The sequence below is a fragment of the Caloenas nicobarica genome, chromosome Z (assembly GCF_036013445.1).
Source record: "Caloenas nicobarica isolate bCalNic1 chromosome Z, bCalNic1.hap1, whole genome shotgun sequence".
NCBI lineage: Eukaryota > Metazoa > Chordata > Aves > Columbiformes > Columbidae > Caloenas > Caloenas nicobarica.
Genome location: NC_088284.1, coordinates 36006900 through 36151078, shown reverse-complemented (window position 1 = coordinate 36151078; position 144179 = coordinate 36006900). Strand labels below are relative to the sequence as shown.

Genomic DNA, 144179 nt, shown 5'->3' with positions numbered 1-144179 from the left:
TCAGCTGGGCCAATTAAGACCAGCAGAGCAGATGATTTTGAAGTATGCAGCTGTCATCGGGCCAGTGTTTACCACCCAGCTGTTGTCACACATCGTTGGACACGCTGGTGAGCAGAAACATCCTGAAGTGGCTGAAAATCACAGAGGTGCCAGAAGATGCCCAAGATCCTACTGAGGGGCCAGCCACCTCTGTGCATGCAGAGGACGGTCAGTGGTAGCAGTAAGGTGGACAAGGGAGCTCCCAGCTGTGTCCCAGTGGCGCTACCCAGGGCATGGAGGGCTGCCCAGGGCTTGTTTTGGCTGGTGGCAACATCCCCAGCTCCTGCCTGCGGCACAGCTGAGCACTGTGTCCCCAGGGCTGTGCTCATGTCAGCAAGGCAAGCCAGGCCCTTTCACCCATGCTGCAAGGCTCGGAGTGCAGCAGCGGTGTTTCGCTGCCATGATGCAGCTCGGGCTGATGCAAAGGCCCTTTGCCTTGCAGATGTGCAGAGTTCCTCTGCGAGCACCAAGATCATGGCACCGTGGCCTGGTGTCCTGGCCTTCTGTGATCCGCTGCAGCGGGAGGTTGCCTACGAGCTGTGGCTCGAGAGACAGCGGGTCGCCTCGCGCCACAAGTGTGCCGCCTTCCTGGAGCGGTACGCACAAAAATGCAAGAGCTGCAGCCAGGGGGACTTTGTCCCCTTGCGCCGCTTCGGTGTCACCAGCACCCAGGATGGAGGGAGATGTCAGGGCCCTGCTGACCAGGGTGACTCAGGCACCTGGGCGGCCTTGGTGCTGGCAGAACAGCTGCAGAGGAGCAGAACCCACATCACTGAGGGTATGCTGTGCACCATGCTCTGCAGCCCAGGCCCTCCAGGAGGCTGGGGTTGTGTGCTGGGGATCTGGTGGCAGTAGATCTGCAAGGGGTAGGCCCAGGAGGGCAGGATGACCACTGCAGCCTTTCCTTGGTGTGTCGGGACCTTTGCAAGGATCCTTGCAAGGCCCCCGAGAATGGGAGAGCAGCGCTTACCCTGGGGTACGCAAGGAGGTGTTTAACCTCTTGTTTTCTTTCCAGACACTGCAGATGCTGTGCAGCAGCATCAGACCTCCATGGAGGACCATTCTGAGTGAGCAGACAAGGTTCTGATTCTTTTGGAAGCCAGTTAGCTCAGGGTGTCCTGAAGGAACAAAGGAAGCGCTGGCATTTGGCTCCTGGTCGTGACTCCAGCTTATGGAGAGGCTTTCTGTGGGGTGGGAGCTGTGAGGAGATGGCCGTGGAGACACGAGAGTGCTTGAGGAAGCCCGTGGCTCAGAGCGATCATCACACTCCACTGGAGCAGCCCTTGCTTTCCAGTTGCTACAGAGTAGTGCTGCAAAACCTGCACAGGAAAAGCCACCAAAGGGACTCGAGTGGTCTGCCTTTGGCAGGTGACAGAAAGCCCAGCTTGCCTTTTACTGCCAACCTGCAAAGCACCTGTATGAGTCACGCCTGCCCATGGCCTCATGCTCTGTGTTGAAGAAAGGGCTTTTGATGCCATCTCTGTGGGGAGAGAGACCAGTATAGCTGATGCCTGTGTATTCTTTGCTCTCCTCTTCTCCTGAGAACGCTCCTCTGACTAGTGTGGCAGGGCAGTTTCTGGCAACGAGCGATCAGACCACCGGGCTGCCCAGCAAGAACGACGGGAAGCACGGCGGCACATGCTCATGTGAATGCGAAGCCATCGTGGAATTGGTGCTTGTGCCTTTGTGTCACCACTACCTGGCAATGGGTGATGCTGCCAGAGCCTTCTACTACCTTCTGGAGCGTGCGGCTGCCTACCTGCATGTCTCCAACAACTACATGGTGAGTTGCCCTCCTTGCCAGCACCCGCTGTGCACGGAGGCCACTCAGTCACCTGGCTCTGGGCAGGACAACGTGGCTGTTGCAAGAGGGCATGCCTTCACGGGGCCTTGGAAAGGAAATGCTGGGGTCAAACCATGACTTGTTCCTCCAGTTTGACTCTTCTGCAGCAAGAGACACAGGGCACTGTGCCCTTTACATGAGGGGCATTAACAGGGAGGTGGTATGAAGGGTCACTGCTGCCTGAGCTCTGAGCCAGTGTGACTGTGTTTGAGTGGGCATCACCAAGGGCTGACAGGTGCTGGAAGCAATGCGGGAGGGAGGACAAGGCTGGTCGTGGGCTCCGCACCTGCGCTCACCTGCTCCCTGTGTTCTTGTGCAAAGGCCCTCATGAAGCTGAATGAAGCAGAGGTCCTGAGGAACTCAGTAAAGGACGCAAAAGTGATAGCCAGCTTTGAGGAAGCCACCTTCTTCAGCCTCAAAGGGAAGGTAAAGAGACGGGAAGGCGTGGAGGGATCTCCTGGGGAATGGAGCTGGATGCCTTCCACAGTTGCTGGGGAGATCCTGGGCATCTCCAGCCACTGGCAGATTCCTGCAGTCTTGTGGACCACTAGTCCATCTCGGGATGTTTTCCTTTTCCTGTGCAGGTCAGTTGTCATATGGGACTCATAAAGCTGGCAAAAAAAATGATCAGGAAGGCTTTGAGCCTGCTCAAAAGGCAGTTCCCTTGGACCTCCATCGGAGCCTTTGTCAAATCTCAGATGGAGAAATTGCAGTGGCCCACTTACGCTGCCAGGAGAGCATCCTCCCTTCCGCAGGAGGCCCGGTAAGAAGCAGAACTGAGAATCCCGGGGAGGAAGAGCCATTTCCTACCAGGTCCCAGGCATCCAGGCCCAGACCTGCCCAGACTGGAGGCCTTGTGGGATTTAGTGCAATAGAGCTGGAGCCTCTGGGCCCAGCAGTTTCTCTTGTGTGGCAGGAGGAAGAGGCTAGCCTGGCTGCTGCGGCAGAGCTGCTGCCTTTCCTTACTGGAGCACCTCTGCAGCCTGGAGGACACTTCCAGCGGGCGGACGTTCTCCCGCCTGGCAGCACGCATGAAGGCCAACACGGAGAGCACAGCAGACTTGTATCGGGCAGAAGACTCCCACCGCTGATAGGCCTAGACCAGAAGGCTGTAAATGAAGTTCTCTCTTCAAACATCTCTGTTATTATGCACTTTGTTGTCAGGCCTTTCTTTCTGAGGCACAGAAAAATGTGGGAGTATTCTGACATTGAGCGTCTGAGAAAGTACAAGAGTCGGCAGCATGAGAAGAAGTGTTGGTGGAAAAATACAAGAAGCAAGGACTGTGTACTACTTGATACCCCAAGGACAGAGGGATTCATACTAATTGATACATCAAGGACAGGGGGGTAACTTGTGATAGACCAAAACATGCTTCTATGGCAGCAACTTCCGTGGGAACACAAAATATATCGCTTATGTAATGACTAACTTAGCAAAACAGTAAATGCTTGAGCAAGCATCATAGCAAGTATAAATGCAAGCCTGAGTTTGTAGTAAACATCTCTCTTTGCACCTTAAAGAGAGCTGTGCCTCATTTGCTACAATTTTTGTGTTGCATTGCACACAATAATGAAGTAAGTGGTACACTTTGGGTGCAAGTGTCAGATGAAAACATGACTTAATTTTGATAGTGTCCATTATTATCTTCTGGAGTTTGAATATCACTTGGACTACCAGGCTGCCTGAGGGCATAACCTGGATTTCGTATGACTTATGCAATGGCAACAATTATTGAAAGAAACTTTTAAAGCCTGATGCTGCCGTGCAGTGGGGAGTTACGGTCTAACACGTCAGTGTGCAGAAAGCTGTTACACTGCACTAGGTTACTCTAGGAGAGGTTCTGTGCTTGCTATGTCAGTGAAGTTCCTCATATGATATGGATCCAGTTTCCTAAGTAGCGTGGGGTTTTGCAGCTTATATTCTAGATCTTGAAAGGAAAGCAAGCTTATTGCGTATTATCTCAGATTTATATAGTCTAATGCAACTCTGGACTCATTGCTGTTGACTTCAGAGGCTTTTGTGTGGGTTCACCTTCAGGTGCCATCGAAGTGTCTCCTAATAATTATTTTTGATGTGCAAACTTTTCATGCCTTTGCTCTCTGCCTAATTCGGCTCTTCACAGGAAGAAGCCATACTCATCCTTGTGGAGAAATCAACCGGTAAGGGGGTCATCTATTGACAATGATTATTTAAAACTAAGTCTTAGCAATCCACACTAAGGCTTTGCTTAGTTCTTTAAAGAATAATTCATCAGTGTTGTTGTCCTGGCTGGATGGCCTATAGTAGCCTCCCACAACAACATCCGCTTTATTTTTCTGACCCTTAGTCCTTACCCAGAGGGTTTCAACTTTGCCATTGTCATCTGCCAGCTCCCTGCATTCCAGCCCCTCTGCTACATACAGTGCCACCCCCTGGCCTCTCCTGCCCTTCTGGATAGCCTGTCCGTTGTTGTTCACCAGTCACAGGATTCATCCCGCCAGGTTTCACTAATGCAAATGATACCGTATCTGTGGGACTGGGCCAAGGTTCTAGTTCATCTTGCTTTTTCCTCATACTGCGCACATTAGTGTAGAAGCACTTCAAGTGTGTTTGGTTGTAACCTTCACCTAGTGGTGCAGTCTGAGGAATCTCACTGTCCTGCAGCTCCTCGAGCTTCGGTGTGCCATCCCACTGCTCGTCACTGACTGACCTGGTCCTGCCCCCTTCCTCCTTCCAATCTAGTCTAAATCTCTGTCAGCCCGGCTAGGCCTTGGGCAAAAACCCTTTTCCCTTTCTGAGACGGGTGCATCCCATCAGATGTCAGCAGACCTGGTGAAGAACAGACCATCCCATGGTCGAAAAACGCAAAGCTTTGCCAATGACACTAGTCTCGGAGCCATGCGTTCATCCGTTGGGCCTGCCTGTTGCATTCTGTATTTTTGCCTGCAGGGGGACAGGCTGAGGACATATCACCCGGCAGCCCCAAGCGGTTTCCATTCTCCCCCATCTCCTGGGCCTCCCCTTTCAGCCCGCTGGCGAGAGGGCAGGGGGTCCTTTGTCTCCAGTGCCATGGCTGGCTTCCGCACCTGTCTCAGGGATGGTAGAGTGTGAGCGCTCCAGTCAATCTCCTTCTCTGACTCTCTGATGCTCCTCAACCTGGACACCTCTTCCCAAAGCTCTGTCACCAGGGAGCAGCTCCTTCACTTGGGCACATCACCCACAGTTGAGCTCTCTGCTGCCATCGATTCCTGAGCAGAAACTTGGGCACACTCTGCCCCCCAGGACCTGGACAGCTGCACGTTCCCTCGTGAGCTCAGTTTGGGTGGCTGCATCAGTACTTGCAGCCAGAGAGACTGTGAGAGACACTGAAGGCGCAGCCCTTCACCGGGTGGATTCCACCCCTCCTCTGTTCCTAGCTCCTGGCTAGCTGGTTGTAGCCTCTGCTTGAAGGGGTTGAGTCCCCCCTGCTCAGCCTGCCTGCTCAAACTGCTTCACCCTGTTTGCTGGTAACTGCTGTGCCAACTGCCTCACCCTGTTTGCTGGGCCTCGTCGCCACGCTGATGGTCACCTGCAATCCCCAGGGGCCATTTAAATCTCCTGCATTTGCTCCTGACAACGCTCCATTCACCTCAGTGCCCCTCAGGAGATCTGGCACATCCCGGCCGGTCTCTCTGCCCATCCATGGGTTTCCCTGGCTCTGGGATCCCTCCCTTGGCTCCTCGATCTGTGCTCTGCAGCAGAACTTACCGCGGCTGCCGCTGCACTTGTCACTGACTGATGCAAACTCGGTGTGTGCTGGGTGAAATGCAGCATTCGTTATTCTGAGAAATAATCACTGCAGTCCCATCCTGTCTGCCAAGAAATGAGCACAGTACATAGTCCTGTTTTATCCGTGCCTTAAAAATTCAGTGCCCTTGCTGCCCCCAGATTTGACTTTCCTCCACCACTGAGAAAATCACACCCACTCTGCTTTACTCTTGTCCTGCAGCTGTCCCTTTACAACTGTAGAACTGTCAGAGTGGTTCCAAAGAATGTTTATCGATATGGTGATAGGAGCTTCATAAAATATAACTATAACTATAAATATACACATATATACATACACTTATCGGCTGGAGACATCACCTTCTCCCCCCATGCAGGAAGCCAAGCATGGGCAGCTCCACAGCCAAGCAGTATGTTTTCCTCCCGAGACCACCAGCGTGGTAAGACCTGTCCAAGCTGACAACTATTTTCAACAGGTAGTTCAGCTGCAAAACTCAACCTGCAAATGAAAGCTAGGGGGCCATTCCTGAGGAACTGACTGATCCTTGGTTTCAGACCATCTCTATGTGTTCAAGATGAAGATGCATTTATCCCACTGTGCAAGCAGCACGAACCATAGTTCATTTTCTTGAAATTGCAAAGACAGATTGCAAGGGCTACTCTCCTCCATTTCCATTTCTCTGAAGAGGAGAACAGAGCTCCCCCTCTTTTCTACTGTGGCTGCTTCCCTGTCATCCAGTTTCACCATGTACAGGCAATGTGGAAGCTGAACTGGAGCCCAGCTGCACAGTGCCTCTGTAGTGGAAATTCAAAGGCAAACAGAGGGAAGACATAGCATAAATGTGAAAGACCCATGTAAAAAGTCACATGCTATAAACCGATGTCACAGAAGCAGCTTAAGTTTCCCTTTTTTATGGCATGGAGCCCAACAGAAATGAAGTAATAAAGCTGTTTCTTCATGTTGCTACAGTTAGCCTCTGAGCAAAAAAGAGATAGAAAAATCATTATGAAGTCTCTCTCTGCCAAATGCTGATAAAATAATATAAGATTTGCCATAGTGGAACTAGAGACAGAATTTGCACGCCACACTGTTTCTGATGCAAGCCAGGATGCCGTTGGCCTTTTTGGCCACCTGGGCACACTGCTGGCTCATGTTCAGCTGCTGTTGACCAACATCTCCAGATCCTTTTCCACCAGGCAGTTTCCAGCCACTCTTCCCCGAGCCTGTAGCGCTGCCTGGGGTTGTTGTGACCCAAGTGCAGGACCCGGCACTTGGCCTTGTTGAACCTCATACAATTGGCCTCAGCCCACCGACCCAGCAAGTCCAGATCCCTCTGTAGAGCCCTCCTACCCTCCAGCAGATCAATGCTTACACCCAGTCCTTCATCTCTGACACTAAAGGCAGTCTCCTTTGGCTACACACATGTAAACACATAATATTCCATTCAGGTTTTAAGAGTTTGGGTCCTTCCCTTTCTTCGTTTCTTCCTCGCTTTTCCTTCTTCTCTTCTACCTCTCTCCTTTGCCGCTCTTTCCCCTCCTTCTGTTCCTGTTGAGATCCTTTCTGACACCCAGAGGTATTGTGTTTGCCAAACATGAGAGCAAAACGCAGGAAAAATTCATTCACCAAAAGGGTTATTAAGCACAGGCAGAGGCTGCCCAAGGAAGGGGTTGAGTCACCATTCCAGAAGGTGTTTAAAAGATGGGTAGGTGCAGCACTTTGGGACACGGTTTAGGGGTGGACTTGGCAGTGTTAGGTTTACAGTTGGACTTGGTGTTCTTAGTGATCTTTTCCAAACTCACTGACTCTATGAGTCTATGATTCTAAGCTCTCTATAAATTGAATTTCAAAATTTATGAAGACTGAGGTGGGAAAGGGAAATGTGTAGTTGCAAAGGAACAGCATCGTCTTGCATAAATTGACACCTGGCAGAGACAAGCAGTAGAACTGAGTATTACAGCGCTCTGTAAATCATGTGTCTACTCGAAATGCAAATCTCCTCAGGAGAAGCGCATCCTGCTGCTCACTCGATCACCTCACACTAATTGCACTACACCAGCCCCAGGAGGCAGAGAAGACGCAGTGTGTGGTGAGCCTGGCTGCTGTGACCGACAGCTCCTGCCAGCTGCAGGCCAAGGGCTGTGGGAGTGCGGCCAGGAGAAGAGCAGAGGGACCTGCTCTTGCTGGGCTGGCCCAGCCAGCAGCCCACATGGCACAGTGGGATGACTGCAGCTCCGTGGCACGATAGGTTTCCTCCACATTTTATTTGTTTTGCCTGAAATTTTGCTAGTGTGCATACCTGTCCGTTACCTCTCCATTCTCGTCATTGTTTTGAAATGGGATGAGAGCAACAGAAGCCTGAAATGAAGTGACTGAGTTAAGGACTATGTCATTAAAAAAGTTGCTGTACCTGAAGATACAGCTAATACTGGAAAAAGAAACGTAAAGTACTTCAAATATGATTTCTTTGGCTTTTCAAACAGTCCACACAAATACAGAATTTGTAAAGTTCATACACATTTTTATTAATTTAGACCATTCTGTAGCTGGAAGGATCAGGAAAGGACTTGCATTTTATCAGAGACGAAGGCGTAAATGGTTGAAGCTCACGAGCACATTACTCTTCTAACTCTGAAGTCTTCATGCGGTTAGGACAACTTTTCAACAGAACAGTGTAAGGCAGAAGGAGAAGACAAGCTCAGCTTCAAATCTGGCCCTGTGGGGACCATTTGTAAATTTGCAATTGGACTTTCTTCAGATGACCTAGATGCTGGAATGTTGTGTATGTCTTTGTTATTTCAGATATGTTCTCAGGATAGAGGCCCGTCCTTGTAAACATGCAGATGAAACAACGGTTGCCAAAAAAGCCTGCAGAGAGAACATGTTCCTGGGTTTAGTGTTCCCCTACAGCCAGAGAGCAACAAGGCAACCCATTCTGCTTGGTGAGAATGCAGAACAATTGTGCAGCCCTACAAGTAGAACCAGGGTGCTGTTGTGCCTATCACCACCAATCCGGTGAGGCTGTAGAGAAGAAAAACTCTGCATTTAAAATAAAATTGGCAAAAAAAAAGTGCAGGGACTGCCTGAAATGTCTGCATGTGTTGCCTCTCCCATTGATGTAGGCGAGAAGGATTGTGAATGGCAAATATGGGCTGTCACCCCACAAGATGTGAATGGGCAGACCCAGGTGGCTGACTTTAACAGTCTTGACTCTCACGCAGTCAAACTTGGAAATAACAGATAATGATCTTGCAAAAGGAAAAGAAGAGCATGGCCTAATGAGTGGAAATGATTATAAAGGTAGAGGTAGGAACAGCTGATGAGACAGCACAACTCCTCCCTGCAAACCCCCGGCATCGCACAGGGAAAGGCAGCTCCCAGCTGGGGGAGGTGACATGCGGCCATGGGCAGTCTACGCTGGCTGGTCCCACCACACTCCCCCTCACAGGAGACCTGTGCACGGTGTCAGGAGCGGGGACAAGACGCAGTCATAGATATGTGTTTCAAGAAACCAAGCTACGGCAGCAGGGAAATGTAGAAGCAAACCCAATAAACAATATGGGTTTTTTTTCCTGCTGTTGTGCACCGGCAGGGTTGCAGAACGGCTGGGACATCACCAAGTTGTGGAGGGTGACGTCAGTGAGCCATGGACTGTGACCTCCCAACCCTCGCTGCTTATCTCTGGGCGCCCGGCTCATGCCTGGACTTCTGCCGAGCAGCCTGTGATGTGTGGACATCGGAGTGAGGCTTCTCCTGATGCTGGGTGCTGCTTTGGGGCTGCTGTTGGCAGCTCTTGCTCCCATCCCAGAGCCATCCCCTGTGTTTCCCCTGCCCTGCCTGCTTCAGGCAGCCAGGCACCACGGCACACACTTGCAGCAGCGGAGGTGAGCTGTGCGGGAAATGTCCCCCGGGCTGGCTGTGAGGTGGATGATGGGGTTTGCGGAGCTGGGAGGGTGTCCTTGTCGAGTTGCCTGGGCATTCCTTGTTCCCTTCCCCTCCCCTTCCCTCTATGGGACGACCAAGGACCATGGCCTCTCTCCTTTTGCAGCGCTCAACACCTTTGGCAGCACCGATGCTGGCCAGGGGAAACAGCTCCTCCTCCTCAGCTCTCCCCAACCCGCTGCAGAGCACAACCACGGCCACTGAGACAGCGTGGAGCTGCCCCATCTGCTGGGATGCTCAGAAGGCTGTCGCCTTCGTGCAGTTCTGACAGCACCAGTTCTGTTTGGGCTGCATCCTGCGGTGGGCTAAAAGGACATCAACTTACCCACTCTGCAGAGGCCAGATGGAAGAGATCAACTTTTCTAAGGAGCTGCTCCCTGGTGACAGAGCTTTGGGAAGAGGTGTCCAGGTTGAGGAGCATCAGGGAGTCAGAGAAGGAGATTGACTGGAGCGCTCACACTCTACCATCCCTGAGACAGGTGCGGAAGCCAGCCATGGCACTGGAGACAAAGGACCCCCTGTCCTCTCGCCAGCGGGCTGAAAGGGGAGGCCCAGGAGATAGGGGAGAATGGAAACCGCTTGGGGCTGCCGGGTGATATGTCCTCAGCCTGTCCCCCTGCAGGCAAAAATACAGAATGCAACAGGCAGGCCCAACGGATGAACGCATGGCTCCGAGACTAGTGTCATTGGCAAAGCTTTGCGTTTTTCGACCATGGGATGGTCTGTTCTTCACCAGGTCTGCTGACATCTGATGGGATGCACCCCTCTCAGAAAGGGAAAAGGGTTTTTGCTCAGGGCCTAGCCGGGCTGACAGAGATTTAGACTAGATTGGAAGGAGGAAGGGGGCAGGACCAGGTCAGTCAGCGACGAGCAGTGGGATGGCACACCGAAGCTCGAGGAGCTGCAGGACAGTGAGATTCCTCAGACTGCACCACTAGGTGAAGGTTACAACCAAACACACTTGAAGTGCTTCTACACTAATGTGCGCAGTATGAGGAAAAAGCAAGATGAACTAGAACCTTGGCCCGGTCCCACAGATACGGTATCATTAGCATTAGTGAAACCTGGCGGGATGAATCCTGTGACTGGTGAACAACAACGGACAGGCTATCCAGAAGGGCAGGAGAGGCCAGGGGGTGGCACTGTATGTAGCAGAGGGGCTGGAATGCAGGGAGCTGGCAGATGACAATGGCAAAGTTGAAACCCTCTGGGTAAGGATTAAGGGTCAGAAAAATAAAGCGGATGTTGTTGTGGGAGTCTGCTATAAGCCAGCCAGCCAGGACAACAACACTGATGAATTATTCTTTAAAGAACTAAGCAAAGCCTTAGTGTGGATTGCTAAGACTTAGTTTTAAATAATCATTGTCAATAGATGACCCCCTTACCGGTTGATTTCTCCACAAGGATGAGTATGGCTTCTTCCTGTGAAGAGCCGAATTAGGCAGAGAGCAAAGGCATGAAAAGTTTGCACATCAAAAATAATTATTAGGAGACACTTCGATGGCACCTGAAGGTGAACCCACACAAAAGCCTCTGAAGTCAACAGCAATGAGTCCGGAGTTGCATTAGACTATATAAATCTGAGATAATACGCAATAAGCTTGCTTTCCTTTCGAGATCTAGAATATAAGCTGCAAAACCCCACGCTACTTAGGAAACTGGATCCATATCATATGAGGAACTTCACTAACATAGCAAGCACAGAACCTCTCCTAGAGTAACCTAGTGCAGTATAACAGCTTTCTGCACACTGACGTGTTAGACCGTAACTCCCCACTGCATGGCAGTATCAGGCTTTAAAAGTTTCTTTCAATAATTGTTGCCATTGCATAAATCATACGAAATCCAGGTTATGCCCTCAGGCAGCCTGGCAGTCCAAGAAACTGTTTAAAATTGTTTACAGTGGCCCAGAGTATGTTTCTACTTCCTCCTTGATAAAAGCCTTCATCATCCTAAAAGTCAGTTGATCCACTGAGTCGTCTTTTCACTTTGTCTATTTTTTAATTTTTTTCAGTAAGATGATCAGCCTTAAGTGGAGAAGTACTTCAGAGCACAACTTATCCTAAGCTACTTTCAAATAGTGGGTGCAAGGCACCTAAAAACAACCCAGACAACTACTTGACCATAACAGTAACACATCATTGAAAGAGTAGAACTCATACTTCTAGACGAAAGCTTTTTTTAATGCAAGTACTGTAAATATTCTTGAAAAATTTTGAACGTACAGCAATCAATATAGAAGAAACACAAACAGCAATACATTTTGGGAGGTGCCTACATGAAGCAATGATGCCTACTTAAATCTGTTTTTTAAAGCTTAACTGGTATGTGCTAAAATTCAGCAAGAAGCTACACAATATAAAGTATCTCCAGTCACACATTTAGTTACTACGTAACATTCAAAGTTTATATCTCATCATTAGAGAACACCAGTCGGATGTTATCTTTCTAGCTCATTCCATCTTAACCGTCTATCTACAGAACTAACGTGAAAAGATGCTGTAGTCCCATACCTAGATTTCCACCCCAGCAGGAACAGCTTTATGAATATTACTGCCTGCACTGATAACATGCTGAGCAAAGCGCCAGTAACCACACCGTCTCGCCGAAACGTGAGTTTTTCCAGCGACCTGGAAGCACAGCTAATTATGAACAGCAGTGAACCTGCACACTTCATGATGTACAGCAACAGAAGTGATGATTCAGTGTCAGGTGGTAGATTAACTGTAATGTGTTGGAATACAAGCTGACTATTAAAATCATTATTCAAAGCTTTTTTGAAGAATAATGGTCCCCACACCCACATGCAAATAAAACAAATCAGACCACATTCATATATTAATTTTTATTTTCCCATACAATATTCACAGGGTCTGCTTTTCATCTTACTCAAACTATTTTTTTTTTTTTTCCCGCAAACTAAAACAAGAACTGACATTTCAGGACATGAAAAGTAGTTCCGTAAACAAAAAACATCCAGGGAAGAGCTGAAACCCAGGGCTATTATCTATTAAAAACACAGTTATATCCCCATTAACGCAGGGTGTTTACTTGTATCACACCAAAAGTCATAATGCATTTCTTCACCCACTGCGTGTTAGCATGTGTTTTATTATACCCTATTCAGTCACTTAAAAACTATATACAGCTATGTTTAAACGTGTATTTGTGCCATGTTTTTAATAACACAAAAATAAAGGCATTTTTAAGCTATTGCTGCATATTATGCAGCAGGATACCAGAGGACTGGATCAGACACCTAACTTCAATGCAAAAGTCAAGCCCACTAAACCTCTGCAGTGGGAGTAACACTGAGCTGAACAGTCCCACTTCACACAGTCAAACATTATGAAAGAATAAAGAGACATGTATGTGATGGCCAACCATTACCTGTTTTATCCTATTGTTTACCAATTTTGACGGCACACAGAACAACTCAGTAGAAAAAAAACCCCAATATGTTTCAATCTTTAAAAGAAAAGCTTTTGTTGTGATTAAAGCTCCACAAGTGATATTCAAACTCCAGAAGATAATAGCGGACACTATCAAAATTAAGTCATGTTTTCATCTGACACTTGCACCCAAAGTGTACCACTTACTTCATTATTGTGTGCAATGTAACACGAAAATTACTGATATCAATTGCTGAAACACAAGAATAAAGCATGTAGGTACAATGAAAAATATTGTGTGCAGTTGCAGACTGTATCACAAGAAGAAAGCACTGGGCTATTTTGTTTTCTGATCTTTGTGATTTTAACTGTTTCTGGGAAGCCTGCATCCCAAAATGTGACTGCAGTATTTAAAATTCACTACAGAATAGAAAAACATTACACATAGTCCTGAATTTTACAAACATTAAGCTTTTTAATATCCCCGTGACCTCTGAAATAATTTTGGAGCCGTTTGAGGTTTTTCTTCAGTTTCCACAAGAGCAGTCATTCAGTTCACAACAAAGAGTAGGTGTACTTTTATTTTTTTCAGCCATCACAAGATTTTGAAATCAAGTCACCTTAGATCTATTCTTCAGACTGCTCAAGTGCCACCTGTACATGTAATTTCAAATTTTTGCTAGAAATAATAGAGACAATTAATAAGGCTTTAGCATTCTTTCTCTGCTTGCTGAGAGCTTGTTTAGGAAGCATCTTCTGAATTAGCCAGTAATATATGACAAATTTTTTCACCTTAGTTTAGGTTGTGTGCACTTAAGAATTGATCAGTCTACTTATTCCTCCAGAGCCATTTAAAAGAATTTAGCCTTACTATGACCAGCTCAGTTCAAGCTACTTTTATGTACGTATATTTACTACCTTCCACATCCAAATAAAACAAGACTTTACAGTACATAAGCTACTAAAGACATGAGCAGTGGAAAAAATGTAATTATAATTCTACCAAAAAGATAACCTGAAATATTTAAAACATTTCCTGACCACTAGCAAAAAAGAGTGGCAATCAGATGCACAAGGCCATCATGTATCAGTGCACCACACACAGGAAAGTAAAATTTACAGCACTCGTGCAATGCAGTATCAATATCAAATTGGCCTCTTAATAGGAAAACAATTTAGTAAAAAGCTTTGTATGTGCCTAACACATAACAGAACCTCGTCCAGTGCTGGTGCTGTGCTGCTTAACAAACCAAGGTACTTCTGGTCTTAAATCCAAAAAGCAGCAGCAGCATGTACTAGTACAGAAACTGTACAGTTTCAGTGACAAAGTTACAAGATTCCCTATTTTATTGCATGTTTTTTAAATAAACTTGGATTTTTGAGTACAGAAAGTGGATTTCCTGAGTAGTCTCAGCTTACAATTTGTTCAGTAAAACAAACATTGTAAAAGAGGAAATGTATTTATTTTAAAATAGAAGAATGTTCAACCAAACATACTCAAGTACAAAATTTAGCAACTTTTGAAGACAGACACTTTCCAGGCTAATGGAGAACTTGCACCATGATGTAGTGTCATGCTTGCAACAATTTTACAAATAAGCAAGGGGTACCATTGGATTATTTTTTCTAACAGCAAATCAAAACAGTGCACTACAGTTCATCACATTTGCTTTTTTATAATCCAACACATTCAGCCTGAAAACTAAAATCAAATTTTCATATATATTCTCTCTCATATCAGACACTAGACTGTTGTGTTAAATTGTTATACTGCAGATGGCTAATCTGGTAAAAATGAAACTTGGTTTGGATTAAGATCAGTAGAAACAAAGAGAGCTGGTCACTGCCAGATATTTAATAGAGGAATCAGAAAATATTTGAGTTCCAAAGTATTTTTAAAATATTTCAGATCGTGTGTTCCTTTCATCAATTTTTGGGTCTGTTTTGTGATTTTTAAGGGATGAGGGGTGAACACGTTTGAATGTTGCATATATTCAGATCCTTCAGACCTACAATTAATTGGAGAACAGTAATTTTATAGATGAGTAGCACACAATGACCCAAACCATTACCGCTATCAGTTACGATCCAACACGGGTTGTTGTGGTTCTTTTATCCGAGAAGAAGCTTTTTAGGAGAAATACCTGCCCAATACTAACGACAAGAAGGATGATTGCTTCCCCAATCGACCAGTAGGCCACCCTTGTGTTCAAATCCTCTGCTCTGCTGCGGCCCTGCGCTTCCCTCAGGCGGAAGTGAGTCTGATAATCGATGACGGACTTCAAAGCTTCATGAATTGAAACACATGCAGACTCCATCTAGAGAAGCAAACAAACACACACCACTGAATTAAGAACCCTTCCAGTGCTTTTTCAGCTAAGGTTTGCAGTTTGATATTTAAAATTCAGATTTATGTAACTTTGAAAGCTAAGGATTAACTCAGCCCATTGCCAGACTGAAATACCGTAAATGCACTAAAATTCAACTTACACTGATCCAACTCTATACACAGAAATGCAACAGACCATTAAATACAGAAGTGTGTAAAACTGAAGATCTAATGAAAAGCAATGGGCTATGAGAATGACTAAATACATCCTAAAGTTATCTATATTTAGGTTCAAAATGAATATTAGAAGCACTTTTGAAATGTCAGTCATCTCACAGTTATTAATTCCACACAATACCAGGAAAACAAACAGTTGTTTATAACATTTAGGCGCACACAGTATATATTAGATGTTCCTGTGTTTCACAAGTAGGATATTCTTCATTGCATAATTCTCACTCGAGTTGTACAACATCCTAGAAGTCTACATTACTGAGCTCAACATGTTATTTTGGCAAGACACCCTTCTCTTAGCCACATACACAAGAAGCATTTAAACAAAGGACGATTCTGTTCCTTTCAGTGCTCCTGAATGCTCCATAACAATCATATAACAAACACTTAAATTGCCCAACTTCATTGTCATTTTTCATTTAAAAAACTGTAATTTTTCCAAGCCCTAGATCATTTTTCACATAAACATCCTCCACTTTCAGTTTATCTTCCACAAGCAAAAGTCCGTACCCCTCTACTGTGTTTTGATAACCAAGAGATTAATCAATAGATTTGCAAAATACTTGCTTTGTAGTTTGTTTTTCTGTTTTATGGCTTAAAATTAGTATTTCCTGAAAATCAAATGGCACAACTTATTATAAAAGGAAATGTTTAACACTCTGATAGGGCCACTCACAGTTACTTACACCTGTGAGTAACCACCTTTTCAAGTTGATGACTTTCAAAATAGGTGTCTGAACAAGTTCAAGATATTCTCAACAAAATTCTGGAAGAGGTTTTCCAAACAAAGTTCTGCCACTGGTCTCACTGATAAATTATAGAACTTTCCTAGTCTGCACAAGAGATTTAAACACAAAGTCACTCTGGTTTTAGGGATTGACCTTTTATTGTCTCTGTTAAAGGCTGCCTAAATTTGGTTGTGCTACAAGCCCCAACAAAAACTGCAACAAGAACCTCCTTACCAAAGACAAGTTGTACTCTGAAAATCAACTTGCCTTTGGCCGAACACCCTATTTGTATTGTGTATGCTACAACCCAGTGATAAACTATTTTTAATATATCTTGACCCAGGAATGACACGTTCTGCATTCTCAAAATCCCTGATGATGCCAAGATAGCAAAAGAAGAAACAAACATAACAGAACACACAGACTGAAGAGAATGAAGATTAAAGTAAGGAAAAGAGATGGAAAGACACAGGATCAAGAATCGGAATACAAAATAAAAAAGAGTGGCAGGAAGAAAACGGTAAGAGCTGCAGTTGAATTAACAGCAAATCATCTACTTATTACAGATCTCAGCTACTGCAGACTCACTTGAGGTAAATCCAAGTTAAATTGGCATTTGGGAAGTGGTATTTATACCATTGAACCCAGAGTAGCAAAAGAGCGACCATGTCCAGCATTCTTTAATGGTTGTTTAAAGCAACACTTGGTGACAGTTATAACACAAAACCAGAGTGAGAATTCATGAAGCAAGTGTTCCAGGGGAAGCTTTGATGTATTTAGATTGGCTAGAGGTGGTATAAAACTGTAAAATCCTGAGAATATAATAATAATAATGCTCTGACACTTCATAGTGTCTTACAAAGGACAAGTATCTAGAAGCCAGCTAAATATGTCTGATTTTGTTCACTTATTTGTTTAGAATTTTCTTCTCCACTTTAAATCTGGCACTTATGTAAGAAGTCAATTTATGTCCTCCCCCCTAAAAAGACTCTACCATTTAAAATATCAAAACAATTCTCAAAGTTTCTCCAAAGTTCAGAAATTTTTAAAACCCTAATCCACCAATATTTACAGTTTGTGAAATCCACACTTCAAGAGGCACAGAACCATGGCATTAAAAAGAAGTTCCCTTAACAAAACCATGCATTCTACAAATCCTAGCTTCAGAAAGCAAGCTTATATGTAGTAATTCAGATTATTTTAAAAGCTCAAATTCATTGATTTTCAAATGTGATATAGATATCTAATGCAGCTGAAATGAAAAAAAAAACCCAACCAAAACAAAACATTGCGTCTATCTAACAGCTGCTGTCAATCAAAATAGCATTTTACCTGGGTAAGTGCAGTTACTCTGTTCTCACTAGGAAACAGTGGAGGATCTTCTCCAACCTGGAAATCAAAGTACACCGTTTTGTGTGTGAAAGTAGAGAATTCGTTGCTGAAGCAGAATTTGTACGTTCCATTTCTGGAAGCAGTAAATGTGAAGCTGTCATATTGTTTCTTCATCTCTTTGTACAATACAGTGCCATCAGGATCTTCCAACCGACAGTCAACATCATAATGACCTCCAGTGATCACCTGAAAACAAAAAACCAAGAAATAGTCTTTTTAACAAAACAAACATCTATACATACTCTTGAAAAGTATGACTTGTCAGGTGGCACTGCAAAACTTTTCATTTTAACAAATATTTTAGAACATAATCCATTAATTTGAAAATCTTTCAAAGCAAGAGTGCAAAATTACTTTCTTACAGAAGACATTCAAAATACTTCTAGGTTTAGGATAAGTAATGTCCACTCTATTTTCAAACCGCTACAAGAGCAGTTTCAGTTACCTTGCTATAAATAATTGTACAACAGCAAAGGCTACAATGGCACAGCAGAGACATTACTGTAACAAATCAATCACCTGCTGCACCCACAAGTCCTCCATGGAATTGACTCAGCTGGCTGAGATTGCTGACATGCAATAAAACTGCACCTTTCCGGTCAAAAGTGTGTAACTGCTCTACCAGCTCCAGCTGCTTTAGGCTGAAGGAATGGTGTTGGACCAGCAGAACAGGTACTTCAGCCTGGCTCATCTTCAAGTGTACTTGTGAACAGAGCCATGTTTCAGCTGGGTCTGCCACCTCCCTGCTGCCCTTAGCCACAGCATTTCACCCCAAAACCAGCACATCTGCACAATGTGACGCAAAACTTCACACAATTGTCTCAAGTGTTTTTTCAGGCTCTGATTATTGCTGGTGTACAGCACACTGTTGTGTAGACTAGCCATCTCACCTCTATAGAAAGATTAATCAGTAGCTTAAGTATTCAGGACTTGGTTTTCTGATGACCCTTAGGCTAGTAGTATTCTTTACACTTAACCCTTGCTCCAAACTTTCTGCTTTTAAGATACAGCATGCTGAAGGAGGAAGAGACTTATAACTAAAGGCACGTCCCTTTCACATGTGTGCAGAAATCACTGAAATTTTTTAGTATCTGAGTATCTGTGCTTCAGTTCACATAGTATTATTTAAACTCACACCAGTTTATTCAGGTATCAAGTTATTTAAATGATAATGTTAATGGTACAATGGAAATAACAAGAGACCTGAGCAGTCACTACTTTGCAAAGAGGAAGTTTTAAAAATACTTAGTTGGCAAGCAGTATCTTCATTTTTTCCAAAAACATGGGAGCATAAAAAGAGAGGAAAAAGAAAATAGTGGATGTCTGAATGTCCCTCCCTGGATTCCATCTACTTGGGATTTTGCGTATGGAAAGTTTGGAAGGAAAAACAAAAATAAGATTTTCTATAACAAAACGATGGCTCATTTTGGAAGTATGATCTGAAATTTGACAAGGGTGTGCTTTTTACCAATTACAGGGAAGTCACTGACATTCAGTTATATCACACACTCTGAAAGGGCCAGTTTACATATATATGGTAAAGGTTTTCCAGAACTTTAAAATTCCCTAGGATTCTTTCCTGCAGAGCTTGCTTGAGCCTTCCTCTCAGCTGATAAGACATACTGACAAAGGACACACACGCAGCACTTCAGTCTACCAGCAGCTACTCAAATCCAGAGTTTCCTTTTAACAATGCTACACCTGTTCTGATCACCAACAAAAGTGATAGCAGCAGGTTGATCTGTCCAGCAACCTCCAGTGACATCCACTTCAAAACAGGGGGGAAAGTACTGAACAGAAAAGGCTTTATGAAATTAAGAAGCAAGGACAGGAAACACTTGTGTAGGAAAACAGATACATCTAAGAAAGAACTAGAGTATGAAAGACAAAGTAACAAGGACGGATATTTGGCAGCAACAGGCAGCAAAATACAAAAGGCAGGACAGCAGCTCGGAAACAAAAAAAAAAGGGGGGGGAAAACAAAAGCTGAAAAATAAAAGTACATAATTCCTTTGAAGGCCCCCAAAGGTTGCTGTGATTCCCATCATCAAGGAGGATTTCTCTCTCGTGCTGCTGCTGTACCATCACTGACTTCACCTGCTGAAGTGACAGACTGAAAGGTTCAAATTTGGCTGATACACTCAAAGGCACCAAAACTGTCACGTCAAAGCTGCACAGCATGCTCTATCGTGACAGCTGCATGTTCAAACGGTTAGAAACTGGGAAAAGTAAGAACAACTGTGCAGCCTCTCTTAATAAGTGCATGTTAATCACGGTCTTCAATAAGATGTCAGTTGCCTACATGTTTTATTTTTTTGTAAGACTCCTGTCTTGCTATGTGCCTGGGACACTTTGCTAGTACTGCGTATCTCTTCCACCACCTTCTTACTGTTTGCTGTGTGACCCCCATTTGAACCACACCGACATAAGAAGCGTTAGCTCCCGAAGCTGCATCCTGCTCATCACGCAAACGCTTCACAAACCGCAAGACAATCACTTCCGCGGCACTTTGTCGGGCAGGGGCACGCTGGGTGTCCGCATTGTTCGGACGCTTGCAGAGCCAGATTCACGCCCGAGCTGAGCTCAGGCCTCCCGGCCGCTCCCGCACAGCGCACGGCAGCGGGGCTGTGAAGGCCGCCGCGCTGGGAACGCCGCGTTGGCTCCAGCCCGGAGCCCGCAGCAAACGGCCGAGCCCGGGCGGCTGCCCCGGCAGCACCGCCCGCGGGCCGCGCCCCCCGGCGGCGGGCCAGGCTCCGGGCCGCGGCCCCGCGAAGCCGCCCCCGGCCCGGGCGGTACCTGGAACTCCAGGGTGCACTTGGTGCCCTGGACGATCTCCTCGTAGAAGCACTGCTTGGCGTTGTCCGGCAGCTCGAACGTGATCTCGGAGGCCCGCGCGGCGCAGGCCGCCAGCGCCACCAGGAGAAACGGCGGGGGCAGCCGCCCCCACGGCCCCGCGGCCCGGGAGCCCCGCAGCGTCATGTCCCGGCGCGGGGGGGAGCGAGGGGCAGGCGGAGCGGAGGGGGAGCGGAGGGGGAGCGGGCGGCCCGGCGGGAGGGGGAAGAGAAGGGAGAGGCGGCGGCGCCGGCGTGGCGAAGAGGCCGAGCGCGGAACACAGCGGCTACCCGGAAGCACCCGCGCTGGGCGGCACCGCGCTCCGGGAGCACTTCCGGGTGAGCGCACCCCCGCGCCCCGGCGGGCGGTTTTGCAGACGTGATGTGCGACGTAGGCAGGGGCGGGGCAGGGGGGCGTGGTCTGCGGGGAGGGGCGGGGCCGGGGGCGGGGTCACAGAGTCGTAGAATCATTTTGGTGGGAAGAGGCGCCCAGGTCCGCGAGTCCGACAGTGACCCAAATGTGGCACTAAACCGTGTCCCTAAGAACCTCGCCTACACGCGTTTTAAACACCCCCAGGGATGGTGACTCCACCACTTCCCTGGGCAGCCTGTTCCAGTGCCTGACAACCCTTTCTGTGAATAATTTTTTCCTAATATCCGATCTGAACCTCCCCTGGTGCAACTCGAGGCCGTTTCCCCTTGTCCTGTCACTCGCTACTTGGGAGAAGAGACCAACCCCCTCCATGGTACAACCTCCTTTCAGGTAGTTGTTGGTAGTTGTAAGGTCTCCCCTCAGCATCCTTTTCTCCAGGCTGAACAGCCCCAGTTCCCTCAGCTGCTCCTCATCAGACTTGTGCTCCAGATCCTCCACCAGCTTTCTTGCCCTTCTCTGCACTCTCTCCAGCACCTCAATGTCTCTCTTATGATGAGGGGCCCAAAACTGAACACGGGATTCAAGGTGCAGCCTCACCAGTGCTGAGCACCGGGGGATGATCACGGCCCTGGTCCTGCTGGCCACACTATTCCTGCTACAAGCCAGGACGCTGTTGGCCTTTTTGGCCACCTGGGCACACTGCTGGCTCATGATCAACCGCTGTTGACCAACATCCCCAGGTCCTTTTCCACCAGGCAGCTCTCCGGCTGCCCCGCTGCCACCCGTGGCTCACAGCGCGGGCAGAGCCTGCGGGACACAACAGGTTCCCTGTTCTGTCGCGACGTTTGGCTCTGTCTCCACTGGCCGCGACACCTGGCGGTTAAGTGGTCTTCAGGGTCCCGCGAGGCACGATGTGGAGCTGAAGTAGTGGCTCTTGGCAGCAAACACAAGGGAAAAGCGGCCTCGGTACTCCCCGTCTGCAATAAGTGGAATACAGAGGAACAGCCCTGGACAGTTCTGGTTCACAGGTCATTAAACATTAATTGCTCCAGAGAGGTAAAATACCGATTGAAGTGCTCACGCTGGCTGCAGGAATGTAGGCTTTAAGTTGTACTTCAGTAAATACTCAGTTATTTTTACAACGTAAAAGAAAATCAAAAGAAGAAATCAAAGAAATTCTCAATCCTCATATTCATTTTCCTTTCTGTCATAAATCAGTCTGAGTAGGAGAAAGAAAACCCAGCTCCAGTCTCCCAGGCAGGAACTTGTACTGGGGTAGGTCTGGCCTCCCATTTTTCTCCTCCAGAGAAGAGGCTACCCTGCATGAGGCACCTACTGCCAAAAGAGGCACCGCACTCGGATGCTACTTCGTAATCCTCCGGCATCAACATGGTGACTCCTCAGTTAGTTTGTGGAGCCTGCAGGTTTCACTCTCCGTGCTGTATGAGAAGCCTGGGCATCTGTTTGAGGACTGTGGGTTTCACAAGAGAGAGGTAACCAAAATTCCTATGTTGAAGGCTCTGATAGAATTGCAGGTGTGGATTAAAGTGAGATGGCAAATGCTTCACCAAGTATTTACACCATCTCAGAGGCAGTCATTATCCACTTACAATTAATCTTCAGATCTCTGCTGTTTTAAATTAAACACACTGGGTTTATTTCAGATTGCATTTAAGTGTTGGCTGATAGTTCAGTTAGCTTAAAAGCAGATTATGTGTCTGTGCCGCAGGAGGCAGCTTCAGCCATGTTACTAAATTGGTGTCTACAGGCCTGTAGGACCCGTATGCTTGTGCAAAGTGTTCCCAACCACCTTCTCCTTCATGTGGCAAGAAACACATTTCAGGAAGACCCACTCTTATTTTTCACACAACCAAAGTGATCCTGTACAGCCTATGGTTTCCTAGTTCACTCTCTCCAGCTATTTCCTTAAAGCCTCACTAAATAGGCAAAATCAAACTTACCTAGAAATAACAGTTGGAAACCTATTACCAAACAAACAACAGAGCAGAAGGGGAAAGATGCTTGGTAAAACCAAGAGAATTCTGCAGAACAGGCAGAATAAGAAAAGTCCAGAACGTATCCTGATCTCCAAAATGAGTCATCAAGAGCAGATGGAAGTCACTTCCTTGTCTTTTGGATCAGGGACAGAAAGTATAAAACATCACCTGCGTAAGGAAGAAGAGTGTCAAACTGCCTGCAAGGAGTTCTCAAGCTTGCTCACCCTGGCCCTGGTGAGTGAGGACCACTAAGAAGCAGAAGCCACCAGCACTGACTGTGCAGCATCAGCTCCGCTCTCTTGTGTCCTCACAGCTCGTCTGGCATAAATTTCTTAAGGACTGATTGTTTTGTGTATGTAGCAAAAGTGATTGATAGTAATTTAGAACTATTAGCAACATGTGCTGCTTATGAGCCTTCGTACTTCTTCGGAAGCTTGGAAATGGCTTGATTTGTCCATTTCCTAAACGTCCCTTTCATGCTGATACCCAATTCCTAAAATGATATATGGAACTCTGTATTAATCTGTAAGAGTAAGGATCTGAGCTCTCCTCTTTTAGAAGAACATTATATATGCCTTTGTACTTGTGGATTTCATGGTAATTTTCCTTGAGTTAGCCAGTTAATAGTTGTTAATCCCTACAAGGAATAAAAAAATCAATAAGGTTGCTGCTGCTGCTGTTACTGTTACCAGGTTCTTCCAGGTTTCCATTGTTCTGTCTCCATGTGTAACCATTCTGTTTGTTAAATAATAAAATTTCACATGCTGTCTTTATTAGTTTACTGTGTAAATAATATTTGAATATTAAGCCCAAAATAAGATTTAATAATTTTAGAGGGAGGGTTTTTTTCCTTCTGGACAATCTTTTTCTTAGGATGAAATTCAGTTTCAGATGCTCTTCAGGATAGTTCTTACTTGAAAAAAATCTTTATCATTTTTTCTCCATCATGACAATATTTGCAAGCAGAATTCTGAATTACAATCTTCCCCAGGCATACATGCAGAGCTAGATAGTTTTATTAATGCACTTTTTTAGCATACGCATATGGTTAGAACATAGGTCTCAGTCAAAGACTAGGAAAAACAAGGATTCATTTTGCTGTCATGTGAGTTTGACTTCAAGTTTGTGAATGTATGATGTCACTTTCTGTCTGTGGGAAGTTAAAATTGTCGAATGGCAAGAGTTGCCTGTGCAGGCATTAATTGAAACATGATCTCCTGATGCATACTAATGAACCGTAGTGGTACGAGCAGTTCATTTCTTCAGAAACACATGTGGAAGCAGCTGCAAAAAGACTGAAGAAACCTGCAAAGCAAAGTCAGGTGTCTGAATTTCTTCTTCTCTGCTTAGTAACTGAGACATATTTCAAATATTTTCTCCTGAGGTAGTTAGAAAGTTTTTGCCTGCAGTAGAGGCTGTACATATGGATGTAATTTCAGGCAGATAAAACAAGATCTTGTAAAAGAGAAAGCATTTCCTGTTATTTGAGTAGTAAAACAGAAAAAGGTGTTCTTCACCTTTACAATCCTTCAATATGCAATCCTCCCACTGGAGGTTTTGAAAAGTGTTTTCGTAACATTCCCTAGTCTGTGTGGCCATCATACCTTTCTAGAAATCTAGTTGCATCTAACAGTTAAATAATCCACTCACTTAAGTACATTCCACAGTATGCTTTACATTGCTGCTCAAACTCAACATGGTAAAGCTTCACCATTTTAAGTACCTCAGCTTTAAAAATCCTTGCTTTGGGCTGCTTTGACAGATTTTACATAAAGAGTAAACAAATATTATCACTATAAATAATGATATCCAGATATTATTTCCTGCTTAGTTGCCATTACAGTGCTCAATTTTTGGTAGATTAAAATGACTAAAATAAGATGGTCAGGTTATAATACAAATTAATTTTCATTTTCACTCACCTTCATACTTGCAAAACCAGCCCTGAGAAACCTTGGCAGCTGCAAAACACTTGAAGGGCAGTCAAGTATGCTAACTACCAACAGTTTAAGGCTTCAGTTTCAGTGTGATTTGTGCCAAGTCATGCTGCGAAGGAAAAAATCACCAGACCTTAAAACTGCTTGAATTTATCCTTTCTTTTAAGGTTCAGTGAGTTTTCTAACCTCTGTTCTCTCATTTTCAAAACTTCAGTGGACAAGAAATGAGCTTGTTTGTGTCTAAAAAGTCAGTGCACTACTGTCTATGCTCATGGTAGCTGATTACATAAAAGCCAAAACACATCCAGATGGGAAACCCCAAGAAAAAAATCATTTAAATAAACATTTTGGATGAAAAATTAATTTAGCTGCACCCCAAATTAAGCATTTATGCTGTTTCCACATGTACAGCTTCACAGAGGAAAAGGCTGAGAACTCCTGCAGTACAAGGAGTTGACCGTCATGGAATGAGAAGAAGGGAGATTTTTGGGAAAGCTGTGACCTGTGTTACCTTCTGAAATACTCCACATGCACTCTTGCAGAGTCTCCAGTCTTATTGACAAGCAGAATTTGCAAACCTGTATTTAGGAAAACATAGTACTTTAACTTTTTTCTTTTTAATGTCTTTGTACGTAAGAAGTTCAAATGGATAAGATTTTTGATTTTTTGAAAACATGTCTCATGCTGCTTTATAAAAGTGACATTCCTGCCTTAGCTGTAAAATGACAGGGAGGATCCCCAGACCACTGGGTCCTCTGGGACATCTCTTCACTGCGCATAGTCTGAGGGTGGGTGTCCTGTTGCTCCATATCCATACGGAAATCAGGTTGCATTAAATCACAAGTATGATTTTTAACCTCAGTTGATTGCTATTTCACATAAAAAAAAAAAAAAATCACAAAACTTGGCACATGATCAGTTGCAAATAATTCAGAACAAATCTGCACAATTACTTTAGAACTATTACTTTTAGTACAGAAATAAGACCAAAGAGAGTCTAACCATCTGATTGTATACTTAACAGTGACTATAACAAATTTTGTGCTACAAATTCTCTCAAATGTCTTTTCTAGTGCAATTTATCTTGACTTGTCATTTTTTATAATTCACTGGTTCATCCCAAGATCTTTCTTTCCACTTTTACTAGATATATAAATTTCCTGGATAAAGACAAATCACTGTTAGATTGTCATCTGTCTCCACATCAAGAAAGTAGATTCCTTGCCAACACTAAGCCAGAATTTGTTTCAAAATGTCGGTTCCGTGCCTTTTTTTTCCCCCTCCTTCTTATTTTTCTGGGGAGTGGGTGGGGCTGGAGGAAGGGAATCAGTAAAATATACGTGATTGCGGGTATTGCAAGAAGGTTTTTACCTGTGCAGACACGGACTTTCTGCTCTTTCGTCGAACACGAGAGGGAGCTCTTGGTCACAACTTTCCTTCGCGCTTGTCAATTTTTGTTGAAAGAATATTCCGCGCATAGGCTTTTCTTGCTTTTGAATTGACTCTTCCAATTCAGTGGTGAATGGAAATTGGAAAGCTAAAAAAAATAAAATAGTGCCAATCTCGGCCATACGTAAGGTAGGCATAGCTCTAAGAAATGGGTTACAACACCCAAGGTTTATGCATTGGTCAGGCTTCCAGTTCAGCAGTGGGAGCCACATGTCACTTTAGGTACCAGAAGTCCCTATATATAACACACATCTCCCGGTACGTAACACACAGAGATCTCCAACAGTGAGGGTCACCAGCACCCACAACCTGAGGAGGCAGCTGGAAAAGCTCCTCCGTGGGAAATGAAGAATTTTTGCCCCGCGGGAAATGTCAGTGTGTTCTCACATCGTGGCAAACATGGCCTGCCCTCAGTAACAGGCAGGAATTAATCTCTTATTGATACTCCCAGTCCTTCCAGGTATGGATGCCTGCACCAGTCCTGTTATGCAGCCTGTAGCGCTGGGGTGAGGCAGCAGGGACCATCCCCATTAACTCAATTTCTTCAGGACCTGGAGGGCTCAGGATGTGTGAAAGGCTGGTTCCCATCTGCTCTCTGGCTGAGCCTGGGCTTCAGTGGACTGTGTGAAGCGAAGAGATCTGGAGAAGGGCTGAAAAGCCTCGGAAAGACACAAGCAATTAAAGTTTGACTGCACTGAAGTATATAGGAACCCCAAAGGATGGCCTGGTCAGACTTTAAGCGAAGAATCTAAAGAATCCAGGCATCTTCCCCACAGCACTCCTTCCAGTGGCCCACCTTTTGTTTTGTTTTGTTTTCTCCTAGCCATGGCTGAAATCTGATAATGCTGTTACACTTACCTAATGAAAGAAAGACTTCTTCTTTCACATGTGTACTTCTATCCACTCAGATTTAAGGTACTTACAATATGCTATTAAACACTTAATTAAAATAGTCCACTCTTTACAACTATATGTAGTAAATCAAAGGAAATTTATCATTCTCCCTACAGAAACCGTTCCCATTAACGCATTTTAAGAAATATTATGGCTTCATAAATAATGGACAGGTTTTAAAAGATAAAGAACACCTTTATGTGAAAAAATTATATATATTTTTCTTTTCTGTTATATACCTAAATGGTTCTTCCCCATTCATAGTAATCCCAGCTATTCACGCTCAGGCTGTAGTTAGGCACTGAAAAATGAGTATGTTGGAGTGTTACCTTCTGTCATGCTGTAATTATTGCTTATAAGCAGCAGTCAGTTGAAGAAATAAAGCCTTTAGCATGACTAGTTCTCTAATAAACATACTACTCAATATTTCCCGAGGGAAGCAATACTGAATTTCATAAAAGTAAGTGAATAAGGATACCCATCTGGTACAATATCTGGCTACCCAAGTCTAGTCTGTTGATTCAAAATTCATCTGTCTTAATCTTAGGTAAAAGAACACAAGATATTGAATATTTAGAAGATACCAGATAAGCATTAGTATCTTAAGTATCATCAGTATTCTAAGCCAACGGGAGTTTCCACGTTCCATCTTAGACATAGCCAACACAGCAACAGCATTGCTAATATTGTGGAAAGCAAAATAATCAAGTATGCTGTGACTCAGTTTTTTGTTCTGGGGCTTTTCTCATTTGTTCTGTATGCTTTGTTTCTTTTAAGATATTTGACACATTGGTACATCCAAAGTTTTCCTCCCTTCACCCCCCCCCAAAAAAAAACCACCCAGACACATCTGGAAAAGCAATATATTATCATTGTGTTTAGAAACGGGAGTCCAAGCCTAGATGTGGCAAATTCCAACAGCTGAAATGTAGGCAAAGATCATTCATGAAATAAATCCAGGAAAAAAAGCCGTGTAGCAATGTCAAGTGTACATAATAAAGAAGAAAGACTCAAATGTGTTGCTTGATGTGGAATAAGAATGGGGAAACAAGGTTAAGGGGAAAAGCAAACATCTTGGGTGGGATTGAAAATAAGAATGACAAAGCTGCTACCCAGGAGCTCATAGCTGTTGTAAAATTGCCTTGCCATACTGCAGAACAGAATACAGACATGTGAATGTGCATTTTGGGACTTACAGTTAGACTAAGAAACGAGGGAACTCTTTATAGTCCTCATTCTTCTATTTTTAGCTGCACAATAAGTGAAGGGTCTGTAAAGTATGTATTGCAAAGTTGCGCTTATACAATTTTTATATTATTCACGAAAGCATTCAACAAAAATAGCTGGCAGGTGAAGACTGGATAGATATGCTCAGGACCTGGTGTGACAGGTGATGAAAACTAACTGATAAACAGGAGGGCTTGTCTACCATCATCATTAAGTAAATGAGAGAGGGATGCTCTTTGAACAGTTATACAAAATGCTGCACAAACGTCATGCTGATACCAGTGTGACCCAAAATATTTTTTTCTAAAAAGTGCCTTGGTTTGTAGACTCGTGCAAAGACATTACAGACACCAGCTTCTGGAGGTGGTAACAAGAGAAGTGGAAAAGGAGCAGGAAAACTTGAAAAATTATTTGGGCTCTTACACCTCCACAAAAAGATGAGTAATGTGTTGCCTGGTTTTAAGCACAGAGGTACCTTGGATTTCATGTGATAAAAATGTGGTTTTGACAGAGAATAAGTTATTGAATCATGTATTGCTTTTTCAGAAAGAAAAAAAAATCTTTCTAAAGAAAAAAGTGAAAGATTAATTAATTAATAGGCAAGAGGTACAAGAATACAGTATATCTCCCTGATTTGTTCTGCAACTAGTCCACAATATAAATACAGATACAGAAAACTAAGAGTGATCTTATCTGCATCTAAATCCAAAGCCTAATTTGATGGAAATGTCAGAGAACACGCTAGGACAAGACTGATAATGACAATCCTTTGCCCAGAACATCGTCTTTCAGAAAATGGTTCTCTTTACTACAAATTGGCTCAGAGTAGGTGCCTCTGAAAAAGAGCCTTACCACAGACACACAGAGCTTTCTCAGTACAGATTGCTCAAGACTTTGGGCTGGGAGCCTGGAGTCAAACTGAACAAAAGCCTGTCCGCTTAAGAAGAATTTATTTCCAGCAACCTCAGTTCCACAATGGCAAAGCTCTGCCAGCCGCATGAGGCACAGCAGGAGGAAGAAGGGAATCCAAGAGGAAACTTGGCTTTGTGCTTGCTGCAGCCTCACAGCTGTCAGCCACGTGGAAGACAAACACCTGCGAGGAAATACAGAAACCACCGGCGTTAGAGGTGACATTGTGTCTGCTGCACTCCTTGCCAAGCCCTGCTGCTCTGCTAGGCAAACACAGGAATGCAAGTCCTGTCACAAAAACTAGTGCATTGGGATGAATGGGGATACCCAACAGGCAACTGGGGGGAAAGTTAAGGAAGGGAGAGAGAGAGGAAGGGAGGGAAGGAGCCGTGTTTTCATGGACTGATCATTGTTGTTGCAGTTCTTTACTGAATCTTGAGCACAGGGAAACAGTAACATGGATGGGCAATAAAACCTGCTCACTTTCTTCCTCTTAAGGCTTGTATTCCAGACTCACATCCTGTAATTTCTCTGGTAATCATCCCCTCTGGCCCTTGAAAAGATATTTTCAAAGTTTTTGCTTAGATAATTCACCTAAACTTGAATTGTTTATTTTTTGTCTTTATAAGGAATACCATGGGACCCATCACAATGATATAAAACAGGTAGCTGTCAAAAGGTTAATAGACAACCAGGGTTTATAACAGTACTGCCTATGAAACCAGAGACATCCCCATGCTTGTGTTTTGAATTACTTATTGAAAGCTTTGATGGTGGCTAGAGATTATATGCTTGTGCCAATCTGCAAAATTAATGTATACCCATGGCTGCATTCAAGAGATCCTTCCATTCTGTGACACACTTTGTGTTGCAGGATCTCATAGGTTCTTTCAGCGCAAGTAGTTAATCTGTTTTATTAGAGAAAGAGGCAAACAGGGAACCTGACAAACCTGGTATGGCATTATACAGGTGTTTTAAAGCAGATGGTGGAGAATTTTAAAGTGGCTGTGGAAGGGATGCAAGACCAAGAACCTAAAGTTTTGCCTAAACAGTAGGTTTGCTTATGGGCAGAAGAAGAAGATGAGTGAGAATCTGTATCATAAGTCAGTCTGCTAAGACAGGTATTTATTCTACATTCTTAAGTTCTTGTAGATCGTGGTGCCTGGAACTGCAATTGTTCATTTTTAAACTAATTTTTAGAACTTATGATGCTGTAACGCATTTTCAGTACAAAAATAAGCTAAGTATGTTGTAAAAGTATGTAATAATTAAAGTTGTATATAGAAACAGAAAAGAAGATACTGGCTTAATGTTACAATGCTTTTAATTTGCTTAACAACTTACCAAAGTACAGACAAGATTTTGACAAGGGCTTTTTCTACATTAGGTGAAACAGAAAGCTGATATGGAGAAACAAGGCAGAGAAAAGAAAGTATTTAGAGAGATTCAGGGGCTTAATTTAGAATACTGATTCTATTTTTGAAAGTCACATGAGCCTGCATTTTAATTCCAAAGGACTTTTATAATTGTACCTATTATTACTTTGTAAAATGTTGATATTAACAAACCCAGTAGAATAAGGCTGCATGGAGGTTGCAATGAGTTCATGCTTTTTTCTGGAATTTAGATGCTCAGAGTATACATTTTGCTCATTTGTCTACGTTAGAATTTATGTCTCTGGATTGACATTGTTACTAACTAGTGAGGATTATCAATTGTAGGGCCATATTGCAAAAATGATAGTAATCATCATTACTGCAGTCTCGAAGTCTGGACACCAATACATGTGGTTCTGGTGACAAAGAGAATAGGTAGCGCCTTTCATTCATGGATACCCTTTTCATTTGTATGTTTTCAATATACTGGAGACTGCAAAAAGTGGAAGAACATGAGAAAATAAAAATACTCTGTTTCCTTCCTGGAATAGTAGGCATGTCGCGTATTTGGATTCTTGGAGCAACTTTGGGCCTGGACAAGTGACAAAAATAAGACTGAGACTATGAGTAATACTTTTCATAACAGTAAACTTACTAGTTGGAGAGGAAACCTTTGTAAAGTTGCTGTATTTTTTTCCCCAATATATAAGTTCTTTTCCTTTTAAAACATATTGCTGCATCTCTGGAGATTATCACTAACTGTTGATAATTCTTAACTTTGTGTGTGTCAAAGGATATATATGCATTTCTTCATTATGTTTTTCTATTCAGAATATTAAGTCATAACTTCAGAAGAATAATCCAACTGTCTTCAACACTTTTCTATCAGTGTTACGTAGAGAGTAGAGAAAGTAAAGAGGATCTTAATTTTTGAAGTGAAATAATAGTCCTGAACTCATCTATCCAAGAAAATAAAGGAATACAATCAGGGAAAACAAACTTATTTCTTTTTCTTTCTCTAGAAATAGCTAATTTTTTCCCCATGAGACCGGTTCTTCCTCGTCCTAAAGGATCACCTGCTTGAGTGGGGAGACACCCAAAGTTTACCGTGGGTCAGTACAGAATAGCTCCAGTGCAGCTGCCTGATTGTCTGTGCACCTGCACCAATGGGTCACCCAGCTGAGGGCATCCTATTCTGTCCTCTGTTACTTCTATAGTAGGACACAAATGCTACAACTAAACACACTTCTTAGAGAGTGAAAAGGTGAACCAGGTGACTGGGTAGAGTGTCATTACAGAAAAGAGCTATAGCACTGAACGTGATACGTTCATCCGGAGGGTAGCAGCACCTCAGAAATGAAAGCATTCTCTATCTTGTTTTCATATCAGTATGTTGTTAAGTTGCACATTTATACAATTAGTCATTTGCCACACTGGTTAAAATAAGAAGCGTTTGCAGTTACATAATGGGACACACATGGTTACAATTGCTAAATCATTTGCACCTGTGCCAAGGGAACGTGAAATGGAGCAGGTTTATGCTTGCTTTTCAAAATGGAAAGATTGGGAAATAGATGTAATCAGAAACCGTGAATTTGGGCAAAGTAGGATCTTACGTTGGCCATATCTAATAAAACAAAGTGACAGCAGTAATTTTATAGGCTACTGTTCCTAGACAAGATCTGTCTCTTAATTTGTGCTGTAACATACTGATATGTTTGCCTCTAATGTTAAGAAAATACTCCCTTCACAAAGAGAGAGAAAGAACCGCTGTCTTTTTGGAGAACAGAAATCATTAGTACAGCTAGGAAACAGGATGATTATTTACTTTGATGGAAAAAACACAGAAAGTCAGTTGTTCCAAGACTCACTTAAGCAAATCAGTTTCCCCTGTGAAGAGGTGCATTTCAAAGGAAGATAGATTTGAATATGTAAGGTTAACATTTACCTTCCTGAAATTCCTCCAGTTTAGCTATGTTATTCAGATACTCTTCCAACATATCAAGTGTAAGGCCTCTGAAGGTTAGCTGCTCAATTATGCTCTTTTGTCCTGCCAATATAATTTTTGCAACTGTTGCTCCACACCTAGAAAAGATGTACAAAGGTTTCTTTCAAAACTTTAAAAACATTCTTCTCCCCATCTGCCTTTTTTTTTTTTTAAGACCCATTTAGGCTGAACCAAAAAAATGTTTGATTTGGAAAAAGCAATAGTGCTGGAAGTGGAGTATGAAAGTTATCTGCTACCGTATAGTTTGGAAAACTCAATAAACAAACAAAGAAGAAACAAACATACCAAAAAAATCAGATATTCAACAAGCTCTGGTTAAAATCCAGGTTGTAAATTAAGTTAGTGGCAGAATTCTCATTTACAACCTTAGGCCAGATTTTCTGCCTTAATACCCAGTAGGTAACTTGAGACATGATACTTTTAGGTATTCACTGCAGTAATAAAGCAGTTGTTACAGCATTGCAGGGGTGGATTAGAGCACAGCACTAAGACTCAGGTTAGTTAAGAGCCTTAAGTCATACTTTGAGTTTGTCTGCTTGTCAAACAAAGTATCCTCTGTACTAGAACTGCACCTCTGCCAGCCACTTAAGGCCCAAGAAAAGGGTTTTGTAGTGCTTTAGATTAGATTGCTTACCTTCTATTTAAGGAAATACATGGGGAACGCATATATAAAATTGAAAAGAGTGTTTCCTTTCTTCTTGTTCCTGCTTCTTGATCCTGTAAGTAAAGAAGAACACTAGGTCCTTGTGTCTTAGAGAACAAGGCTTGAGAGGAGCTACAAAGTTTCTTTGTAAATCAAGCTAATGTCTGCATTATTTCACTTCAGAAATTAAGATCCTCTTTACTTTGTGTATTCTGAGCATGAAGAACAAAGGAGATAGTTGTGACTCCACAATGGAGAACAGCAAAAATTGATTTAGGCACAGAAAAATTATCTTTGTTAGGTTATTTAAATGTTGGGGTTGCTTCTTTGTTTTGCTAACTGTTACTTGTCTTCAATAACAAATGATCATACTGAAAATCTCAGGCCAGGAACTTACCAACATTGTGTATGTACTTCGGAATTCATGGTGATATCCTTTTTTCTTCTGAGTAATTATTGAGCAAGTTCCCAGGTCCAGCGTTTATGTCTTGCACTTTTCAGGGTGCATTAACAAACATCCTTCCATACCCATTTAAAACCTCTCTAACAACTAATTTTCTGGCCCCCTCTGCAGCCGTATGGATGCAATATCATCCAACAGCTATTGCCTTCTAATGCTCCATGTGCACCTGACTCATCTACACAAAACCAACCTTCTAATTTGCTGATGATCTGGACAACAGTAATTTTCTCCAGCTAAAACTGTCCCTTCTGTCTCCAACAAAACACTACGCTCTTGCACACAAAGCATGCATTTATGCTGATTAAGAACCCTTCATAATCAGCAGGGTGTGGACAATCAAGCATATTTGGCTCAAATACAGAAGCACAGATTGGTTTACTCAGTTAAAAGCTTTGATCTGGCAACTACAGATATTAGTCGGAACTAAAGGAATCCATAGCGCTTATGGATCCTGCTTTACTTTTAGCCTCTAAAGCAGAATGCTAAAAGTATGCAAGAATTTCTTCACTAGCACTAACAGAGCATTGAGATTCTGAGAGCGATGGATGTGTTCTTTCTCCTAATAACTTTGCTTCTTCATATGATCCTCTCTTGTTAGTGTGACACAAACAGGCTTCTAATTTACCATTATGCCACATGTTACTAAAATATGAAACTGACAACCATCCCTGGCTGCCTCAACTCAAGACAAAACACTAGCTGCAAGCTGTAGGAGTTTCAGTGAGACATACTCAGAAGAGAAATCCTGCCTTTTTTCCAGAGCATAAAATTTACTTTTACGTTTCGCTCATTTCAGTGGGTGGATGAAGCCAAAAGAGGTAGTTATCAAAAAGGGTGCATATATTTTTAAAATATTCCTTTGGGATGAGCCTGCCATCCTAAGAACTGGAGATAGTTGAAATACTGTGTTCTGTCCAATGAACTGCTACAAAGGAAATATGACTTTTTATGACCATTAATTGGAAACCAATGTGATTATTTAACTATAACCCTCAAAATTACTTTTCAACCTTTTTTAATTAGTCAGCTGTTTGCTGTGATGTGAATGAGGAAACAGTTACTTGGATGACATAAACAAGCAACTTATCATTGCAAAATTAAAGTGTGCAACTGCAAAAGCAAAATAGCTTTTTACACTCTGTTTTTAGCAGTTATCACTTGTTGTCTTACTGTTAAACTCAGTCTTACCGTTTCTGTACTCCTACTTTGTGTTACCTTAAAAGAACCAAAACAAGTATCCTTCCTGCCAGGTTTTTGCCAGAGTGTGTTGTTGTTTTGGTTTTGGTTTGTTCGGGGTTTTTATGTGTGTGTGTTTGTGTGTGTTTTTTAAAAAAACCAACAAACAAAACCCGAAAACATTTGCCACATTCCCAGATGTTACAAGAAATTTAAGCACACGGATTGGTTTACTCAGGTGTTTTGGCTAACAAAGGTCGAGAGGATTGGGTTGTAAGTATGTAAATCATTAATTGTAGTGTGTGTTCCTTTTACTGTGTTGCTGAGAATTGCACAGGTGAAGAGTGATTAAATACTTCCCTACAGGCTGCAGCTGTTTTCCCTCCATGCTGGAGTTAACTCTGCCCTGGTGCAAGAATGTATCTGCTCAGTTGTATTGGTTCTTTCTGCCAGCCACTTGAATATCCACAAAGAAACAATATTACACAGAGTTTTCAGTGTTTGAAGTCCTTGCTTTTCCTGCAGAACAGAGCCTTGGTTTTAAGTGCTATAATATTAAATATTGTAATGGCATCAATGCACATACATGTTTACAACAGAAAGGGACTTTTAGCAGATCTGGGAGCTCGTAGCCTCAGGTGACTGATCCCAGCACATTTAACATGCGAATACTCCCACTGAATTCAGTGGGAACATTTTTGAGCTTAAAGGGAAGTTCATTATTAGTTGCATATCGGTGTTTATCTAAGTACGTGGTAAATAGAAGCCTATGTCCCAAAAATATGCTTGCCAAACGTATTGCTGTTCCAGTGTGGTGCCCTCTGAGGGCAGACATTAGTTGTGGGGTAAACACCAGGGATCCAGAGCAGATCCCAGCTGGTGCAGCCTGACTTTTCAAATTGCGGTGATCAGTCACTGAGTGCATTCATACAGTGTTAACAAGGGTCAGGCTTGGGATGTCACTGACAGGGCAGTATTGCATTAAAACTTTGCACGCTCCATCTCTGAGTGGAAGCTTGGACACATCTGGGGGCTCTGAGAAAGGGCAGGTTGTCCCCCACCGGAGCTCAGGCTGAGGCAGCCTCTCAGTGGGGCTTTGGGGGTGCAGTGCGACTGACTGGCAAATCTGAACCAAAAAGCAGGCTTGAACTGCACAGAACTGATACTGCAGATGTGTCCAGGGCATGCAGCACTTGATGCATATGCTTCCTGTTGCAGAAAAGGGATCTCCATCAACACCCACTACTGAAGAGGAAACCCTCAGTACGCCGTACGCTTTCTTATCAGCAGCAAGATTAGTGCTCAAAGAAAACTTTGAAAAGCAAGCAACAAAAGCTTATAGAAGAAGCAAAAATTGCAAAGTATCCAGCTTTGAAAAAGGATGTGTAAGAGGCAGTAGTGAGAGCCATGCTAATGTTTTGGCATCCAAATGCAGCTAGCAACCTTTGACTTTATGCCAGTTCAGCACCGGGTTTGAAACTCTTGGCAGTTAGCCTCGACTTCACAGCATTTTTAGGTCTGGAGACAGAGAGAGAGAGCAAGCAGAGAGAGCGCATAGACCTGAGCATTCAGAAGATTTTATAAGCCTTGTTTCTGTTTCTCTTTACTACTTCTGAAAAACTATTCATGACTTTTGGGACTATGGAGGATCTAACTCGCAAGCATCAGGTTTGGGAAACAAATCTCATCCCACATTTCTTTAAATGTGGTATTTAAAAGTAATAAACTAAATTTTGTGCTCCCTTTACACAAATAATATTTCTTGTCAAGGAAAGATATTATCATTAGATGTGATTTTTCAGGAAGTGAGCTATCTTTCCAGCTTGAAACACCAAACTTGCTTGTTAAGAGACTGGACTTTTTTAACACCTTCCCTTCTCCCAGAAATACCAGAAGTGCTTAAAGCATCTGGAAGCAAATGGTCACAGTTCCTAAAAAATTAGAAAAAGTAAAAATAGAATAATATTTATTCAATTATTTAATTTGTGTTTGCACAATAAATATGCTATGTCATGATGCTTAACCTGATGCTGCAACCAAAGTAATTTTATATTCAAGAGGTGCTTTTCTAATTCAATGGAACAGTTTTCTGTGTGCTTGTAGGTCTGAGTTTACTTAAGTTAGATGAAAAAATCTGTATCTCTAGTGTATGATACAAAATCAGAAGTCCTCTCACTGATGAAATAACCCTATTTCTAAAAGTTTAACTTAACATAGGCAAAAGTATCTTTGAAATTCTGATAATTACAGATTTTTCTCAGAGGTCTTTTGTCCATCTGTTGTTTAAGGCAGCAGCCCTTCTCTAACTCGGAACTGCATGGAAGGAGAGGGAGGGCAAGTTGTGCTTCCCAGCATCACTGCCGCAGACCTTTGCTGCAGAAAGCCCTGTTTCATATAGAAGCAGCAGAGTTAGCAGAGGCAAAGCCTGCTAACCTTGGGTCACCAGCATCTGAAGGAATTCCATTGACTCTTTCCTTCTTTGCTTATATTACCGTGCAGTCATGTACAATGATTTCAGTGCCTGTACTACCGGTTTTTATTGCAATCGTCTTTCTCCATGGGCAGCACAACCCACAGATTTGATAATTTGGTTATTCTAGAATCACTTTGAGGACCTCAATGCCAAGCGTGACCATGCTGCTTCAAAGCAGTGATCCTGTAGGAAGGCATTGTGGTGACTTTTGCGGGCATTACTGAGGGTAGTATTGTATCTCACAGTCTGCCAATACATGTGCCTGTTTTTTCCCACGCTGGCTTGGAGAAGGAGACAGAGCAGCAGGGACATTCATTTCTCCACGCTGGCAAATCCTATATGCCCTGTTTTGTACTATTCAAACTGTTTTGTTCCCCTGCACATCTTGAATAGGATTAACAAATAGAGTTTTTCCTTTAAGCTCCGTTGAACTTTACCAAGATACTCAGAAACTGCGTCAGAAGTTTTAAATTGTCTTTCTCACTGGTGGTTCTCTTGGCACCACAATAACTTGTCTTAATAGAGGCACTGACACTTTGTCAGTGACAATTCTTGTTCTATATCACCATGAGAGTGTGTGACATATTAACTTTCAAGCAACCTAGAGGTTTTATTTACTGTCACAGATCTCTTTAAATATTGACCTCTCTAAACATTAAACATTATAAACACCCCAGAACTGATGATGCAGAGACTGCAAAATAAATTACTGTTTAAACCATGGAATGTGCAACATGACAATTCAGAGCAGCTGTCAGGGCCAGCTCCAGCTACAGTCTGGAAAGTGCTTCCACCAGCTGCGATATTTGTGCTAAGTGGTTTCAGACTTATTTCAGGGAGCGTTACTGTCAAATACACATACTGATGAATTGTTTTAGTGACTCCAAATCAATCTTTTATTGTCTCTCTTCTGTTCTGTGGACTAATTGCTTCGTGAGAAATCAAGTGTCCGTGTCATTTGGGCACATCAAAAATGAAAGTGTATGACTTAAGAGGTTTAAAATTTCAGTAGTGAGGCTTATATCTTGGTAATTTCCTCTCCAGGTACAAATGTATTGGTCAGATCTTTGCTTGTTGAAATCACTTTGGCATTTGTGCCTGTATTGCTTCACGGAGCTTGCCCAGGTAGTTTCAAGTTCTTTGAGCCAAACGCATTGCCCAAAGATGAGAGCACAAATTCCGAGCTATTACCACCCCTTGTCTGAGTTTTCCTGTCAGATCTGTCTTCTTTTCACTACACTTGAAAAATCACAGACTCACAGAATGATTCGGGTTGGAAGGGACCTCTGGAGAAAATAAGAAACAGCTGCTCTCTGGCAAGCCTCAGAGACGTGTAAACAAACTCGTAGTTCTATGCTATACACCAGATATGGTTTCATTCAGCTGAGAAATAATCCTTTTGCAAGCAAGCTAACCTCTAATCCAGTAGGAGGACTTTTAATAAGGGAAGAATTCACAAGACCATACTTAGACTGTGCACTTATTGCAGGATGTACAACTGATGACCTGTCTCAAGACAGAGTGAAAAACTGTGCTTCTACATTGCATTTTAGGTGAGAGCAAGAGTGCAACTTTGAAGCAAAGCTCCTGGTTTTTCTCACATACCATGCTGCAGAGAGGTCTTGAAGCATATTATCTGGATACTTGTAGATAACAGTAATCCAGAAGATGTGCCTCTGGAGTGCTCCAACCACTAATGAGTTCTCCATTCAGAGGTCAGACCAGAATCCGTCTGAAGCAAAACTTCCTGAAATTAATATATTGTGGAATACCCAGTCCCCGGCACCAACTGTTTTACCATACAGATCCTCTCCTACTCAGTTACCCTACTTGTCAGTATATGCATAGCCCAAATGACTTCCTGGTATTCAGCTACCATCCATTAAATTTTCAACTGGAGTATCACCTTTGGTAGATGTTGAATAATTCATAAATAAACTCGTGAATGAAGAAAAATAGAAAAGGTCAATACAAAAGAAACGGTCTCTGGTTCAAAACAGAAAAGTAATTTCTCTCTAATGCTTATTCTTCTGCTGCTGTAAAGCATGAGAGGGAAACACCAAGAGCCAGGGCGTCCAGCCACAGGTGGGATTAAGGCTCAGATGATTTAGGTCACTACTACTTCATTGACTTCAGTGGATAAAATAACTACACATCTCAGATGAAGATCTAGGCAAAAAGTATTTTGCTGTAAGCACTGACTGCAAATTCAAAACTCAAGGATAGATAACTACAACACTACAATAACGATACTATTCCAGGACAAATAACAAGATCCACCCAGCTATTTTCTGTTCTTCATTCCAAGCCTCCAGCTTTACTATGTTAGTGAGAACCGTCTGGAAGGATCCCTGATGCCAGGGTGGGAGCCACAGGAAACAACAGCTCCTCAGAATGTTAGCCAAAATCCTACACTTGAGACTTCCCGTTTGGTGCTAGATGTTTCTGCACATATATATACCTCTATCTATCCACATGCATATAATTACAGCTCAGACAGTATTTAGAAATTATTTCTGCATCAGAAGTTTACATTTGTTTCCTCCTGTTCGAGCAATCTTGCATTTATCTGCTTATAATGAAGAACATGGGTTACACCTCATAATTTTAAGGAGGTTTATACAGACCTGTTTTCTAGCTAGCAGTATTCCCCTCAGCAGAAGCTGCAGGCTAGTTCTCCACCTAATGATTCACATTTGTATCTTAAATTTCCAGATCCTATTTCTAAGTGAAGACTGATAAGCTGAAGAATAATCTACCTGGAAGAATCTCTTTCTGTTTGGGAAAGACATCCCTCCTTGGCACCTGCAGTTACTTAGATGCCTTCCCCATTCACCGTTTTTCAAAGATACTGGGACTCCATCCATCTCCTGCATTTCCAGTGCTGCTAGGTCTTGACATTTCAGATAATTTCTCTGTTTTCCCAATGACTAAAGAATTGACCTTCCTACCAAGTACACCTGGAGGAAGGCAACATGACTGCTATAGAGGGAATGCTGTTAAGTGTACATAAACTGGAATGTGACTGGGGCTAGTTGAACTTTAAAATCTAAATGGAAGGTTACAGTCAGCTGAACTGTCCTTAGAGGACCTACAGATAAAAGACACAGGTTGATTCAGTTGTAAATATGTGCAGAATGGCATGGACATGGGGTGACTGACAGAAGGGGAACTGTTGATCTAACTTCAGGTAACTGTTGCAAATTATTTTTCTGTGAAAACACAACGATTCTAGAATAAACTTATGCTCTTCCAAAGGGGATTAACTGGCTTGTAAAAGATGTCAGATGACTTAAAAAACAAAACCAAAACCAAACAAAAACCCCACAAACAAACAAACCAAAACAAAACCAAAAACGAACCAACCAAACAAAACCCATCAACATTGGAGTATATGAGCATGAAGCAGTTTATCCCCTAAAAAACCCCTCAACTTTCCCACAAACACAGGGCATAACACAAAGTTGTGGGTTTCATTTTCATTGAGAGAATTTGGATGCACAGCCACCTCTGAGCAGATTGGCAGCAGTGGTGCTGCTCTTCAGTTTGCTGGATATTGGATGACATACTAACAATTCTCCTGCCACCTCTTGTGGAAGCTAAAATCCAAGACAAGTTATAATAAAAGCAGCAGATAAATTGGCAGCTTTAGCCAATGTGCCCTTTAATCCAAACAAGACTGAATATTCAATTTTGCAAGTGTGATTGTGCAACTCAAGATAACTGCTGCACTTCTGTCCCACTTCTCTTTAGTTCATCACCACCTTCAATGTTTTTTGCAATGCATGTAATTGAGACTATCCTATAAGAATGATTATAAACTTACATGTATGAAAAATATTTCCTTTGTGCATGTGGCTCTTCTTTTCCTACTGCCTCCTAAAAAGAAGTGCTTCTCTTTGCCTCCATCTCTGCTTTCTGCAGTTCATGTTCAGAAAGACTTTACTGCAGGAGTAGCAGCCTCAGTGGAGCCACTCAAGGAGGACAAGAAAAACATCTCAGAAACTGGCCAGCAGCTCAGAAATTTGTTTTTCTCTCTTTAGACATCTGAATAGTTCCAATCATTCTTATATTTAAGTTACGGATATGCTTATGTGACTTAATTGAATAGGGACATTACACAAAAAAAGACTTCGTCTAAGCCTGACTTACCCTAGTGCTTTCTGCTGTTGTTACCAAAGAGTCAGGCTGAGCCTGTGACACCAAGTGCAATCAGCATTTTAAAAAAATAAACAACACAAACTCAAATCCTGATTCTTCCAGGTAAGGCAATCACTCAACTTGGGGAATTGTTTGGCAGACCTTACAATACATCAGATCTGACTGAAGATCTGGAAAGTGCTCAGTGTCTTGCTAATGCCTTTACAAGGGAAACTCACTCAAGATGAATACAATGATGACTGCAAATGCTTCATGAATGTGAATAAAAATGCAACCAACCAACTCAGGCAGCTGAGAAATGCTTTTCTGAGGCACGCAGCTGCACAGCTGGGCTGCCTGATGGTCAAATCTCAGAACACAAGCTTTCCTCCGCCTGACAAGGCACATGCAATTTTAAAGAGTTCATACGGCAAACTTTCTGACTGTGAAAGGCTGTTGAAGCATTTCAGTTTTGTTTTTCACACTGTGAAAAGATTTTTTGTTTTGGCTTGTGTGCTTTCAAAGGCACAACAGAAATATTTATAAAGGCACTATTTATGTCAGTATTTAACTGTTGATTGACAGCTCTGCTGCTGCGTGCTGGTGAAAGCTTGCTGAAGCTTTGGCTGGAAGGAACTGACAGTGAAACTGAACACCTCTTCCTCAATCCCGAATCTCTGCAAATCTAAAGGGCCTTTTGCTGAAAGAGTGACGAGTTTCAGAAAGCCAGGCAAGAAAGGAATTTTTTTTTTTTTTTTCCAGTTATTTCCTTGTGCTTATTGCTAGAGAGTCCAGCCCCGACCCCTGAACTCAGGGGAGACATTTCTACCATCCCCATCAGCATGCCATCTGACAAGAGGTTGTTAGTTTCTGTCAGATGTTTTGTTTCCTCCCACATCAGTTCAATGAAAGAATGACAAAGTTTAAAATGTTGGCTGATCTTATGCTTAAAATACCTGTGTTAGAAAAAAAAAAAAGAAGAAATAGACCTTGTTAAGTAGTGAGACCTCGTTTTCTGTACATGTCACTGGAAACTTTGCCTTTTCAAGGCATGAGTTAAAAATTGAAGGAGTAGGCGTGTATTTTTGGTGTCACATCTTTTAGTAAAAAGTGATTTCAATGTTTTTAAGCAGTATTTATATGCAATCATTTACTACAAGAAATTCAGCAAAGTTTCCGTAGAACATCTGTCATGTTTACCTTTTCCTAATATTTTAAGCTTTCATTTTTAGATCTCCCTTTTTAAAACACTCAGCTGAATACTGCAAAACAAACATGCTGGACTTTGTCTTTCAAATACATGGAAACAACTTGGCATTTGCATGGATCAAGATACTTAGAAGAGTTTCCATTTCGGAGGAGTTTTGAGTGCTCATACAGCAAGCAAGACAGAATCAGCCCTAATATTCCACAGTACAGGACTATACCAGGAGTAAGGGGTCTAAATCTACATTAGCATTTGAATTGTCTCTCTGGTATGAGAAAGATTTATGTAATTTAGTATTTCAAAATATTCTGACATCAACAAATGTGAAATAATTGAATAAGCAGAAATATCAAGATGATTATTTTTTAAAAGAGTGAAACACAGTAAAAAGAGCAGAAAAGCAGAAAAATAAAGAGGATAACTAGCTATTCATAAATGTACATTTTCTATCCATCATTTTGGCAAAATTTTGTGTAAGATTTTATTCTCTGGGTGTCCAACACTTTTGCTACACTCCTAAGTGTGTAAACTCTGAAAGAGAGTCACCTTTATCTCAAGAATTTTCACCTATTTGGGTTTTCCTCCATTACTTGACACAGCATAGACTTTCTTGCTCTTCACATTCTTTTAAATTTCAAAACACATTAGAGAGAAGATGGCTGTGGCAGTCAGGCAGAGGAGCCTTACATCAGATTTTAACATCGTCTGTCCTAATAAGGGAGTTATTTTTTCCCATTACTTTACTAAAAAGCTGCTTGTGTCCTCAGCCTCTCAACAGTCAGCATGTCTATGGATCTCTTTGCAACCTTACCATCAAGCTTTCATTTGAAACTGCTATTTTTTATTGTTCTATCAGCCTTTTATGATGACATTAAAGACTACATTTCTCCAGTTATTGATGTCACTCTTGAAAATATCAATGACCATTTGCAGACATCTTATAGACAAGATTTTGAGAGCACAACGGTAGGATAACTTTGAATAGAAGGAATAGATTTGAATAGCAATTTTGTCTTCCACTTTTAAAGTTTTCTTAGGTAAACCAGCAAATCTTATAAAGGACAACTATTTTAAATGCTTTCAGAGGAAAATCAGGAAAATAGTCCTGCCAAAAGAAAATGAGAAATTTGCCTGAAACTATGCAGCCATCACTTTGGTATATAAAAGGAAGCCTCTTCCAGCCACAACTCCTAAAATGAGTGTTGCCTTACAATCCCTTCTTCCTACTTTACACGCATCTAAGTCTTGTACATATGTACCTAAATACTTAGATGTGTGCATAGGTATTCTAATGGCAGAAGCACACCGCCAAATTCAGTACAAGAGCCTTAAAAATTCACAGGAAACTACACAACATGGCTTCAGAAATGCATACCTGTTTTATCAGTATAATGTGAAGGCTGCTACAAGCATTAGAGTATTTTAAGTAGACCTATTCCGTGATGCTTTCACTCCAGCAGTAGCTGTGGTCAGGTGAGCAAGGCTGTCTTAGAACTTCATCTAAACTCTCACAGTCTCTTTTTGCCAGTAAAATTGATTCCCCTCTTCCTTGTGTCTGGCTCAGTTCTGCTTCCAGAGCTACCTAAAAGTTTGATCCAGGTTATCATTCTGGGCAGCTTTTTTCACCTGCATTATGGGATACATGAACACACTATGTGGGGACATAAACCACCAGCTGATCTGAACCATTTTGACACGTTATTATGTGTATTTATTCTCTGACGTGCACAGTGTTAAATATTACCCCAAAGAGCAAAACAGAGTGGAAAAATACTCCAGTGCCTTGTCCAGGAGCAGTGAGCACAATTCCTCAGAACACCACAACCACTGGTAGCTTTGAGCAAATAAGTTTTCTTTCTTTGCCTAAGGTTTTCGTCTCAGAAACTGTGTAGTAATACCTCCTTTCCCCAAAAACTTTTCCTTTTCCTATCGTCAGACACTGTAAGCTCCTGGTGCTGGAAACTTCTTGCTGTGACTGGAACCAGAATGATAAAACTGTCTCACCTTCAACTTTTTTTCCACTCTGATGCAACAACACTAACATAAGTGCTAAAAAAATTTGGCCAGTTCTGTTGAGGCCATTCAAACTAACATTACTTTTGGCTGTTTTCAGCTTTTTCTCATTGTGCAAGATGTTAGTTTTACATGTTATTGCTACATTAGTTAACAGTGCCTGTATAAATATAACTAGTTACCAGCTAAACAGCTAAAACACCGTTTTTCATGCAGTGCCTGGCTAGGGGCAATTTCCAATAAGAACTGATGTAATACTTCTGCTTGTGAAACCAGACAGGCAGGGTCATCTGTGTCACCCCTGGGCTGCACTGCAAAGACATATCTTTGTGTCAACAGGGCGATGTGACTCGTCCTCATCACTGATGCAAAAGTACTGGCAGGTTTGGAGAACCAGAGTTGGCAAAGTCAGAAGTTAGCTTTGTGACTTTCACTTGGAGTCAGATGACGGGAACAGACACCTCACTTTAAACAAGCAAAAGAAAAGAAAAAACAAGTTTAAAAAGGCACATATTTTTGAAATATCCTCTATGTCCAGAGAAAAGCAAAAATTACTGCATATTCTGACTGAAGGCCAAATGCTGAGCCTTGGCTGCATATGCTTGGCTCTCATTCTAATGAGCAGAAACTTCATGAGAGTATATCGAAGGTCAGAACTCAACCTTGATTTGAGCTCAGATCAGTATAACCACGTGATTTCTCCAGCTCCACCTTAGTGTAATAAAGTAGAACTTAAGCCATCATATCACTGATTAATGCATTTCATGTTTAAGTAAAGATACAGAACTTTATTTAAATAAATGTCAGTCCAAGAAAACGGAAGTTGGTGTAAACCAAATGAATGTCTTGCTGTGCAAAATGTAAAAAACCCAGCCATTTATCAGACTGTAGCTTAATTATCCTGAGAGAAACACAGTAAATTCGAAGGAATAAGAGACCTGCTTAGAAACAAGACGTTAAAACTGCAGAAGGAGAAGCAACTGATGGATGGATTTAAGTCACACATGTCACCTCAACCACAGCACATGAGTTTAAAGTACAGCAAACGACCTTTAAGTGCTGATAAGAACTGGCCACTTCTAGTTGGATCCAATAGAAAAGTACACAAACTGTTCTCCAGGCCTTCTGCCACTGAAGAGAGGAGTATTTTCCCTTCTGAGACTCCCACTGCCTTGAATTAGCTTTGTGTCGTCTGTTTTCATCTGTGTCCTCCATGGCATCAGACTACAATGGGGCTTCCTCCAGAACATCATAGTTTTCATTCCACATTCTGTCTTGGCTGTCTCTTAGGAAGATGACTGTACGAAGAGAAGATTCTGAGGTACAGCACAAGTTAAATTCCCAGACTTTCTGCTCTCAGCAATGCAGAGTCTGAAGTACAGGGCAGTTCTAACTCCATCCCAGCAGAAGCCATGCAGTACACCTGCTCTAGCTCTGGCCACACTTCTGTGCATCCTATGAAGGCAGACAGGCAGGAATTGCTATTTAATTCTAGTTCTTGAATAAATAATTCCTATTTCCTTGCTTATGAACAGGCATATATACAATTCATCCATACAGATAAAGATAGAGTTGTTTAAAGTTGCTTGGTTAGCACACAGATACAGTTGGTTGTGTGTAACAACTGTCCTAAACTGGCACATCTCTCATTGTAATTATTTTTATTAAAAACAAACAAACAAATAAAACAACAACAACAATGAACCACAAATAAAACCTTTGACAAAGAATCTTCCTCATCCATTTTAGATGCACTATTCAATTTACATTCTTAGAACAGGAAAAATAAATTCCCAGGACCCTCCCAATTTGCTTTTCTGTGAATATTCAGTTTAGCTGGGTTTATATATTTAGAAAGCAGATTATATTTAGAAAGTAGAAAATTAGTACAGCCAAGGCAAGTATTAGATGTTAAATAAATCTGAAGTGTTTGCACATTGTAGAACAGTTTTTAAGTTTCAGTCTTCCCGAGTGAAAATGGAGATTGTGTATTACGGTGTGAGAGAATATGTGCTCTATTTTAAGCTGGTTTACGATTTTAGATATTTTACTACTGAAGGAGAGGCACTCGGATCTTAAACAAGCCAGTCTTAGAGAAAGAGGCAAAAGTAATAAACTATCTCCCAGCCGCTACTGTGTAACATACCAGCAGGGCCTTTCCTGTTGCTGCTAGGGCTGGCCTTACTTTTAAACTTGAGCTGTTCTGGTAATGTGGAGTGTGGTTCCACATCGTGGCTCCATCGTGGTCACGCTGGTGTGATGGTGTACCATCAACGTGGCACAGCAATGAAGACGTCTACCAGGGCTTCCCCAGAAGCATTTTGTTTGCACAGGCAGCACATCTTGCTCTTGAATTCTCTCTTCTTGCTTCCCTCAGCCATATACAACCTTTGAGAGTTTGCTCTTAAGCATTAAAAGGACTCCCAAGAAAAAGCCGTTGCAGATTACGGTGACTCTTCATTCTGAAGCGACAATTTCTTGGTTATTTCAATATTCTCCTCCTTCAATGCCCCAGTTGTAACCGCAGCATCCTATCCATTTGACTTAAAGTGGGAAGCCTTAGTGCTAGCACATATGAGTCCCTGAGGAAACAGTCACCTCTAATGTGCAGAAGCCTGCTAGCCTTGATAGAACCACGATGGACTAGAAGGGAGAGAGGCAAGACAGAGAATCCTGACAATTTGGTACATTCATTTAGTGGCTTCAAATACTAAAATAAGATATAGTTTGAGGATGTTTGAAAAGGATATGGTAGAATAGTGGAAGAAAAATCAATACATCTTTCCCACTAGGTGTGTTGCTTTCCCTGTCCATTTGAACCATCCATTCTGCACTGTCAGAGCTTCTCCACATAATCAAATTCCCTATCCTGGCTGTAACCTGTGATACATACAAATAATATGAGGCCAGGAGGAGTAAACTAGGATAGAAAGTCAGGAGGAAGAAGGAGAGAAAACAAGATGGAAAGAGGAAAATACGAGAAAATAAAAACAGATTGCAAGCTAATACTACATCCCCACAGACCCAACCTAGCAAAAAGTAAGGTATAAACCACATCAAGACTGGGCTTTAACATTCCTGGCTTATTTTCACCACTTTTACTCTAGTGAGACATTACTGGTCAGCATCCAGTAAAGAAGACACCCTATTAACTTGAGAAAACCTTCATCAATATTGAAAAACACAGCTGCAAACCAACCAATGCTCTTTAGTGAGTAGTAATGCTACTTACCAGAGTAAGGCAAAAAGTGGAAAAAAGTAACTAATCAGAACTGTAGGGGAAAAAATATTTTCCGTCTTGAAAACTAGTGAGGAAAGAGGCTTGAATAGTGGAAAACAGCAAACAAATTCCTGTGAGATGAGCTAACATTGTGCCTTGCAATGAAAAGTGATTGGAAAGTAAAGAAAACAATGGGTTTGGTGCCAGAACATGACAAAAACCATCATGGAGCCTAAGATCCCAGCTAGCCCAGGAACTTCTGGTGCTAAGCACCTCTTGGAAAAACAGTCTGTCTCCCTGTTTGACCTGGGAGAGTTAACAGGAATTCATGATAGCTGCCTCTGCTGAAGGGGACCTAACAGATATAAAGAACATTACTGCGTTTCTGTTGCCTTTTGCTTCTCCACAACAACAAAACCTCACCGTTGCATCCTTAGGATAAAGATCAGCACCACTGAATCCAGTTCTGCTTCAATGAGTAAATTTCGCTTCTGAGTCAGTGGTAAAACTCAAGATTTATTATGAAAGCACTTATCTGAAAAGCTTTTCTGACCTTAGCCATTGTTTTAATTTGCAAATCACATTTTATTGCCCTTTTTTGGCGGGAGGAAAAGGGGGACCGATGTTACCCTTCTATAAAAAAGTACCAACTCCATCAGGAACCTTCCTGTAAACCAAAGCATTGCCATCTCAGACATGAATTTCTTCTGACATGAAACCATATGTGCTCATTGTCTCCAGGCAGGAAAAGGTGGTGTGTGCCTGAAACTTGTCCATCTTTCCTAGCTGTACTAGCTGGTCTAATGACCCCTGTGGAAACAAGTACTGTTTTACTTTGTACAGGCCTCCGGGGCATCACTCTTACTAATTTATGAATTATACAAAATAGTTATTACAAGACCTACCCTATCACAAAGACCCCTCATGATGATCATCTGTAAGTCAGTTACCTTACTTGTGCTTCATCCAGAAATGTGATGCCAAAGGACGAGTGCGTGGAAACTACTGACAAATCTGGAAGAGCCCGAAGTTAGCTGAGAAGGAACCTGGGAAGGAACCTGAGAAGGCAGCTGGCCTCTGAGGTCCTCTGTCAACACCCAAGGAACAAGTAAAATATCTGGGCTTGGGAGAAATGCCAACAGAGCTGCAGCATCCCAAAAGCATTTAGGAGCCCAGTGTATACCCCAGAGCAGTGGTCTAGTGAGTGTGCTGCAGCAGATCTCTATCAATTAGCAAAAAGAACAAATGCAAATATACCCATGAGTCATCTAAGCGATTGGCAATTCTGGCACCTATAATGCATGATCTCCCCACCCTTGTAGACAAGGCCATGTACTTTGGCCCCTAATAGGAACTTCATGTACTAACTAAACAAAAATAAACCTCTTCTCAGCACTCTTACTGTTTGGCATACGCTATTTGCATCACAATAACATGGGTAGCAATAACATTGAGAAATCAGCATTGCCTTTAACTGCAAAGTAATTGCCCTTCCACCAATCAATAATTCCACATATTTTCTAAGGGAATGTTTTCCTCACAGTCCTCAAGGGAATCATACATGTGGAGATCCTCCATGATTTCAGGAAGCAAAGACTGTGAGCTGACTGAAGACTTGTATAAAAAAACCATTTGCGAGCTGGTTTGTGTAAGCAACTCTGATTTTAGAACCTCTTGATTATTGCCAGTAGGACTGCTTCATCCAAGGTCGTCATCTTTCCTTCTTTGCTACATGGTTCCTCATGCATGGCTGTTTAAACTCTTTTTATTTGAACAATGGATCACTTCCATCAACCCAGAGCATGGGGGACCATGTAGGTATATCTGTATGCTAACTTAATGTGCCACCGCTTTTCATTAGCACCATGAGAGAGAACAAGCTGAAGCTGCTTCAGGCCATTGTTGTATTTCTATAACAATGGGGTTAGAGCATCTGTGTAGAGGGTTAAAGCAACCACTAGTAGTTCCAAGTTGACGTATCAGTGAGTAGACATGGTACATTGCCAAAATATTTTCTTTCTTCCCATCCTAAATCTGAAGGAGGTAGCTGACAGATGAAGTGGTTGCTCCTTCACCATTTATGCAATGTGACCTGGCCACCACACTTTCCTTTCCACCTTGCACCAAGGAAAGCCGAAAGTATGTGTAGCTCCTCATGAACTCTGGTGATTTACTGCTCCACATGTAACAAATCTGGCACTAATTTCAGTGTGTCTTGCCATACAAAACTGCAGACTGTAGTGGCTCAGAAGCAGCTTCAGCCTCTGGAAAATAGATGTGCACATAGATAGCTGGAGGTAGCAACTGCTTGGCCTGTCCATTTTAAATCACTGGTGAGTCTCGGTCCTGAGTGTTCCTCACTGAGTTATACAAATGTCTTCACACAATCTCAGGGAGCCTGCAGCCTGTGGCAAAGCCTGAGCTTTGGAATCTGTCTGTCATAGGGTATAGGTGGCTCTCAACAGGGGCTGCAAGCCCAAGCTAGTGGCTCTGCAAACATGCAGTCATTTGCAATCACTTTTTTTTTTCTCAAGTAGTGGTGAGATATCCCTTACAACTATTCAAATAATAGAAAAAGGAACCGTTTCAAATAAACGGTTTATAATTAAGGTAAGCATTTAATATTGCAGTGACTCTGTGACTCACTCATTCACTTGGGATCCTCTTCCTAGCTCCTCCACAGATGCAAATAAGGGAATTCGAATGGTAAGCCAAGATTTGGGCCTTGTTTTTTTAGAACTAACTGGTTTCCAAAACCCCACTCTTATTTTAGTATGAGTCTATGAAAAGAATTTTCCGTTTGTTTCGAATCATCTTCAGCTCTGTGGAAAAGACCTGCACAAATGTTTGGGACTTTTTGATTGCGAAAGAAGCTTTTATTGAATGCTATGATTGTGTCTTCAGAGTCAAACACTAAATATCTAGTGTTCTTTCCTTTGGGAGTGGGCTTTCCCTGTAGAGGAACATTTGATATTATTAGTTCAACTTTTAAGTCTTACAATGGAAGTGCGAGATAACTGAATAATAGATGGTCTATAAGAACATTTACTTTCCTTAAGTTTTAGCTCTCCATGGAAGACGAAATTTTTCTAGGCAGCAACAGAAATACAGACCAGCTAAATGCATTGGAAACTAGCATGGGGTTTGCAACACTTCTGTAGATCTATCAGCCCTGTTTGACAGAAGATCACCAATTTCAACGTGCCTCGATCCCCTTATTATTAAAGAACTTAATATTACTCACCTGCCACAGGTGAGTAGGAATAAATATTTTTAGGAGCTCAGATTATGCTGCAGGTGAGGCTATACAAGTTAGTTAGGTGTAATTTAACTAATTTGGTGTATCGGAGTCTGTTTCTCTAATACCTGTTCCATATTACTGTTCCATGATCCATGAAGGTATGGCGCTAGTGATACCACATTACATGTAAGAAGGCCACAATAATTTATTTTCTGTACCTTAAACATTTCATTTTTGTTGAGAACCTTGAGTACTTTTCCTGCCTCGTTTAAGAAAGCTTACAATTGGAATATTGCACTACTCTGCAAAATGCCCTAAAGACTGTGTTAACAAAAACTCTAAGTTTGAGGAGTCTGCATATGAAGCTGTTTTTTTCAAGTGCTTTGTGCCAACAGAGCAGATGCCAAAATTCAGACCAGGAAACTTAACCTGAGGGTTTTGTTTGCCCAAGACAGCAGAACCCCAAAGTAGGTAGTACAAGTGAAAGAACCTTTTTAATCTGAATTTCTGTTGCAATGAAGAAACGAAGTGCAAAAGCAGAGAGGGACACTATTTGTTTTAACTGATGAAATGGTGTGAGAAGAGGCTTTTCCTCTCACACTTGACTTTTGTCCAGAGTTTCTAATTCTGAATACTCCTTGTCAACGTGAAACACTGGATGTTAAAGCTTTTTCTCAAGCTGTGAGGGGGTACCTTTTCACTCATAACCATGTTCAGAAAAAGCCACAGTTGAAAGTCTCAGGTAATAAATGTAACCAGAATTAAGTACTCAGTCCCAGGAAAGGCCTGGGACCACCAAAATAAGAACCGCTGTCTCAACCAGTGTAAAACGTTGTAAGGTGGTTGATGACAGCATTGTTATTCCCACCCATGCTGAATAAAAATCTAGCCCAAAAAGGTGATACAGCTTCCTCCAACCTCTGAGTTTAAACAGGGTTATTTTTAACTTTTCCGTTGAAGCAAGCTTTTACAAATGCTGTTTTCTTCCCTACAAATATGCTTGGTAAATATTCTCATACTAGCAATCCCAGGCCCATTCAGAGCCCTACTTGCAGCTAAGGAATAGTTGTATGCTGCAGGTCTGAGTGCCTCCCAGAAGGTTTTTCAATATTTCAGTGTAAACTTCAAACCAGGGCTTCTATAACCATATGTAACCAGACCTCAAATGAACTTGTTTTTTTGCAGCAGCAACAGACCCTCAGCATTTACAGAGCAGTTCTCTAATCTCTGGAGCTATTCCTGCTCCTCAGGATTGCCTGTTCATACGCTTAGAACATGCTCTTTCGGGGTCATCGTCTAAGTGAGTGATCGACAGGTCTCTGCATGTAGTGCCAAGCACTCATACAGTTGTTTTGTAATTCTCTTAAGGGCAAAGCTTTGTGCCGGCCTGCAGACAGAAAGAATGGAATAAACATTTTTCAGCATGCTTATTCAGTCAGAGGGCTGGTTGCAAACAGATGATGTGTTGTGGGGACATCTTTTTCAGCTAGAGAGAGAAGAGAAGGTTCATTTTTTTGCCTGCTGTTCTCAGAGCTTCCTAAGATAGTGACTTACAAAGAAAATCAAACACTTCGCATTCATGGTGTGACTTACAATAAAAAACCAAACAAAAATGAAAAAAACCCACAAAGACACCGAGGATCTGAATCTGAATAATGAGTGGGAGTGGAGACAAGATGTAGCTGTCTTTTGGAGCATGAGTTTTGCTTTCTGGTCAGGAAACACGTTTTGCTCGTGGTAACTTTGTGCTTCATGTATATCTCAGGGACACTGGACGGATCAGAGTAGCATGTGCCACACAGTCCTCTTGTGTAGTTTCTGTAATTATTATGAATTAAGGAAGTAGGCTAATGAAGTTTCATCCTGTAAGAAATACATCAATTCACATTTAATCATCATGTTTCAGAATGCTGTCCACCACCATCGGCTGTAGGTTAGCCAGACAGCTAAACTAAACCTGGGAGAGCACAGGCCCCTGAAAGAATGTAAGTCTAAACCCAAGAGCAGGATGGACACGAAAAATAAACCAAAGCATGAGCCAACGAACAACATACACTTTACCTTTGTGGTTCAGAAAAGGATTTTTTTTTCCTACTGGGAAATGAAGTGCATATACAGTCAATTTTGAAATTATGTGTTCCTCTGAACCTACAATGAGACAGGAAGGAGGCACACCTCATATATCAAGAAGTTAGGCTTTACAAGAACATAATGTGCTCATCTGTCTTTACTAAACAACGTTAGTGAGCTAGAGAGTAAAAGCAAAGAGGAAACAGGTCTGGAAAAGGTGTAAGATGTTTCATTATCTGTTAAAAGAAACCCCAAACATTTATTGTGTAGCATGCAGGAATGATCACTCAGGTTAGAAGAGTTTGTCTATCCCTATTTTGAGGGTCATTCATCTCCAAAGAAATACAATGTAGTGTAAAGTACCCACAGGATTCAAAGATTTGAGATCTAATTATTGAATAAAGCTTCATATGAGCAAGAAAGGTCAGAACTAGTCTTGAAAGCCTGCAAAACTGGTCCATGGTGGTTTTGCTTCCTTGACTAGCCAGAGAAGCTGGAACTACTGTCCATTCCTGGAATGTAAGTCTGTGTGACATTTAGGGACAGCAAAGTCTTTCATGAGCTAAACCAGCAGTAGCAGAATATATAGTATAGTTGAAAAGTACTGAGCTTCATGTTGTTCTGCTTGTCTCTGCAGAGTCACTGTAGGCAGGTCACCTCTTTTAACCTTGAGAGGGCTATATTCTTGCAACACAGCTTTCTCTTGGCCATGAGAGGAGTGTGAAAAAAATAATTGGATTAGGTAGTGAATTAGCACACCTTTTGTGTTCGTGGTTTAGGGAAAAAAATTTGTAATGGATGCAGGGTTACATATAAGGTGGATTTTGATTCTGCTGTGTTCCTCTATACATCAACAAGGGAGGAAGATGAATAATGCTTAGACATCAAGAGGCTTAACTAAGTGCCACCCAGGCTGAAATAATAAGTTGAACTAATTTGTGTATGCTAAGATTTTGTACTGAGTTAGACAGAAAGTGACTCTAGGCTCAGTTATCCACAAGGGCATTAAAAAACTGTGTTTACGCAACAAGGGACCCTCTCCCAGCAACTATTTGTGTTAGAAGCTTCAGAGCTTCCACACCTCAGCATGGGAAGAAAAAGAGCTGCTCACCTACTGGCTGTACGTAGGTAGAAACTCCCAGAACACAGGTCCTGAGCCTCTATGAATCTAGTCCTCATCAGCCACAGCCACATAGGCGGGTAACATTTCCATTTCTGGAAGAGTCCTTGTTGTCAGCTTTTCTCTTGCATGTGGTATATGCCTTCCCAGGCACTCTTTGCTACAGAGCCTTTCCATGTAAAACGTGATCGATAAATCTCAACTTTTCTTGCAAAATTTCCACAAATGACTCTCCAAAAAACCAGCAAAACCACTGAACCCTTGCAATTTGCTGAATTCCTATAAATATTGCATTTCAGTCCACTCCACTCCACTCCACTCCCTACATCTTTCTGTTGAAGTTCCTTCACCAAAACCCTATTTAATGCACCAAATCATAGTTAGACTGAGTTCCTCCTGCTGTTGCCAGCCTGAATGATTTAGTAGTGTTAATGGTTCAGAGCACTATCTCTTAACACTGAAGGATCTTAGCCGTAACTCAGGTAAATACTAAACTCTCTTCAATTTGCAGTGACACTGCTCAATAGCACCCTCCCAGATGAAAGCATATGAAATGCCAGACATCTGTTCATTGCCCAGTGAAAGCTAATTGTCAGCCTACAACACGTGGCTACCTCATCAACTGGCCAGTTAGCACAGCTCCGAAGCTCAAGTACTTTCATGTGTTAGAAAGTTTAGTATCTTGGCTGTTCAGCCATAATAATGTGCAAACACTATTTTGTTTTTACTGGTTTCTATGTATTAAGCCAGCATAGGTTACCCGAACTTATCTGTGTAAGTGAAAAGTGACTTTATATCTCATTATATCACCTGACATTTATTGATTAAATATTGCTTTCAGTAGGTACTGGCTTTATGCTTGTGCCATACAGAGTACAAGATGTATGGTTAGTCCTTAGGAAGTAGCAAAGATGGTGGCCATGGTATGTGTTCTAAGGACTCTGAACACAATTAATAATTTCTCTTGAGCTTTCCTGTATTAGTGCCCTTTATGTTGGATAGGCTACTGCTTTATATATCTGATATGGTGGGCATAAGTACCTGGTAAGTACCTTGTTTTGAAGCCCTGAAATTCCTGTATTATTCTATGCAATGTATGATACCATGTTTACGATGGCTAAGCAGCATTTGGGACAACTTGTGTAGTTAGTTGCTGTCTTTTCTGCTTATATTTCCTTAGTGCCACTTGCTAGGCGTGTGTGTGTCTAGCTGGAATAATGCCTAAGTTTCTGTACCAATGGATCTTGGTACAGCTAGCTGCTGTCATCACTGCTGCCCTTGTATTCCAGTTCCCCTGACCTGACTGAACATGTGATCTACAAGCTGTTGGGTTTATCCTTTAATATTAGTCACCTAGCACGCAAAAGCATGATGAATATGCTATATTTGAAGTTAGTTAAGTAAACTGCTCATGTCCTATGAGAGGGGGAGGAAGACAAGAGGCAGTGCATGCAAACTGGAATACAAGACATTTTATCTAAACATAAGGCTTTTTTACTGTGAAGGTGGTCAAACACAGGGCATAAGCAATCCAGGAGGTTCCCAGAATGTGTTGATAACAACTTCCTTCTCCAGGTGATAGAGGAGCCAAGGAAGAGAGGTGCTATGCTGGACTTTGTTCTCACCAACGAGGACGGGCCAGTGGGGAATGTGAAGCTCAAGTGCAGCCTTGGCTGCAGTGACCATGAAATGGTGGAGTTCAAGATCCTTAGGGCAGCAAGAAGGATGCACACCAAGCTCAGTGCCCTGGACGTCCGGAAAGCAGTGATCTGGTTGGTAGAGTACCATGGGATAAAGCCCTGGAGGGAAGGTGGGCCTGAGAAAGCTGGTTAATATTCAAGGATCATCTCCTCCAAGCTCAGGAGCCATCGATGCATCCCAACAGAGAAGAAGGCAGGCAAAAACATCAGGAGGCTTCCATGGGTGAACAAGGAGCTCCTGGACAAACTCAAACGCAAAAAGGAAGCCTACAGAGGGTGGAAGCAATGACAGGTAACCTGTGAGGAATACAGAGAAATCGTCTGAGCAGCCAGGGATCAGGTTAGGAAAGCTAAAGCCCTGATAGAATTAAGTCTGGCCAGGGACATCAAGAGCAGCATGAAAAGCTTCTATAGGTATGCCAGTGATAAAAGGAAGACTAGGGAAAATGTGGGCCCTCTCCACAAGGAAATGGAAGACCTGGTTACTGTGGATAAGGAGAAGGTCAAGGTACTTAATGACTTTTTGGCTTCAGTCTTCACCGGCAAGTGCTCTGGCCACATCAACCAAGATGCAGGAGGCAAAGGCAAGGACTAAGAGAAGGAAGAACTACCCACTATAGGAGAAAATCAGGTTCAAGACCATTTAAGGAACCTGGAGGTGCACAAGCCCATGGGACCTGACAAGATGCATCTGCCGGTCCTGAGGGAACTGGTGGATGAACTTCCTAAGTCACTGTCCATCATATTTGAGAAGTCAGGGCATTCTGGTGAAGTTGCCACTGACTGGCAAAGGGGAAACATAACCCCCATCTTTAAAAAGGTAAAAAAGGAAGACCTGAGGAACTACAGGCCAGTCAGTCTCACCTCTGTGGCCAGCTACATCATGGAGCAGATCCTTCTGGAAACTGCACTAAGGCACAAGGAAAATAAGGAAGTGATTGGTGACAGCCAGCATGGTTTCACTAAAGGCAAATCATGCATTACATATTGGGCGGCCTTCCATGATGATGTTACAGCATTGGAGGATAAGGGAAAAACAACTGTAATTATCTACCTGGACTTGTGCAAAGTATTTGACACTGTCCCACACGACATTCTTGTCTCTAAATTGGAGAGACATGGATATGATAGATAAACCACTTGGTAGATAAGGAATTGGCTGGATGGTCACACTGAAAGTGTTGTGGTCAATGGCTCCACGTCCAAGTAGAGCACAGTAACTAGTGGTGTTCCTCAGGCATTGATATTGTGATCGGTGCTGTTTAACATCTTTGTCAGCGACATGGATTGTGGGATTGAGTGCATGCTCAGCAAGTTTGCCGATGACACCAACCTATGTGATGCGGTCGACACACTGGAGGGAAGGGATGCCATCCAGAGGGACCTTGAAGCTTGAGAGGTGGGCCTGTGCAAACTTCATGAAGTTCAACAAGGCCAAGCACAAAGTCCTGTACATGGGTTGGGGCAATCCCAAGCACAAATACAGGCTGGTAGGAGAAGGGACTGAGAGCAACCCTGAGGAGAAGGACTTGGGAGCATTGGTTGATGAGAAGCTCAACATGAGCCAGCAATGCGTGCTTGCAGCCTAGAAAGCCAACCGTATGCTGGGCTGCATCAAAAGAAGTGTGACCAGCAGGTCAAGAGAGGTGATTTTGCCCCTGTACTCCACTCTGGTGAGATCCCACCTGGAGTTCTGCATCCAGCTCTGGAGTCCTCAACATAAGAAGGACATGGACTTGTTGGAGCGAGTCCATAGGAGGCCACAAAGACAACCAGAGGGCTGGAGCACCTCTCCTATGAAGACAAGCTGAGAGAATTGGGGTTGTTCAGCCTGGAGAACGCTCTGGAGAGACCTTACAGTAGCCTTCCAGTACCTAAAGGGGACCTATAAGAAAGCTTGGAGAAGGACTTTTGGCAAGGACATGTACTGATCCCTGGAAACAGGGTCTCATAAAGTAAGTATTTCCTGGGCTTGCCACTGTGGAGGGAAATATGTGACACATCTAAAAAGGACACTGTTAAAACTTAAACTGCTGCCTGAGTAACCAGTAGACAACCTACAAGACTAGGAGACTTGCTACACATTACCCACTTGTCTTATGTACTATCTGCATTAAATGACTGGGACAAGCTCAGTGCAGACAGATTTGCTGATTTTGATACGTTTAATTAGAGTTAACTTTTTTCAAGATGGTTCTTTCCTTGTAACTAAATCTGGAGCATAAAATTAAGCATCAGTGAACTTGGTGGCAGAACTCCCACCAGCTTAATTGGGATCAGGATTCTTTGCATGTTTGAAATACTTCCAACTTTTTAAAGCCCTTTCTAACAGTGTATTACTTGGAAGAGATTTAGATGTACATAAGGAATGTGGATTTTGGGAAAATGTGATTAATATTTTAAATACTAGGAGAAAAAGGCTGAAAACTTTTACATCTGTGCACAAATCCAGTTTTATTTCAGTTACCTTTTTCAGTAGCCATACAGAATACTTTGGAAACTGGACATTAGCTGAATTAAGTATGATTAGTCTTATTAAAACCCCAAATCTCTGCCCAATCAGTTTTGAAAATCATTGTGCATGAAGCATTTCGTTGCTCCTTATTAAAAACAAGATCTCACAAATGAAATTGTAAAAAAATAAAAAGTAAAAAATGCGCAAAACTATCAAAATGGCCTAGAGCATTAAAACCTAATAGATTTAATTAAAAAAAGAGCTGCTGCTAGTTGTATCTAGCATACTACCTATAGGTACAAGTGACTGGAAGCTTAAAAATTTATATAGCTATTAATTACATTGAGACCATACATACACGTAGGCCTATTAAGTAGTGTCAGATGATGTTTAAAAACTCTATTTCTCATATTCTCAGTGTGGTATCACAAGTGGAATTAAAAGGAGGCTAGAATCAGAAAGCAAACTACTTAATTCTGACAGGAGCCTAAGAAAAGGCATCTAACCTCAGAAGTAGTTCATGGCACTAGTTAGCTTAGTGTCCCATAATCAGGGTTCACTCAGGGGAAATGTGGGTGGCCTGGAAGCTGCCCTAGTGTTCTTCTATATACAAGGTATAGAAATGTAGGTGGCTGTTGGCCTTAGCTGTGCATGTCTTCTATCCCCGGTTAAACATTCAGCAGGTCTTGGGCAACACATGCTGGTACCCCTCAGTTGTTCTCCTGTGGCACTGCTGTTGCCTAAAAGGAAAGAGGAGAGGTTGTTGTTTTAAGGAAACAGTTACCATCTACTTCACGTTCTCAGCAGTAGCCTTCATTCCTGGAGTAGCTCAGCACCTTAAAATACCTAGCGTATTTATTTTCAGTACTCCTTGCCAGAGTTTTATAGAGGGCACTGTGCATCTAACAAAATCACCCTGTCCACTAGCCCTGTGTGACCACGAGCAAGCCCACAGCAGAAGGGACAGCTGAGCAGTGCTTCCTCCTTCAGGCTGTCTTCCCAATACTATGCTCTGCTTTGTTTTGACAGAAACTGCTTGAAAGTTCAGCTTGGAAGACAGGCTGCAAAGAGAAACCACCTTCCCCAGTAAAATTCCTGACAGCAGGGACTGATGTGGTATGACACCCAAGACAAAATCAGTTTTCCCTCAGTGAACTTTCACATCTGTGTTTTCATGGTTTGTACCTGAGCTGCGTAAACAGCTACTTCCATGAGCAGGTCCTTGGACATACTACATACTATTTTAATTATTAGGCCTATATAACTTCTTATGTATTTACTGGAGATTTAATTAATTAAGACTTCATCATGGCCAGAAGTCACTAGGAATTTACCAATGTGCTTTACCTGCAGAAAAATTTAAGACAAAGAAGAAGCACCGATTGTTCTTTAGCTAGGCAGATCTTCTCACTCATAAAAGATATACAAGTATAATTTATATTAATCTCTTGGCCATTTTAACTTATAGCTCTCTCTCTTCCTACGTCCTTTTGACACGTAGTAAGCAGAAAAAAGTTTGATTTTCCAGTCAGCTTTCCAGAAATCCTCACTGAAACCAGGTTTTTGTAGCATGAAGGCATTTCAGGCAGCTGGATGGCCCAGACTTGCTACCACTTTCACCCTTACTGGAATTCAATTTACAGGAATTCACGAAAAAGACCCAATGATTAAGATTTACCTCTCTCCTGTAAGCCAGATCCAGTTTCCCATAAAAGGTACAAACATTGCCAGATGGTTACAGATCAATAAAAGGAAACTAGTCCAAGTCAGAACATCTAGTCCCGCTCGTTATCTTACTTACTTAATATTCAGTAAACACTTAAAACAAAAAGAAAGCAAACACTGAATTCTGTTGTGAATTTTGTTCGACATTTTTCCATGTTAATTTCCCTTTAAAATATGAATTATAGGTTTGAGTTTACTTTCTCAAGGGCCTTTCGAACTTGGGAAGGTGAAAGTTTCTGTTTCAGCTGTTTGGTAAAGTAGTAATCACGTAATGTGACAAGCTTCAAAGAAATCATTTACATAGTACTTGTTGATTATATAAAACTTTAACTGGATCTTACTAAGGGCTCACTCCAGGAAACTCCTGGGCACTGAATTTCTGGCTTCAGTGAAAGGTAAAAGTGTTCTGTATCTAACAAAACCAAAGTCTTTGAACCTCTGTGGCTGAACATCAAGAATCTGTCTTTTTTCCTTGTATAAGTAGTTATGTTTCCCAATGCATGGAAAAGCACTAAAAGGAACTCTATTTAACTCTCCCAGATGTCTTAACTTGGTCCCTCAAAGCTGATTTTAAGATTTATTTTCTATCTAAATAAAATCTCATGCTATTGCTCAAGAATGCGGACAACAGCCAACTAGCTTACTCTCACTCTCAGCGTAAGTATTTCTGTGTCAAAGTTTTGATTTTAAAGAATTAAATTAACTTTATTAATTCTTTACAGTAAGCTACAAGGTTTTAAACAACTGACTTGAAATATGATGCTTTTTGGCAGAACAGTGTAGGCAGGAAATGTTACACTTGGCTTAAGCTGGCCAAAACAATGCAGCTGCTTCACAGTTTTCCATTGACTGGGCTGCATTTACCATCATTTGCTGCCTGAAGCTGCTTAGCGAGTAGCAGAATGCTCATGAATCCTGCTCCCTGTTCAGAACCGATCTCCTGCTGATAAAGGGAAGGCAAGCTACAAAGCAGCAAACTCCATACGAAGGAGGTGCAAATTGACAAATCGGGTAGTATTTGGAAACAGGTTTTATGATGGTCCTGGAGGTGGATGCCCTGGGAAAGGCAGGGCCTGCCAGACCTCCTGCCTGTCCTGGGGCACTGGCGATCTGCCCTGTACAGGCAGGAGAGCCGTGCGGGCAGGAGGGCAGTGCAGGCAGGGGGGCAGCCCCTTGTACCAGTCCCCAGGGACCGAGGGCTCAGAGCCTGAGGGTGGGCAAGGAGTGTGTTATCTCATACTCACACAGACAGTCCTTTCTCCAAACTGGCTGTAGAAGGTCATCTTGACTTTGTGCTTGTGTCCAGTCCTCTGATCGAAGGTGTTGCAGCTGTCGAAGGGTGGGCTGTACAAATGCAGGCTAACAGCAGACTCTGTGTGGCTTATGTTCTCCACACGGTGCAGGCCAATGGAGTCTACACCAGCAAGGACATGAAATAAGAGGTTGTGTTAGTGGGAACATTTAATGAGATCTCAGATGCCTGGAAAAATGCTTTCTAAACCAAAACTCATGAGCAAGCCAGTTAGGCATGCCCACACTTTTATGGGCTACACATAACTTGGTACAGAGAATTTGACTGCTGTTCTCTAGCACTGATTCCTAAATACACTGGTGATTCAAAATGTCATGGCCTTCTGCACTTCATGTAACTTCTGGATTATTTGCTACAGGATAAAGGCCAATAGGAATCCAGAGACACCTATGGAAGGCCATGCTGTCAGTAATTTTCTAGCTATGATTCCCAAAGGATGTCAAGGTTATCTACTTTCCTAGGAAAAGCTGTTGTTATAGATGCTCCAGAAGTAGGAAGGTTTGTATTTCTAAAAATCGGCATGACATTCTACAGGGAAAAAGTTTTTGTATTGCTAATTCAGAGACCGGTAACAAAGATATTGGTCACATTAAAGGTCAGCTACATGTATTTGGGGCACGGACTTAGCACGGACTTAGGGACAGAGATACAGTTGTATTCTACTGCAGGCATCTGTTTCTTAATCCTTCCAATTTATTAGTTTGGAGACTAGCTTTTCATTTGTCTGCTCTTTTGACTAAAGTGACAAATTAGTAGTGACTGGCATACCTCCAACCTTAACTGAATAGTAAGCATAATTGAACATGTAACAAAACAAGGTACTGTCTGTTGTGTGGTTAATAATGAACTAATGGCACTTTCTAAGACAGTGGAGTAGAAACCAAGCTCATACATAAAAATGTAAGATATGAAGAATCACATCCACAGAACAAATTATTTCTATTCTACACTAAAGTGGAGTTTTTGAGTTACTTAAAAGAGACCTTGAATTTAAATTTATGACCCTGCTGTAAAAACAACTCAGGCCTTTGTACTTGAACTAATATTTTATATAATACCTAGACCTGTATTGTGCAACATAGGCATGATACCCTAAGAACCATGAGTACACTCTTAACTCTGATACGTTTGAAGAGTAAGCCCTGAGTGTTGCTAACATACTTTATCAAAATAGTGGACATAGGGGAAAAATGTCCCAAATCTATGCTCATCTAATGGGACACTGTAATAAACTCTGTTTAATGAGTTCTAATCTGAAAGTACAAGAGCAACCAAGAAGCATGCAATAGAAACATGAAGGTCAGTCACTATTGCAGTAGAGCAACCAATACACTATCAGTGTTTTCCATCTGCTTGTTTTACCTGTTTCTATTAAACCAAAACATCTGTTATGAAACATTGCAGAGATTCAAACTGCCTCAGAGAACTGGATACCAAATTTCCTTATATCAACCAAGGAAGCTTTGGATCAGATGCACGCAGGGTGCAATTGCTTGCATCGGAAAGAACTGCACGGGTAGGAAAACCTGACTGAGTCTGAGAACCCATGACCTTGGCACAGGAGCATCAATTGATACGTCAAGCTCTTTCTTGCATCCCCTATCCCATGGATTCTTCGTTTTCACCTAATGTGGCATACCTTCATCTGAGGGCTGCAGAGCACTTGTCTTTTTTGCCCCAATGCCCCGACCCTGGCTCGGTCCATAACCCAACATGAAGCTCCCTCCAGCAGCAGAATTCCCAAGCTCAGCTCCACAAGGTGCATGCTCCAGTTTTTAACTCATCGCATAAAAGGCAGACAGCTCCCTTTCCTGACACTTTGCCTTTGTTCTGCTGAACTCATTGCTGTTCAGTGTGATGTGCAATGTCTTTCAGAGCATCAGAATATATCACATCAAGCTGGTCACTCCAGGATGGCCTCCAGCACACCACAATATGGTGATAGTTACACATACATGTAATGGCACGGATTTAGGTACCTAGGGAGCCTTACTGGTGGAGACTCAGTCATCTCTCAGCATCTGTGGAGTCAGACTTTTTTTTGTAGATTGGGTAGACGTGAGCATTTCAATTCTGCTGAAGCTGCATGTCAGCACTATCACAGAATCACTACAGTCGTTGATTTGGACAAGAAAGCACCACTGAGGATCAGAGCTTCTGCCCATGGCTGGTCAATTTATTCTATACACAGCTTTTACATTTTTGACCCAGAATTTCCATGAGTGACCAAAAGTATTTTTTATTTGAAAAAAACATCAAGGTGGTTAAGCTCTCTAAACTTTGGTTCCCTTATTTCTCACAAAATACTATTTAAGGTCTATGTTTACAAGCAACTTAAGATAGTTATTAGAGACTGAGTGCTGAAGGCTGCTTGGTCTAGAGGAGATAACCGGCACATTTAAGTGTCAAGCAATTGCTGCAATACCTTAAGAATGAGCTCAGAGGACATTTTTTGTTGTTTGTTTTACTGAACCTAAATACAGGTTTGTGCAGAATCTAGAGAGCCATGTTCTTAACTGTGCATAAAGCCATTAATATTACACTGTTAAAGGCAGGATACTAGAGAGCAGATGAACTCATCTGTTAGGAATAAGACTCATGGACATGTAGTTGTCAAAACAAGCTTAATAGCTTACCATTAATGTAGGCACACTGATTTTCCCTCAAAACTCGTTCTGATTTCTTAGTCATTTCACCATTGCCTTTTTTCTCAGGCCATTCAAACAGAGTCTCCTTTAGGTTTCCCTGGAGGATCTTCATAAAGCAGTGTGAGTCAGTGTGATCATGGATGCTGCTATATATGCAAAAAGAATAACCAGACTCAGTGTGATATAGGTACATAATGTCGGTACAGCAAACAGGACAGATGGTGTAGCCGATTGTATCTGGACATAGCCCTAGAATGAAATGCCATTGCACAAAAGTCTTAGGGAAAAACAAAACAAAACAAAACATTCACAGTGACTAAGGCATGCCTACTTCAACCTGCTACTTCAGAAATGTACTGAAATAAGCTCGCATACAACAGGACTTGGAGAAGGGTCAGATATTCATCAGCCTATGACTTTGCCACAGAGAAATACATAGGAAGTCTGGAGGAGGGAGGAGGACAGAAAAATGGTTCAGAAAACAAAAACTCTTGTGGGCCAACAAACAAAATGATGCTTTCCACAGTGATCCCAGGCAGAGGCTGGTATAAACTTGCAAGTATACCTGGCACATGCAGATCCACCGTACTCACTCCCAAAACATGGGAGAAAGGAGCTACTTCCACATAATGGCCTCTTTACTGCTGGGGTGTGCAGCCATTTATTTAAGAAAACATGCTGTACCTCCCTACTCTGACGGTACTAACTACAGCCACCTACAGTAAGCTGTTAATTTCACTAGTTCAGCAAAACATGAACAAACCAGCAGAATCTAGTATGGTTTGTCTGCTTGCTAGATGCCTCTTCTTGCTCTGAAGCATGTTTTAGTTGCTACATTTGGAGACGTGGGCTAGATAAGTAATTTAGTTTTGGTTTTATTTTTTTTGACTAGACAACTGACGGTTATGGAAGTCAATGGGATTAGGACAAAGGGAGAAGTCTGCACCCACTGGGGGCCAGGGAGAAGGGGGAATTTGACCCTCCCAGAAGTATCGTGCTAATGAGCTTCAATCAAAATTTTGTACTTGTAGCTTACTCTTTTCAGTAAACAAATGTCAGGGTTTCTTACAAACCGAGATGCTGAGAGAGCAGAGCTTGCTTCAGGCACGGAACGGTCCACAGATGCCACGTTGTCATGCTCCTTCCACAAGCCATGAGAACAATCTGGTCCTCCTTGTGTAGGAAGCAAAAACAACTTGTGGTCTCTGTCCAGCTCTAGCAAATGCTTGAATCGTTTGACATAAATTACAGGCTTTGTGGGAACAGCCTGTAAGAAGTAGAGGCTGTGGGCTTGGTTCCTGGATCCCTCAGAGTATAACATCATGGCATCCCCTAGAGAATACTGTAAATATTCAATTGTACTCTCAATTAAAACAAACGAAAACACAGCTCTGACATATCCTTAGGTTTTCTATTTATATGCGAGAATTATCAGCCAAAACCTGCAAGTTTTGTTATTCCATGTTTTAGTTTAGCCAACATTTTGTGAAAGACTCTCCAACGGACAGATCCTGCCCTCATGTTTGTAGGACTACACAAACCAGTGTAGAGCCTGTGCACACAACTCCAGAGGATGCATCAGCAGTGTGCTCTGTTTTGAGGGAGGAGATGGGATGCATGAACCTAGAGAAACCCAAGTATTCCATGAAAGGGGCTCCCTTCTCACAGCTTGCAGTCCTAACCCGAACCTACTTTTCTCATTTTGTCACAGAGGCGGGATTCAAACATCATGGGAGAACAAAGACTATTTAAACTGCAACAAGTCCTTCTTCTGCAAACAAGGTTTTACAAGTCTGTTGTGTGGGACAGGTTGAACAATATCTGTTCAACCTGTCCAGCCCATAGGACCCGCTGTATCGCTGGAACTAAAACTTTCTCTGACAGAAGGGAAGCTTAGATTTGGTAGAAGAGCAGAGCATTTTTAAGAGAGTGTCCATGAGGCACAAACTTGAGAAAGATATAGCAAATATTCAGGACTGCTATACCAAGAGGAGCTCTGCACAGCTCAGTTTTCAGTTATTTTCACTTTTTCTGATAGCTCACATAGGGCTGATTATTTGAGTCTTTTTGTAATGATAGTGAAAGATACAGTGGCTTTATATGTTTGCTAAAACCATAGTCTTTGGATACAAACCTGCCATGCCCTTCACCCCAGCACAAGATCATCAAGTTGAACTTTCCATTTCCATTATCCACAAGATTCCTTGTATACCTGAAATACAAAGTGTTTGCTTTTTACTGTACTGATATGCCTATCAAAGACGAAATTATACAAACATGTCTGTGAAGGAAGGTTGTGAATATAAAAATCCTTTTTTGTCTTTTTCTTGAAAGCCAAGTTTTACTTGGAAAATGTGAAATTGTACTTTTAAGCTTTTTTTGGTAAAAGTTACATTCATGGGAAGAAAAAAATGGACATATTTTATAATCATACTGGTTCTGAATAACATAGAAGATTGGAGTTTGGGAACTGTAAGTCTAAGACTAGCGCGGTAGACAGGATCAAATCAAAATAGTTATTGAATGAAGTCACCTCAGCAGCTGGCTTATAATTAGAAACAGAAGACTGCAATGAAACAAGAAAAATACATAGTCACATTCTTCTGCAGTTCCTTTTCAGATATTCTTGGCTTTCCTTCTGTTACACAGAACTCATTTGTACAAGACAAAAAACCCACAGAGAAATAAGATGTCAGGCTTTCCGTACATGGTCTTCCTACTCTGTTCATGAAAGCTCTAGGTCTTTTACTGTACCATTTGTGTGTGAATAAAACACCTGTGTGGCAATTTCTGCCAGCATCTACTTCTAAACAAAGTTTATGAGACCGAATTTATTAAAAATATTTTTCAAGTGCTAACTTATAAGTAACACAGAATAAGCTTGCTTCTAAAGTCTTTTTATCAATATGTACATTCTAAACTGTGATTTGGCCTCAAGGCTTGAAAACAATTGTAATAGCAACAGCTTATGTTTGTTTCCTTGTACTCTCCTGCAAGCCTCCCCTGAGCTGTTGCTCATCTCATCCTGTTGAAATGTTGTTCACTAGGGAAGGCACTGGGATTTTGCACTGTACATTGCTTTTCATAGTGGGGCTTTTCTGACCTGGGGCTGGTGCTTCTAGCTGTTATGGTGCAAGTAACCCAGCGGAACCTTCTGGTTTTGTTTTAGCTTTAGCCATGACAATTTGCACTTTGCCAATAAAGCAAATATTTATGCCAATGACAAGATGCCCAGCTCTCGCCTAAAAGATGCAAGCAGAAAGGCACACAGAAAGTGCACTGATATCAACTGAATGCTTTTTAAATAGTTTCCCCATAAACTCACTATATTCTAATAAAGATAGGATGCTTATAACTACTTACTTTCTAAGCATAACATGTGTAGCTATATGCTGCCTCTCAATGCATCCACATTTTGTGTGTATATTAGGTAGACATATTTTTCCTATGATGTCAGAACAAAAGCAATCAATGCTGGCATTCAGCTGAACCTTTCAAGTACCGTTATTTCTGTACAGCAGGTCTGGCTGGCCAAAAAAAAAAGAAAAAAAAAGCTGCTATGCATACTTTTCATGTTAGCACACTTCGTTTTTCCTATTCTTAGTTTCCTATTCTTAGTTTCCTATGTTCTGTTACAAATTTTGTGATTTGTTCTGAATGGAGGATAGTCAACACCAGGTGAAAGGATGCTAAAAAAAAAGTCAAGCCAGAGTGACACTTGCATGATAGCAAGGTGAAAAGGAAAAGTTGTGGAGGTTGGGGGCGGGGGGGGGTGTTATTGTATTTTTTAAAGAAAGTGCTCAAATAAAATGTATTTATATTGAAACTTAAGCCACCAATGGCAGGAATAAATCAGTTGTTAGCAAAGTCGGAGGGACTCAAATCCCTAACAAGTATTTTCCTTCCTTCTGGCAGACAGCAAAAAGCCTCGACCTGCACTACCGCGGAGGAGGAACAGACTGAAGCGTTAAGGCCGGGAAAAAAAATACATGCACCGGTTCCTCTACAGACACGCAACCCCCGCTTTGGAGTGGTCTGCTCCCGCCGCGCAGCTGTTTCTGCTGCCTACCTACCTTTTTAAAAATTTCTTTTCCAGTTGTTAAGGGTTTTTTTTTGTCGCTTCTGCGTGTTTCTGTCTGCTCCGAGGGTTATTCCCGCGGGACTAATGGGCGACACGCCTCGGTGGTCCCCGCAGGACCGCAGCCGCGAAACCGCCGGTGCCGGGTGCGGGGCGGCAGCCGCCCGCCCGTATCGCCGGTGCGGCCACCGGCCGCCGCCGTCCCGCCCGCTCCCCGGCCGGCCCCGCCGCGGGGCACCGCATTCTCTCTCTGGGGCCTTTGCCCTTCGCCACCCCCGGCTCTATCGGCCGTGTTGGGGGGCAGGGGGGTGGGCGTCCCGGCCGTCTCCGCTCCCCGTCCGCCGCTTTGCCCCGCCGCGGGCCCCACTTACACGGTGCGTGGGACTCCCCGCTCCGGGGTGTTTTGTACCTGTACTGGTCGAATTTGGCGTACTGCAGCCACTCCTCGGGGTTGCTCTCGTACGACTCCATCAGCTCCTGCACTTCCTCCACGCTGACTTTATCCTCGGCGAATATCCGATGGAGAATGCGGATCAGCTCCTCCAGGCTCTGCGTTTTCCACATCTCCGTCTGCACCGGCTGCTCCATCACCGCCGGTTGCTCCATCGCCGCCAGCCGCTGCCCGCAGCCGGACCCCGCCGCCTCCCTTTATGCGTCGGGAGGCACGGCGGGAGCTTACCACCGCCCCGGCGGGCGGAGGGGCCGGGCGGCGGCGGGCGGGCCTTGGCCACCCGTGCCCGTCCGCGGGAGAGGGGCCACCGACCCCAGCGGGCGGGGGCAGCCAGAGCCGGCTGCAAGGGCACGCTTCGCACCGCCTGCTTCTGCCTACCCGCCGTCAGTCCATCCAGCGAGCCGGGGCGGTGCGGGCAGATCCCACGCTAAGCCCTGGGGCAGGCGGGCAGGCGTTTGGCTCCTTGATATCCCCGGTGGAGGGAATACGAAGAGGAGAAGTGGCTGTCGCTGCCGGGCGGAAAGCACCTCTCCCGGCAGCAGCCTCCACGCAGCTCTTGCTCTCCCTGCCAGGCCTCTTCGCATCCGCATGTTCATCCCTTTTGCACAAGGTCTGCGGCTTGCAAAGTGCAGCCCGCCGGTGCCGCCGTTACTTAGACCATAGAGGAAGAAGCTTCCAGGCAGATAAGCTGCAACAAGGAAATGTTAGTTTGAGGCTGGCTTTACAAAAATGGATGTGGAAGATCTATTTAAAAGCTGGAGATTACATTCTTATAGCGTGTCTGTTGAAAGTGCTGTTCCTTGGAAATCATGCACTCTGCAGTCACATTTAAGGCTGCTGTGACCCTTAGCGCTCAGCATGACACCTGGAAATGTAATGAATGGGACAAAGGAGGCCAGTCTAAGATGACAGACTATTCTTCCACTCCTCAGTCTGTCAGACCTATACACTGCAGAGCAAACAGATGCCATGCCAACTGTCTTCGTTTCCAGTTCAACTGTTAATAGGATGTTTCTTAGTCATGAATTCTGGCAGCGGAATTCACTATACATCATAGAATTTTGCTTTAAAAAAATCCCTTTTTTTCTTTCTAAAAGAAAGAGTCCAGCTACTTACATCTGCCTGATGACTGGGAGCTGGAAGTAAGCAGATTGGTGGTGTGCTCTGCTCTAGCTCTGAGGCTTAAAGATGCTCACAATACTGGCAGCTTGGTACTTCCCTTAGAGACAGTCACACTGAGGGATTTCTAGCATGCCCCCTTTCTCTTCCCTCTTCCTGACCTGTACATCAACATGTGCGAGAAAATGAAGCACCATTAATACAGTACCTACAACTTGAGAGGCTGGATGGACTCCTGGCTCCACTGCAACTGGGAATACATTCCCACAGATTTAAATGGGGTTAGGAACTAGTGCACTGGAGTGAAATACAAACAAATGTACTGAACAGGTACCTTGTCAGGCATCAGTCCAGAACCTCTCCTGGTAGACATAAAGCAGACCCAACCTTATCACTATTTTTTTAACAAGTCGTTTGTGTGTGAGAGGGAACTGTGATGCAAGCAGACTTCTTAATGTCTGAAAGAACCTAAGATCATCCTGACTCTCTGAAACACAAACAGGATACCTGGGCACTGGTATCAACAGCCATTGCATGATTAAAGCAGAAAACATACAGTCTTCCTGGGAGAACTGTAGGTAAGGAATAAACACATCACCTCCCTCAGCAACTTGTTCAAACTCACATGAAGAATGAGTGCCTCATTTCTTAATGAAATTTGCCTCAGGTCCATTTTAGCTATTGGTTGGTGTCAAAAGATTGTATGGGCAAGTGGCACTTTTTTCAGTACTTACTCAAGTATTCCCATATGGGCACCATTAAAACTGCTGTAGGTTGCAAAGAGTTAGAATTAGTGGAAACACCCTATGCCATTTATTTAAAAGGCAGAATTCACATTATTTTACAGGTTGTTGGACACACTGCCCAAAGGAATAAAATATTTTACAAGAACAACTTGTTGTAAGGATCACCAAAATGGATTGTGAAATGAACAGTACGATAAGCTTTCAAACATGTTTTGGTTTATTCTGGTATTCCCAGGATCTGATTTAAATTCTTTTCAAACAGGTACAACGTCTCTTTGCTTATTTGTACACATATGAGCTTGGTAATGTTCTGGTATTAAAATTCCGGGAAAAAAATGGAATTATGCTTCTGCTGTTAATCCCAGAAACCTCAGAACGATGTTGATGGGATCATTATTGATGCCTGTAAATACTGCTAGTAAAAAAAAAAGGACATTTTATACCTTTCTCTGTTATGACTAAGGGATCACGGTGATCTACCTATTGCAGTTTCAAACTGCTGTTCCTGTGTACTATAACACTAAACGTAAATTGCTGTATCCATTTGTCAAAGTTTTTTCTTTGTGTACCAAACCCTTAAATTTCTCTCGCAGTAATAGAAAATCATACACTTTTATTTGCTCCTATTCAAAAGTGTTCACACAGTTTTAAATTTTGAATCCTTCAATAGTACTTGTTGATCTTGAAAACTTTTATAGAAGTCCATTACTTGATTGCATGAAAATCACTAGGAACAGTGTTTATGGCTCTCCAGCTTGTGTTTTGGCTAATACTACATTGACAGGAATGGTGCAAGGATCTGAGCACACACAGCAATTAGAAGATTCTAGCCTCAGACACTGAGGGTATCTGTTACTGAAAATTAAAAGAAAAAAAAAAAAAAGAAGAGAGCATTGTAATCCAAACAGCATGGGAATTGTCTTCACATTCCCATTTGTGTTTCTTATAAGGGAGTGTACAGTATTTTATGTGGTGCTTTTTATTTCTGAAAATCATATATTTAAACTCGTGTAGAAAATAACTACTGCATGCATTTCTTAACTGTCCCAATAATATAGAATAATACTCAATCTGTGGGAGGCTTTATTCCAACAAGTGTAAGGGATGTTATTACTTTCAATTCCATAGCAAAAAGCTTAGGTCCCTTTCAAGACCAATTACTTAAAGCTTATTTGAAAAATTAAGTCCAAAGTTGAGGCAAATCACACTGTCACTCACATCTAGGTATCCTACAATGCAGGCTGCAACACCGCAGCTGGTGTTCAGTTCCTCAGGTGCTTGACTGCACAAGGGTAATGGTATCATGGATAGTCACACACCAGTGAAGAATAAAAAAATACAGAAACAACCATTTTTGATTAGAACTCTCCTGTACCAACATGCCTCACAAATTAGCTCTCTCATCCTGCCTTTGGGTAGCATCAGTTTTCGCAGTCCCTGGCTTTTCATGATTAGCGAGTACTTAGTGCTACATTCCCATCAAATAATTCTGCAATAATTACCTTTGCTAGTTCCTGTAATCAGGATTTTGTATCTAGTTTCTTTGATAACTGAGCTCTTGAGCTTTGCTTAATGATGGCACACCTTGCTGTTTCTTGGACAAGATACGTACTCACATTCAGTTCTCCTGAGTCTGTATGACGCTATGACATCTGTAGGACAACACATGGGTATTTCGTGCTCAGGTGTTCAAATATCACAGTCACTAAGTGGATATATATTCTTTGGGCTACAGAGAAAGAGCAAGCTTTTAGCTTCAGGGAAGAAGCATTAAAGCCTAAGGTATTTCCCTGTATTTCACATTATATAGTGCTTGTGAAAAGCACAGAATCTCAGAGAGTTCACATAGAAAGTGAATCTTTCTTGCATTCTTCATGACATAACTTCATTGAAAGGTAGAGAGGAAACCAATTAACCATTCCTGTTGATACTCTGACAGTTAAAACCTTGTCTTGGAAAAATGGGAGTTTCAGCTTTAACCACAGAAACTTTGCTTCACGGACAAATGCCCAACCACTCCACTATTGTCCAAAAGACAAATGTAAGCACTTCAAGCAATCATTGGACATGACATGTAACTCCAAGAGAGACTTACCAGCTGAAGTGCTGAGCATATATTGGCACCTCATCTCCTATTGGGGTACAGGTCACAGGACTTTTCCTCTGACTTGTTAAGGAAAACCTTCAATTAAGATTGGTGGAAATAATGAACTCCAATGTTAATACACTTTGCCTCACGTATTGGGCCTGAATTGTAGCTTGAGATTGAAGATTTTATGATGGATCTCATAATTTCAAATTAAAATCGTGGGCAAGTCAAAAGCCGGATCCAAAGCGTCTGAATCCTCAGACTGTTGCGTCAAACAGCTATTCTGTGTCTCGTTGGTCTGTTAGACTAGACAGATGATAGCACTTCAACCCAGTAATGAGCATTAACACCTTCTCCTCCAGATAACTTGACTTTCACCCCTTTACCAAGGTTATTAAGTTTCTGTTAACCTAAGTTTATTTATGTTTGCAGAGAGGGTTTTTGTAAGAGAAAATTTGGATCTGCAGCTGTAGTGCAAGTTTTGGGGCTACATACCTCAATGGCAATACCTCTCTGAGGAGGTTTAAGGGAACGTTTTGCCACACAGATCATAATACAGATAAAAAGTTAATAACCTGCGCCAAAGAAACTCACCTTACTGAAATACAACATTAGAACATTTTGTCACACTGATCACAATAGAGATAAAATGTTAATAACCTGCACCAAAGAAACTCACCTTACTCAAATACAACATTCTGTTGTGTAGTCCCAAAGCATTACAAAAAGATTACTACCTTTTCCTTTAAGCTTTGTGTGATTTAAGAACTGCATCCTGCATCCAAAAACCTGAAATGCCTCAGTCTAGGATGCACATAGTTCTGTCCCTTTTATTTCACGTGAAGGTCTTTGAAGTCTTGGAAGGATACCAGTTGCACAGAAGAGACCTTTTGGGTTACAATCAAGAGGAAAAGTAAGTAAATGTTTGTTGCAAACATCAATCAGATTGCTGTTTGGAAGCAATGGACCATATAAAGCAGCAGTTCCCAAACTCTCATCTAGAACATGAAGGTAAATGATTATGGACCCTCACATTCAGGTGGGATGACACCTTCTGGGGCTGTAGAATAGCACTGCAGCTGTGACTCAGTCATATAACCTGGAGAGTGAGATCGGTCAGTACATAACAGATTTTGCATGAGAACCTGCTGCTTTCACAGTGATTCACCAAAAAAAAAAAAAAAATCCTGAGAACAAATCATATCAAACATAGATCATGCCGTGAAACATCACTGGACTACAAAATGAATGAAATGGGGTACCATATATTAATTCATGCCATACACTGAAAACGTTAACTACTACACAGCGTGTGTATTGCTGAACAAAAAAAATTAAACTGCACTGAGGAGCTGTGATGCATTAAACCACACAGCACAGACAGAAGAAATCAATTTGATCTACTTTTGTTGGGAGGTTAGTACCCTATGCATATGTTTTAAATAAAATATAAAATATTGACATTGCTCTCTCTGAGAGAAAACCACTTTAAAATAAGCTTCTGTTTCTTTCAGTTTGTGGTATTTATACGAGAAAGCTAAAGTGCTGGCTAGTCTTCTCTGCACTGACGATATTTACTGTGTAGTTTTCTGTTTGGAGCACTTCTTTTCTTTGAGGTTTACTGTTTCAAAGCTGAAGAGCTCTTAATGCATTTTAGTTCCTAAGAGTTGCTAGGGATATTAGTTCTGTTACCAAGCTGCATTTGAGACATTTTTGTCTGCTTTAACATCATATACTGATTTTTGCAGTTGGAACATGGAACTCAAACCTCTTTTTTTTTTTTTTCTTCCTCTCCTTCATGCTAAAGCCTTCCATGCAATGGTATCTTAACACTGTACTCACTCAGTTCTACTGGTATGTATATATACATATATACGAATAATTTTCACATGGAATTATTCCATGAGAAGATATGGAGCAAGGCCACTGAGACTCCTGTACTTTGTCCTAAATCTTACTAATCCGTGTTCAGTCATCTGCTTCTAACAACGAAAGGTTTGAGTGAACTGAAACACAAATAGTACCGTCTATAATCTGCATCCTTAACAAAAAACATTGTGGAATCTAGCTATTGGTAGGGCTTTAGAGCAAGCATATATGTGATGATTACATGGAGGAAAAGCTAGAAAGCAATTTTTAAAAAGTTTTGAGATTGCTACTTAAGTTCAGAGAGGGACAATATTTTTCTCCCCAAAGTTTATTTTTCCTCAATGTGCATACAGGGGAATCAAATGTCACCTGAAACTGGGACTGCATATCCACTAACAAATATCCCAAGGACTGCCCTCTGACGCAGAGGCCAACTTGCAAAGAGCAGCTTGCAGCCACATTATTTACCTTTTAACCTCCAGAGCAGGCTGGTCACGTTCAAAGTGCCCACCAGAAATGGCACCTGAACTGTGCACTCCTGAACTGCGCACAGGCCAAAATCTGTGCCAGTGACTGTTACACCAACTAACTGTATAGATGACTGAGCTACAGCACCCCAGAAGATTTCTTGCCACTGCTGAGACAAGTGACATAGATGTAGTGTGACCGGCTTAATGTTAAGATTTTAACATACTCATTTTGGTCTCTCTTTAGTCGATAATGTGATTCATTCAACCTTCCTTAACCACTTATTTTAGGATGAAACAACCTCTAAATGAGATTTTGTCTCTCTAGGTATTTTGGCATCAAGTCAAAAGTTTTCTGGCTAAAATACAGTGAGATGCACCTGACATGGCATTATGGCTATTGAAGCAAGTGCAAAGCAGGGACAAGAAAAATATGTAGCATTTTATGATGTTTAGCCTTAGGAGCATATTAAGTAGGATGCTAGCAAAGCTGAAGTATGGTCTCTGCAAAAAAGAACAAACTCATTTAACATGCTTTTTTGTCAAACCTTTTTTTTCCTCTTGATTATCCAATATAAAACTGAGTGCACATGGCATTTTATGCAAGCTTGTAATGGAGTCATAATCATAATGGAAAAACCCAGAGTTAAAGGCATTTTCTCCCATTTTTGCCTTATCTTCAAGTAGGAAGATGTTGTAGTACAATAATGCCTTGAGCAACCTTAGTACAACATCTCTGAAGAGTAAATAAGACTTCAGGATAGTCAAGGACAGTGTAAGCCAAAAGCCTGTGCAAAAAAAAAGCAGAATTTGATCTGTAAACTGAGCATGAAGAGCAGCAATGGATAAACAGAAGCTGCTTTAAGAGTTGAGAGGGAGTTTGCAGAATGGATGCATGAATTTCCAACCCGCTCTCCTTGAATTTACTGTAGATCAGTACATTCAACATTACGTTGTGGGGATAATGAACAGAGAGACATTTTCTGTTAAAACCTTCGCAGTAACTCTTCAGGACTTTAAAAGTACAGATGACATTTGTCCAATATGCACATAGGCAACATGACTATGTATTTTTTCATTTCATTCTCAAGGTAACTTTAGGTTCACTTAGCTCCTTCATGGGCTTTTAAGATGTTCTTTTGTGCCTTTAAGACTAGTTCAAGCTACAAATAAGAAATTTATAACTAACATTAGTCTCTAAACCATTATCTGAATAATAATACACATTAATAACACCTCCCAGTTTAGAGGTTTGGTGATTGTTACCTTGGAAATAGGATAACTGAATTTTGCATAGCACTATTTTTTAGTACCAGGATGCTGTGAAGTACTGAGTCTTTCCTAAAATTGGTATAATAATTTTTCTTTTCAATACTTATCTTTATTTCTCAATCTTTAAAAATTAGTTTATATACTGATTTTTTCCAAGTTGCCTATTCTGTTAATTCAATTACATAAAATCAAGTGAATTAAATTGTATTACAAATATTGGTAGCTCAGTACTGTAGCGTCTTTGGGTGGAACATAATGCGCTTCTAAGTCAGTCTACACTTCTTTTTTTGTCTTGCACCACTTTCACAGACCTGCCTAGAAGTCCAGTCCTTACTTTGATATCCTTTTTCCTCCCACTGTAGGAATTGAACTCAGTTAAGCTAGACAGTCAACACTTGTGCTCAAGGCATGCTGAATACAGAGAACATATTTCATGTTCTACTTCAGCTTCTGATGTTTGCAATTTAGTGGAATTATTCTTTTCGGAGACTAGTACATACATTTTAAAGCATTTCAGGATCACCTATGATTTTTGATACTGTAACTGTCACTTTTTAAAACATGAGATTTAACATGTCTTTCACAGCCTTTGTGTGTTGCAAATTCTACAAGAAACATGCTGTTAATAATTTATTTGTTCACCTGATACATCTACTTGACATGCTTGCAGTCTAGTCTGTTATTTAAGAATATGCACAAGAAAAAGTTTCTGTCACTTAAAACAGTCACACCCTGGCTCCAGACAGAGAGCACATGTGGTCCCTAAGGAGTTACCAGAGATAAACAAGCACTGGCTGCCTCACTGATGTGAGAAGGTACAAAACTACAGGGGAAGGTGGCAAAAAGGAGGACTCTCTCCATACAGAAGCTACACAGGGGAATTAGTAGAATGGCAACTGGCAGTTGTTAAAAGGAAAGGAACAGAATAAAGGCACCTATTAGAGCATTCAGGAAACAGAAAGCAAGAGCTGAATCAGGTCAGTAGCCACTACACTGGTAAGCTAAGGGCCAGGAAATAATTAGTTTGGCTTAGAGAAAAATTAAGAGCAGAAAAAATGCTGGAGCAAACAGTAATAAATAAATATTGTCCAAGGAACAAGCTGAATCTAAATAACGGAATAATAAAAATCTGCATGAGTGAGTTATCCAAGTTCAAAAATGCACGTGGTGAATAAAAGAAATCCAAATTTTTACTGTGGGTTTTCCATTACTAGACTATTACCTTTGAAGGGATTGAGGCAAACCATTCTTTTTTCCAACTTCGGAGGATAAAAATTATCTGTAGATTCAACATGAAGGACAACCTCCTACCATTAACTGGCAAGATACAATGACCTACAGTTCTCCTTCACCTCAAGATCTTAGTGGGTTTTTATTAAAAAAACCAAACAAACAAATAACCCCCCACAAAAAAAAAACCCAAAACACAACAAGAACCCCCCCAAAAACAAAAAAAACCCAACCCAACCGACCAAAACAAAAACCCCACAAAATAACAAAACCAATCTAAACCACAAAGACCCTGAATAAAACCACACAAACCAACCTTCTTGCATCACTTCAGAAGAGAACATTTGCAGCACATCAGTAGTTTTCATTTGTTGATCAAATAAGGTAAAAGGCACCAATAGAACATTCTTTAAAGAGAGCCAGGCCAGTAGCTTATCTTAAGTAAACATACTGCCACACAGGAGAACAAACTACTTAATATTTGTGAGGCCAGCAAGTGGACATATTACAAAGACTGGAAAAAAAAATCTAGGAAAAACTATGGAAATACCTTTGTCCCTGTGTACCCTCTAGTGGCCACGCAAGCTGACACTGGCCTCACAGTAAATAAGCAGGCAAGTTCCTCAAGAACTGACAGAATCTGAGCACTTACCTCTGCAATAGTGCTCTTAAATAGGCAAAGACACACGAGATCAGGGTTCTGAGCTGGCAAAAGTATGGATTATTTGAAGTGTTTAAGCTTACAACCAATTCTGCCTTGTTAGCTTAATCAAATGAATCTAGGTTTTCCACTTAAAAGGTGGTAAAATGTATCAAGCTATTCACATAGGGAGCGTTCAGGGAATGTGACCATGTTACTAAGCCACGTATGCAGGCTACATGTGAACTGCAGCAACATCATTAGTCCAGCTGAGTGTTTGTTCTCTGCAAGTCCTCTAAGGGTGGAAACAATCTCATACACAAGCTGCAAAGAGCATAGAAGAGCCATTATACACAGAACAGCAATGAACGGCTCAAGACTGTTATACAAGGATGGTTTAAACTAGAACAGACTGTTTGGCCTGTATGTGCTGAAGAAGTGGATTATGTCAGGGATCAAAACTGTCATCCAGTATAAGAACACTCTGCAAGCAAACAGCTAACATTTAATGTAGTTCAGTTTAAACAAACATACAAGATTGTACAACAGACATTTAAAATAAAACCATAAAAAACCACCCCCCACTCCCAAACCCTCCAATAAATAAAAGCAAGGGTCAGTATCCTAGTTAAGGTAACAAGTCCTCTCCAGGATGAAAAAGAAAAAAAATCCTTATTATGTGGCTTAGTAAAAGATGTAAAGTGCATTCTATTTTATTGATGGAACATGCAGCTGGTGAAACAGGAAAATAACAGCAGCCAAAAGGAGATTACAGTAGGTTTTTAGCATCTTACGTCTGTTTCCTCATTAACTGAAAGATGCAACAGCCAGCTGCATCATTCAAATAATGATTCTCATCATTAAACAGTGCCAAAAGAAACCCTTTGGCGACTGCTGAAGTGTTCAGACTTCAACAAATCACTACGCAATTTGGGTGGGAGGAAAGCATTTCTGAGGCCTGTCATTATGCTGTGCCATATAAATGATGTACATAACACTACCAACACAATGAAGGCACAGGGTGAAGTAATTTGAGTATATACCAAAACCTACATGTTAATTATGAGAAAAAAAAAATCAAAATACTGTCTTGAAATGACATAATGCATTTCAAGATGAAGACTTCAAAAAGGATAGAACACATATGACAGATGTACAACACATCAGAAGTAAACAGAATCCCAGGCTACATGTACAATAAGCATACCTTTTAATAAAAAGGAACTTTTATCTTCAATACAGTATATAGAATTACAGAGCTGCCCAGACCTCCAGACAACTATGAAATACTTTCCCTTCAGATGCAGCAACTGACAACTAAGCAGCAAGAGAGCTGGCTCTACTCCATAGAGGGCAGATGCAGATTTTTTTTCTGTACCCTATATTTACATCAGAAAAAAAGCTACATGATTAGATAGCTTAGGTAGCTCTTTTTTTATGCTATTCATCTGCAGATTTTTATAAATGTACAGCCATAAGCAGAAATGCAGAAATCATTCTTTCTGTGTGTTTACAGGTTGAATTTAAAAAAGTTAGTCCCTTTTCCATTTTTGAAGACAACATCTAAACAACTTCATTGCTTGTAATTCATCCCCATGCCTGAGTTTTGCAATAATGTAGTACAAGCTTGCCATCACTTCCAAAACACTGCAAAAAAAGGGAAAAAAGAAAAAAAAAAAGAAAAATCCAAGAGTCATTAGATTATTCATGAGCTAGCATATACATGAAGTAAAACAAACCACCCCCCTGCCACCAGATAACTGTGTCATGGATTACTGTTACTGATAACAAAGCCCTCCATCATAATGGGAGGCATGGCAACATACTGCATGTGAAGGAATGCATTTCCAGAGATTGCAGGAAGTCACATCTCTTCAAATGATATCACAGAATCACTATGTCAATATAAACTACATTACACTGAATGCAAGCTATTACCGGCATAGCTAGGGGGAGTGACAGATTTAAAGTGCCAGAAGTATACTAACAAATTCTGCTAAGCACATCTGGAAAGGATATTTAAGATGAAAGTCACCTCATAGAGGGTCCCAACTTCTTGGTCTGGAGATGGAGCAAAAGACTGGTTTACATAAATGAACTGCAAGAAATGAAAACAGAAAATGGAAATCTCCAGCAGATCTCATAGATGAAACATTCTGCAGCTAGAGGTGGGTAAATCCATCCTCTGTTCAACATTTATTTTATAATCTTTACAGTCCACACCAAAATACCAAGATTAATATTTTTCACTTCAGTATGGAGGGGCAATGTGACTTCCAGGAGCGATTTCTGGGAAAACGGACCAAGCAAGCGTGGTGACTGTGTTCTCCTGCAAGTTGACCCATTAGTCTTCCATACAGCAGCACAAAATGCACTCACTGGTTTAGTTCTCACTCTTGTTTCAAGTTTCCAAACCATTCCCACTATTCCAAATTTGCTCAATTAGATCAGCAGTCACAGAAACGAAAGTTATTGTGTTATTTTTTTAAAGTCATCTTTCTTACTTCCTGCTCCAAATGTAAATATGCATATAGTAGCTAGCCCACAGTGTCAAAGAAGGCCTTGGGTTCTGCAGTGTGAAGTGGCAATGCATAGTAGGGTATCATGTGCTATTTCCAAACATGAGTTACAAAATTGCTAGGGCTTTGTTCCTGCAGTATAGCCTTAAGCTTAAACCACACTGGAAGACACCATGCTCCTATATTTTTTTTTTCCTGGGATAATGAGATGGCAGTTAATGAATTAAACTGTTGAGAATATCAATGAAGAGTAAATACCTGAACTATTAGTCTTCTTTTAAATATTAATCCTTCTGAAGAAGAAACCCTTCATGATTTCCAGGTGAAAGAGATGGTTAGTGAAACTGTTTATACCTATATGCTTAAATAAGAGCCTCCAAAACCAAGAAGAGTGATTTCACCTACACTGTAGCTACACATTTGACTATTTTAATGGGTCCAGCCTTAAGTTTGTATCTTAAATGAAAACTTTAAAGTGTATGGATGTTAAGAGTTTACTGCTAATTGCAAAATGAGTACAACCATATTTCTGAATGTTCCAGCTTTGCAGTGTTATCAGAAGGCCACTTGGGCTTCACAGGAAGGGACACATAACCAGTACTGGTAATGTGCTGCCAAAGTGCAAACATTCCAAGGTAGCCATTTTAGAAATCAGTCCCATGACAGTAATTAAATATTTGAGAAGTAAGTTCTGTAGGAAACTGACACCAATATTCAGAAAGTCAACCCCAAACGCTTTAGAGTTTTTAGCAAATACTCCTTCTATTCAGTTACACTGTGCATATGAACCTTTCACTGAAATACCCCACTGCACAGCATGCACACAGCTCTGCACGTCAGCATCGGACCAGAAGAAATGGCGACACCGCGAAAAGTTGGTGCTGAGCACCCGAGTGCACTCAAGTCGCAGCCTGTCTCAACCTTACACTGCAGCATGTACTTGCAAGAGTTTTACTGGTGCCCCCAAACCAAGTTTCCTGCTAAAAGACATGCCTGGATTCACACAGCATCCCTGCCAGGCTGACAGCGGGACCCAGGGTGTGCAGCGCTCCTGCCAGGGCTGGCCCCGGCCTCCCCCGCCAGGCGCAGGGCACGCCTGGCCGCCGCGGCCCCTACCAGCTGCTCGGAGGCCATCAGCTTGAGAAACTTCTTGATGAAGTCAACGAGGCCCTGGATGGTCCGGGTCCGCTCCACCGCCCACTTCTTGGTCTTCATGATCGGGGTGTCGCCCACGGCCTTTAGCAGGATGTCAACTGCGGGGGACCAACCAGGGTTACCAGCGCCGCCGCCGGACCCGCCGCCCGCCCCGTCATTGGCCAGAACCACCCGCTCCCACCACCCATTGGCCAGTGGGCCTGCCCGTCACCGCACAAACCCGCCCGCCCGCCCGCCCCGACGGTGACTTCTCGCCCCATTACTTTTCTTTTTTGTGTCGCAGGCGGCCTCCTCGGTGCTCGGCGAGCCGGCCGGAGCTGGGGCCGGGTCGGCAGCCCCCGCTGCAGCTCCACCTTCCAGAGCTTCCTCCCCGCCCTCGCTCCGGCCCTCACTCTGAGGCGAGGCAGGCAGCTGCTCCTCCGCTTCCGCCATGCTGCTCCCCGCCTGGCGGAAGTTACGCCAGGGCGCTCCGCGAGGCGTTTTGTCCCTTGCGGGACGCCGCCTTCCCGTCAGGTGACGGGGCGTGGGGCGCGTCACGTGCAAGCAGGGGCCGTTCCGCCGTTAACGGCTGCGGGTCGTCGTCGGCGTGGTGCGCGTGACCCGCTGCCGCCGCCGCCCCGAGAGCGGGGGGGGGTGGGGGGGAGAGGGCGGGGAGGAGGAGAAGAAGGAGAAGGAGGGGCGCGGGCGCAGCCGCAGCGCAGCGAGCTCGGCGGCCGCCGCCGCCCCGCATCCCACCATGATCAAAGCCATCCTCATCTTCAACAACCACGGCAAGCCGCGGCTCTCCAAGTTCTACCAGCGCTACGTACGTACGGGCGGGCCGGGGCCGCGCGGGGGCTGGTTCCCGGGCGGGGGCGGAGGGCGGCCGGCGGTTCCGAGGTGGCGGGTGTTTCCGCCGTGCAGCCCGCGCGTTTCCTCGGGAGCGGCGCTGGCGGGGTGCGGCTGTGGGGACCTGCCGGCCCGGGCCTGCCCCGGCGCCTCCGGCAGGTCGTGCTGCGCCGTGCCGGGGGCGTGGGCCCGGGCCCGGGGCGGCGGAAAATGGGGGGTGCTGAGACCTTCTGAGAGCCCTCAGTAGGGAAAACGAGGTTTCGAAGAAAACTCTTCTCCCGGCCAGTGTTCTTTTCACTGGAAACTGTCCTTTAATAGTGCTGAAGGCGAAGGAAGGGAGCCTCGTTCAACCGCAGAGTCGGTCCACCGAGCTCGTTTGTGGAAGCAGGGCTCTGAACTCTGCCAGGCTTTCCAGCCTGACTTTCGGCTGCGTGCTACCGTGCTGTGGCAGAGGGGTTGGAATTGGGAAGATGAGTTCTGAGAGTCTCACAAGTTCAATAAGCAGAGTTTCCTTTGGAAACTTTCAGAATACTGTGAAAATACAGTTGACATGAAAAAGAAATGTAATCAAATAGGGCAGTATATTGTTTTACATGGGAAAAGGCAAGTAGCAAAGCAGCCCTGAAAACGCAGCACAAGCACTTGATCTGGATGGAGAGTGCAGCCACAGGGAATTAAGAAGCAAAGTGGGAACAGTTGATTTAATTCAAGGATATAAGAGATTTTCAGGTGATGTTTTGATCGTGTATTTCCAAGCAAATAAGCTAAGCTTTGCTTGGGCTGACCTTGGGCATTAAAACATCAGAAAACAAATGATGCTTCCCAGAATTATATAAGCCAAATATTATTTTTCAGTAGTGCTATTACTTACGTGGATTTGTGGCCACTTATTGCAATTCTGGCTATTACTGTGTTCATATTTAACTGTATTGGAAGGGATGTATCTTACTTCTACATCTCAGAGCAGAAGTGGTGACTGTGACAGTTCAGCTTGCAGTGTCAGGCCTTTAAGAGAGCATAACTGATACAGGTCATTGCTATGGATGACTGAATTTGATGCCCTCTTAGAAATGCTGTATTGGGAAATTCTAATATGTATGTGTGTGAAACCATTTTTAAAACTTTGTGAATAGGGGCATATTCTGAAAACAAAATCACTATAATGCTCAGTATCTCAATTTCTTAAGGAAAAAAGAAATATTGTCTCTTTCCTGGTACTGTAGAAAATACAGAGAAGTAACTGAGGTAACTGTAGCAGAGTAAGGCAGGCACAATTTAAGGAACACAAACTATAGGAGCAGAAGAACCTGTACTTTCTTGTTCTGTGTTTTATGTGACAATTTACTGTTGCTGGAGCTTTTTGGTGATTTTTTTGTGGTTTCTAGAGGTCGTTTGTAAAACAACACATGAACTACACCGATGCCAGGCTTTGATTGCTTAGCAGTCGTGCAGGGTACTGCACTGTTCTAGCTGAAATAATTTAAGATACATGCATGAGTTTTGCTCAGAGCGTTTGTTCACATAGTTGTTTAAAATGCTGACTTACGTGTTTGTGCAGGGATGGGGGCTATCTATGCTTGATTAGGGTTCAGTGGTATAAAACAAATGTAGGATTTTAGGAATTGTATCTAAATTTTTTGACTGTGGAAGTACAGACTTGTTAAAAATGGATCTGGTCTTAAGAAGAGTATCAAAAGCAAGTGTGCAGGAATGATGGAGTCGCAGTGGGGATCCAAGAAGAGTCAAGCAAATTCAAACTCAGCAGTGATGTCTCAGATCTGCTAGATGGAAAGTTAATGGCTTAGGAGAACCTGGTGTATTTTAAGCTACTTCTGTCAGAGTTATGTATTGTGGGATTTTTAGCTTCCTCCTGCCCACATCTTTCAAGCCTTTGATACTTTGTTTTTTTGCTGTTTGTGGGTGAAAGTAGTTTCAAAGCATGTCTGTAGCTGTTCAGGCTATGGTGGAGATAGAAAAAGTTTAGAATACTTGAGAAGGCTTCCTGTTTACTTGAACAAACTATTTTAGATTTTTTTTCAAATTTTGCTTTATAAACAAACACTTTTTTCACAGGTGTTTCTCACTAATGTATTCTTCTGCAACTTGTAAAAATGTATTTTTGCGTTGAAATTACAAAAACAATATACAGCTTAAGTGGCAGATTTAAAGCTTCGGAAGTAGATAATTTGAGGGTGCTGATATACTTCGTAGTCTGTTAATTAGCTGTATGTGCTGTGCATTGTTAATCCATTATAGCTTGATACCAAAATATGTTTTCTTTCATAGAGTGAAGATACGCAGCAACAAATTATCAGAGAAACTTTCCATTTAGTATCAAAACGTGATGAAAATGTCTGTAATTTCCTAGAAGGAGGATTGTAAGTATGAAGTTTGAAATAAATGCCCAATACTTATTAGCTAACAGATATTATTACTACTGATTGTAGTATAACTGTTTTTACAGTTGTAATGTAACTGAGATAACTGATAATGTAACTTGAGATATTCTAATACACAAAGAATAATATGTTGCACCAGGTATACATATTCTTTACTAACTGGAGCATAAATATATATATATATGTATTAAAATGAGTTAGGCAATAAAACTTTTTTTCCCAGTGCTGTAACTGACACAGCATCATATCTAGTGCTATAATTGTTTCAGCCACAAGATGGGGGGGAAAACCAGGCAGATAATGTCTAATCAGTTTCCTTATAATCAATCTAAAGATTTCTGGTTTCATTTGAGCAGGCATTGGCATTTGCTTATCTGTACTATGTCAGCTATGGTGTCTTTTTATTGATCTGGATGGTTCTCAATTTATTTATTATTTTTAAAACTAAAATAATTCTCTTCCAACGACTCAACTGGTGATTCTATCGTTAGGTTCTTGAGATGATTACAAGCTGGAAACATGCTGGTTTGAGTTTTCTAAGTGAAAGACAGAAGCCATTTGGAGCCTTTTAAAAAAACCACAGCTGTGCAACAAGAAGAAACTTAAGACAGAGGACACAATTGTGGCTTTCCTCCTAGTGCTCAATTCTGGAGTTACCAGTTCAATATATTTTTTCAGTTGGTTTTTTTTTTTTTTTTTTCAGTGAAGGGATCGGTTTATAGTTTGCCTTTTACCCAAAGGCCTCAACAGTTTATAATATACCAAATCTGTATACTGAAGAATTTGAAAGAATTGGTAAACAAAGCACAAAAAAGGAAGCTTCAGTTGCCGTTTCTTTCCACTTTCGTATTTCTTTGTAGTATTTTTGTCTGATACTTCTTAAACATAGTTCATGCTCTTTAGGAACAAAGGGTTCCTCCTCCCCCACCCAAGCATTAATGCAAAGCAATGTGCTGAAGCAAAAGTGACCTAAAAGATTTATTGTTCTTTTTACTTATTGTATATTCTATTTCTATGATGAAGGCAGAAAGTGAAGGGATGAGTTACAATTTACCAAACAGGTGATTCAGTTCTGCCATTGAATTAGGGGAGAATTACGATGTTCATAGCCATGTAGGTTTAGGTTACAAAATATTTTAATTTCTATTTGAGTGGGCCTCTTACTGCTCAAAGCAAATGTCAGTCATTTGAAGAATATCTCTTATTATGATTTATGTACCTTCTTTGGGAATTACGTAGCAGAAGAGTGGAAGGAAATACCTGTTGAGACCTCTTCTCATTCAGTAACTCAGTAGTGAGTCCATAAAAATTTAATTGCTTCTGTTAATTTAACATTGCATCACAAACTATTGGTTATAGTACAGTCTTATTTCTGAAGATATCAGACATTTTGTAGCACAAGAGCATTACATATTCTTCCTTATTAAGTGGACCATAAACACAATTTAATGCTTTTTCTGTAATCCAGATGCCAGTCTGCATTATAGTTTTGTTTTTCTGTTGATGCTCCTCTGAGAAGGGCAGTGAAGGATTCACAGGCATATGCTCTGTTAATCTGTAAAGCAGATTAATACCTGTACAGTGCCCACTCGTGTGCAATAGAAGTGAGTTTAATACCCACTTTTTGATAAACCTGCATGATCTGTTTGAAGTCATTTTAAGAAAAAGGTGCATATGTTGATGCAGTTATTATCCATATGGGTAAAAATAACTGTGCTTGTATAGTAAATGTAACTTGAGCTGTCTTGGTAAGTATTCTTCTGTTGTAATTATATCACAAAATAAAAATGGTACAGTTGTATTTGGGAAAGCTCCAGCGATCCATTAACAATAGGCCTTCTATTAAATGAAATAACTGTGAGGATTTGCTCATCTTATCCTGAGATGCGAACTTAAGCCTTCCTCTTTTTTTTTCCTGTTTAGATTAATAGGTGGGTCTGATAACAAACTCATTTACCGACACTATGCCACCTTGTATTTTGTCTTCTGTGTGGATTCTTCAGAAAGTGAGCTTGGCATTTTAGACCTCATACAAGTAAGTTTTTTTGCTGCTTGTTTTTTTAATAAGTGGAATTTTACAGCTAAGTAGCTTAGACCTCCCATATTTAGCTGTATCTTTTTCTGTAATATTTGGAAGTGCAGGTAGCTTTCATGCTGTGAACACACCCAAAGTGCTGAGTATTACTTTTAGACTGTTTGCAGTTTTCCGGACTGTCTTTGAAAAACTTGTTTCCCAAGTTAATGAGAGAGTAAGGAAACAGGTTGTTTGGAATGCAGTGAACAATCAGCAGCTACTTTTTCTGCAGATTTTCAAGGCCTTGTTTTGGCTGCAGGTAAAAATGGTGCGGTTCAAACATTTCCTAGACAAATTTAGATTATGAGAACTTTGATATGTAAAGCTCTGTGTGTGTGCGTGCGTATACACATATATATGTATTCACTCTGAATAGATAATGGATTAACACATTTAAAACCACTTTAGATGAAACTTTGCTTGTGGCTTATGAGCTTTTTGGACAGATGTACCCTAGAAAATGAATGCAAATGCTGCCCTAGGAATATGTTCTGCACCATGGGGTGGGTGCAGAGAGATAAGGAGGAAGAGAGTACAGGTTCTTTCTGGATCTTAGTAAGAAAGGCTCAACAACAAAATGGCTTAATAACTGTTCAATAAAACAGAATAGGAAGAGTACGTAGTAAATCTTACATCCCTTCAGGTGCTGGACATCCCATGTTCTTACAGCATCCAATGGAGCCCAGGTGGATTTTCCCACAGTGGCTGTACAGAGCATATTATGTCCACAGAGAGAAACTCCCTCTATTTTTTTTGACCTCTGAGCTCTTTTATAGTTTCCTCACAAGAAAGCAACTCTTCTCCTAAAGAATGTTCTCATGGGAACTTCTTGCTGCACTTCGAGGTACAGGCAAGGCCATGCGGGTGGTGTAATCACCAGTACTAAGTGGGAGCTGCCTGAAGGCACCTCTATTACAGTGAGCTGGCAGAGTATCCTGCAGCCAAGGAATTTGTGCAGCACAGCACAGGCCTGTACCTACTCAGGTTAAGTGTTATGTGGATCACTAACTCCTAAACATACAATAACCACTTAGGATCAATACATTTCACTCCTTGATCTACCTACAGTGTACCTTTCCCAAACACATTAGAAGTTACAAATTACATTAATAAGATATAGTCTTTTCAAGCCCGGTAGAGCAGACATGACCTGTTCAAGATCACTGACTCCTCAAACACAATGTCTTGTGCAAGGTTTCCAGTAAAGCATGCATGATTTAAACTGTTATATATGCCTGTGTCAACTCAGCAACAAAAGTCATGTCTGGTAATACAAACACTCATATGACAAGAGAACTCTGATGACACCAGGGATTTTTCAACTTCAAATTTGCACATAAACAATTTCACTGATGATTGTTAGTGTAGTCAGATGTGGCAAAAAATAGTTTCACACCGTGAGTGATTTATGTCATTACATAAAATGGGTCTTGTGTATGTGTATATATATAAGATTCACTTACTGTTAAGCATTTCGAAAGCTTGCACATCAAGATAATTGATTTATTACATAAGTAAATTCTGTGGTATCCTGAGATGTGGGCCTGTATCTATTGATTATTTCACTGCGGAAAGCACTGTGAGCTTTAAAGGCCTCACAGTTCCCTGCAGACCTTTCCTGGAGCTGAGTAGATTCTCATAGTCACCTGTTAGTGTTCAGAACAGCTCTTCAGTGTACAGTACTCTTCTGGACAGTAGATCCAAATTGTCTTTCCGAGTGGCTGTGTGCAGGGAAGGAAACTTTTTCTAGATTCCTATATTGTCTTTGGTCGTAGAAACATTCTGCAATATCTGAACAGTGCAAGTTACTGAGTGAGGGATACAATGGCCTTACCTGTTCTTAGCAGTTTGTTGTACAGAGTTGTTTAGTTGCTTGTTGCATAGTGTGTCTTTTTACTTGGAAGTGCTAAAATATTTATGGACTGGGAAAAGAAGTATGCTAACATTTCATGTGACTTTTGGATGTTTTTCAGATAAAGTGGATGTAATAAGTATCTTATGCTTAATCAGATAGTAAGGATAGGAAAGGCTATCTAGGTCAGTCAGTCTGAGCTGTTTTTGCAGGGCTACTATGCTAGTTCAACTATGTTTTATTCATTATGGTATATTAAAAACTTCGTATCAGTAGCTTCCAGTTATTTCCAGTTACACAGTGTAACCTAGATTCTACTTTAAGGTGTTAAAGCAAATTACTTGAGCTTACTACTACCTATATTTGTACAGCTTTCAAACTCTCTGAATACGGGAGATCTTAAACTTTTCTTAAAATGGTGTTGTTTCTTTTGCCAGAAGTACTTTGATGGATTTCAATCTCTCAGTCTTTATATTGCACAGCCTTTGCATTAAGCATTAATTACATGCTAGTATAGTTAATTGAAGGAAGGAGAAATAATAGAAATGCTATTTCTTTTTATAGAAATACTTCACCTTTTTCTGACCTGTATGATTTGGTTTATAAATACATCCTCACCACAGCACCTGCAGCTGTTCAGTAGTCCCCTTTCTCTAGATAATTATAATTCAACCAGCTGATTATTGTAGAAAGTACACGGAGATGAATTAAACCTTTTAAATTTCCAATCTGGCTCACAAGAAGGATCTGTGTCATCCTCTTAGCAATCAGAATTAAATGTATATTGCGCTGGAAAAGCGCCCTCAGAAAGTTTATTATTACATCTTAATCCCATGTGCAATGCAGACTGGCAGTATATACACATACACACGTACTCAAGCAAATAAGCTTGTCTGATTTTTGTTGAGAAGTGTTGAGCTGTTTTCGTGCATCTTTGCTGTACTTCAGAGACAACACAGGTAAGAGTAAACCATCTGGAGTTTGTTATGAATCATACGTACAGTGAATTGTTTAAGTAGTTATATAGAGGACAGTTTATGATCTCATGAAAATAAACTGGTGAAATGAACCTGGAACTCAGTCTAGCACTTAAGAGTTTTCTCTCTTGTAAACGGAATAAATCTGATATCACTATAGGTTTATTTTAGGGCTGGGTGGAAAGTAAAGGGCAGGAATTAAGAACAAAAAGAACATTTTGACCTAAAAAGCCTTGTTGGTAGTGCATTAGGTCTATTGGTAGGTCTGCTTGAAAGAAGTAGCACACTTCTGTTTTGACTAATCAGCAGGACTTGTACAGTCTTTCCCTTACACTGTAATCTTGGCATTCTCTGTATAATCTTCGAGTAGTTTTAAAAGAAGTAAATTGAAAGAAAGCAGAGATGTCAGTGTAAGTGTGGGAAAATGCAGTGGCTACCCCAAGGATTTCCCAAGTAGAAAGGCTGTGAAAACGCTGTAGTTGATTTCATATGCTTGCAATGATAGTGAATGATGACTTATTAAAGGTCACTCCTAAAAGGAACCAGTCTTGTGTATGGCTATAGAGTCACAGAACATTTTGGGTTGGAAGAGACCTTCAAAACTCATCTAGTCCAACCCCCTGCAATGAGCAGGGGCATCTTCAACCAGATCAGGTTGCTCAGGGCTCCATCCAGCCTGGCCTTGAATGTCTCCAGGGATGGGGTATCTACTGCCTCTCTTGGCAACCTGTGCAAGTGTTTTCACCACGCTCATTGTACAAAATTTCTTCCTTATGTCTAGCCTGAATCTCCCCTCCTTTAGTTTAAAACCATTACCCCTTGTCCTATCGCAACAAGCCCTTCTAAAATGTCTGACCCCATCTTTCTTATAGGCCCCTTTTAAGTACTGAAAGGCCAAAATAAGGTCTCCTCAGAGCTGTCTCCAGGCTGAACAACCCCAACTCTCTCAGCCTGTCCTCACAGCAGAGGAACATGTTCCAGCCCTCTGATGATCTTGGTGGCCTCCTCTGGACCCTTTCCAACAAGCCCATGTCTTTCCTCTGCTGGACCTAGAACTCCAGGTGGGGTCTCACCAGAGCAGAGTAGAAGGGCAGAGTCACCTCCCTTGACCTGCTGGCCACGCTCCTTTTGATGCAGCCCGAGATACCATTGGCCTTCTGGGCTGCAAGCCCACATTGTCAGGTCACGTCCAATCTTTCATCCACCACCACCCCCAAGTCCTCTGCAGGGCTGCTCTCAATCCCTTCATCCCCTAGCCTGGTCACACTATGTGATCAGACTATTATGTTCTAACCTAGTTGGAGTCTCAGGTAGCATTTGAACAGTCAAAAGCACTGATGGAGAGGACTCTCCATGGGCAGATTGAATTATTTCTGTCTTAAAGTTTACCATTGCTGTTTAGCCTAAGAAGAAGGATGGGATATTCCTGATGTGAGTTACTCCTGTTGTTTTTACTTCATTTTTTGTACCTGCTTTTGTTAGCATTTGATGTTGCCTGGCATCAGAGGCATATAATTGATTAGGTGTTCTGATTTTTCTGCTAGACTTGTTATCTTCCCCATATTAATGTAAGTTTTATTCCACTAACAATGTGGCATTTTGATTCATATACTTTATTCTCCAGGTGTGTATCTGGCTTTATTAAAGCATATTTACTACAAAAGAAAGGTGTGGTTGGTTTTTTGTGTAGATTTTGTTGGTGGTGTGTTTTTGTCTTTTCATCTTTTCCTGTTTATTTGCATAGAGGTGTGAATGGGTTTTTCTTTTAACTATGAAGGATTACAATTTCAAAAATGAAGCACAAGGGGGAGCTCGTAATACGTTGTGCATGTATCCTTCTTTTCCTGCTATTTGACTCATTTATTTATTTATGTTTCTTTTCCAATAACATGACAAGATGCTTTTGAACTGATGTGTGGGGGTGTGTGTGTCCCGAAACAATTGATGTGTTTTCTCTTCTGGTTATTTTAATCGACAAGTCTGCAGCATCAGAAGTAATTACTGAAGTACTTAAATTCCAGCACTGTGTGCCATAGTGGGCAATTCATTTGACTCTTGACTAAAATTATGATGAAAGGAGCCCTAATTTTATTTACCATAGTGATTATTTTGAAGGCATCTTAAAATTGCCGAAAGAATGTTAGTGTAAAAAATGTAGTTTACCGTGCAGATTCATAATTTTAAAGACCAGTTATTTGTAATAGATTCATAATAGATGTATAGCTTGTCAGTGCTGTCGTTACTCTGAGTGAACTCTCCACCATGAATGGAGGATTGAGGAAGTTTCCATGAGAAATCCTGGTGAAAAATCTCTCTGAAGAATACTCAGTGCCAGCTGATTTCCCTTAGATTAAAAAATGTTTGGTGTGCATTACTGGTGGTGAGTTTTGAGTAGAAATCTGAGAGTTCATTCAGTGTGTGGTGTTGTCACTGTGTAACGGGTAAAGGTTTAAAAGTTACTGTTGTAACGATGAGTCAAGTGTTGTTATAGGAGAAGCCCTAGTTACTGGAGGAAGATCACAAAGATAAAACTTGGGTGTTTCTGATTTGTGGGCATACATACTGCTACTAAATACACATAGCTGTGGGGGCCTTTTCTGAGGGTTTTTGAGTTGGTTTTGTTTTTAACTTGTTCCTTTATTTTCCAAGGAACTAGATGGATGTCAAAGTCACTACGTAAATTCATGTGCAAATTTAGTGATGTATATGAGGAATATTTTACTTTCTTTCAAAAATAGTGTCAAACTGTTAGCTCTTGTAACTAAAGCCTTTGAATAAAGGTTTTGTTTACACTCTGTTTCCAATCTTCTGCCTGCAGCTGATATCAAACAGCACCATCCTTGTAACCACATTCTCCTAAGGTACAAGGAAAGTAAGAGAACATTTCTGGTCATTTGTTTGGCTGTACATGGTTATGAACTGTGTAGTTCTGCTTAACATAGGTTTTTTGTTTGCTTGCATCTTTCTTTATAGAATACTGTTACTATCACAACAAAGTCACAACTACTTGAAGAAAAAAAAAAGATCTGCTTCACTTAGCTTCAATATAATTTAACAGAAGCATATTAATTACTTTGTTAGCTGTTGCCAGTGAACCTTGTTGTCTTGAGTCTACCTGTGAAAATGCTCTGTGTTCCTAGTTTCAGTTATGAATTGGTATTTTGATATTAAAGAATAATCCTTGTTCTAAATGCATGGAACATCAGTTAGATGTAGTTTGACTTTAAAATGGATATTGATAATAGTTGTAATAGCAACAGCAGAATATGATCCTCTTTTATTGTGTAAGCAGGATCTGAGACCAGTTATTCAGATGTAAAAGTAATCTTTCTTGATATGCAAGGTAGACAACTGTAAGGGGCTGATGTCAAGTAGACCTGTTTTAGTGGGTCTGTAGACATAAATATATACCTATAGAAGCAGGCCTTTTATCCACTTTATTTTCATGAGCAGAACATGGTTTCTTGATCTTCTTTCTCTGGGCCTAGGCAGGTTGAAGTCTGGTTCCTCTCAAAGACTAAGATGGGATTAATAAACCTCATTGAAAAGAGAGAGATCAAAACCAGATGTTTAACTTCTTCCATATTGGTGCTTTAGAGTTTGAGTTTAGAATTGCAAAAAAAAAAAAATTGCATACAGTGATAACTTAATAAATAACGTTAAACACAATGTGACAAAACAGCCTTGAAACATATAAACCGTGAGATTAAAATTTCCCACAAGTTGCAGCTTATTTACTAGCCATTAATAAATTATCTTTAAATTCTTGCAGAAATTATTTTTAAATTTGAGGACATGCTCTCAAACTCAAGCATGTGTTTAGCTTGAACATCTCAACACATCTAAGTCAGTAGGAGCTATCCCTTGCACAAAGGGAACTGTGCTTATACCTCTCTAAAGCTGTCAGCACTCACCACAAGCACATAGTGATTGGCATTCAGGAGCTTGGGAGTGCAAGTACAGTCATCTTTTAATTATCTGGCCTAACTGGATGGTGGGATGCTCCTAGTGTGCCAAAGCTGACTAACATCAGTGCTAAGGAATCTGTTTCAGAAGCACCCAGAGCAGAGTAACATGAAGTCCGTATCTGGCAGAGATCATCAGTGGCTGGACTTCCGCAGCTGGATTTTTCTGCTTTGTGCATTTACATTCTAGATTCAGGGAGGTGTTATTTACGTGGGTACAAACTGCTGGACTTTTCTAAATTTATGTGGTGGTATGCCTGGCAGGATCAGCGGGTGTGATGTTAAGACAACTACCTTTTTCCTTGGTCCATCCTGACTTCAGCAGGTCTAAACCAGGTGAAAGCTGCTATACTGTTGCTGGAAGCTGTAATGCTTACAAACTTGCATGATGCTGAGTGTTTGCACTGCACATGTGTCTCTGTATGGCAAAGTTAACAGTAGTCTGGTAACCAGGAGATGGCTGCAATGTAGTAATTGTTAATAATAATAATAGTAATGAAAAAATGAGCTGATATTTGCTTAATGATTGGGTTCTAATGAAATGGGAAGAAGCACTTTGAAGCACAGCTGAGAAAAATGTAGCATAGGTGATGTTACTGTTTTTTCAAGATGTAACTATTGTTTAAAACTGTGGGACTTTTAGCAGAATTATAACATAAACCGACTTGTTCATACTGTTTTGTCCTCTACAGATAACATGCTGTTGACAGAGCAATGTTAACCACTTCTTTTCTTTAGTTGCTTTTAATGCTTTAAAATCTACACAGTGTGTTGGGGTTTTTTTTTGTTGTGAGGGTTTTGTTTGTTTGGTTTGGTTTGGTTTTTCCTATATTTGTTTTCGTTAAACCTCACACCAAATGGGTTTCTGTTAAAGCTTGACCTCTGGCTTTTTCTTCATCTTTGCAGGTATTTGTGGAAACACTAGACAAATGTTTTGAAAATGTCTGTGAACTGGATTTAATTTTCCATGTAGACAAGGTACTGTGATGAGCTTCTGCAATATTTCGTGTCAAGTGAAATGTTTAGTTTAACTGATACATGGTGTTAATCTCTGCAGTTATTCTACTTTATTGTCAGTGAGATATATACAGTTTCTGTCAACATAGAATGGTTTGGGTTAGAAGGAACCTTAAAGATCTAGTTCCAACCCCCCCACCATGGGCAGGGACACTGTGTGAGCCAGCGCAGGCAGGTTGCAAGAAACAACCAGAGGCCACAAATGCAATTGCAAAGAGCAAATTTATTTTTGTTACCTTGCTACTGGGGGATCTCCGAAACAGCCTAAGCTCCTGGGCAGAGGTGATACAAGCAGAGACGCAGGTGCTGCAGAATTCAGCCTCGATAGACGATCACTGGGCCTGCTGCGTTCGCTTGTATTTCAAGGCTTCAAGCAGGCGCAGCCTTCCGCTGTGCTCTGCTCTTTCTCACAACAAAGCAGGAATCTCAGGTATAATGATAAGGTGCCTGAGAGTTTCTCACAGGCCTATGTTATCTAACACAGAGGTTCGCCTTGTCAAGCACACAAGGCCAGTAAAACAATTAGTGTGATGTATGTGTTTTTTCTACACTCCAGCTGCAGTTGTTTGAGCGTATTTACAATTAGCCTCTTTGCCATTCTTGTGCTATTCCCATACAGACACCTTCCACTAAACCAGATTTCTTCAAAGTCCCATCCAACCTGCTCTTGAACACTCCCAGGGATGGAGCATCCTTGCAGTTATGGCTTCCTTGGTTTCTTCAACATATAAGTCATTGCACATTGGTCTTTTGCAATGCTGGTGTTTATTGAAAGCCATATGAGTACTGCTGAAGCTGCAGAGCTGCAGCCCCTTGGCCTTGCAGAGCGGCTTTCCTAAACACTCACCTCTGCTCTCTGAGCTTACACATACTCTGCTACTTTGTGTTAATAGTGGGCAAGTACCATTTGCTTTGTGCCACACCTGGACCACTTTGCTACTTCCAGATTGTTTCAAAGCACATATCACAGTATGTCAGTACCACCTGCCTTTGCTCCCTACTGCTGCTTGTCCATGTCTGGAGATACCCATATCCCATCTGCCTGAGGTCTATCACTATGAAGTTCCCAAACTTAAAGCTTTTTAGCAGCTCCTTATACTCTCCCTCATCACTGGTGCTGTCACTGTCTTGCCCCAGAGTGTGTGTGGTTCCTATTCACATGCCATATTTCCAATTTGGAGTCTGAGAAACATAAAAGAGTAGGCCCCCACTCCCTTGCAGAGGAAGGATAGATAGGTAAAGAAAGGAGGAAGCTGAGGGAAGTGAGATGAGGCTTACACAACTAGAGCAAAACACATAGTCCTATGAGCAGCAGAACAAATTAAAACTGAGCTTATTGAGAATTTACATTTTGAGGGGAATATTCCTGTGTGGATGCTTTGTTTTCTAATCAGCAGTCCTTCTCTTTGTGAAATCCTTAAAAGTACCCATTCACTTAGCTGCCTGTTTTCATGATATGTGGGGAAATTTAATATCCTTAGGAACTCCATTCCTCTTGCTCATGTGGATGAAATTAGCCAGTTCCTTCAAAACATATTACCGAGGAAAAGACATACATATGTTGAGAACACTAGACATACACCACGCATTCCAGGGCAATTGGCCTAAAAATAAATTGCTCTTTGCTGAATTTGGATATTTTCCTGAAGGACATCTGGCCCATGATGTTTCAGAGTTCTTCTCTTGCCTGACACAAGGGTGTGCGAAGGAGTGTGAAGGTTCTTCAAAAGCTTGATACAACAGCTTTGGAGCCTCTGTGTCTGTGTGTCTCACAAGAGGCAGTGTTTATGGAGAGACTGCACCACCTCTCTAAGCACCTTATCAACCTCACAGATCTGTGCCACTGCTCACACCTACTCTCTTTGTATCACCTATGGAGAACATCCTTATCCTACACAGCAAGTGTGGAACCGGAACGCTGACCTTCCCCATTCTTGCTGTGCGGTTAGTATGACTTGTGGTTTTTACAGTGCCGTTCAGGGTTTTACACTCTTATGCGGCTTATGAATGGTCCATATCTTCCCTGTTTCAGTTCAGAACTGGGATAGTGATGTAGAAATGGAAAAACTGGCATATGCCTACTTTTGAGCACTGGTAGAGATTCTTTCTGTGTAGAAGATTTCTGGTAGTAAAAAGCCACACAACATACCAGGAGGCCTGGCTGGGGCGTATTTAGTTTCACAAATCTCTGGGAGCTAAAATATTATTGGGATATTTTGGAGAAATTGTTTCTTCTAAGAACTGGCTGAGAATTTATTCCAAGAATAAATACTTCCAAAAGTTTATTCCAGGAATAAACTTCTCAATCATATCCAATAACAAGAAGCTAACTCCTTCCCTTAGAAACCATCATTACTATATAGGGCAGAGAAAACCAGTAAGACTCTCATGACTGCTCTAAAAACCTGTGTGGTTTTAAACAACGGTATTTTGGTTCTTGTATTTTAAGAAGTTGCATCTTTTAGGACTCCTTCTTTGCCTTTGAATGTGCAAATGAAAATCTCCACAGGAGTTTAATGAATGTTTGGAATAAAGTTCAAATCTATTTTATTGTTTCAGTGAGGATACCGTTCCCTGCTAGTAGTGTGGTTCAGACTGTGTGTGCAGTAGTATGCATAATCTAGACTATGATCTTGCTGATATATATATTAGGCCAACATGTAGCAAGAAGAGTTGGTGAGAGACAGTCAGCAGGACTCAGTTAGTTGTAATTAGTTCATTGGGAAATACTATCTCAGAAAGTTACCAGCAAGACACAAAATTAATGGAAGAGGGAGAACATGTGGGCAGTGAGTGATGGGAAAGGGAGTGAGAAAGATCTTTGAGGATGTTTCTCTTCATTCTTCACCTGGGAAATATCCCATTTCCAAATCCCATCTTCTTTTTTGAAGAATACATATTATTTTTAAGAAAACATATTCTTTTTAAGACTTGAAAGCTATGGTGGAACATGTATTTCTGAAGAAAAATAAAATAAGGCGGGAGATGTGTAGTAATTTTGCACATATAATTGCAAAATTGGAGATATCTGAATATTCTCAGAGTAGGACTTAGTTTCAAGAAGTAATTTGTTTTATTTTGTTTATGGTTTGATGTTATATTACTCAGAACTGAAATTGTTACAGGGTTTTCCAGTTAAGGCTGGCAGTTGCCTTTCAAATGCTATGATTATGTAATTTAAATGCTGTGTGGATCTCTCTCTTCTGAATTTCAAACAGACATTATGTATTTTTTCAAACATTTAGAAACAGTCTTGTTTGAATATTCCCAGCTATAAGAAAAAAGTGTTTTATTTATTTACTCTAGTTTTGAGAAATGCTGTTACTACAGTAATCTTTCATTTAAAATGACATTTGCACCTCTTGGTGTTATACCTGAAATACTGAGAATTACATATACAGAATTTATTTCTTCCGTTGCATTTTATGCGTACTGTTGCTTTCTCTGCAGTCACCTTACCCCATCTGTGAACATCTTTTTGCGTCAATGGCAAAAGATGCAAAAAGAAAATAAGACAAAAATCACTAGTGTACTAAAAATAGTAACAAGTATGTGAAGTATTTGGAACTGAATTAGTTTGTTTCAAAATAAGGAAGTTCTTTTGGAAGAAACACTTGTATCTTGACCAGACAGTGGAAGTCAAATGACCTTGAGTAGGTATTTGAACTGATACCATGCTCATGACAAGTCATTAGGATTTCTCACCTGGCTGGAACAGATTTTCTATTTCCAAACCAGCAGATTAAAGTACAAAAGAATTTGAGTGGTTTGTATATTGGCTTCTGAGCTTAAAGAACCGAAATACTGCAATTGTTTTGAGGCAAGGAGTTTGATCTTGAGCTGCAGAATACTTTGGCTGATGTGAAGTCCAAGCTGTTGCTCTGTATCATGTTTCATTCAGTAGCATTCCTTAACATGAGTAATCTTTTACACTTCATAGGAGAAACATCTTTCTGATAAATTGTAGAGAACTTAGGTGTTTCAAAGCAGTATTTTTTTTTAAGAATATTTTATGTTTTATCAGATATGAGATGATATTTTCTTCTTGAAAACTATTTGTCAAACAGAAGCTAAAATTTAAGTGTTTCATTTGATTTAGTAAAAAACTGTATGAGAATCCCTTTAAATGTTTAGGCTAGGGATCTTCAAACTCTGAGGAAAATGTGAACCCTAAATACTAATTAGATATTTTAGCAAAAGTAACCCACTTCCAAAAGAAGAGATCAGTGAAACCCGTTGAGTTAAAAAATTTTTGAACATGTCATTAACCAGTGCAGTGCTTTTTATCTTGAGCGTAAGCCAACAGAAGACTACAGTATAGAAAGCTGAACTTCTGCAGTAGTGCAAGGCTACTATCAGCAGTGCAATAGTATTAATTGTGCAGTTGTGACTAATCTGATGTCATCTTCCTTCTTTTTTTTTTTTTTTTTTTTTCCTTCCAGTGTAGTTAGTTTGTAAGACTTTATACCATAACATAGGATCAAAAATTTTGATTCAGTGCAGGTCAAATTCATTAGCATTCTTGTAGATCTGTAAGAAAAACAAACAAACAAAACCCAGGAAGGTGTATCTGTGAGAAAGAAATTACAGAATTAAATTATCTTTAAACTGCTGATAAGGTCACCTTGTCAAAAAGCAAAATGCATTAAGTCTTCTGAGTTACAACACATTAACTTTCTCTTATCAAATATTTGTGGCCTGGCTTGTGAATAGATTCCAAGTGTTCACTAGGGAAAAGCAGCAACTCCTGCTGGATGTTTCCTCTAGACACAGTCTTAGTTACAGTGGATACTTACATGTGAGAGCTGTTTGGAGTGGAACATTTCAAATATTTGTATTTTGAGTGGTCTGGTGTTGAGAAAAGTGAAGATTGACTAGTTGATTTGTGTGAGAGTTGATCTGTGTCTTCAGTTCTCAATGGAGTTATGGAAGGTAACTTTCTTCCAATCCTGTTGCTAGAACTGCCTAAAAAAAAAGAAATACCTTTCTTGTAAGAAATTATGTAGCATGTAGAAGAGTTAAACTATGCCAACTCAACAGCTCTTGCCTCATTAGTAGCATTTTATGTGGCATTTCTACACGGAAACATTACCTTCATCAGGCAGACATTATACAAGACCCAGCGACGGCTTGTAGTAACCTGAAGCCAAGATACATACTTGTTCAAGAAGAATATTGGTATAGTACTAGAAATATATTTGGAGAATGGAATATAAGTGAGAATGAAATAGTGTTTCTTGAAAACTTGGGGTGTCAAGGAGTGTAGTTTGTGCAGGAGAGAATTGGTGAGGAAGCTGTATTTAGAATTGTATTCATTCTCCTTCTTCCCTGCATCCATCATAATAAGGATAATGGAAATAACTTCCAAAGGCCAGATATTAACATCACTTGTACAAGTATACCGCTGCCCTGTACAGTTATGGCATCGGTGCTATAGCTGGCCAGAAAGCTGAAGTTTGCCTTCTGCACTTTTTTATCTGCAGACAGTGCTCCTTTGTCAATTGCTCCTTAATCTGTAGCTTTCTGGTGTTGCAAACTTCTTTCAGGGCTTATACCAAGGGGAACTGATGCCTTGGTCAGATGCGTTCTTTGAACCTGTAAACCAAGTTCTTTCTCTCAATATCATGCAGTGGTTGCCTTGTTTCATTGCTGTGGTTGAGCTACAACCTTACTTTTATTATCAGTGGTCTCTGTGCTCAAGAAGCCTTTTTTTTTTTTTCAATTTATAAAATAGTAAAATAGTTCAACTTCTTTATTCTTAGAACTGTGAATAATTTACACTGGAAGAAGCTTCTAGAGGCCATGCAACCTAGTTCTTCTGCTCAAGCTTGGTGACTTCTTGAATTTATGTCTGTCTTCATATTATGCAAGATGCATCAGATAGGTCATATCATAGAGTTTTTCCCTGAGCTGTCGTATATAATGTGCCCATTGTAGAGACCTTGCACGACTGCTTTTTTAAGGTGATGTTACCAACTGGGTCTCTTACTGGCACCTATTAAGCAATATCTCTGCATCTTCTACCAGGTTGGAAAAAAAACCCAAACCTGAACCAACCAACCAACCATCCTCCCCCCCGCCCCCACCAAATCCAGTCCACAGTCTTTTGTTCATGCTTTCAGTATTTTAAAACCATATGCAAAGATGCTGCTGCATGTGCTGTGAATTCGTAGTTGAAGGTGTGTGTCATCAAGTAATATGTTCAGTAATATCTACTACCTCTTTCAATCCAAGTGATGATAGACAATATTAATGATGCTGTTTTCTAAAACATTTGGAGGTTTGTTTGGACACATAGCTGCCTGTGATGCTTCCACAGTTATTCTTTAAAGCATTTACTACACCTGAGAAGTAGTAAGTAGCACTCTAGAGGAAAACATGATCTCTGTTATGAGTGGTGTTGACAGGGCTGTAGTTGTTTACCTGTACCTATTAGGAGGGAAAATAGCTACCAAAACTGGCATAATTTAATTACATTTTTTTTAAATGCACCTTGTAATCTATTTCAGAGAAATGAGAACACTTGCCAAAATCTAATCAAATGCACAATCTCTTCAGTCTTTTTGGTGTAGGTTTCATGCAGAGTTCAACCTGGTATCCTAGAGCTTTAATGTCTCAGTATTTCATATCAGTAAGCTGTTAGAAAGAGATTACCTGAGAAAAGAGGTGTCTTCTTTTTCTTTTTCTTTTTTTTTTTTGGTAAAAACGTCACTCATTATCTTTTGTCGTATTTTATAACAGAAATGAATAATCTGTAAAGATTGAGACCTGCTTTTTTACATTCTTTTGTTCTGACCTACTGGACTTCCACAGCTTGTTCTGTGAAGTTTTCTGCCGAATAAGAGTGAAGTAAGCAAAAACTTACTGAGATGTGATTTCTTGCCTCTTCAGTCAGAAATATATATGAATTATTTACATACTTTAAAAGAAAGACCACGTTCTAGAACTTACTAAAGTTTTGAAGAATGTTAAAAGGAAACTGAATTAAATTCCTTTTGTTCTCCAGGATGTAGGCTGGAATTTAGTCTCATGTGTACCTATTAATGCAGTTTCAGGTATCTTCCACAAATTAATGTGTATTCTTCAACAACGGAAGTATAATTTTGACTTTAAAGTGAACAGTTGCTGAATTTTGAAGCTCTTAGTTGAGGCTACAGTTACAGCTGAAATGCCTTCCTTGACATCACCAGCTCTGCCAAAAAGAGCAAAACGAGAAATACTCCCCTAAAATCTGCAGGTGATGACTGATGAAGCCAGGTGCATTTTTTAAAAGAAAATAAAATCCAAATCTATAATCTGCAGTAGCAAGTGATGTTATTTGCACTGTTATGCTGTATTTTTGTTGAGAGATGGAAAAGAACCACTTTAGTGTAAACACTCAGATAAGACTAGTCAGAAAGTTTTCCACTTGGGTGGCGAGAAATGTATTATTTATTAGTCCTTCTAGAGGTCATTCTATAGTGCCCATTCAGAAACTAGAAAAGAAAAAAACCCCTAAATTTCATTACCTTTGAAAAATAGTTGCTTAGTAAATTAATGATAAAATATAACCAAAATTGTCATACAAATCCTGTATTATGAAGACCTTTGTATTTTTTATGCTTTATTTTTGGTGGCTATGTGTATTGTATTAATGATAGCTACTCTTTCAATATTCTGAATCCCACATGCCTTAGAAGTTGTGGAGTAGACAAGAAGGCTAGATAAACCTGTGCAGAAACTTAGAAACATCACTGATCTTGGAATGGAGTGTGATTGTGACTGAAGCTGCAAATCTGTCTACTTCTAGAACACATGTATTGTGCCATCTCCTTCCCAAAGAATTACCGAACTTAATGTTGTGTTGACTGGCTTAGACCCTGATTCTATAACATCTTTAGCCAGACCTCTTCAAAGTGGCAATCTTTATGACCATTACCAGTGGTAGAGATGTGTTGTCTTCTAAATGCCGTTAGTGGTTATTGTTAATTTTTGGTTAAGGAAAAAAAACATGCCATTTTGGTGTCTGTTGTAATATTTGTTTTATAATAGTTTCCATATTAACATCTTTTGATATTTTCTTTTTGATACCAGCAACATCTTAAGTCAACTTCTTGCATCATCAGCTTATATTATCCAGCCTGCCATTTGAGTAAAATTGAGAATTGCCTGAAGAAATCAATATTTTTTCACTTGATTCTGTTGAATACATTGCATCTTTCATCAGGTGTCTGTTAAATAATTCTTTGCAAATTTGTAACAAAATGCAAATTTATGTAAGTTTTTTGGTTTTAGTATTTCAGGTAGCCCATACAATTATTTGCTGACTGCTGTTTATGCACAGCTATGTACTGTTTCCTGATGCTATGAGTGAAAATGAGTTTTCAGTGAAAAGAAGTAAATATTTGTGATCTCTTTCAATGCATTTGGATTATCATGTGGTTTTATATATATATATGTATATATACATATATATATTTCCTGATTGTGGTGCTGAAAAGCTTTTACATTCACCTAATAACAAACCAGGAGTATTAACTATTTGACGCCACTTTTATTAAAATATTTTGCTTTTTAGCTTGGTATGTTACAAGGGACATATATATGCAAGGAGTAAAAGAGTGGCTCAGTAAGGATTGTTAGTCTTTCTCGTAGGCGTTTGATTCTTAAAGCTCTTCTCAGGAGCAATAGGCAGGAAGAGCTGGTTTTGGCCTCTCTAAACAAGTTCATTTTAAATTTCTACTGAAATATACTAATGATTTATCAGGGAAACAACTCTTCAATTTTGTTTTTGAGATATGGCACAAAAATGGAAAGTGCTGTGTTTTTTTGATATACTATTTGCAACTTGTCTTTAGAAATGTTTGATTTAGAGATTTACTTCTATCCTTAATCCACCAGGAAATTGCAAGAATATCCAAGATAGTAGTTGAACTATGCTTTGAAGTATCAGATTGTACCATGTGTTTATTTCAGAAAAGCAATAAAATGTTCCTTGTCTTCGGAATTGTAATGGGATTAATATAATATACATTACGTATGAACTTCGGATTTTTACTAGAAAGTATGTGGAAGCATGTGGGGTTTTTTTCAAAGAAATAGTCTTTAGATAAAGTACTATTACAGACTGTGAAACAGAGATTCGTGAACCAGGGCTCCATCCCCAAAACGGGGTTGCAGGAAAAAGAGATGTTTAGACATACCCATTTAATTAATGTCCCCAGATGGCTTATGTAGTCCTTCCGTTTGAGTCCTAGCTGTCAATCTTAGTCCTAGATGCTGAAGACTTCCTTTTTATGGTGTAGCTTGGCTGTGGGTCAGGTATGTTAATTCTATTTCTAAGCTTAGTCCTGGTACCCTTGGTGGGTGAATATCACTGTGTCTCCCTTCGTAATTCTACCGTGAAGTCATTTGTACACATCTATTTGTGAGAAATTTGTTTAATCTTGTAGAACTTGCTCCTTACAGGTATTACCACTATTGATGCAAATTAGAACTCTTATCCATAGTCCTTGGACAGAAAACAGGTACTGAAAGAAATATGAATGTGGAAATTTCTTCTAGCGTTGATAAGCAAAGTGGTATCTCTGAGTTTGTAACAGAACTAGATACTGAATTAACAAACATCAAGTTATGAACTTTGTTCCCGAATGGTTTTAAATAAATAGCTAACAATTAAATGACTTACGGAATATATGTGTTCCTGTATTTACGAATCTAGATATCATCTGTCCACATGTGTGTAGGACATTTTGTGGTTTTAAATCTTCCTTTGGTCTTTTTTAGGTCCATAATATATTGGCTGAAATGGTCATGGGTGGAATGGTTTTGGAGACGAACATGAATGAAATTGTCACTCAGATTGATGCTCAAAATAAACTGGAGAAATCTGAGGTAAGAGTGATGCACTGTGTAGTTTTGGAAATGAAAATTGTAGTAGCTGTAGTTGTAGTTTGTACAGTTGTAGTTGTAGTTGTAATTAATGCATGCTATAATGCTGTTTGCCCTTCAGTAGCAAAGTATATACAGCTGCTTGCTTATAATGCTAAAAATTGACAATGTATCATTAGGCTAGGATGTTGTACTTTTCATCAGAAGTAATAATTGATTAGAGTTGCTACTGATTAGTTTTTGTTATTTGTGTTTAATAGCATTGTGCACCATTGCTATTGAGATACATCTGTAGTTCTCTAAGTTTCTCTTGCAGAAAGCATCTTATTTCCAGTGTATTTGTTATGCTGGACTAGTGGCCATAACACTTAAGTGAAATCAGGTAAAGAACCAAAGTGTGCATACAAAGACTACGTATTCCTGTCTGCTAGTGTGTTTCTAGCACCTGAAATAAATCGCAGCATATTTAGTGTCACAATAGTACTGCAACACAAAATGATAAATTGGACTGAAATGGACTAGATAGACTTTAAAGCCCAGTTTTAGACCCTTTAAGGTAAAAATGAATTCTGCCATTTTGGTAATCTGAACATTGGGTCTTCAATTAAGCAGATTACAGTGAGAAAATGGTATTCTGTATATGTCCATAACAGTCTGAGGGATACTCACATAGGTTGTGGGTATCCCTTTTCACTTCAACAATTGTTGCATTTGTGTTTAGGAAAGAAACTTAGGCTAGGAAAGGATTTTAGAATTACTTCAGCTATGACACAGACTATTGTTGTTCTTTTAACATCACCAGACATGCCTCCTAAGCCAAAATACTAGTAGTACATCTTAGCTAAATGTGTGATTTATTCTTATTGATGAGAGTCATTCCACAGAAGAACACATAATCTGATTTTTGAAGAGTAATATTAGAATTTCTAAACAAACCTTTGCTTGAGTTGGAGACTGTTTCTAAGTTGAAGTCAGCTGAGTAGATTGAAATATTGCAGGTGGCATAAATATGAGCTAAATGACGTTTTAGGAGAAGACCCAGAGAACTTCCTAGTTTGAACTGCAACAAAGAGAAAAATTAATTCTTCAGCTTTTTTGTAGTACAATACATACTGTTCTCCTAATGCTGCAATTTCACGCAGACTGCACCACCTCAAGTCTCTTCATACATTTAATTGCCTGTTTTGCACAACTTCCAAACTGTATCCAACAACAGGACAACACTGTGAAAAACAGGAAGAAGCTAGGTATGATATGATACAGCGCATAGCAACATACATCCAAAAGGATTATATTGTAGATTATGAAGGTGTCCAAAACATTCATGTTAACATTTTTCTCAAACTCAGAATGAACCATTGGTCACAGAAATGAATATTTGGAATTATTCTCATAAATTTTTTACTACATTTGAATAATTCTATATACATATATTTTTCTTTATTTGATGGAAAAGTAACATAGTGTCGCAAAAACTGAACTTACTGACCGGCTGTATTCTACCGTGTATTATGTACATATCCGTTTTACCTAAAAATATTTAATTAAAGTATTTATTCTTAATTATGTGAATTCTGTTGCCAAATCAGTGGTAGACCAGTCTCTGACTAGTCATCTGAAACTCATTGTTTCAGTGCAGCCAGCTGCAATACTTGCTGTTTTCCTTTTTTCATCAGTCAGTTATTCTTTCTTTTAAGATGCTTTTAGTATAAAAATAGGTGGTAGGAGATACCAAAAAACACATAGAGCTCAGAGCATATGTAAGGCAAATAGCAACTTGTTCCTTTACATTCAGCAATGAATTATAGAAGGTAAAGAAATAGCAGTGACAAATTAAAACACCTGGTGGCTGGGATGGAGTAGAACATTTCACAATCTGCTCACCAGAAATGCATTTTTTTTGTTAGTTCAGTGACTGTTTCTTTTCAAATGTAACAGTTACTGTAATGTTCAGATACTGCATAATATCTGGTAACTATTTCCTCAGATCATTAATCATTTGTTTCATGTATATCCATAGAAATTTCCTGATTGCTATTTGTTTTCCTTTTGTATTTTTGATCAAGATAGTAAATCTTTGAACATGTCTTTCTTGAACATGTATTTTCAAGATACGAGCAAATCCAGTTCATGTAATTCCGAACCAGTTAATAATATTTTTGAACGCTGGTCACTAAGAAATCAAAACTAGTGGATCTTCTTAGTTTTCTTTAGTTTTTTAAAAAATAAATTATTTTTTAAATTTAGAAATTACATTATATATTATATATTCAGAAATTATTTATTATATTATTATAGGGCTGCCACCTATGCCATAGTACTCTTGCTTCAGTCTGTTTGCTTTGTTAGACTCTGTCATAGTTTTTGCATCCTTAAAATAGCTGCTTAAAGTTGCCTTTTGTAGCTGAAAAGATGAACCTTGTAAAGTTGTAATAAGCTACATTTTCAGAAATGTTTTAAATTTTGTATTGTGCCCACCTGGCTTCCCTTAATATAAAAAGTTCAGCCATTTGACATCAGGTGTTTGTTTAGTTGTGTTTTAGGTTTCTAAACAGGCTTTCAGTTAGAATTCAGTTAAGAAGATTGAATGTATTTTTAAAATTCACAAATACTTGAGCAAAGCTATCAAGTCAAAGAATTTGTTAATGCTTTCAACAGAGATTAATTACTTAAACCACTATGAGGGAGTCCCTAGCTTTGATTTCTGATTCAGCTCTTACATTGCTTGGATGGGCTACAAAGGAAATTTTATTTTTACCCTGAGAAATGTTTTAAATGCATTTCCCTACCTTTCAGTTTAGTGTTTATCTGTGAATGGATTTGTGGTCAATCCTCCTGAAGCCAAAGGATCATTGTCATTAAGGGAGGGGATTTTTGGGAGAGGGGTCATTGGGATTTTATCCAGAGCCTCTGGAAGTTTCATAGGTGAACCTGGGCTACCTCTTCTCTATTTGGAGTGTTCAACTATGTGTGATTTAGACTTTTAAGTTGGACCTCATTTTTTTCCGAACCTCCTGATCTTTTCTAGCTCTTTCCATTCTTCTCTCTTACAGAGCTTTATCTTTCAGTCTCCCAGACAGGACAGGTAGACAAAGGTATTGCTGACTTTTAGAAAAAAATGTACTTTTAACAAAAAGGGAAAGCAAAATGATGTCAAAGGCAATAAATTATGTAGGCCAGACTCAAAAATTATGTGTAAAAATACCCATACTAGTCCTTGTAGCCTACTTTTTGTGCTAGTTTCTTCTTGTAATTCCCTCATCTTTTTATTGGCTATAGTGTATTTTACTAGCATTCCATTGACATCATATTTTTTTTTTATTTCTCTTCCTGCATTTTAGAATTTAACTTTTCTTTCTATCATTGTTTAAGAAACTTGTATGAATATTAGCAAAAAACCTGCAAAACTAATCTGAATAAAAATTGAATACAGATAACAAAATATGATGTGATGACGTAACAGAAATAGGTTCCTTATTGGGAGAATTTTGTACCTGATAATCTAAGATAGGTAATATGAACTGTAGAGCATCACCTTTTAGTATTTCCAAGTGAAAACAAAGAGCTTTATCTGCTTACAAAGATAAGTTTCAGAATAAGTTTCAGGTGAATGTAACTTAAACAAACAAACAAGCCCACAACACCAAAATCAACAAACCAAGCAGCTCAAATAGTTTTATACATACAGAATAAAATTATCAGTGGAATTTGTAAAAATGATGTAGAAATACCAGAGTTGATCTTTGAACCTTAAGCATATCAAACATAAAATGAGAAAGGCTGTCAGCGTGTACTCAGCTTCAGATGTACATTTGCTGCCCTTGCAATCTGAATCACTGATTTTGCTTTAAGAAATCTTGGTAACTGCAGTAACTGAACGTGAATATTAACAAGGAACTGAAAAAGGAGGAGGAAAATTTATGTTTGAAGTTCAGCTTATGGTCATTGTCCACTGTCATTTGCTGTTTGAAACATTTAATTCAGCTCAACAGTTGCAATGTCAGTCCATGTTAGTTGCAGTACTTCAAAATTCATTTCCACTCATTTAAGTATCTGTGTATTCAAACTGCAGGTATTTTAAATAGCTGGAATCTTAAGCAGATGAAATTTGTTTAATTTATTAATAGCTTTGCTCTTTACTTTTATATGATCTTTCTAGGATAAAGTAATGTAATAGCTTTAAGATTTAACAAATATAATTCTGTAATTGGATTTAGTAACACTAAGTTGTAAAGCATTAGCTAAAAAATATTTTTGGGTAGTATGAAACTTTTACCTAAATTTGAAGTATGCGATAGCACATGAAGAAAAACAAGCAAATGACCTTCCTCTGCCTAATATGTCAGTACTTGTAACATATAATGTGTATTTCATCATAACACTAGGGAGCTTAATTTCAGGTTTGTTTTGTTTTTGTTTGTGCAAAGCTACTTTTCTTTTTCTCTATTCTGCTCACACATATTCTGTTTTTATTTTTGGGTCTGGCAATTAAAAACAAAGAAACAAATAATTAATCATTCCCATCCATTACTCTCTTTGTGATTCAAGTGCTTAAAATTTCCAAGAGTATGTCTTAAGTCTTCTTATCTGTTTGGCCTCATTTTGATATACTTGCAGACTTCATTTTGTTTTTTCTCTAATTATGTTCATTTATTTAACTTCATAAGCAGGGGACATGATCATTCCTTTATATTATGTATTGCATCCTTTCATGATTTCATAACCCTGCTGCTTTGAAGTCATACTTGTTCTGGAAAGAAGCATTGGTATGAAACACCAGCAGCAGAAAGGTCCTAGTACCTCCGAAATATCTGGAAAAGGGTGGCTTATTTTGCAAAGCATTAGCCTTCGTTATTTTGTTTTCCAGTAGCCTGTGTATTTTTATATGTTTATTTTAGCGATAGCTAGCTCTATGTAGAGTTGTTTGGGATGACGGTTTGAATTTTTTTTTCTATTTGTATATGTATATTAACTACGTTTGTGATGTGCAATACTTTCTCCAGATGATCTTAATTTATTTTTAAAGAGTAAAACAATGTTTCTGGGATCACTTTCATATAAAGTGGGGCATTATGAGAAAGGGCGATGATAAGAATGAAGAAAATTAATTCCTGTAGTGATAAATAATGACCCAAGTAAAGTAACAACAGCTCACATTTCTCACTTGATAGACTAGAACCAGTAGAAGTTCTGTTATTAAATGTGTCTATTTCAGTTTTTAAAATAGCATTATTGTTTTGCATATATGCCATTGCTCTTTCACTTTAAAAGTATATGAGCATGTTTAGAAGCATTTTTTGCAGTAACTGAATCTAAAATTGTAACATAGCATTTCAGCATTAAAGTACAACCTTCAATAACAAATGAAATGGAGAATACAAAGCAGCTGTGGCAAAAAATTTGTATTGGCTTATTGTAATACCACCTGTATGCAATTCGTACTGTATTTCCAAAATTTCATTAATATGTCTTTAGAAGTTTCATTTCACTAGCTTAAGTCATTTGCTTGCTGTGACAGACTATTACTCATTCATTGCATGTTTAAAACTTGCTACATGGTGGTTGTTGTGGTGGGATTTTTTTTGTTTGTTTTGGGTTTTGGTTTAGTTTTTGTTTTGTTTTTTCCAAGTGAAACAGTTTTTTCTTTGCACTTCACCAACTTACCTGCTCAATTATTTGATAAAAAAGGCAGTTGAAACTTGTCCAGTTCATTGTTACAGTGGTGGCTCTTTTAATCAGGTACCTATGTAAAACTCCTTAAATCACACTGCACTGGAAGTACTTCTTTGAGTACATTCGTGTGTAAATACAGTTCACTTTCTGTAAAAGAAATTATAAGTAAATGGAAGGACTGCATACTGGTTGCTTCTTCAACATGCTAAAAAGGAATGCTAAGACATTTGGATATAATAGCATTTGAAATAATGTATTAGTTATGCAGTTTGGGAGTTTAAGTACTTTTCAGTTATTTTATCTATTAGATATTTTTACAGACGGTTTGCTCTGTCTTAGAAATACTATATGACTGTCTTGTGTTTGATAGGGTTGACATTAATTCTAATAAGTAGCATTCTGCTATGCATACTATGTATACATTGAATTACAAATACACTTACTACAGAGAGTTATAGTAGAAGAGAATGTAATAGTTTGAAAATTTCTACTCCAGCAAATGATAGTGAAAGACAATCTGGGGGGAAAAAAAAAAAAAAAGAGGTAATCTGAAATTCATAGTACTTTTGTCAGGGATCTTCACTGATCCTGATCCAGAACTGTCCTTGTGAAATGTGACTATTGCAACTGTATAAGGGGGTGGAAGGGCAATGGTCATGTCAACTGTGGTATTTTAAATAATTCTCAATTATGTCTCCATTGTATCCATGCCATTGGGGCGGGAGGCAGGGACTGTAAGTCTGTGTAAAGAGGATAGCTGCAGGTAGGTAAAAATAATGACCAGTTATACTAAAACTTTTATTTGTCCATTAAGAATAATTAACTTCCATTAAATTAGGGTAAGGAATCTACATCCTAGTCACCTAGAAGGCATCTCTCTTTTGAATTGCCAGCCATGCCTGTTTGTGTGGACCGTGTCCATCACTTAACGATATTCTTCTGGTTTCCCATTGTTTCAGTTACAAATTATATAATTCATTGCTTTTGTTACTACTTTATTAGTATTTTCATCTCCTCTATGGAAAACAGTTTACATTGCCCCACTTTCATTTATGCTTAAAGAATTTTGCTCCAGTTACCGAATACAAAATTTAAAGGATAGAACCAAATAAAATGGAAATGCATTTATTGTTTCATGTGTGAAACTTCACTGGTAGTTACCTCTTGATTTCAAATTAGTGTTTCCAAGTTCTCAAACACAAAAGGACAATGTTGAGCAGCTTCATATCTTCTGCACTGTTTTTTAATAAATAGCACGAAATTGCAGTGTCTAATGCTGCTACTTTTAAGATATTGCAGATTCAGGGAGGCAAATTGAGGATACTTGCATTTCTTAATACTACTAGTGTTAGGTCCAGATTTTCCCCTTCATGAAGGTATTGCAATTGAAACAGCCTCTGAAGTGAATGACCTGACGGTCTTGGTGATAGTAAGGGAAACCAAGGAAAAAGAGGCTTTGAAAATAGGTTTTTGCACCTTTTGAGTTGTATTTAGTCTGCACTTTTGAGAACTGTTAATTTGGATTATGTTTGAGCCAAAGTGAGAGCGAATTACTTGGTGGCATTAGAGGTTTAAGATCTCTTGAGCTTTCTCCTCCACCCCCACATGCCTCTCCCAACTTTGGCATGTCTCATGTGTGTCTGGCAGGGGGAGTGTTGTAATGGATGACTCATGGCTTTCTGGTCTCTGTTCCTGGTACTGGGAATCCTCCTGTGACTAAAACCTAGGGATTTATTATGCTTTAGGATTAGTTCAAAATGAGAAACTTTAACCAGTTTTGTTTTCACTATGGGTTACGTTTTTGAAGGGAGAAGGAGAACAGTAGATAGGATTTTAAGAGGAAATCTTATGCCATGGGAATCTTACATTTATTTCTTACAAGAGACTAGTAAAAGGGAGAATTTTTTTTTAACAACCTTCAAAAAAGTAGAGTTGTTATCTGAGGAGAACATGGGGTGTCTGTCTCCTTCTGTGCAGAAGTGCAGGTGGACACCATGGAAGTCAGGTGTACTCCTCAGTAATTATACCCCATAATTGCAATGAATTTCAGTGAAAATCAGGAATCTGAAAAGGTTATACTTGGAAGAGTAGTCACCTACCGACACTATTTAATGATCAGATATGATAACAAACTTTTCCAGGAGTTTTTCTTCTTTTGTTTTGCTGTATTTCTTGCTCGGAATTATTTTATCTACAAATGCACTGGTTTATTCAGTCTTTGACACTCTTGTAATGAAAGTCCTTCCATTTCTACAGGTTTAGTCTTTTGTTTAACCAGTGCTTAGCATGTTGCTTTGTTTTGTGTGAATTTTTGCATCTTACTGGACCTGCAAGATGCCACACTCTAAAACTGTAGTAGTTCTGAAAATCACTTTGTGCTTTTCCTTCTTTTTGAATATTTTTAATTCTACTTTGAAAATATAAAAATAAAAAGTTAACTTTTTAACATAATCACGGAATTTGGAATATAATGTCTTTTTCTGCAAATAAGAGCTGTGTTTTTAAAATATTCGAGGATTTTTTTCCCAGCAAGAACAAAATTTTTTTTTTCACTTCTGTGGCAAACCTGATTGAAAACTCCACAGCTAATTCTAAATACCCATAGAAAATCTCAACTTTTAGGAGACGCATTTCCATACTTAAGATGAATGGTACCTTTTCTACACAGCATCAAATACAGTAACTGAATTACTGGCGTTTTTCTAATATTCCTTAAAGTGGGAAGGTTTTGAAGAGATGTTCTTCAGAAGTAATAAGGAAAGATCTTGTTTTGCATGTCTTCAGGCCTCTGAGCTGTAAATAATCTTTGTTCACGTTTCAGTGATATACTCTAGTGTGTAAACTTGGCAGTTATTTTATCTAATAGGTAGAACTAGATGGAAGTCGGTAATGAACATAGTTCTGTATTGTAGAACTTGCATATTTATACAGAAAGGCTCTGGCTTTAAGTGAAGAGAGAGTACGTGCTGTAGAGGTCTTTAATAGCAAATAGGTACTTCAACATTTAATTTGGCATAACCAGATTGTTATATGTTGTTGTGGTGTGCCTGAAGGTACAGTTATGTTAGCATATAATTAGATACCGTGGGACAGCAGATTATTCCAGTTGGTCTATAGGAACGATCTGTCTGCGTGCTTATTATCACCCACAAATGTAAGATGTTTATCCTTTTCAGTTTCAGCTAAGCCACCTTGAAATACCTTTCGTATACATATGTATATTCATTTAGATTAGTAACATGGTACAACTGACATTTAGTAGCTTGTTACTTTGAGGTTACATGTTCTGAACCTGTAACCACTGTTAGTCAACTATGAACCATGTGAACTTTCAGAATAGGTAAGAGACAAAGACAGCAACTGGACTTCAAATACCTCTAGATTCCGTGTTCTGTAACCTACACATTACACATGCTTGGATAAGCCTCCTATTCCTCCCCACATACTTTTCCATCAAGTTGACATTATGTGTTTTGCCTTATGAAAAGGAATGTGTGAACTGTTTTCTCTTTCTGGTTTAATATATCCAAATAACCCATTTCATCCCAAACACTATTACCATCTGGTCTTTCTAATTGTGTAACCACGGAAATACTTGAAAAGTTAGTTGTCTGTGTATACTGCTAGTGAAACTTCTTGTGACCAACTTTGCCTCACTTGCATTTTTCCTCACTTTATACACAGGCTGGTTTAGCAGGAGCTCCAGCCCGGGCTGTTTCAGCTGTAAAGAATATGAATCTGCCAGAGATCCCAAGAAATATTAATATTGGTGACATCAGTATAAAAGTGCCAAACCTGCCCTCTTTTAAATAACATGGCTACTTCAGGTAAAACCAAGGAAGAAATGTAATAGAGATTTACTGCATAATTGTTTACTAAATAACGACATGTTGTACTTTTACTATTTGGATAAAACTCAAGGTACTGTATAGACATAACTTGAAAAAATCAGTGTGTGGAGTTGAATGTTGCTTTTGTCTTGTTTGTGAAATTAAAGGAAATGGGTAGTTCCCATGTGATTTCTAAATTACATTCCTATGCCCTTGTAAGGCATATCACTGTGTCTCGGCTGCTGCAGTATTTTGGGAAAGTATTTAAGATGTTCTTTACTTTGTATAACCTATAATGCTGAGGTTTTTTGTATATTCACTAAGGTCTATAATTAGTGTATTCCTTAACTACTTCTGCTGTTAGTTATGATTATTTAAGTGCAAATGTTGCATGAAAACATTAAACTCTTGTTTTGTTTAAATAAAATCATAACAAACTGGACTTCTAAATACCTGTTTGTCAGAAATCTACTCTTTGCAATAAATCATGTAATTTCCTATTCATTGAGCCAATTGACTATATATGAATACTGTTGTAGCAAGCATTAATGTTGTAGTTTAATCTCTGAAGGAATTACACGGGGTTATTGTATCGAGCATATTGGCTCTTTACATTTCTCACAAAAGCTGTTCATTATTATTCTGAAGGAAAAACTGCCTTTACTGAAGATCTGATGACTTCTGTTTACATATAGGTGTTGAGAAGATACTTACACAATCTGATAGACTTTCTCTGATGGTCTGACATTATTTTGGAAAAAAAGGTCTCTGCAGTTGCCCTGTGTGTTGTGAAAAGTACAGAATGGGCTGAGGAGACTGGGCAACTCAGAACTGTAAACATGAGGGTATCAAGTAATGTGAAAAGAAAGGAACTCTGGAAAGATAAATGAGGATGCTTTAATAGGGCTTCTGTGCCTGGTGACATTTGTGATTATCTACTTTGAGAATTAGATTTATGAGATGCTTAGTATTGTTAAGACCTCAGAGGATCTAAGTGCTATCACCTCTGTGTAAGTTACTCAGCTCTTAAACTCTTCTGTGATCTAAAAAAAATAAAAGGGGATAGTGACTGGTTTTTATAATCATGCTCTTAAGCTCTGTGTGATGTACAAGTCTGTTTAAATGAATAATAAAAATATCATTGAGATATTTAAGAATTCCTGTGAAGTTGTTTTTTTTTTTTTTTCCAAAAGAATTAGAGTTAATAAAGTATATGAAATACAATAACATTGTGTTAAGGACAACAAACTTCAGGACTAGCCTGAGAGGTCCCATGTTACTTCAGAAGTCTGGATGTGGTGTAAACGAAGCATTCTTTTCCTTTGAGTTGAGTGTGAAGACATACCCCATAGCATAAACTTGGAATCACATTACATTCTCAGTTTGATCCATAGCAACTATCATTGGTACCTTTTGAGAGCATTTGACAGAGAAAAAGAGAAAGAGAAATTACTTTTGAAGAAGAAAATCTGATACAATCCAAGGAATTTAAATGTACTTCTTAAGGTGGGGTTGGGAGAAACAATGTATATTGTTCGTATTACACTGAATAAGCATCAGGTAACACTATTTTATAAACACTTTTGAAAACAGTATTGCCCTCTCCATGCCTCTTGAAAAGAATATTTATTCTTCTAAGTTAGCTTTCTTAGTTTGAGGCTTCAGGAAATTTCAGGTGGGGTTTAACTAGATAACTGCCACTTTGTCATTTCCACTGAAGAAACTGAAAGAATGAAAAGTGCAGCATTTTTTTTTCCCTATGGAGTATTCTTTACTATTCCCAAGTTAGACAGCTTAGCTAGTACAAATCTGGAACTGTGATAATTTCATCTGCTTTTGCCAACTTTTGTTTTTCTACTTAATGTATAGACCATATGGCATTCAAAGTAAAGATCTTGAAAATTATCGGCGTTGTTCGCCCTATGAGGACTTTAGTTAGTGCTGCTGCCAAAGGAAAAATGCGAAGCTTTGAAACATTTAGTGCTCTGACCTACAGATAGTTTTTCTGGCTATATATGAAAGGAGCTCACAATTTCAGAAATTCTCCTTAGTCCTCTGGTTTTTGTCTCACTTTTTTTCCACTTGTTCATTTTCAGATTCGTAAGCTTATGTAGATAAAATGTTTCTCATTCCTCACAGGGAAATCTTTGCTGGGTTTATTAAAATAAAATAATTTTCCAAGTCCTTGAAGAAAATAGTATGTCTAAGATGCATCTTGACATAAAGTATATTTCAGATTAATTTCATAACCCCTTATCTGTCAATAACCAGGCTTTCATTCATTTTAGTGAACTACATCTTAGTTCTTAGCAGTGATATGACTATTATAAAGCTTTTTTTTTTTAGCTTTGTGGTTTGCATTACTGTTGTTTATGCTATCTTTCTCTCCTACCTGTCAACATGGCTTCTGCTGGAAAGGATTTTTCTCTGGACAGCTCTTCCATAGACACCAGACTTTTCAAGAAGCTTCTCTGTGACTAACAACTGGAGCTTCGTTACTCGGAATATTCTTGGATGGGAAGAAATTCTTAGATTTTTCATAGCAAAGTTGCATTCCTTTTAAAGATAAATTCTCTCGCACACAGAAGAGGTACCATACAGAAAGCCTGAATGGTAGTGGTTTTTTCTTAAATAAAAACAGATGGTATGACAATGTGGGCTTCCTCAGGGGAGCTGAACCTGTCTGTTTGCCACACCTTTGCCAGAGGAGCATCTCTAGTTTGCCGGGGAGATATTATCCTCTTACGATGTCATTTGACACTGACAGGCCTTTTAAGCGAAAACCAGTCAGAGGAAGATATGGGATACTTGATTGACAGAAACTGTGGAAATTGTATCTTACTCTTGACCTTCTAGGGCTTACCTTATATTGCAGATATTCAGAGCTTTTTCACAGTGCTGATCTGCTTGTATTCATCACCATCATGAGAACGATGTGCCTTTTTAATTCTTTCTATTTCACTAGTGTCCTATTAACTACTGCATAGGGTTTAAAATGGAAATAAGTGTGGGCTGTAAATGATTAAGCTCCTGATTAGAAATTTAAATGTCTTAATGCTTTTGTAACCCAAACAAAACCAAAAACACCTTAACATATATATGTATACATATGTGTGTTTATAGATGTATCAGTCTTTTGCACTAGCTGTTGTTAAAAATGAGACAAGGTCATCTTGAGTCATATTATAGCTGCAGAAGCCAGGCAACTGATTTGCAATACTCACCTCCATAGGGCCTACCTTTTCAGTGATGTTTATCGAGATGCTAGCATGTGTAAATGAATCACTGAAAGCCATTTTTCCTAACCCTGGGCATTTCTTAGAACTGCAAATGAAACATTATTAAACAGTAGCTGAGACTATTCGGTACTTACGCTATCCAAGACAACACTTCGTGTTGGTTTCCCACCTCAGATTTTCTTTCCTATTCAATTCAGTTTCTCTGCTAGTGAAATTCTCTAGGGAGAAACTTTTTCATGTGATCATAGCAATTTAACTGTAGTAGGTATTTTCTGTACTACTTTTTTGTAGTCCTTGATAAATCACACAGAGATGATTTTAAGGAGACTGTGTAGCATTAGTAATACAAAACAGTAATTAAGCCTTCAGGATGTCTTAACTAATCTATTTTTCCTTCATTTCCCCACACCTCCTGTTTTTCTGTTGTCTGAAAGTCCCTGTATCACAAGTGGCTACTCGTCTCAATGTTTCACAAGGTAAATATTTTCCATATTTGTTTGTATTCTGGGGATTCAGGGTGAAGTGCCCTCAGAAAGCAAGCTTGAGGCTTGGGAGTAGTGGCTGTTCACATTGCCTGTCTCCAAACTGTGACTGTCTCTCTCATTATGAATTATGCCTTTCAAATTCAGATGTATTTATTGTGAAACTTAATAATGGGGAGAAGATTAAGTCTGATTAGCCTGTGTGAGCAACCGCTAGTTCTGGCAAGTAATTTTTTTTCTTTGAGAAGAAAAGATACGTACTGGGGTAGAGACTCTCAAGTGTTAAGGGGAAAAGTGTTGGAATTGTTTTCCTCTCAGAAGCCAAAGACTTTCTCTGAAGGGCCATGTGGAGCAGACAGATTATTTTCTTCCTTCTTGCAAGAGGGATGCTGCTAAAGAAATGGAGAAAAGGCAGAAAGGATAAAAGTCTCAAAAAGTGAGCGGACATTCTCAGCTGCATCCACAGACTTGAAATGGAGCAGCTAGTTTTCTTGCTGGGGCAGCAGCAATGGGTACTACTGGAAAAATCTTTTGACTTTTTCACTAAAAGAGAAGTATCTCCTGTTAGAATCAGCTGAGGATGCTGTCTGCAGTATTGACAGCACAGGTACTGTGTCTATGCGCTCCCGTCTCCTCCCTGAACACTGAAGTACTGTTTTGCATGTATTTTGGGAAGAGAGAATATTTTACAACATTACAAGTGTATACAAAATTCCACCTCTTAAACAGATGTTGCTGCTCTGATTTATGCTGCTTGACAGGAATGGATGGAGGAAAGTGTCACTCATTGCAAGGCAGAAACAGGTTCAAACCAGAAACTCAAACAGGTGCTGCCTTCCTGTGAGCACATTTGACCTTTTCTTTCTAGTAGCACATTCCAATAAATGCAAAAATTAGTCCTAAGTTTTACTTCGGCCTGTGTTGACAGTTGAATGAGAACTTGCTAATTTTCTAAGGGCTACCTCATAAAGTTCCTTGATACTGAATTATAGAGTATATGGTGCATAAAATACTGAAGGAATTGGAAATTAAAATGTCACAAATCAAATAATTGTCTGTTTTTATTTTTAAAGAAAAACAGACCCTAAGTCTTGTACAAACTATATTTCTCAACTTATGCCCAGAGTATTCATAATTTTACTAGGAACCAGGGAAGCAGCCAAATACTGCCAAAACTGACAAAAGGTGAACAATTAATTTCACAAAAAAAGATCTTTTGTTATTTACTTTTATGATTAGCATAACAAATTGTAAATCTCTCTTCCTCTCCATTTAAGGAAATGATCTGTCCTTGCAATTGTTGATGTTCAATGTTTACCCAAAATGCTCAGTGAGCTTGGGTAATGTTATTACCTCCATTCTGTGGGTGGAAACGCAAAGCTGGTCATACTGCAGTGTCAGCTTAGAAGCCACGTCTTGTCTGCAGAAGCTTTGACCTTGTGGTGCGTTAGGAGTGCTGCGACAGTGCAGTGTGACTGGGGGGGAACTGGAGGTCGAGACATCCCCTCTTTGTGCAGACCGCGTGTGCCTGTGACTGGAGTGCTAGAGGCATTTGAGTTGATCCCTGATCCATCCATGAAGCTGTGCGACAGGCACACTTGTGCCATATTCCACTGCTTTCCTGCCCAGCTTGGCTCTTCTGAAACTCAGCAGTACACACAGGCTCCAAGTGTCCCTTTCTGGGCTGGCTCTGCTATCTGGCCAGCCAACAGGACTGCACCAGCAGTGGAGCAAATAACTCTCTGCATTCTCTCTGAACAGGACTGTAGATGCGTCACCAAAGCTGGAGCAAAAGCAGGCCTGTAATGATAACCACGAGCTGCCTGGATGGACGATTGTATGGTCTCCCTGTTTCCTTTTGGCTTTCACAGTCCAATCCATGGACCTTCTGCTATGATTTTCAACACTCACCCAGCAGAGTCGCTGCGGGACATAAGTTGGATTTCCCTGCTTTAGATCTTTGCTGGGTACCTGTGTGGCTCATGTATGGCAGGATACCTGCATGGTCAGTATTCTGTGTGTACATCACAAACATTTGCACCCACATCATCTCCACCAAAGGCCCATCCCCACAAATTTGACCAAGCAGTCTGCAAAAGTGTCTAGAGAACCGAAATGGGAATGGACTCTGCATTCGAAATAGTCTTTACAATAATTTGTTTTGCTGAAGTGTGTCAGGACAGCAAAGATCTTTCATGATTCAAACAGCCATCCCATTCCCAAGTAAGGTGCTGTTTTACTTGATGTCGGAAATCCTAGGATGGAATTCGTGGTTCTGTTTCTCTCTGTTTCTCTCTGAGACACCGTGGCATCTCATGTGTCATAGACTATCCTGCCTGCGTCGCTGTACAAATGCTGCTTCACAAGAGCAGGCCATCTGTCTGTCATTCTTTTGTGTTTTTTCGGGACAGGTGTCATCACAGATACCTCCAACAAAGTCCAGCAGCCCACATCCTGGTTATTGTCCCTCTGCAAGCTGTTGTGCACTCATTTAAGATGTGATTGCACTGGCAGTATATAGAATATGTTTCTGTATAGAAAAATGTTACTATAGGCATCTGGGTCCTGGCTCAGGTTTCCACTGCTCACTTGAAAACATGGACAGATAAACATTGGTTAGGGACAAGCCTTTGTATAGATCTGCATGCTGGAGTTGTGGTACAGATGAAGGAGGGAGAAAGTTAATATGAGAGCTTCTTGCCAGCATGTAACGTGAGTTTGTAGTGCAGGACTGGTTATCTGAGGCAGCCTCATGAGATGTCACAGTTTTCCTGGGCGATATGAGGCTACACAAAAGGCCTGAACTGCAGCTCTCCAGCAAGAGGTGGCATCACCGAGATGATCTTCAGGAAAAAACAGCAACAACAACAAAAACCACAAACACTCCCCCCACCCCCCGAAAACAAAAAACAAAACCAAAACAACAAAACAAAACAAACACACACAAAACCCAACCAAATGAAAAAACCCAAAACCAAATGAGCACATAGGAACAGCCAGAGCATTACACAGTTTAGAGTCACCCAGGAAATCTGTAGCAAGATACGAAATGGTTAGTGCTTTTCCTTTTCCTCCTGCCATCTGTGCAACAGATTCCAAAAGCTTAAAAGTATCACCCCATTAAATGACACATACTGGAAAACAGACAAGCCGTTGCAAAACCAGATCTTTTGCAGGTAAACACAGAGGCAGAAAGCTTTAAACTGTTTCTAAAATACGTGTGTTTTTTCTGACAGTTGCTGGTTTTTCTAATTTTACTTTTCTGACATTTATCAAAAGCTGGCATGATTGATAAGGAAGCAGTAAAAGAGAAAGACACAAGAAGGAAGCAAATGGATTTGAGTACAAGAAAAGATAAAACTTTCTTAGGAAGTGCTACATAATATTAAAAGTGTTTGCAAATATAAGAAATTACTTTTATTTGTGTGCTTTCTGATGCAAAACAGTTAATAGAGCTGCTGGCGGGGTGAGTATTCAAGGTGTGTAATGGTAACAGGTGAGTTCCCTTGCTTCCCCTTTCCTCCAGCCCCCTCCTAGCAGTACTACCTATTAAGTAAATGACAGGCTAAGAGGAGAGGGGGGTTGGATTTCTTCAGTGTGTACGTTAATTTCAGCGCCAAGAGTGTGAGATATTGCCTTTTAATAAAATTTTTCTCTTGTCTACCAAAAGGATGAACAATATTTCAAGTCAGTAAGTTTGCTTGGTACCCAGTTTTTTAAGTTTTTGGATATTTTTATTTCTAAGAACTGAAATATGAAAGCATATAAGCAATGCAAAGTCTCTTGATCCAAAACAAGAGTGGAAATAACAGGTTGTTTCATACTTTAGAGGTGTATTTAGCAATTCTGCCGTTGCGTGTTCCTCCAAGTTTGCCTGTAAAAACATGTAATGTCCATTCACTGTTTGATGTGTGCAGTGGCAGTTCTACCTGTACTTAGGAGGACACGCTTGTGGAATTTCAAATGCCTCTCCTTGTTGTTCCCACTGGCCTTCCTCATCTTTTTTTAGCAATGAAATTCTGATAGCTGTTCAAGTATGTTGGGAAGATGGCACCATTTGAAAGGGCTAGAATGGCTAATGGAGGTGGGAAGGGTTATAAGTGAGTTTTCAAAGTGAAGGCACACACTTCCTCCCAGGCTGATCGAGTGGATTGTACCTCCCTTAGCTGGAGATGGCACCCTTAGCACCACGCCTGGAGTCATCAGAAGACCTAGCGAAACCGCATCCTCCGATGAGCCCTGCAATGCACAGCGCCTGCATGTGTGCATTGGCTTCTCGTGCCTCGGCCACGCGATTGCCCGCCTCCCCCTTTCCTTCCAGTTTGGGTGGGGTGTGTGTGCAGCCCCCGTGAGGCTGAGAGCCCAGCAAGGGCTGAGGATGTGCTGCTGAGGCTTCGGGCTGCAGACCCACCCCACAGCGGATGGCAAAAGCAGAGCTGTGTCTGCACAGCAGTGAGGAGGCTGAGTGTGGGATGTTTCAAGTTAGGGAGAACAGTAAAGACTGCCTTTTGCCAGAAGACATGCTGCCAGTGGGTTTCCACTTACTTAGTCTTTTTATTACCTTTAAACACTGTGCAGAAGGTTTGGGAGTTTCAATGACTAATGGCCAAGCGGCAGACCTGTTTAGCACAGAGTTTCAGCACAGGGCCAGTGCAAATATATTAGATTATGATTTTATGTTGTCCTCAAGTTAATTATTACACCATATATTTCCTTTGCCTTAACAAAATTGTTCTCTTTTCCCCTCCCTAGAGTTTCTGTGTTTCAGTATAAAAAAAAAAATCTATCCCCCCCTTCAGAGTTTTCATGGAGATCTTATTCTTCTTTGTAAAGATTTAGTGCGAGTTTGAGGGGGCAGTTCAGGAGGAGCGTTGGTTTATAGGTGGTCTAATGGCAGCTGGGGTTCACAGCTTCATGTTTGGGCAGATCCTCTAATCCTCTGGCTCACAGCACACACGGGGAGCTGCAGACTCCCCATTTAGCTGGAAAGGCAACTGCAACTTCAGTTTTTCTGCATGCGGGGCCATTCAGCTTCCTTGCTTGGAATCAGGCAAGAGTCTGTTTTTGACAAAATCCATTAATTTAATGAATTCGACAGAAAGAATACTTTGGGATGGGAGTAGAAACTGAGAAAGGAAGTTTCTTGGCAAGGAATGGTAGTTGAGCACAGTTTGGGTAAAAAAAGTTTGAGAGAGGTGGTGGATAAAGTAATGGGAAGGAGGACAGGCACTCAGGGGACATAGGAAGAAATTTCTGAAGAAAAAAAGACCAGATCACTCACAAATGCAGAATGGGAGAGTAAGAATCAAGATGCTACTGGGAGACTCTGCTGCACAGGTTGAAGTTTGCTGGAGGACTGACAGATGAGAAAATCAGGAAGGGCTGTGACTTTGATGCAGAGCTGTTTGACTGGATAAACTACGTGGATCCTATCAAGCCACTGGGGAGGAATTTGGGGAAAATTTTCTCTTCAGATTGCTCTGGAATGTCTTCTCCAGGTGCACAGACTTTTTCACCATAAATGAAATCTTAATATCAAACCCGTTTTTTTTTCTGTTTTGTGAATACAGTAATTGCTCCAGAATAAATTCAATTTTAGTCATGCGAGAGAATTTTTATGAGTTATGCTAATGTGTTTGGCGAAGTGTACAGATCCAAATGAGAGCTATAAAACTTCTTGGTCTTGGAGTTAATACATAAAAGTTGTGTTCTTTTTATTAGTGCATTGTTTTAGTATAAATTTACACTTAAATGGTATTGCATGTGCCTTTCTTGCATGGAATTGTTTGGGTGGAGGGACTAGCAGAGAGAGGCATGCAAATCAAGGAAGGGATCTAGGGGTTCTTGCTGATGCTTATGGAGGAAAATGGGAACAAATATCTACCGGAAATTTGTTAATTTGTGAAATTTCTAAGCTAACGTGCAGGTGTGGGCTCAGGGGGAAGATTAGATAGATAGATAGATAGATAGACAGGCAGACAGATAGTTAGATAGATAAAAGTACAATAATTTCTTTTCCTACTACTTCCCTAAACTCTTTTTCTAACTATGAAAAGGCACTTTGTCCAAGCTGAATAAACCATAGCCTTACTCACATGGCAGTGATGCCAAGATGACTATGCAGTGTACACATGGTCTACTGTTATGTGGTGATTGAGCAATAATCACAACTGTCATAATTAATTTATCATGGTGGCTCTGCAGTTTAAAACAACAACCTCCCCAAAAAAACAGATACCCACACAAAACTTCATATTTAGGTAACCTCTGTTCCTTTTCTTGTGTTTTCTTACAAAAGTTAAGCAATCAGGAAGTTAGAGTTGAAGCTATCTACAGTGCACTTCTAATCTGAAAAATCTTATGCCCCTAGTGAAGAAATAACAGGCTCCAAAATGTTGATCCACAAGAGTTTGTGAAGACCATCGTAGCTGAATCCCTGTTTAGAAGTTAAGGTTTCGTTTAAGTATGTACTCTTTTCTACACTTTTCTGGCCATTTTATTGTGAGGATAGCCTTGAAAAGTAGATTTTTAAATGTTTTTGAGCTTGAAGTGTTCTGAGTAGGTGTGACTGGGATGTTTTCAGATCTACCTATGTAGTACTTACATACTACTTATGTAGTAACATACTTCTTAAGCTTCACCGCACACAGTACTCGTATCACTTTGCACAACCAGCAAAAAGGCTGTGTTACTGCCTCATGTAGCACTTATGTAGTGACAGTATAAATGTCCTCATATGAAGGAGATTAAGGGTTGTGACCCAGACTGTCCCAGTTGTGCTGATGGACTAGTGCTGCTTAGTGATGTTTGAGGAAAGGAAGAGGGACAAGCACACTGGTTTTTGAAGAGGTTAACAGACTTCAGGCATACAAAAGTATCGTGTTAATTCACACTCTACTGTGGCTCCCTGACATAATTAAAAACACACTGTTTATCCCTGAAACTGATGAGCTTAACTTACTGCTCCTTTAGGAATATTGAGATCCATCTTGTGTTTCAGTGGATCACAAACAGAGGCTAGCATTTTCATGCTCAGCATCATTGTTTATACAGAAATGTCATAATTCCTTACCACATAGTAATTCCCAAATGCAACCACTCATAAATCAATACAGAGCAGCTTGTTTATCTTGGGAGAGAGGCACCAATTCAGCAGGTTAGGAATTCTGCAAAATAAGGGGTTTGCAAAATGGTGATTAGTTGCAACCACAGCTGTTAATGAGTGAATCAGTTGACAGGAATTTTTGCTGAGGGTGTTCACTGCATGCAATCTTTGTCTAGGACCAAAGGAGCTCCCAAAGCAGCACCTGTGCATAGACTGCTGCCCTGCAGTCAAATCGTAGTTCCAATAACAAAATGTTATTCTCTGAGCTTCTCATGCTTTGTTTCTTTGCAGGAGATTTTAGAAGATCTTTGTTTTCTCCCTGAATGGAACGGGAACAATTTTCAAATTTTGGAAAGTTGCCAGACACTCCTCCTAACCACTTCTGAACTATAATTGTCTTAAGATACCATATTTTTAAATTTTACCAGTAAAACATACAAAATACCTGCCAAGTCATATTCAATAAAGATGATGTACAATGTCTATTTTTGTCATATATTTTCCTAGTGAAACACAAGTATGGGAATTAAGGTAAAATACTGCATCATGAATACCTGGATCATGAGGAGGTTAATGAGGTTTAGCCATACAGGATGTTGCAAGTATAACAATTTTGAATGGGCAGTGTGTATTAGACTCAATGTCAGAAAGTCATGTATGGTAAACAGATTTTCACTATTAGACCCTAGCGATATAAAGGTTTACATCAGCATTCAGTGCAGGGTTTTTTTCCTCCTGTTATCATTTTGAAAATAAAGGTGTATTTTTCTAAGTTTTCACTTTCCAGAATTCTTTCCAGTTTTTGTGATTGAGACTGATTATTTTGGATGTCAGTACATTCCTGATTTTATAAATATGTGATTTTGAAATGCGATACATTACAGTGCGTTCTTTAGTGTAATACGACTACTCCACCATAAAAACTGTTTGTTCCCCCAAGATCCAAACAAAGCATGTTCTGTACTTATTTCATGCGTTCAACCACAAGAAATTTTACCTTCACTTAACTTGCATGTGTTTTCTCCTTTTGAAAACATACAACATCCAACACATTCATTTATCTTGTATCAAAATGACTATAAAAGATTATTGTTTCAGTATGTAACATCTCAAATACAAGTGGGGCATTCTTATTTTCCATATAATGCAATGGTAAAATTCAATATTTTCAAAAGATAGAGGAGATTCTTAATTTCAGGTTGTGTTTAATGTTGTACAGAGAGAAACGTGTCTGTGTTTATGGTTACTATTCTTTGTTTTTCTAAAACATTATATCCTTATATCACCCTTCATATCCATCCAACTTAATTCAGGTTATGAAGGTTGTAGAGAGAGGTTACACGCCAGGCTCTTTATTGATTTTGCCTGTTTATCCCACCTGCAGAATTTTCTTTCTTAATCTTTGGTACCAGGAAATGGTGGGATTAGGAAATCCAGAGCTCTAACCATAGAGAATGTGGGTTTCAAAAATCATGCTAGCTTTATCAAAATATAGAGTTGAACTTCTCAGCAGTGCCAACCATTTGGGACTCCACACAGATTCAGTGGCAGCCATCAGTCTGTATAGCTGAACCTTGGGAAGGAAACCAATAAACCTGCAATTTACATTTCTGAGACTGAGCAGCTTCCTTGACATCCCTGCACCTCAGTGCACAGGACAGTGACAGAAACACTGAAAACCGAAAGCTAGATCTTGCTGTGAAGCCAGAGTAGCTTTATTTAACTGAGTATTTATTTAACTGGACTAAGGGGTTGTGCAAGTTTCATAAAGGGTCTTGAAAGTAGGATGGGGACTGAACCCTGTGATCAAATTTGCCAGTGTTGCTCCATGTGTTTTAGTACTCTTTTGTTTTCTTTTGGGACCTCTCTAATTCTAGAAGCCTCTTAGATGTTACAGTTCACACAAACTCCTCTGAAGAGTGCAAAGATTAGCAAAGACTGGCAAAAAATTATCTAAACAAATCTGTCTGTCTCTCCGGGGTAACCTCAATAACAAGCGCAGCATCATTTTGAAACCACAGGCCGTATCAAACCACAAATCATAACATTCCTAAGTGGTTCAAAATATGGCTGTGTGCAAAGACAAGAAGGTCTGTAAGGCCATGTTTAAAAAGCATTTGAACACCTAACTACTATGGCCATAAGCCTAGGCTCCTAAAGTAGCTTTGAGCCTTTTTTTTTTTTTCTAGGTAGCAGTTTCTGTTTCCAGACAGTAAAGTTCTCAGAGAAGCAGTCTAAATTAAAGTTCTGCCTTCACACAGATAAAACCGCTGCCTGTAATCTGCCCAGCTGTATATGAATGTAGCAACGAGAGGTTCTGCCTTCATATAGCAAATTGGAGGTCTCCATCTACCTACTTATCTGACTTGGCTTCCAGAGTTCAGAAAACCCAAAATGTCAAAGAAGATTTAAAACAAGAAAGAAAGAAAGGATTGGAGTGCCTTCCTGCTGCCTGGATTTCACAGCCCATCTTCTCCTCCAGTGGATTTGGAGAGCTGGGCTTCTGAGAGTCTATCCACCAAAGTGGCACAATGCATGGGAAGATATTCACTAGAGGTGCTGAGGAAAGATACGAGGGTGAAGAGTTAAAAAGAGCCCAACAAGCGATGTCTGATTGGATGTGCCTTCCTGAGCATATCACACGGTCAAGTACAGTCTTGTTAACCACTCAATGACAAGGTGCCAACATCCATGACACCAAAACAGGAGAATCTGCAAGGAGATCCTTATCCTGAAGCTCCCACTGAGCTGGTGCATTTCACAGTTCACTAAGCAGTGGGGCATCCTGACTTGGGATTTGGTCCATTGCCAGGCTGCTTGGTGGTTGTGAAGGCAAACAAAACACAGGTTGGTTGAAGTGTCAAATGAGTACATCAGATTTTGAGAAGGTTAAACCTGTATTAATATTTCTAGTCCTAAATTAACCTGAATATATCTAAACCAATTTATTTCATCTGCACAGGGAATTCAGACAGCTGCATGATATTTACAGAGTACCTATTAAATAGAGGTAAACGAATGACTGCAAAAGGGAGAAACTATCTTTCTGTGTTTTTTTAAGGGTGGGGAGGCAGTTAAATGTTGCAACAGGGACATTTTTCCAGTTGAAGCCTTCCTTATTTGGAATTCATAAATGTATTTGTCTTCTCCTTTACCCACAGCTGCACATATGTGTTATCTCCTGGAAGTGGAATGATCACCCTTTCTTATCTGGACAGTTTTAGCTAAGCATTACTTTTGAGCCGCAGTATCCCGTGACACCTTCATCTAATGCATAACGACTAGGAAAAAAATAATCTATATTAGAATTCATACTAGAATGCAGGTCCTAAATATTTGCCCATTTCAGAAGATGCTATTAGAGTAGTTATGTTCCATGTGCTTGCTGAAACACAGTAAGTAAACCAGAAGAGAGGACAAGTTATTCCATGAACAGCAGAACTAATGAAGCTTGATTTCCTCCAAATATGTATGTTCCATCAGACAATACATCTCACCGCAATAAGCCAGCTTCCTTTCCAGTATCCCATGAGATCTGCATCTCAGTAACTTGAGATCTTCCTGTGCTGGCAGAGTTTCCTTTCCAGCACTTGCCTCTGCATTCTTGTCTTTTTTTTTTTTTTTTTGGTTCCCTGTGTTTCTGAGGTGGGAAGCCAAAGATGGAGTTCGGAATGAGCTAGTGAGCCAGGCAGTGCCATGAGCTGAGTGGCGAGCCAACGCACAAGGGATGAATGGCCCAACACCACATGCCAAAGGGAATGGGGAACAGCTGTTCCCCCAGCTTTGCCCTCAGTAAGAATATCAGATTTTATTTTCTCTCTCTGTAGATATGTAAATTCTGGGTAATGAAACATGTTTGAGATGTCTAGTTTTGCCACACAGGCTAAAATGGATCAACAGGTTCAAAAGCGAGAAGAAGGAGTGACTGAAAAAGCTTTCTTCCTTGGACAGGTATGCTGATTATACTAGTAAGAACATTTGCCATTTAGCATTGATAGGTATAGCATAAGCTATTTGAGGCATTCAGATGGCATGTAATGATTGTAGGATAGAAACCCAGATAAATTAAAAAAATGAGTCAGCTAATAACATTGGGTAATTCAATGGGTATTAAGTTCAGCATAAAAGCCAACAGGCTGCCCTCTTGTGCCATTGAGCTGGAGGCCTCACTTGTAAGTGAGTAAATGGACTCACTGTCTGCTTTTAGTTCCTTAGTCTTAATTACATGATGTATAAAGAACAAAATTCAAGCTCTACAGATCCTTTTCTTGAAGTTTTTCCCCTCTCTAACACAGTAACCAAAACTATCTCTGGCTTCCCAGATGAGTTATTATTTAGGATTGGATGAGTATATTTAGGGTTTGGCAAGTTTTGTTTGTTTTCCATCACCCAGCCATGCCAGCTGTATTCTAATTAATAAACATTGGTGTATACAATCATTTACAAAAAATTCCGATAGATTGTGTTTATGTGAGCTGTGATGTCATAACCACATTGCCAATGCTATTATCATGAGATCTTCATCTACACAGGAAAAAAAGTGCTTTAACCCTTATATGAATACTTATCCTGATTCTTCTTGTATGAATTCATTTCCTCTCATTCGCTGTAATTTTTGCTATCACTATAGATCTTCATATAAGAATATGGTTTATCTGAAGTCCTTTCTACTATTTCTTGCTAGGATTTAAAATTTGACTCCTATGTTTTATATAATCCACATCCCTCTAAGTGATGTAACTTGATTACTCTCAAGAGGTGTTTTCATATTGATCATGTAAGTAGAGCTTACTTCCTGTGTCTAGGGCAATTATATTCCAGTCTCAAGGAACAAGACTGTATGCTTAAAAAAGTGCCTGTTTTAACTGGATCTGAAAGTATGAGCTATTCAGTATAAGTAAATACCATGTAAAAATAACTTGCTCGAAAAATTCAAATTTATATATGCATTTCTTACAGCTCACAAAGTAACTTTTAATAATTGCTCTTACAGCAGTTACAGATACAATATATTTCTGACTCTGTCACTTGTTTATGACAGAGTTACTTCATAGACAGCTCTTTGCCACCAAAGGAGTTCAAAATTATGGAGACTAAATAACTATCTATCATCTACCTATTTATTGTGGAGAGAATTAAGTATCTGCCTATTTCAGTTGAGATACTCAATTAATTCTGAATAAGACTACAGCAAAATCTACTACTCTGTGCAGGTGAAAAACTGCTTTTTCTGATACTCAAACCCTGTCCTTCTCTTTCCTTTTGTACCAAATATTTTCTGTTTGGCAAATGGATGGACCATCTGTGTCCACTGTGCCATTTTAGCAGCCTCTAGTAGTTGTTGCCTCTACTCATTATTACCTCAGCTTACCTGCCCAGAGAGGGGCAGCCACTTGCTCTGTCTGCATCGTAAAATGCTCTTCAGAACAGGATAGATTTTGTCATAACCCATTACATTATTCCTCCATAAGGTCTCCTCCTAGGTTTTGTCATTTGTGCATGATGGATTGCCAGATTGCTTGTCAGCCTGAGGACCTGTGCTGCCTGGTTGTGCCAGAGCGTCTCCTGCCCTTCTCCAGCCTCAGGAGGGTTCAGCTTTAGCAATCCATTAAAAAGTGCAAGGGCAAGGCAGGCAGGCCACAAGAGAAAGTGGAAGTAAAAAGGGTCTTCTGAGAGGAGATGCAGAGACAGTTGCAGTGTGGAAAGTGTGGAAGGGTAATTCAAGACAGCAACCTTGTGCTTCACCTCAGTTTTTTATAGGACCTGGAGCACACTGATATGCCCTCAAACAGTGTCTCTGCTTTTCCATGACCCCAGAGCACAGAAAAGAATTGCTGGCCTGTGAAATACAGTCTACCCTATAGCTGTATGGCTTAGCTATGTTTTGAGGGGTTTGGCTTTATTGGTTACTGAATAACAGTAATAGAACGTAAGTCTTGGTCTAAGCTTTATCCCCAGGACTCTGTTCTTGTGATTTCCCATTTGCAAATCCTCCTGCTGCCTCCAACCACAGTCACACTCTCACCTATAAACCCAGATGAATTAATTGTGGATCACTGAACCCAAAGGAATCTCTTGGCTTTCCTGGTGTTGCAACTGAATGTACCTGATGATCACATCAGCCGTTTCACTGAATACATTTTTTGGCATTTTTCTGAATCTTCACATCTGTCCAGTGACATCCATTTTAAGCAACACCAAATTGATATGTAGCGAGACAAATGGTGGCGATACTTCTGTGGTAGTATATGCTGCATAATCTTCCTGAGAAGTTTGGTGATGCAGCTTGTTTATTTAAATACATCTAAGACTAGGGTAAAGCTCTCACTATTAAGCAGCCCAAGATGATAAAGCTAAAGCGGTAAAATGCTGCTAAAGTGAATAAGTCTGTGACCAAATGTTTCCAAACACATGGTAAAGTCAAAATTGTGTCTCCACTGACTGATGTGTTTTTCTTACCATGTACTGGCAAAGATCCTGTGGCTGTTTCAGCATATCCTGCCTCTTGATCAAAACCAAAAGCTTCCTATGGCCTATACATTATGCAGAAGTCCTCCCAACCATTCCATAAATCCTTTACATTTTTTCACAGGCAGATGGTTTACATTTTCTGTTTTCTGTTATATCTGCATTGGCATAAAGTATTTTATCTTACAGTGACTTCAGTTGAAAAATAAACATCCATCCATTATACTATGTTTCTTCAGTTGAGAAAGACTCTCCAAAATGCTCCTTAAGCTTATTACCTTTGCCTCAGAAATCTCAGGACTATATAAACATCTTTTACATGAAGTATTCATTGTAGGCTGTATAACAGCATACAATAATTTAAGAATCAATTATGATTTATGGGGGATTCCTACAGTGCTTCCCAGTCAAAGCTCTCAAAGGTAGAGGATAGTTTTTTTCTTGACTTTTCTGGGCTCAGGAGAAATAGCAATATTGAGGTAGCTGAGAAAAGGATGGTTTGATTCCTTTCCCATCTGCTTCTCTGAGAATGCTTTCTTGGTTTATATGTTATCATAACTGACAAGTGTCTTGTTCAGCCAATGCTGCTAGCAGAAGTGAGTGTAGCCCCCATGCAAGTCATTCATTCATTAATTCAATAGAGTATAAACATGAAGTTTAGGAGGCAAAGTCATGCCACTTCTGCTAATTTGGCTTTATCCTAATATTATTGATAAGAATTCAGTTTTGTTACCCTAACCCAGGGTTTGCTCTGGCTCATCAGCCCTTGGATGTCTAGATTTTAACTAGGAAGAGTGCCATGCCTTGTGGGCACTCAGAGAGTGATAATGTACAGGCATTGACAACATTTACATGGACTTTAGAGAAGCAAATAATTAATTAAGTATGAGTGTAAAGTGCACAATCAACATTTCATCATTGCTTCTCTTGTTCCTCTCTCTAGTTTTCCTCTTTAAGGGATATGGGGGTTTCATATTCTTCCCCATCACGCTCACAGGCCATAATGTTGTCTCAGCATGGGAGGGGGTGAACAGCTGCACAGGGGCAGCAATAAATAGTCAAGACTGAAGGAGGATGGGAAACTTTAAAACCAGTGCTGTCACTAGAGATGTGTAAGATGAAACTGCACCCTCCTTGATACTACAGAGCCAAAGATTTGCTAACATAACAAAAGTCACATGGTGACATTCTTGCCTGTAAATATCACATCCCCAAAAAGCACAGAGCTGGATGAAGCAATAAATCCAATTGGTGAAAAAGTCTGGCATTTCTACATATTTGTCATTTCACTTTAGTTGAAGTGTTTTTGCTGAACTTTAAATTATTAGTTTCAGATGTAAAGCTTTGTAGATGTTATTATTCATCATTTTTATAATATCTATTTTGAAGTTGTCATTTTATTATGTATCTGTTCATAATTACTCTTGTTATTAGAATTACTGTAGATATTTTGGTTAAAAGTATATTAAATATTAGTCACTAAATTAATTAAGGAGGCTAGGAAATTATATTGAGGTATTTCATTGTTCACCGTTTCATAACTGACATTATAAAGGTAATATAAAGAAAATATCTATATAAAATTAAAATGTGAACAATTTTAAACACACTTCAAAATAAAAATAATTTTGAGATTTTACAGTCAAATACTTTCAAATGTTTTACTTCATAGTAACTTAGAGTGTCATTTTGATATTTTTCACAGAAATTGATGTTTCCTTTTTGCTGTTGAAGACATACACGTATTCTACCACTGCTATGCAGCAAGATTTGCCTCGGTAGGTGTACTAACTAGCAGCTGTACCCATGAATTGCTGTCTACAGCTGGCAAGAGTGACTAAGGATTCAACCTCGAGCATGCTCTCTCAGTTTTGAAGAGTAATCAAAGAAATGCTAATAAATAAATAAATGACAGAAGAAAAAGCTGCAGTATCAGCATGCCAGATACAAGCCCCTAGTCGTATTTTGCTACTTACAGACTGTATCACTGATCTGTTTGTACTCACCCATTTTTCTGGAACCCAGCATGTTCTTCACTTGAACAGCTTTTCTTCATTTCACCAGATGGTCCCAGTGGATCGCATGGTCAAGATCTGATTCCTGAGGCTATTGCAGGGGGTGGTCCTTTCTGTATGCTTGGTTAGCTCCATGTGTGCATTATCTGATACTGCAGTCATTTGGTTGTGGTAATCAATTTTACACAAAAGAGAAAATGTAAGATACTTTTGGAAGCAATCACAAAGACTTTCTAGGTTAACTAGAAAGGAATATGTTTGCATGAAGTTTTTAGCATAAAAGATGTAACATTAGACCTTTAGTAATGTCTCTCTTGGTTTTGAGGCAACAGCCTTCCTACACATATTGAAACACGTAATGTAAATAAGTGGGCAGATGTTCAGAATTTCCTCCTTTTTTTTCTTTCTTTTTTTTTTTTTTACTCCTCTTGTTGGAAATCTATTATTCCCATTCTCTGATTGTTTGGAGCACTCTTGGAATTCTTGTTTTTAACTTAAAAATTCCAGAAATGTCTTGCTGCTTGTCTGCCTCTTTCAATGCAATTGCAAACCGAAGTGCTTTTCTGACAGTATTTACAATGCAGAATAAGAGAATCTTCAGATCTCTCTAATCAGTGCTGTATGTTCTTGTTCAGTGTTTTTCTTTTAAATAATCAAGTGTGTGCAAAATATGTGACATTTTTTAAAGTTAAACTGAGATCTATTTCAGCATCAGCCAGAAGAAAAGTAATAGTGGAAATATAGCAGTGCAATGCTAAGCTTTTAAAAAGGAGTTCTCAGAAATTTATGCTGTCTCAGTTGGCAATACCTACAACATTCCTTGATTAGAGATATATGGACACCTTCCTTTCACCTATAAAATTCATACTCCTCAGCACCTTCACCTCATACTTCTTTCCAATTCCAAATTTGTCACTCACTTCCCACCACAGTACCTCTTTTCCCTTCTGCTCATTTCAGGAAAGCTTCTTTGTTTGGCACAACAGTCCTGGCAATGGCAAACGTTGGCATGGCAAACCACTATGTCAGCCACACCAAGTACCCTCAGATTCCTGAATGTGAGGTGTTTGTGTGTGATTAGATACCATTTCTGTGGCAGGTTTGATGGTAGATTAGGCAATTGACTCATTTTGGTTCTTGAGTCCTGCTGCTTGCTTCAGACTGCTGGTGAGCATCATTATTTCACAACTGCTAGTTAGATACTTGGATGATAAACATTTTCAGTTCCTTTTCAGTACTGGATATGTAAGCAACACTCTAACGAAAGTTTAGGCAAGGAAAACTGATGGTTGTGCAAGTGTAAGATGTCCCCTAGATGAGCTTTTAGCTTGGACCTATCTTCGCTGTGGTGTGGTAGCACCTTGTCCATCGAGCTATGGTGTGCTGGGGTAGTGGGGAACCTGTTTTATACAACCATCTCTGATGATAGGAAGGGATACAGCACAGCAACAGAGATGGCGATAAAAAATAAACACATTTGTTGGGCAACAGTAAGCTTGGTTGCAGTTCCAGAAGGCCAGTAATAATGTTAAAATGAAGTCACCATTCCCCATGGTGAAGTCGTTAGTTCTTGCCTATTATGGTCACACCACTTTCTTTAGAGATGACACAATGAATTTGAGCAGAGTACTGAGATGATTCTGGGTATAGACTTCAAGCTTCATTAATGCTGCAACATACTACAGACAAAAAGGAACAATTAAGATACTTGAATCAATCCCAAATTGTCATTTTATGATACAATGAAATATGTTTATGCAACTGAAGTATCTATTACATGAGTGAAGAAGACTGATCGAGCAGTATAAAAAAAAGTGGCATGCTGGCAGGGATTTGGCTCACTTGCCTTTTTAAAAAATACAATTATTTTAACTAAATTTTGAAAATATTCCCACTTTGAAAAATAAAAACCATCAAGTGAAAATATGCAATTGTTCTGTTGAGAGATAGAGTCCTGTGTAGCTGCATTTGGTCCAACAAGTTTGTTTGGAGTATTTCCCCTAATATTATTTTGAAAAATTACTAATTGTCTGAGAAGATTCTCTAGCAATAGGATTGATCCCATAATGTACAGAATGTGAACAGGTGGAAATAAAGAAACTGAGAATGGAGTAAAACACTGTAACTTGGTGTGCATTATCATTCAAACAGAATTATTTAAGAGAAACTTAATTACTAAAGGGAAAGAAAGTGACATATCAGGAGAGGTAGTTCCTGAAGGAGTAATGGAAAGGGTAGGATGAGGGGAGATCTCTCTTTGGAAGGTGTACTGTCCACTGTGCTCTGTGTTGCTTTTCTGATTTGACAACATCTTTCTGGCTCAGAGAAGCAGTGGTTAAATATATACACCCATATATATTTATATATATTAAATATATATATATTAAATATATATAAAAAAATAATAATTTTATATATATAAATATGTAACACCCATATAATGCCATATTAATTGCACATCTGTCTATACTTGTTTCCTGACTAGTCTGCACCCACTCAGTATCTTATGACAGCATTGTCCAGGGATTACAATCCAGAAACTTGCAGAAAGAACTCAGTTGATGTGCGGTCTGTGTTTTGCCCTTTGTGCTTCCCAAATCCAAATGAAGACAAGATGTTACGGTTCAACATTTGAGATTTCCATGTCTTTCAAAATGAGATTGGAAAGATTATTGTAAAGAGTTGGGTTCTAATGTACTCTTGATTGTATCCAACTTCAAGAAAGAAAATACATCTCTAACAACAAAAATATGAAAAGAGGAAAAAGGATGAAGGAGAATAGAGCCAGATTTGGCAGAAGGGTCAAATGTTGCTCTTGAAGTTATTAATATTTTGAAAAGTCAACAATCCTGGGAGTTCAAAAAACATCTGTACTGCCTAGTCCCTATTGCCTGATGCCAGTAAACAAATCTAGAGAAAAGAAACTAGAGTTTTTCAGATCATGGCTCATGGGTCAGGTTTTCATTTTTCTTCAGCTCCACCTATGAGCTTTGGGAATCCCAAAAATCTCCTCACACAAACACAGAGCAAGTGGTGCCTTTGAAGAGTTTGTAATGAGCTGTCAAGCTAAACGAGTTCTCAGGGCCTAAGCCCCGGGTTAGCAACATGCTGAAGTGAGCAGAGAAAGAAGAGTGGTGGACAAAAGAGATGAATAAAACACAAAGCGATTCTTTTTGACCAGTGCTTTTTCATCCTTTACAGAATACATACTGTTCTTGCATATCAGTATAGAGCAGAAATTAATCTGATGGAGTAAATGGGATACATATATCTCACTGAATAGAAGACAAGAAGGGTAATACTCTTTGTTCAATGTAAATAAGACGTCTCAGCCTTTGCCTCTGCAATGTTCGGTGGAAATGTTTGCTCAATATGCTTTTATGCCATCTATGCAAAATAGAGGTGTCCTGACCACATGTTGTGGGTCATCTTTGCTTTGAAATATGTTCTCTCTGGTTTGATCAAGATACAGAGAAAACAATGAGACTGTCAGCAAAATAGGAGTGGTGTTACTCTACACAGTGATCTCAAAAAAAATGCTGCAGTAGAAGGCCAGTGCTGGTGTCACTTTTTTCCATCTCTGGAATTACTTTCTTGCCTTCCATGATTCATACCAAAATCATTCTGTGTTTCTATACTTTTACTTTCCTTGGTACTCACTACTCCTCATTTTGAAATGTCTTGATGTATGGAAAAACACCCTGTCAAGGCTCAAGATAGCCATAAACTCAAGATGTTGTTGAGATGCGAAGCCATGTACTTCCTATGCTGAGATTCATCTTTGCGTATCAACCACAACCGTTGATACACAAAAGCCTTTGCTGCGAAGTGTCTGTTTATAACCTCCAAGATGGCATCAACTGAAGTAGAGTATGAAACAGCAGCCATCTGAAAGGGAAAGAGAATACTTTGTTATATTGCAGAAACAAAATTTCAGAGTTCAGATTCTATTGGCACAGGCACTATTTTGAGAAGATGGTGAGGGAAGATGTAACACAACGAGGGACTGAGGGAATATTAAATGAGCAAATGGATTCAGGGAGTGCTTGAAAGGGATAATCAAAACCAGAAGGGTTTGATACTTCAGAAAAGAAAACGTTATAAAGCATAGACTGTTCATCCTGGACATCAATTGGGGTGTCCATAAAATGGGTGTGGGGCTGAGCTTGCTTGAAGAGCTTCCAATAGCTTCCCATGAGGCCCCTAGAACAAAAGGTGTTTTAAAATTCCTTTTCGTAAGTGAGTCCATGATTATCCTGATATAGTTATGTTGGACATCTGCTTGGGCTTTGAGGTTTATCTCTTCCCCAGGGTCAGCTTCAGGAGGTAGGATACGGATCTTGTGGGATCTAGGTTTTAAGTTCTGGTTAAAATTGCAGCTGTGATTGTAGGGTTACTTCATTCCCACCAGGAGTGATGCCAGAGAAGAAAATAAGATCTATTCATAATGTTAGGGGCAGGAGCTGGGAATGTGTGCTTATGCTCAATTGTTGTCCATTATTGTTCTTATGCAGGAGCCCTTTCTTTTGCCACAGCACTGGAGCCTCCCCTGGAAAGGCCTTTGTCTACTTTATTCATTTTGCCATGTACTTCTCTAGATCTAGGCATTACAGTGATGCTTTTGAGACCCATTACAGTGATGCTTTTTCCCAAACCAGAACGAAATACATGATCTGTGCAGTCATCTCTCCCGAACCAGGTGTGACTGATGTTAGGCTAAGAGTGCTGTGTGATGCCAGCAATAAATCCTTGAAAAAGAGGAAGATCTAGTGGCAGGTGTTTAAAGATGGACTTGACACTGAGTCAGGATGACACCAGAGCAGTAAAGGTTGTATAGGGAACCAAAGAGGTCCTTCAAGATATGGGTGAAACTGGTTTGGGACATCTGTGGGGAAAGTGCCCTAACGACTACAGTTCATCAAAAATACACCACACATTTTCCTCTCCAAGTAGCTGAGTGGATTATACCATTTCCCAGAAGTCACTATCTGACAGCTTAAGACATAATACTGGCATGTGATGTAGATAAGCCATAAGAGAAGTACAGGTGGCTTACCCAGTTTGTCATTGAACAGCTTCTTGTTCCGCCTGCTGAATCCAAGAATGCAATTTTCTAAAACCTGCCTGACTGTCTCACTGTGTGAGGCACAGTCACCACAGCAGATCATCCCAAAGGCTTTCCAGGCGGTGGGGTGGGAAGAATCCTGGGGCCACCCTTCTTCTGAGTGGCCAGCACTACAAAACTGTGCTCTTCCCCAATGTCAGCATCAAGCTCCTCATAGCCTGGAGCTTTGAATGCTTTCCCAGAACATACTTGCTTTTTCTTTGGTATTTCTTTTGGTTTATGTGCCTGCTAGGCTTCCTGCTCTTCTTGCCTTGCAGCTAGATTTGCTAATTTCAAAGTGAAGAGTGTGGCTAGCAGCCCATTTCTGGACTTTACTGACATCATTCTTTCTGTTTTCAGAACAAAGTAATAACATATGTTGCATACACCCAAATTTTCTCAGGCTGAACTTGCCTTAGTATTTTTTTTTTTTGAGGGCAGGGCGTGGGGGGAAGGGGAACTCTGCTTTTGTCACCCCTGCAGCAGACATGAAGAATTTGGGATCCTCCTTTTCGTGACATTTCTCTCTGCCCCTCATAGAGATTAGATAATTTGGTGCTGTAGATTGATTATAAATGGCACAAGTTCCATGTCTTGACTTTCTAGTAAAACTGTAGCATTCGTGCAGCTAGATGCTAATCAATCAGAAATTATCCCCTGAATAAACTAGTGATACAGCCTGCTGCCTTCTAAGACTTCCGGCTTCCTACCATTACTCCTCACCTTGCCATCAGCTAGGAGTTGTCTTCTCACTGATCATCATATCACCATCTCCATCTTCCTCAGGAGTGCATCCTGCCTATCTTCTCCTGACACCATTCCGGTATCATCTCATGAAACACCACAGCACACTTAGGAATCAGTGGCATGGATCAGCCCACAGTCCCAGCTTTGCAAAAAAGAAAGATCAGAAATATTTTCCCAACTCTTTTATTGTCACTGAGCTATCCTTAGAGGCATCTACTATATCAGCAGTCCTGCAAGAAGCTCTGGCTTTTGTAACTGTAGTTTTTAAAACACAGACAAATGCACAGAGTTATTTTTCTAAATTTATTAATAGTAGGAGCCATTCAGAGGCTGATCCATACCCTTTGTTATGATCTTTTCTGCACCAAAGATAGCGTCTAGTAGCCACCAGCTTTATTTTACACACATTACTCATAGGTGAAAACTTCATTCCTATCCTACTGTGAGTAAGGACGTCTCATTTCCGTATCCTATTCTGTGTCATATTCTCTGTGGGAAAATGATTTGTACAACAGCACAGGGTACATCCTCTCCCCAGGTCTATCCACACAAAAGATTTATGAATTACATTCTGCAATTAATGCATTTTGAAACACTTCCATGACTTCTGTCACCCACAGGTATTCTTGTGCCATGTTGCATGCCAGCCAGCACTGAGATTTGCCAAAAATATTGAAACTACTTGCTGGCCAATCATACGGGCTTCAGCAGAGATGTTTTTCTATTTTGTCTGAATGGATGAGAGTGTTCAGAGATCAGATGAGATCAGTTTTAAGGTACACGAGAGCAAACCTGGCAAGCAGAAACAGAGAACTGCAATAGGATTGCAGGCTGCACCAAGACAAGAATGGTAAACAGGCATGGTGCCCTGACATCAAGAACAACACACTAAAGGGTTAAACTGCAGATCTGTTTTATTCCATTTATAAATCAGGCTCAAGCCTTAGTATGTTTCCACCAAAGATGTGCCAGAAAGATGTCCTGGAAAACAGGCTCTCTATAGTCTGTAGAGATGCACAGAGCTCTGGCCAATTTGACCACAAGTTGACATGCAGCCACATTCTGCAGTGAAACGCAGGTTTGTCAGACTGATAAAGATTCAGGGAGTGTTTAGTGAACTTCTTCAATAAGTGTGTCTTGCAAAATATAACATCCAGATTCTGGGGATAAAGACTACCTGTAAGCTTTAAAGCTGTTGAAGTCTTGGATATTTAGTATTCTGACATCGTATGAATTCATACCAGTAATTTTCAGGTGTTTTATAGTAGTCTGACAGGTTTAATGAAGATTTTAATAGGAAAAACAAACAAAGAACCCAACAACAACAAAACCTGTGACAAAGAAATTTCCCTACTTTCTCAGTAATTTTTTGAAAACCTGACACCTTACAAAATGTAGCAAACATCTCAGTTCATAAGCTAAGAAGACAGATTTAAAAACAGTATCTCAGTACCTGAAGTAATTTTTTTTTTATGATGATGAGATGATTATGAGGAGCCAATGGTGCTTGCTGTAGATGTGCAATAATAATGCTCTGTCGCAGAGCTAATTTACAGCACAGAAAAAGCAGGCAGTTTCCTACGACATTGGTGCAAGAAAGGTTAATTTGAAATATACAGATAGGGTGGCCCAAAAGGAGTGAATCTGTAGATCAAAGCCGTTGGTACAAAGGACCCAGTCCTCAAAGCCTATGTGTTTCCAGGGAGTCAACTTCAGATTAGCTGTGGTGTCCTGGACATCTCTCTTCTGATGTCCTGGACTGAATGCCCCTCAGTGGTTGAAGTGCATGAGACCTCTTTCAAAAGTCCTGACAAAGACTGAGTGTTGCTCACCTTTCTGGACAGCTGGGCTGGCTGGCACTTGACTAGTGTGGATAAAGAGGCCATTTCCAGCTGGAACAGCCATGTCTCTCTCTTCTGCTATCCTCCTTGTAGTAACAAGAGAGCAAGCCAGACACTCCAAGGTTCTGCTTGTTTCTCTCTCAGCTCCCTGTGCAGCTCTAGGGCTGAATAAGCTTCATGAAGCATTTCCTGTACTCAGCTGTTGCAAGCTCAGGCTTGCATACCATCCAAGAGCCCTACTTGCAACAAAAGTAGATGAAATAAGAGAAGACACATGTGTCCTTGGTCCAACTCCATCAGGCCAACTCCACGGTTGAGAAATACTTGACAGTATCTCCATACGTAAGTTGTTCAAACTTTAACTTGCTATCCCTCCTAGAGATCTGATCCATCTCTGTATGAGTAGCACTTGGGACAAATGCCACACTCCTGGTTCAGTTCAGTGAAGCTGCCAGAAAAATATCAAGCATTTGAAAGCTTGTAAAACACTTAATAAAACAGGCCAGCAACTTTGAAAATGCCATAATTCATCATCTTAAGCAACATCAATCTACTGACATTCAATGCCATTTAAAAAAAATCCACTTGCAAGTTATTCCTTGTCAAATGTTTGCTAACTTTCATACAGTCTCATGAGGCAAAACCTTGAAAATGTCTCCATATTTGGAGAAAAGCTGATGCATATCTAAGTTGGTTTTAAGTGAAAAAAACATTAAACTTTACAAAAGAAAAAGTTAAATGCCATCTGGAAAAAGTTTTACATGCCGCAAATGATACATGCATTCATTCATCCTTTCCTATTAAATCCTTAATTTTTTTTTCCAAAATTTCCTTCCAATTAAGAGGGCATTGTTACATTTTTTTCTTGCTAAGCAAACTGGCAAAAACATGATACACTTCTTTCCCACAAATACATCCTCCATTGCAAGACTCAGTTTATCAGTCCTACTGATTGCCTGCCACAGCTTAGAAGCCAACTGATAGTTACCAACTATACAAAAAAATTACTGATAAAAGTGCCTCCTACTTAACTCCAGCTATGGTGCAATTTTCATTTTCTGCTCATATTCTGAATCATGGTTTTCACATCTGCTGTGGTTACTTCTTGGTTACTTTCCATACCATTCTATGGATCTCCTCCTGTTCCCTGGAGATGCTTTTCTGACTCTCCCGTCCAAAGTGGTGGCTTTCCCAGGTATCGTACCTTCAAACAAGGCTGCAGACCTCTCTTGTTCCTTTGAGCACCCTGAGCTATTTGGATGGAGTCGTCTCCAGCTCTGAGCATGACTATCCTCACTGAACACACTGATCATTTTGTTAACACCTAGTTTTATGGTTCTTGACTACCCCATTTTACCCATACCATTTGGGGATTACTCTGCTGTCCTCCACAAGCAGAAGTACCCAAAGAAATAATTTGGGTTTGCTCCAGTTGCCATCTTTTCTCCACTGGTGAGAATTGTTGCTGCTACCCACCGTTTGCTGTGTAGATCCAGACTGTTGCACTGGTACATAGCTCCACAGCGAGAGGACCTGGTAAAAAGTTCAGAGCTGATTCTTCAAACAAGAACAGAACTTACAAAGTTATGCATCATTTGGTTTTCTGCAAGACAGAGGATTATCAGTGGCCTGTTGGTTTTAAACTCCAAGGAAAATTTTTAATTAAAGCATGAGCAAAAAGTTACTTCCATTACAGTATCAGACATCATTACCAATAATGGCAACATTTCAAACATGCTTTCCTACATACAATTTTTTAATTAGATACATGACTCCCTATGGTGAAAGCATAGTAATACTCCAATGCTTGGTCAAATCTGACCCTTTTAAATTGCAAGTCGTTTCCACATTGCCTTTCTGTACCGGCCTGTACTGACCAGTTAAGACAATCTTGTCAATATAAATACAGATCCGTGCTCAGTTGCTACTATGCCAGCCTGTAAATCTTATATCCACAGACAGATCTACACAGGGAATGTATAAAATCTCTCTAGGACAGAAACATTGAAACAAAGGTGGTTTTCCTTTTTTCTTTTACTTTTCTTTTTTTTTTTTTTTAAAATCATGATTATTATTATTAGGGAAAGGAAACCTTGTTCTAAGGTCTAATTCAAATTACTTGGTAACTAGTATCACCTGTGTCGATTTTAATATTGAAGACAAATACTCCATGAAGGATGACATAAAGCATTCATCGTGAGCTTACAGGAAAGCTGAGGACTTCTTTGATGTGTCCAGTAAGAAACAACAGTCCGCAGCTGCTCATGCTTGGCTTACGTGTATTGCACCTGTTTGCATCTATGCTATGTATATTCACCTCTAGCTCACATTTCTTACTTCAAATGGCTGGGAAATCTGAAATATCCACTAAATCAGACCTTCAGAGTGAGAGTGAAGGTCTGCAACTGCAGCATCTCCTATGGAATAGCTCTTGCCAAAGATACTTCCAGGCATTACAACATTTTCAGCTCTGATGTGTTATTGGCTCTGTTAGAGAAGGAGAATAAATGAAGCAGAACAAGTTACAGTGCATAAAATGAACAGACCAAGTTAAAAAAACTATGGATTTAATGGATGTAGGTGGTGCCTATGGATCCTTCATGTCTAGAAGGAGCATTCATCTGACTTTATAAATACAGAAAAAATCACGCACCTCCCCAAAACCTGAAGAGGAAACAAGATCTACAATTCTGTTAAAAATAGAGTTTCAGGAGTGCTGATCACCCCTAAATCCCACTGCTGGAATTGCCATATATGCCATCACTCAGAACTTCTCAAATTAGGTTGAACAAATCAGTAATGATGT

The 144179-nt window shown here is 40.4% G+C and overlaps 4 protein-coding genes across 5 annotated transcripts; 1 reads left to right on the top strand and 3 right to left on the bottom strand.

Moving 5' to 3' along the window:
- Positions 1-12401: 12401 nt before the first annotated feature.
- On the bottom strand, positions 12402-20802 carry TMED7 (transmembrane p24 trafficking protein 7). Its single transcript, XM_065657642.1, has 3 exons — positions 20442-20802; positions 17586-17831; positions 12402-15280 (listed from the first exon to the last, which is right to left on the bottom strand). Exons 1-3 carry the CDS (start codon positions 20622-20624, stop codon positions 15044-15046), a joined length of 666 nt encoding a protein of 221 aa, XP_065513714.1. The 5' UTR covers positions 20625-20802; the 3' UTR covers positions 12402-15043.
- Positions 20803-58550: 37748 nt separating this feature from the next.
- On the bottom strand, positions 58551-69039 carry CDO1 (cysteine dioxygenase type 1). Its single transcript, XM_065656730.1, has 5 exons — positions 68740-69039; positions 66387-66464; positions 64241-64398; positions 61537-61706; positions 58551-59307 (listed from the first exon to the last, which is right to left on the bottom strand). The coding sequence occupies exons 1-5, from the start codon at positions 68934-68936 to the stop codon at positions 59278-59280; spliced, it is 633 nt and encodes a 210-aa protein (XP_065512802.1). The 5' UTR covers positions 68937-69039; the 3' UTR covers positions 58551-59277.
- A 10367-nt stretch (positions 69040-79406) lies between these two features.
- ATG12 (autophagy related 12) lies at positions 79407-82361 on the bottom strand. Its single transcript, XM_065655842.1, has 4 exons — positions 82151-82361; positions 81849-81985; positions 80249-80311; positions 79407-79860 (listed from the first exon to the last, which is right to left on the bottom strand). Exons 1-4 carry the CDS (start codon positions 82317-82319, stop codon positions 79801-79803), a joined length of 429 nt encoding a protein of 142 aa, XP_065511914.1. The 5' UTR covers positions 82320-82361; the 3' UTR covers positions 79407-79800.
- Positions 82362-82559: 198 nt separating this feature from the next.
- Positions 82560-118112, top strand: AP3S1 (adaptor related protein complex 3 subunit sigma 1). 2 transcript variants are annotated; one of them, XM_065655841.1, is made up of 7 exons: positions 82560-82692; positions 85002-85093; positions 87038-87149; positions 94889-94960; positions 104765-104872; positions 114227-114369; positions 118046-118112. In XM_065655841.1, the coding sequence occupies exons 1-6, from the start codon at positions 82624-82626 to the stop codon at positions 114353-114355; spliced, it is 582 nt and encodes a 193-aa protein (XP_065511913.1). In that variant the 5' UTR covers positions 82560-82623; the 3' UTR covers positions 114356-114369; positions 118046-118112. The 2 variants fall into 2 exon arrangements, with proteins under 2 accessions (XP_065511913.1, XP_065511912.1); XM_065655840.1 differs by lacking the exon at positions 118046-118112 and having other exon boundaries at positions 114227-115480.
- Positions 118113-144179: the final 26067 nt, after the last annotated feature.

What these genes read in the sequence shown, in the direction of transcription:
- TMED7 (XM_065657642.1), bottom strand. Translation starts at nt 20,624, where the DNA reads ATGACGCTGCGGGGCTCCCGGGCCGCGGGGCCGTGGGGGCGGCTGCCC. An exon ending in AGTGCACCCTGGAGTTCCAG is followed by an intron (nt 17,832 to 20,441) that starts GTACCGCCCGGG and finishes TTTTGTTTTCAG; the next exon opens with GTGATCACTGGAGGTCATTA. An exon ending in GAGTAACTGCACTTACCCAG is followed by an intron (nt 15,281 to 17,585) that starts GTAAAATGCTAT and finishes TTGCTTCTCTAG; the next exon opens with ATGGAGTCTGCATGTGTTTC.
- CDO1 (XM_065656730.1), bottom strand. Translation starts at nt 68,936, where the DNA reads ATGGAGCAACCGGCGGTGATGGAGCAGCCGGTGCAGACGGAGATGTGG. An exon ending in TGGGGTGAAGGGCATGGCAG is followed by an intron (nt 64,399 to 66,386) that starts GTTTGTATCCAA and finishes TTGCATATATAG; the next exon opens with CAGCATCCATGATCACACTG. An exon ending in TTGGAGAAAGGACTGTCTGT is followed by an intron (nt 59,308 to 61,536) that starts GTGAGTATGAGA and finishes CTTTCCTTTTAG; the next exon opens with GCAACAGCAGTGCCACAGGA.
- ATG12 (XM_065655842.1), bottom strand. Translation starts at nt 82,319, where the DNA reads ATGGCGGAAGCGGAGGAGCAGCTGCCTGCCTCGCCTCAGAGTGAGGGC. An exon ending in TGATGGCCTCCGAGCAGCTG is followed by an intron (nt 80,312 to 81,848) that starts GTAGGGGCCGCG and finishes CATTTCTTGCAG; the next exon opens with TTCATTTATGTAAACCAGTC. An exon ending in AAGTTGGGACCCTCTATGAG is followed by an intron (nt 79,861 to 80,248) that starts GTGACTTTCATC and finishes CTTTTTTTGCAG; the next exon opens with TGTTTTGGAAGTGATGGCAA.
- AP3S1 (XM_065655841.1), top strand. Translation starts at nt 82,624, where the DNA reads ATGATCAAAGCCATCCTCATCTTCAACAACCACGGCAAGCCGCGGCTC. An exon ending in GCATTTTAGACCTCATACAA is followed by an intron (nt 87,150 to 94,888) that starts GTAAGTTTTTTT and finishes TCATCTTTGCAG; the next exon opens with GTATTTGTGGAAACACTAGA. An exon ending in ATAAACTGGAGAAATCTGAG is followed by an intron (nt 104,873 to 114,226) that starts GTAAGAGTGATG and finishes CTTTATACACAG; the next exon opens with GCTGGTTTAGCAGGAGCTCC.